Below are 125,634 nucleotides of genomic sequence, written 5' to 3'. Positions count from 1 at the left end.
CCTGTAACCTGAAGCGTCTGTAACCCGAGGTACCACTGTTGTTGTTGTTGTTGTTGTTTAGTCGTGTCCAACTCTTTGTGACCCCATGGACCAGAGCACGCCAGGCACTCCTGTCTTCCACTGCCTCCTGCAGTTTGGTCAAACTCATGCTGGTAGCTTCGAGAACAGTGTCCAACCCTCTTGTCCTCTGTCGTCCCCTTCTCCTTGTGCCCTCCATCTTTCCCAACATCAGGGTCTTTTCCAGGGAGTCTTCTCTTCTCATGAGGTGGCCAAAGTATTGGAGCCTCAGCTTCAGGATCTGTCCTTCCAGTGAGCACTCAGGGCTGATTTCCTTAAGAATGGAGAGGTTTGATCTTCTTGCAGTCCATGGGACTCCTCCAGCACCATTATTCAAAAGCATCGATTCTTTTGTATTTTGTATTATATGTTATGTATATTTGTCTATGTGAAAATTAATAAAGATTTTCTAAAAAAAAATACTACTTGCTGGGGGAGGGGATTGAAATTTTCTATGGATAATGTTATTTTAAACCCCATACCAACTATATGGGGTTTGATAGTGGCTCAGGGTCATGGATTTAAGCCCTGCGTTGGGCAAAAGATGTGTTGAAGGGGTTGGACAAGATGACCCTTGGGGATCCCTTCCAGCTCTATGATTCTATGATTCATTGGAAAGATAATACCATGCCCCCCTTTGAGCACTGCATAGGATATGACAGCTCTTGCAACATATGGATAGATCACTTTTAGGCACAGATTGTGTGTTGATAAGTACAATGATATTTGGAATGCATTTATAAAATTTAAAACATTTTACTGATTTTTATTAGTTGGAATAACAGTATTACTTATAGACCCATATTTTGTAATGTATCTCTTTTATTTTTCTTCTTTTTTAAAAATTATTTATCACTGAAATTTTTCAATAAAATGTCCGGGTCATGTGGCCAGCATGACTAAGCCGCTTCTGGCGAACCAGAGCAGCACACAGAAACGCCGTTTACCTTCCCGCCAGAGCGGTACCTATTTATCTACTTGCACTTAGACGTGCTTTCGAACTGCTAGGTTGGCAGGAGCAGAGACCGAGCAACGGGAGCTCACCCCATCGTAGGGATTTGAACCGCCAACCTTCTGATTGGCAAGTCCTAAGCTCTGTGGTTTAACCCACAACGCCACCCGTGTCCCTTATATACCGGTGTATCTCTATTCAAAATCAAGTCCTGTTGCATTTATTGTGCCTCTCTCCCAAGGAAGCAGGCCTACAATTTCCAGGCTGGTTTCTTTTTGAAAGCGGCTAGTTCTTTCTTCTCATAGTGAGATTAGGGGTGGTCATTCTGGAGAAAATGGCCAATGTTTTTATGCATGTGACAATGCAACAGGACTCAGTTAGACTGACCAGTGCTCTGACTCTGTATGAGATAGCTTCCCGTGTTCTTAAAATGGGTGGCAGTTCTTTTAACAGCAGCTGAAGCCGCCCAGGAAAGAGAGAGAGATAGAAGATCTCTTACTTGGGCTGTTATGACGACTTTTCGCTCTTATCGTGGCGGATTGAACATTCAGGTGAAGACTGCATAGATTTTGTGTCAACACGTCTGTGCGACACTAGGGCAATCTTCAATTATGAAACATAAACAGAGCCGCGTCTGGCCTTTAATAAGCGAACATTCTCCACGGGGTCAACTTAGATTTTCCCCGTCTCTGCCTAGATGCAATAAATAGACTATTAAAGACTTAATTCTCCTGGCTTCTCTGGGATGCCTGCTGAGTTGTTTGCATTATTTGGTGTTGTGGAGTATTGACTCCCAGCCTGCGAGCCACGGACCCCTCAGGGGGCCACAGAGTTATCCCACGAGGTCCGCAAGTCATGCTTCTCCAGACAGTGCCTGATGGATTTTCTCCACCTTCTTTGCAGCTGCATCTCTAAGAGTGCTGTGTCGCCACTGAAGACCTTCCTGGGTAAAGCACAAGAATGCAATTCAGTCTGGTCCTTAGAAGAACCTGGCAACAAGGTTCAGGAACAAGATGTGGGTTTGTGCACTCCCTTCTGAGGCATCTGATCAAGACCTGCATTTTAAAATGAGCTTAAAAAATATATTTGCAAATGTTTTGTATCTCTCATGCCAGGCAGAAAGCAGCTGGCTGGGTGCTTTGGCAGATGTTTATCTTCCTAAACAGGGCCCCTCTGATATATAGCAGTGCTTCAGGGTTGTAAAAGGAAATTACAGGCTGGGAGCAAAAGGTCATATTGACCATACAAATTACAGAATACAATCAAACTGCAAAAAAACCCAAATTAAGAGTTGGTAAATAGTAAGTTTTATTGTTTAACAGAAGACTCGAGCCATATTTTCATAAGGTTAAAGGACAAGAGCTAATAGGAACAGCAGCTGGCTAGGAAAAGGAGTTGTAAACTAAAGAGGCTGCTTTCGAAACTGTTTTTATTAAAGTTCCTTTTTACTTTGAAAAGGCCTTTCCTTCTAAAAATCTATCTATGTTATGTATGAAATATATTGGCTTAAATGTAATTATGCAAAGGATTTATAAAGTAAGAAATGTTAGATTCTTATGTTAGATTCTTATTTCATTGATGGTGTGTGAGAAGGTGAACCCAAGATCTCTGTTTAAGATAAAAATTAAAACCATTAGCCATCTGTTTTGGAGTGAATAGGGCAATAGGGCAATAGGGCAAAGATTATCTGGTAATTAAGGTGCCTGGTCGAGGCAAATGTAAGATATATGGCTGCTTGTCTGCCATTTATGGATAGAAGGAAATATAGCTCTTTGTCTCCCATAAAAGGTAATAGGAAATGGGTGTATCTTTTATGATTGGTTCTAGCAAACAGCCAATAGGAATTTCAACCAGGCTGATTGGACAGAGGCAGCCAAAGGAGGAGCAAGGGGACTAGGCTGAGGGAATATAAGTGCTGGCCATCAGGGCTGGAGTGGGCAGAGCATTGGTAACCATATACCACTGTGTCTCTCATTTATTTGTCTGACAAATAAATTATCATTTTAATTTCTCTATTGCTGCGTTGAATATTTCATTCCAGCTAAGCGTTAACCACAAGCAGGGTGCTACACTTCCTCACTTTGCTGCTTTGTCTGTTTCAGACAATGTTCAGAGTGGATTAACAGTCATCCCTCTTCTCAGGGAACTGAGGTCTTTGTAGATCTCTGCCCGGAAACCTATGTCCCCACTGTGGAAGGACATGCAGGTCCAGAATTAGCCTCCACAGTCACTTACGGACACACCGTTAAGACCATGTTCATGGAAGACAATCTTACTTGGCCAAAGAAGAGAGATGGCCTCCTCACAACTCTCAGAACCCTTCACAAACTACAATTCCCAGAATGCTTTGGAGGAACCATGGCTGTGTCTCCACCCCCATCGTTTACCCCGGACACTGAGGTCCAGCTCCGAGGGCCTTCTGGCGGTTCCCTCACTGCGAGAAGCAAAGTTTCAGGGAACCAGGTAGAGGGCCTTCTCGGTAGTGGCACCTGCCCTGTGGAACGCCCACCCATCAAATGTCAAGGAAATAAACAACTATGTTCAGGGAAGTTTTTAATGTGTGACATTTTAATGTATTTTTAATCTTTGTTGGAAGCCACCCAGAGTGGCTAGGGAAACCCAGCCAGAGGGGTGGGATACAAATAATAAATTATTATTATGATTATTATGATTATTTCTGCAAATGCTGTAGACGGAAATGAGGGGCAGATGGGGTTCATCAACCTGGGAAGGTAGCCCATCTAGGAGAAGGAAAACTCTGAGCCATACCTTTTCTCCCTTGTGGATACCTTCAGGAAAAGAAAAGACTAAGGGGTAAAGAAATCCACAGTGGAGTCCCTAAGACAGTGGGATGGTGTCTTGTATGCCTCCTTCCGGCTACTCATGCCAAATGCATAGCTCTACTTTGGACCATGCCAGCGAGCTCGAGAGGGGCGTCTCGTTGTCTGGGCAGCCCAGGACCTCCATGAACACTGCCCTGGCTTGCACCCTGGGGAGGTCACTTTGGTGCTGCTAGCGCAGTGGTTCGATTTCACCCCCGAAGGCGCACTGCCATCAGAAGCCTACCATCTCTCTTAAAAATGTGCATTTTGTTTTGCAGTGCCCACTTTGAGTCCCATCTTTTGTTCTGTGAACCGCCCTGAGACCTCCAGGTATAGGGCGGTATATCAATTCAATTAATAATAATAATAATAATAATAATAATAATAATAATACAGTGGTACCTCTGGTTGCGAATGGGATCCATTCCGGAGGCCCATTCGCAACATGAAAAGAGCGCAACCTGCAGCGGCGCGTCTGTGCATGTTGCAATTCGCCGCTTCTGCGCATGCGCGTGACGTCATTTTGCGCTTCTGCGCTTGCGCGAGCAGCGAAACCCGGAAGTAACCCTTTCCAGTACTTCCAGGTCGTCGCAGGGCGCAACCTGAAAGAACATAACATGAAGCGGACATAACATGAGGTATGACTGTAATATACATTTAAAGCAGTATCATGCAACTTAAAACCATTGAGACTTGCCCCTTCATTAAAGGTAAAGGGACCCCTGACCATTAGGTCCAGTCGTGGCCGACTCTGGGGTTGCGGCGCTCATCTCGCTTTATTGCCCGAGGGAGCTGGCATACAGCTTCCGGGTCATGTGGCCAGCATGACTAAGCCGCTTCTGGTGAACCAGAGCAGTGCACAGAAACGCCGTTTACCTTCCCGCCAGAGCGGTATCTATTTATCTACATGCACTGGCATGCTTTCGAACTGCTAGGTTGGCAGGAGCAGGGACCCCGTCGCAGGGATTCGAACCGCCAACCTTCTGATCGGCAAGTCCTAGGCTCTGTGGTTTAACCCACAGCGCCACCCATGTCCCTATGCCCCTTCATTAGAGGTTTTTTAAACAGAGCTTGGATGGCCAGCTGCCTTTAGCTGTGATTCCTGCATTGCAGGGGGTTGGACTAGAATGAATCTTGGGGGCGCCTTCTGACTCTACAGTTCTGTGATTCTATCCCCCTGTCTGAAACCCTGGATAGTTTCTGCCAGTCAGTGCAGACAGTATGGAGCTAGATGGACCATTGCCTGACTCTGTGTAAGGCATCTCTCTATGTTCTCTGCATATATTCATGTAGGTGTTGCCTCTTCAGAAACCCAACAGCAGGAACGGCAAAATTCAAGGCATTTAACCTGCGGGGGGAAACCAGCCATGCAAGGGATTTGTGTTTACGGAGGAGATATTATTGTTGCGCTCGGTTGATGCTAATACAATTACCTACGTGAACAGCTCTGTGTGTTACCTAATTTTGCCTCCTTAAAATTCTTACTGTTGTGCTGTTGCTATGAGAGTTTCTTTGTATTCTTATACTTTTTGTTTTCTGGAACACCACTGGCTAGATATGGAGAAGTGCAGGCTGTTGTCATGGAAAACTTGAATGAGCTATACAGATATAATTGTACTGTCAATAAAAATGGAAAAAAGAAGGGGGGGGTTGAAGGGTAACCAGCCTGTATTTGTAAAACACAGAGGCTCTGTTTGGACTCACTTTATGCTGAGGATTAAATCACAGGACATCTCTCATCCTCTTTTCTCTATTTTGGGTCTTTAGCACTGAAGGTGACTGTTGCCTTTTCTCCCCCATGGAAGAGATTGATCTTTCTTAGCTGCCACAGTCCTGCACCCAATTGTCTGGGAACAATCCCCATTGGAGACAATGGGTCTTCCCTCTGAATAGGCACACTGTGAACCAGTGGCGTAGCGTGGGGGGGCGGCCGCACCGGGCGCAACATCTGGGGGGGGGCGCTCGCCGCCTCCGGTTTCGCCGAAGAGCCTCGGGCGCAGGCTGTAGCAGAGCCCCATGTCTCGCGGAACCGACGAGCTGGCAGCGGCTCTCAGCGCTGGCCGTAGTCCCTGCGCGTCAGGGCCGCGGAGGGCACGCCAGGCAGCCCCTCCTCACAGCCCCGCCGCCGCCGCCGCTGCTGCAGCTGCTGGGCCATGTTGTATTTTCCTCGCCTCTCTGCCCTTCTCCTCCTCCGGGCAAGCGGCGTCGTTTGGGCGGCAGCGCCAGCGGCAACTCGCCTCAGATCACCTGACACGGACCCGCCGCAGCCGTGGCTACCTTACCGTAAATACCCCAGCCCAGGCAGCAGCAAGAAGAAGCTGGCAGCAGCGGCAGGTTAGGGGTTAGGGGGCGCTAATTACTTGCCTTGCCCCGGGTTAGGGGGCGCAAATTACTTGCCTTGCCCCGGGTGCTGACAACCCATGCTACGCCGCTGCTGTGAACCACCTGATCCTAAACTGGTGTGCTCCAAAGCAAGTCCCACTGAGTTCGCTGTCTTTCAATGAGGAGTTCATCAAGGGCGAGTGAGTTCATTCATTGTAATAAACCAACAGCCTTAAAAATGACTGTACTGCATCCTTTATCTCCCTGATACCAGACACAGGGGGGGAAAGGCTTCAACAGCACATTTTCTAAAGGGAAGTATTCTGTAGGTTGGTGTATGTGTGTACAGTATTGTTGTTGCCATCCATCTGCCTTGAGAGTGCTCCTCTGGAGGTGAAGTCAAGCAGCACCAAAATGACCTCCCCGGGGTGCAAACCTGGGCAGTGTGTGTGGAGGTCCTGGGCTGCCCAGATGACCAGACCCCCTCTTGACCTTGCTGATATTGTCCAAAGGAAAGCAGAGCAAGACATTTGGCACCAGCTTGGCTGCAGGAGTTGCTGGAAGAAGGCATACAAGGCACCTTCCAACTGTCTTAGGGACTCCACTCTGCATTTCTGTAGGGTTTACTCCTTAGCCTTTTCTTTTCCTGAAGATGTCCCACAAGGCAGCGGGTATGGGTTTTCCTCAGGGTTTATTCCCAAAGCGTTTCTCATCAATGAGTATACAGTGGTACCTTGGGTTAAGAACTTAATTCGTTCCGGAGGTCCGTTCTTAACCTGAAACTGTTCTTAATCTGAAGTACCACTGTAGCTAATGGGGCCTCCCGTTGCCGCCGCGCGATTTCTGTTCTCATCCTGAGGTAAAGTTCTTAACATGAGGTACTATTTCTGGGTTGGCGGAGTTTATAACCTGAATCGTCTGTAACCCGAGGTACCACTGTACCCATAAGGCAGAGGTTTAAGATCAGAGTTTCCCTTCTCCTAAACTCCTCACTCTGAGAATCTGTTTTCGCACACACATTGTTTGTTTGCAAGTTTCGAGTCCTTTTGGACTCAGAGATTTCCCAGAATATATACAGGCCACAGCTGATAAAATTTCAAAAAGGCTTATGAGTAAGAGCTCCAAGCAGTTGGCAGATAACATTTCAACACCTTCCCATGGCTTCTTGCCATCAATGAGCAGACTCAAAACCCACTATACAAAATAAGCAAACATGCATTTCAAATGGTGTTTGTTTCAAAGCAAACACCATTTCAGATAAAACCACAGCGGACCTTGCCACCAAACTCTGCCAATTTGTCCTTACCCACAACAACTTCAAATTCGGTGATGACCTGTTCCTTCAGATCAGCGGCACAGCAATGGGCACCCGCATGGCCCCACAGTATGCCAACATCTTCATGGCAGATTTAGAACAACGTTTCCTGAACTCCTACCCACTCAAACCTCTCTTGTACCTGCGATACATTGACGATATTTTTATCATCTGGACACATGGTCAACAGACCCTGGACACCTTTCACCAGAAATTTAATGATTTTCACCCCACAATCAACCTTACAATGAATCAATCTATGCAAGAAATACATTTTTTGGACACTACTATAAAAATACAGGATGGGCGCATAGACACCACCTTATACCGCAAACCAACTGACCGACAAACATATCTACATGCCTCCAGCTACCATCCCAAACATACCAAACAGTCCATTGTATACAGCCAGGCACTACGTTACAGCCGCATCTGTTCCAACTCTACAGACAGAGACTCTCACCTAAGAGATCTACAGCAAACCTTCTCAGAACTAAAATACCCAGGAGATGAAGTTAGACAACAGATCAACAGAGCCAGACTGATACCCAGAGAGAACTTGCTGCAAGACAGACCCCAAAAAGAAAATAACAGAACACCTCTAGTCATCACATACAGCTCCCAAGTTAAAACAGTACAACGCATCATCAGAGATCTACAACCTCTCCTGGACAATGACAGTTCTCTTTCTCAAGCTCTGGGAGGAAGACCTTTCATTGCCTACAGACAGCCACCCAATCTTAAACAACTCCTAACCCACAATAATACCACAACCAGACTTAACACAGACACTGGCACCAGAGCCTGCAATAAACCCAGATGCCAACTTTGCTGCCACATACACCCAGACAACACCATTACTGGCCCCAACAACATCACACATACCATCTCGGGACTATTTAATTGCTCATCGTCTAACATTGTGTATGCCATCAAATGCCAACAGTGTCCTTCAGCTCTCTATATTGGACAAACAGGCCAAACCTTACGCCAAAGAATAAACGGACATAAATCTGACATCAAGAATCACAAAACAGAGAAACCAGTAGGAGAACACTTCAATCTCCCAGGACATTCTATACAAGATCTCAAAGTAGCTGTTTTACTACAAAGGAATTTCAGAAACTGACTGGAAAGAGAAGCTGCTGAATTACAACTCATTACCAAACTTAAAACAATGGAAAAACCTGGGCTGAACAAAGACATTGGATTCTTATCTCACTATACATGACTATACCATTTCTCACCTTCTCACCCCTTGCCTTTTCCTGTAAGACCTATTACAGTCGTTAAGAGTCGTCAACAGGCTCTCCCAGCTATCTGCCTATCTCCCATTCCCACCACCCTTCTGAGTAACACCCCTCCCCACCTTCTCACTATATAGAAGGATCTGGCAACTTCTGTTTCAGTGTATCTGAAGAAGTGTGCATGCACACGAAAGCTCATACCAAGAACTAACTTAGTTGGTCTTTAAGGTGCTACTGGAAGGAATTTTTTATTTTGACTATGGCAGACCAACACGGCTACCTATCTACTAATGCATAATTTGTGTGATGCAAGCAGGTTCTAGGATCCAGAACCTGTTTGGTGTGGAAGTTTGTTTCTCTTCTTGCAGAATCTTGCATCGCCTCTCCACACGTCCCCTTTTAAAGAGCACGGCACATGCAGCTTTGAATATATCCATGCCGACCCAATTACAGTACTTGGAAATGTTTCCGCTAACAGCATTGTGCCAAGCAGAAGAGGAAGTACTATTCACCCGGACCATACATCATCTGCAGTTACCGTATCTGATTGTGGACAGATGTTCAGACAAAAAGTTTACAAGTGTCGGTCGCGACGACTTCACACTCTTTGCCTATTTAGTATTCATCCGCTGCGCAAAACTCGGCAGGGGAGCACAACAGTGAGTTAATCTCACTGTTGCGAGTCTGCAGAGAGGGTTAGGCTGTATGCCTGAATCCCTTCTAATTCCTGGATCCAGACCAGTCCTGAATGACCTATATTGGCTCTCAGTACGTTTCTGAGCACAATTCAAAATGTTGGTGCTGACCTTTAAAGCCCTAAACGGCCTCGGCCCAGTATACCTGAAGGAGTGTCTCCATCCCCATCATTCAACCTGGATACTGAGGTCCAGCTCCGAGGTCCTTCTGGCAGTTCCCTCCCTGCGAGAAGTGAGGTTACAGGGAACCAGGCAGAGGGCCTTCTCGGTAGTGGTGCCTGCCCTGTGGAATGCCCTCCCACCAGATGTCAAGGAAATAAACAACTATCTGACTTTTAGAAGTCATCTGAAGGCAGCCCTGTTTAGGGAAGTTTGATATTTTATTGTGGTTTTAACATTCTGTTGGGAGCTGCCCAGAGTGGCTGGGGAAACCCAGCCAGATGGGTGGGGTATAAATAATAATAAAAATTATTATTATTATTATTATTACAGCAAGGTTTCAATTGTTGGAATAGGCAGACCAGCTTCTTGGTTAAGGGCCCTAAGTATGGGTCTTTAGGATAACAAAGAAAGTGGCCCTGTGCCAGAGGGCAAATGGGTCGCCCCTCCCTCCCTTAACTGGTTGGTAATTAGAAGGAAGGAAAGCCACAGTTGTGTGCTTGAAGCTAGAAGCAGACTGCAGGCAGAAGCCTGAGAGGGAGAGAAATGCTTGATTTCTGCTGGGATCCAATTTTTCGTAGGGGAACAGTGAAGGTCAGAGGCGCTAGCTTGCAATGGCCATTCGACGGGGCGACATCGCAGGTGTGAGCATTGCTGGGTGGGCTTTGGGAAGGTGGCAGGAGGACTCTTGGACCTGCCGGAGCATCATGCCTCCCTCCCTAAGCTGGAGAGAAGCTTCCCAGGCTTTGGGAAGGAGGTACCAAGGAAACATTTAGGGGACTAGCCTAGTTCCCCTAGTCCACCAATTGCACACCACTGTGGCTATGGGAGAAGCAAGACCTTCTGCGGTGTTAATGCTGTGAGCTCCCCCATCTTGGGCTATACAGTATATACATATGAAAAATCCATCTATCTAAAGATACCACTCATTCCAAGGAAACAGAACGCCAGGTAAGCTCCCAGAACCCCTGGAATCTCACACCACTCAGGGAATGGGGTGGCAAGCAATACCACCTTTTATTTATTTTCAAACAAGGTCAGTTATTTGAGTTTAGACTCATGATTTATGCTCCCACCCACAGGAAAATTCTGAATATTGCAATGGCCCCCCAATATGCTGTAGCTCCCAAGCAAAAGAGGTACCGTATTTTCCCACCTATAAGATGCCCCCATGTATAAGACGCTCCCTATTTTGGGAGAGTCCGATTTAAGAAAATGGGGGAGATCTATCTGTGTATAAGATGCCCCCCAATTTTGGACATTATTTTTTAGGGGGGAAACCTAGTCTTATACACGGAAAAATACGGTACTTTTCTCTGGTACCAAGTACCAGAACAAACTCTTAAGCAGCTGCACCATATTCTTATTCTTCCTTTGTAAAGCACCACATGTTTAATAAGCATTGTACAGAGATTAAAGGACCAGAGTTTGTGGGCTCCCTATCCTGATACAAAGGATATGTCTCTTTCATGCTGAAATGTTCTATAAAAACCATTTTTAAAACAAGTAGGAAGGGGGTCCCTGAACTAACAAGATTGAACAAGTTAAATCCATAATCCCCAAACAAACCACAATACAGGGTCTTTTTTTATAAAAACACAATCCATTTCCTTCACACCTATAAAAATGCATTGTATCAGAGAAAAGTGCTTTGGGGGCAGGAATCTGTATATTAGGCAAACTAGTCCAGAAGAATGTGTATATTAGGAGAACTTTGAACTAAGACGCCAATGAATTTTTATGAGGACTTTAAGTAAAGGTAAAGGGGACCCCTGACCATTAGGTCCAGTCGTGGCCGACTCTGGGGTTGCGGTGCTCATCTCGCTTTATTGGCTGAGGGAGCCGGCGTACAGCTTCTGGGTCATGTGGCCAGCATGACTAAGCCGCTTCTGGCGAACCAGAGCAGTGCACAGAAACGCCGTTTACCTTCCCGCCGGAGCGGTACCTATTTATCTACTTGCACTTTGATGTGCTTTTGGACTGCTAGGTTGGCAGGAGCAGGGACCGAGCAACAGGAGCTCACCCCGTCGCAGGGATTTGAACCGCCGACCTTCTGATCGGCAACCACAGACCTAGGCTCTGTGGTTTAACCCACAGTGCCACCCGTGTCCCACGTAAGGACTTTAGAGAGGGTTTAAGTTTTGGATTTGATTTCAAGGGCAAACAGCAACCCTGATTCCTAGCTACCTAGCAAGACTACTGTCCTGTCCTCCCTCACATCTGAAAAGCAACTTGAGCCGGGAAGGAACAAGAGATTTAAAGGAACTGGGTAGGTAGGAAGACTGTTTCAGATGGCTGAAATACCTTAAAAGGCAGCATTCTAAATTTCAAAGAGTTTATTTAAGTTAGCCAGCCAGCGCTTTGCGTGAAGGTGTCTTAGACCTCGCTAAGTATGACTGTAGGCTACTTTGCACTGTGGGAACGGGATATTGCTCACTGTGCAGCAAGCGGGCTATTAAAAAGCTAGTATCAATGTTCTCCGCCGGCCCAGTTGCTCTGCAGCTCGCAACTGCGAACTGGCCTGCTTTCTTGCAGAAAAACAGAAACAAACCCCCGAGCCATTTTCTAGGCACGGAGGAAAACTAGCGTTCAGCAGCAATTTTCAGATGAGTAAACTGATCTGTTCCCCTGTGGAAATGAAACGAGACTGGCCTCTGCTTCTTTTATCACCGCGGCAAGTTCAACGCAAGTGACTCTCTCCAAGCTTGGCTCAACAATGGAGGTAAATGCGTTGCTTAGGGGGCAGAATGAACAAGAAGTGGACATTCAGAGAGGTAAAGGTGAGCTTGAACACGTCATACAGTAGAATCCTGTATTACGTACCTCCTTGCGAACGCTGCAGGTTACCAGCTCCGCTAACCCGGAAGTAGATGTCCCTTGTTGCGAACTTTGCCCCGGGATGCGCCATTAGTGAAAGCGTGCCTCATGTTACGAGCGGTTTCAGCTTAAGAACGGATTTCGGGACGAATTAAGTTCATAACCGGAGGTACCACTGTATAGCTTTTCGCAGAATGTGAACTATTTCCTTGATTATTAAAACTGGACGTGTATCATACCCTCCAACATTTCTCTGATGAAAATGGGGGTGTCCTACAACAACAACAACAACAACAACAACAACAACAACAACAACAACAACAACATTACTATTTATACCCCGCCCATCTGACTGGTTGTTTGGCAGGGGGAAGGGGTGGAAGAGGAGAGGAAGGCAAGGAAGGGAGGAGGGTGGTGCGGTGCAAACGCATTGTCCAGAGCACTGGATTGACTATACTGCTGCTTTACCACCATGCTGCCCTCTTTGCACCTTTGCCTCCCTCCTTTGGTAAGCACCTGCTGCGAGGTCCAGGCAGCTACTCCCAGGTCTGCGCTCTACAGAGCAGTTGCAGTAACTGGGGACCACTTGCCCTCTGCCAGTTTATGTACCTTCTCCCAACTGGCTACACACATGCAGCCAGAGACTAGGCCTGCTTGGAAACTTCCTCTGCTCGTCCCTTTTCAATCCCCTCCTGGTTCTGGGAGACAGTGGTGCAGGAGAGGGCATACCTTCCAACATTTCTCCAGTGAAAATAGGGACGTCCCATTCCATCATGATAATTTTACTGTTTATACACTACGCATCTTACTGGGTTGCCCCAGCCACTCTGGGCAGCTTCCAACATATACAAAAGCATAATAAAATTTTAAACATTTTTTTAAAAAAACACTTTTGCAATACAGGCTTGCCTTCAGATGGCTCGGCAGGTCAGATAACTCAATACCCTCCAACATTTCTCCTATGAAAATAGGGACATCCTAAGGAAAAGCAGGGAGGGACGTGGGTGGTGCTGTGGGTTAAACCACAATGCCTAGGACTTGCTGATCAGAAGGTTGACGGTTCGAATCCCCATGATGGGGTGAGCTCATGTTGTTCGGTCCCAGCTTCTGCCAACCTAGCAGTTTGAAAGCACGTCAAAGTGCAAGTAGATAAATAGGTACCTCTCTGGCGGGAAGGTAAACGGCGTTTCCGTGCGCTGCTCTGGTTCGCCAGAAGCGGCTTAGTCATGCTGGCCACATGACCCAGAAGCTGTACGCCGGCTCCCTCGGCCAATAAAGCGAGATGAGCACCGCAACCCCAGAGTCGGCCACGACTGGACCTAATGGTCAGGGGTCCCTTTACCTTTAAGGAAAAGCAGAACATTCTGGGATCAAATCAGAAACCGGGTCAACTTCTGTAAATCAGGGACGTACGTGAAAAATAGGGACACTTAGAGATGGTGGGGAAGAACCTGGATCTTCACTTGCCTGACGTGCCTCTTCCGCCTCTTCCTCTAGCTCTGAAGCGTCCTCTGACTCTGATTTTTGCCTCCTGGGTGGTACTTGTTGTTGTTTAGCCGTTTAGTCATGTCCAACTCTTTGTGACCCCACGGACCAGAGCATGCCAGGCACCCCTGTCCTCCACCGCCTCCCACAGCTTGGTCAAACTCATGTTTGTAGCTTCGAGAACACTGTCCAACCATCTCGTCTTCTGTCATCCCCTTCTCCTTGTGCCCTCCATCTTTCCCAACATCAGGATCTTTTCCAGGGAGTCTTCTCTTCTCATGAGGTGGCCAAAGTATTGGAGCCTCAGCTTCAGGATCTGTCCTTCCAGTGAGCACTCAGGGCTGATTTCAGTTCCCCATAAATCACTGACCCCTCTTCTCCCAAGTCAGATTCCAGTTCCCCTTCTATCAATACACACTCATCCGGGTCCTGCTGGTCTCTGACACTTGGTGAGAGTAAGGATCTCAGAGCTGGAAGGTCGATTCCTTCGTCTTTTAACCCAGCAAGCCAGCCATTCAGAGCAAGCAGCAGAGCAAAACTAACAGGACATCATGCGGCTAATTGTAATCTCAGCATAATGACAGGTAGGCCCAGCTAGAAAAACAGGTCACTGGCGCCTAATGACCACTATGGTCCTTCATATGGTACTCAGCCATTTAAGTGTGCAGAACAGGTGAGACAGAAAAAAGTGCCCCGCTCCACTATTAATTATAGCTACAACAAAACAGTGTGCCCTCATTAGTTATTTTCTATGTTTAAAGCATGTTTGCTGACTCCAGAAGGAACAATAGGTTGACGTTCCCTCAGCCGCGATAATTCAGCCTCCGCGTAATAGAAATCTCCATCCACAACAGGTTTTTTCCATTCCAAATATGAATGATCTGTAAATAATAATAATAGTAATAAATTTTATTTATACCCCGCCCTCCCCAGCCAGAGCCAGGCTCAGGGTGGCTAACATCAATAAAATTTCAGTAAAAACATAATAAGAAAAAAAAGAAAAACAATTTTTTTAAAAAAAAAATTCAGGTTAAAATGCAATTTAAAATGCAGCCTCATTTTAAAAGTCAAAACCATAAGGGGAGGGAAACATAAGGATCAGTCTGAGTCCAAACCAAATGCCAAGTGGAACAGCTCTGCCTTGCAGGCCCTGCGGAAAGATGTCAAGTCCCGCAGGGCCCTAGTCTCTTGTGACAGAGCGTTCCACCAAGTTGGGGCCAGTACTGAAAAGGCCCTGGCCCTAGTTGAGACCAACCTAACCACGTTGTGACTTGGGACCTCCAGAATGTTGCCATTTGTGGACCTTAAGGTCCTCCGCGGGGCATACCAGGATCGATAGAGGGGCTGCTTGCATTAGCTGGCTACCTTTGCCACCAGCCAGCCCTTAAGCCTCATTTCCAACCTGCGAGAGCTTTCAGGGGCCGCATGCCAGTGGAGGGCGTGGCCAGAGGCCAAAGTGGGCGGAGCAATGAATGGGATTTTTTACCTTCGTACAGTAGGCGAGTTTCTACAGAAGCCTTTATCGGTCTCCCATTCAGGCAGGCAAGAGGCATTATCAGAATTCAAGGACGCGTTCCAGCCAGATCAGTGTTTTCTAAACTTGGGTCTCCGGCTGTTTTTCCCCAGACTACGATTCCCATCATTCCTGACCATTGGTCTCGTTAGCTAGGGATGATGGGAGTTGTAGTCCAAAAACAGCTGGAGACTCCAGGTTGGGAAACGCTGATCCATAGCATCCCTGGCTGGCTGCCCCACACCCAACAGGAGCCTGCTGTAGGGGCGCCTTTTGCTCCCCCTCTCAATATTGCGCCCTGGGCCATGGCACCCACGGCACCCCACACACTATCCCTCTGGCAGGACTTGAACCTGGAGCCTTCTGCATGAAAAGCAGACACTTTGCCACCGAGCCACGTGGCCCTTCCCTCATCTCTACACTACATTCTTGCAGCTTTCTATGCGGGTCACAAAGAAAGGAGTGCCAGCTTTCTCGCATTTTAATTTATTATTAATTCCATCATTGGCATTTCCCTGTGGCTCTGCCTCTCTTTCTTGCTTCATTAGCTCAAGGTCAAAAGCACGTAATGATCATCACAGCAACAGGCCAAAGCAGCAGAAAGGAGCCTGCTCAGGTGCTCTTATTATCGACTGCAGCTGTTAACAGGGAAATATTTCATGTTTGTTTCTGTGCCGGATGAAAAGACTCTTTCAAGAGCCTTTGCTATAAATGGAAATCCATGCAAGCAGCATCATATGGTTTTAGCCTTTCCTAATTTAAGTTTTATTCCCCCCCCCCCATTTTCCTTCTATCCCCGTGTTATTTTAGCAGCCATTTATAATCCTGCCGCGCTAATCAAAGCTTTTATGCAGTGCCCTCATTTTATTTCCTTCATAGGCGCTGGTCCCTAATTACCTGCAAACAGACATCCACATATATAACTCCCCCCCAATGCATTCGTCTCCGGTTTTATGTCTTGGACGTGTCTTTTCGTTTTTGATTATGCATTTTTTACAGTTGGGAAGCCTGGCAGGATGCAAAAGCAATCAAAACCGTATTGTCTGGCAGAACAGTGGGGGAACTGCCACCAGGATGAGTGTAAAGGATTAACAAGCCCTCTCTTTGCATCGGTGTAAAAACAAAAACCGGAGAAAAGGCCACCCAAAAAAGCCACTTCCTTTGTGCCACGGCACTGATCGCTAGGAGTCCTGAGCTGCCACCTCCACCTGAAGCAGATTTCCGGATTTCAAAACAGGTTTAACTTACAGGAGGTTGTCATTCTTCTTCAAACAAGAAAGACCCATCAACTCCTCCAACTACCGCTATAGATAGATTCCTGTACTGGGTAAAGGTAAAGGGACCCCTGACCATTAGGTCCATTCGTGACCGACTCTGGGGTTGCAGCACTCATCTAGCTTTATTGGCCGAGGGAGCCGGCGTATAGCTTCCGGGTCATGTGGCCAGCATGACTAAACCGCTTCTGGCGAACCAGAGCAGCACACGGAAACATTGTTTACCTTCCAGCCGGAACGGTACCTATTTATCTACTTGCATTTTGATGTGCTTTTGAACTGCTAGGTTGGCAGGAGCAGGGACCGAGCAACGGGAGCTCACCCCGTCACGGGGATTTGAACTGCCGACCTTCTGATCAGCAAGTCCTAGGCTCTGTGGTTTAACCCACAGCGCCACCCAGGCCCCCCTGTACTGGGTATAGCCCATAGTAAATGTCCCTAAGTGTTCAAAATCATAGCTGCAAGAAAGGAAAACTGTAGCACTGGTCTGAGAGACGAATAGCTGCTACACATGAATTAACAATAAATCTAGTGGTTTGAAGTATTTACTTTCCCAAAAACGTTTTATGGTGACACCTAATCTCATCTACAAACAGGCTTTTGCATTCACACGGTCCAGACCCTCTCTTTTAACTGGATTCTCCTAATGCCAATTCATCCTTTGCTGATGGTAACGTACAGCGTGGAGGCATCCAGCAGCATAGCGTGTTCTCCTTCCACCATTGCAAGCAGTATGCCTCTGAATGCCATTTGCTGGGAATCACATGCCAGCATGACTGTTTTACCCATTGTTGAGGTAGAACATTTTAAATGCAATTGTTTAATCGACACTGAAATGGAGTATGGCTAAATGTGTATTGCTAACATTGGAGTTTTTCCCCATTACATTATGATAAGTGCTCTCTGAGCTTTAACTGGTTGATAATAAACTGTTATTGTTCTCTGCTAGATGTCACAAGGTGTTTAACCTTAAATCACATGGGAGGCTATTGAGTTGCAAATCGCCACCTTGCAGAGTTGGGCTTTGGGGTTCTGTTCCCAGGCTCTGTGGGAGTAAAGATATGTTCATGAATACCGCTCCGGGCAAAATGGAGGCAGTAAGGAGTGTGAGAGAGTGACCTTTGCTTCTAGGTTTGTTTGGAATTATATTTTATTTCTAAGAAGATGAACCTATGCTGGACATGCACATTACCTTATGAAATATTTTGGGTGTGTCTTTGATGGTTTTGTACCTGTTTTTGAAGAAGTTCTGGCAAGTAAAGTTTTGAACAATACTCATGGGCCTGGGCAATGTTTTATTCCAGAAGGAGTCTGTTTTATGCATCCAGTTGCTTCATGCTGTGAAATATTAACATCTGCAATAGAACATGGCTCTTGTGGCTAGTTTATACAGTATGACTCTCTGAGAGGCAGACCCTGCAGGATACATGTGTTTGCAAACGCATTGTTTGGCTTTAGTCTTAGGTGCATACTTAAAAATGTCTCTGTCAATCAGGCTGGGCATTTATAAATTGCATTCTCTGCTGGAAAATGGTATTCACTTGGTGACAGCCGACCACCAGCAAGAAAGGCTAGGAGAGTCATATTAGTGTGGTTATTGACACCTTTACACAGAAAGGGAAGTTCTACCTCTTCAGTGTCCATAAGGAATAAGATGCAGTGCTAAGCTTTCCCCCAAGACAGGAAATATACATGCATTGCGGTTTGCTGAACCAGGAGCTATTGTACTCATGTCTTGCCTGTGGACTTCCCATTGGCATCTAGTTAGCCATTGTAGGAAACAGGACGCCTGACTGTAGATTTCCTTCATCTGGAATGGCAGGGCTTCTCCCATATCCTTAATTCAAACTCCTCCCGTGTGTTGATAATGAAACAGATTGACTAAGGCGGCTATTTATAGCTTGCTGGTAGGGTTCTAAGCACAGGCCTGCAGCAAGACTTCACCTAGGCCAGGGGTCTGCAACCTTTAAGACAAAAAGAGCCACTTGGACCCGTTTCCGAAGGAAAAAAAAACTGGGAGCCGCAAAACTCGTCATTATAAAAATAACTTTTTTGTCACTTTTTATTATTTCTTTGTTTGACCCCTCAGAATTAATCCTCCTCACAGAAATAAACATTAAATTAACAAGTTACCTTTTGTGTGTTTGTGTATGTGTTCTTCACTCCCCTTCAAAACAGTGACCAGCGTACATGCCCCCTTTCAATGCAGTGACCAGCGTACATGCCCCTTACAATGTGGCGGGCGGGAAGGTGACGTCGGGACGGTGCGTGACTAACGCACGCACCACCCCCATGCGACATCTCAGCCAGTACAGTGCCCACCACAGTGGGGAGTGTTGGGGCGCACAATGCGCCTCCTCCCCTCATTAGTATCCACCCCGGAGCCGCGGCAAAGGTGTAAAAGAGCCACATGCGGCTCCGGAGCCGCGGGTTGCAGACCCCTGACCTAGGCTAAGGAAAAAGGGAATCTGGAAGCTCAGCTATAATTAAGGACAATGGACAGCCAGCTCACTGTGCCCTATGCCACACAACACACCTGGGAAGAAATATGCAAGCCCTGCACTTAAGATGCAACCCTGTGCACACTTGCTTGGGAGTAAGCACCCATGTTGCTCCCAGTAGGATGTATTCCCATGTAAACAAGCATATCTTTGCAGTACTAGACTGCCTAAGATGTACGGGTCCCAGGTGGTTCTGTGTAAAGCAGTGGGAATGTGCAAATGCATTCCAGTTTGACATCCCAAGGTGCTGCCTATACCTGTCTGAGCAAGATGCTAACTAAGACTCCTAACCACACGTCCCCGATTCCTTTCAGAGACACACAGGATTTGATTTTGCAACTGGGGGTACTTCCATGCCCTAAATTTCATTTCCACGAGAGATAAAATATCAGAAATATGCAGCAAGGAAGTTCTGCTGAAGTCCAAGTGGATTTAATTTCCTAGCCCAAAGAATGCCTTGCAATCAGTTTTACATAATTGGGTTTCTCGGGGAACTTACATACTGATGGAATCTAATGTGAAAAGGATTTTCTATTACTTTACAAGTAATAAATCTGCAGCATGTCTGAACTACTTCCATCCTGAGATTTTCATGCAGGGCTGAGGAGTGAGGAAACTTGTCTTTAACTAAAACCTTGAAATGAATTACGGCTGCTGCCCTGCATTTAATTTCGGAAGTGTATATTAAAGGAAACGAAAGAAAGTTTGCAAGCTTTCGAGTCCCAAAGAAGTCTTCATCAGGCAAGATGTCGGAACAAAAGTGGGAAGGGAGGAGGAGGAGAAAGAAAAAGCGGAGAGTTGTGTAGACATTAAATTTTGTAGAGGACAAGGCTACCAATGTCTAAAACCCATGGTTACAGTAGGGGTGGAGAGCAGCAGGAGAGGGCTGTCCCAGTGGTGTCCCATGTCACCATCTGAGGCCGAGAAATGCTCCCTCCCTTGCCAAATGACAGACAGGGCATCCCACAAGGTGTCACCACTTGCCTTCTCTGTCCCAGGGCAGGGAAGACGAGTGGCAATGCCATATCCCGGAACGCCTCCCTCTCGCCAATGAGAGGGGAATGTTCCAGCCATGGCAGAAAGGGCACGGTGGGTGTGGCACCGCCTCTTCCACTTTTACCGCCTGAGGCAGGTCCTTCACTCTGCCTCGTCAGTGGGCTGTGTTAAGTTGTGGGGGAACATATCAGATGACACAGCAATTCTTCAGACAGCTCTTGTTTATTCACAGGCCAGAACAGAACTGAACTGAAGGGTTCAGCCAACTTGCTTATATAGAGCTCAACTACAAAGCAACAGTAACAACTTTCTGTAACTATCCAATCACTGGATGTCACTTTCAATTCCTTATTTGCATATGCAGACCTGAGTGAAAACTATCTACAGTATCCCCCTGCTGGCCCAGGGTGAGAACTTCAGTACATAACAGGCTGGCTCTGGAGAGTAGCACTGCTGAGAAATTTGATTCCGTTCCTATACGAAGGGGAAATAACACACGAAAATGCATTTGGGGAAATTGGTTTGCAAAAATAAATGTGCATATTAGGCAAAACTGCATACCTTAAGGCACTGTCTCTTGCAGTTCACTTAAGCCAGTGGTGGCCAAACTTGGCCCTCCAGCTGTTTTTGGACTACAACTCCCACCATCCCAAGCGAACAGGACCAGTGGTCAGGGATGATGGGAATTGTAGTCTGAAAACAGCTGGAGGACCAAGTTTGGCCACCACTGATCTAAGCAGATTTCCAGAGAGGGGAGGAAGCCCACTAATGGACAGTTAGAAGGCAAATATTGGATTGGCTAGGCTTGCCATATGTCAGGAAAGTTCCTGACATGTCCTGGTATCAGGTGTAAAAACGGCGTCAGAGGGGAATTTTACCGAAGTTGCAAAATGTCAGGGAAAACCCAGAAACAGCTTCAAAAGCTTAAGATTGCTTTTGGGGGGTAGGTTCCCCCCCCCCCCAAAGCTCAACAATTCGGGCCTGTTCCCTGCCAAAACCCATTGGTGAGTTTCTAAAGAAAAGCAACATGTTGGGGTCTTCCTTTAAAAAGTTCAACAACTTTGCGGGTGTCAGGAATTGTACTTTTTGAAACCCTAGGATTGGCTAGACATGACAAGGTATGTTGTTGAACATGATGCATTGTATTTGTAACAAATACAAAAAGGGAAGGCAAATTTTCTCTAGCATACAAAAACTGAAGTGAATAAAAGTCATTAGTCTGTAAGAGTTCACTTGGGACACGGGTGGCGCTGTGGTCTAAACCACAGAGCCTAGGGCTTGCCGATCAGAAGGTCGGCGGTTCGAATCCCCACGATGGGGTGAGCTCCCGTTGCTCAGTCCCTGCTCCTGCCCACCTAGCAGTTCGAAAGCACGTCAGAGTGCAAGTAGATAAATAGGTACCGCTCCGGTGGGAAGGTAAACGGCGTTTCCGTGCGCTGCTCTGGTTCGCCAGAAGTGGCTTAGTCATGTTGGCCACATGACCCGGAAGCTGTATACTGGCTCCCTTGGCCAATAAAGCGAGATGAGCGCCGCAACCTCAGAGTCGTCCGCGACTGGACCTAATGGTCAGGGGTCCCTTTACCTTTATGTAAGAGTTCATCCAAAACACATGCACAAAAAAACCACACATCTCTTTTCAGTATTAGGAACTAACAGGGTACTGACACCAGGCAAGTTATAATATATGACTGCTTTCTGTCCCTTCTCCAAACTCTGATGGGTGTCACATTCCAAAGGCAGGAGAGAGAGATATCCCATCATTAAGAAACACTAATGTTCTTTTGTGAACCCCTTGACATCCATTAGTTTGTCAGGCATAACCCCAGTGATGGACTATCTTGATTATCATGTACAAATCTATCCAAAAACATTATTTACTTGCATTTTATGGACGTCTTATAATTACACTATACAGAAACACACAACACACCATGTTTACAGACAGCTGATCATTATCTTATTTAAAATATATGTTTTTCTAAAACCCCACTAAATTATAGTTCTCACCCAAGTTGCCTATCACTGTTCAGTTTCATGTTAAAATTGGAGGCTTGGGAGAGAGCCAATTACACAAAGAATCTGCAGTTCTGAGCATCATTACCAGGAAGCAAATCCCATTGAAATCAATTGGGCTTACATCCTACAGGAATGGTTTATATATATTTTTTAAAAAATTAAAAATATTGCATGCCATGTAAAATCACAATGCCCTTTTTTCTTAAGTCATGGCAGCAAACTCAGCCCAATTAACTAGCTTGCATATATTATCCATGCTCTGAAACACGCCACTGGGATTATGGAATGGACACAAAATGAAAATACATTGTGTTTATTGATATTTAAATGGGCATTTTCCTGCCCCCAGTGATTTCAGTGTGTTTCAGTTTCCAATAAGCAGAGTGCAAGAAGGGGAACCAATACAAAGCAGAGCCCATCCAGATGTATTTTTTATTGTGCATTCATGATTCATTTGTACATGCAATGCTATTGGGATGCTTATAGGCGATCCAGTTTTCAGTACTTTTCACCAAGGTTTTGGGGTGAACATACTGCCTCATTTCTAGTCAGTTCATTCCCTGCAGCTTCCTGCTGAATGTCTGTAAATTTTCCTACCACTAATTTTCCGGTTTATTCTCCGCCACCCCAATTGTGCAAGATAATACAATAACACTGGGGAACCATCAACTAGCAAGCACCAAAGTGAAACGATTTATGTGGATGGTCTGGTATAAATCTGCCATTAACACATCATTACTGTGTCAATAGAAGGGGAAGAAATGGAGGCAGTGAGAGATTTTACTTTCTTGGGCTCCATGATCACTGCAGATGGTGACAGCAGCCACGGAATTAAAAGACTCCTGCTTCTTGGGAGAAAAGCAATGAAAAACCTTGACAGCATCTTAAAAAGCAGAGACATCACCTTGCCAACAAAGGTCTGTGTAGTTAAAGCTATGGTTTTCCCAGTAGTGATGTATGGAAGTGAGAGCTGGACCATAAAGAAGGTTGATCGCAGAAGAATTGATGATTTTGAATTATGGTGCTGGAGGAGACTCTTGAGAGTCCCATGGACTGCAAGAAGAACAAACCTATCCATTCTTAAGGAAATCAGCCCTGAGTGCTCACTGGAAGGACAGATCGTGAAGCTGAGGCTCCAATACTTTGGCCACCTCATGAGAAGAGAAGACTCCCTGGAAAAGACCCTGATGTTGGGAAAGATGGAGGGCACAAGGAGAAGGGGACGACAGAGGACAAGATGGTTGGACAGTGTTCTCAAAACTACTAACATGAGTTTGACCAAACTGCAGGAGGCAGTGGAAGACAGGAGGGCCTGGTGTGCTCTGGTCCATGGGGTCACGAAGAGTCGGACATGGCTAAACGACTAAACAACAACAACAACAACACTGTGTCAATGGCACCCACAACTCCACCAGTATACAGGGCCCCGCAACACATTTGCACATATAAACATTTTAATGCTGTTTCTTTGCCAAATGGTAAACTCTATAAATACACAAACGCAGGGTGGGGGGAAACGACACGTTTCTGCTCAAGTGGAATTTTATACATAAAAAATGATGCATTTTTCCATCTTTGTTTTTTCAGACTGCTGACCTTATTAAGTGCAGAAAAAAAATATTCCCTTCTGCCTTAGTTTCTCAGTGTGTAGAGGGGAAAGTGTTAGCAGCACAGAATACTGATTTGAAAGTAATCTAATTAGTCAGCAATCCCACACTAGCTTACTTTAGAGTAGAGATCTGACAATTTCTGATTTGCTCCATTTTTCATTTTTCCAGTCTTAAGTTCAGTTTCTCCACATTTCCTCATCAGTTTGCCTTTTTTTTTTTTTTTTTTGGTAAGCCCTCATGAAAATTCATCAGCATTTTATTGCAGATTTCTCCTATCTACACATTTTTGTACTCAATTTTGCCCAATTTGCACATTTTTTTTGCAAAGAAGTTTCCCGTCATATAATGCACTTTTACATATTCTAAAAATGTGCATATATGCATTTTTGTACACACTGGTTTGCTGGAGAACTGCATTTCAAAATTTGGAGAAGTGTGAATTTCAAAGGAAGGCAGAGTACAGTGGTGCCCCGCAAGACGAATGCCTCGCAAGACGGAAAACTCGCTAGACGAAAGAGTTTTCCGTTTTGGAGGTGCTTCGCAAAACAAATTTCCTATGGGCTTGCTTCGCAAGACGACAATGTCTTGCGAGTTCCTGCTGGTTTTTTTTCCTCCCCCCCCCTTTTTCTAAGCTGCTAAGCCGCTTATCAGCTGATCCGATCAGCAGATAAGCCGCTAATAGCGCTAATCCGCTAATCCGTCAATGGGCTTGCTTCGCAAGACGAAAAAACCGCTAGACGAAGAGAATCACAGAACGGATTCTTTTCGTCTTGCGAGGCACCACTGTATTGGTTTACACCTTAGTAATTAGGTAGGTTCACCTGTGATTTCTCCCCCGTGATTTTTCTTACCTCGGAGTAAATCCCATGGAATTCTGTGGGAGTCACATCCAAGCAGCCTTGCTTTGGATTTTGCTGCTCGTGTTACAAAACTTGGTTTTGAGGAAATATACTGATAAGAAGCCACTCCGCAAGTGCCATAGTACTGGACATACTTAACACACAGGGCAGTTGTGATCAAATCATTTTGCTGAAGAGGTTATGCTGAAATGTCCTGCTGTTCATGAATACCTCCACATGATGTGCTTTCATACAATGACACCCATGCCATTAGAAAGAACAGAATGGATACATGAATACATGATTAAGTTTCATGTATGCGATTAAAGCATCAAGAATGTTACTCGCCCAAAAATGGAAAGAAGAAGAAGTCATCCCAGCAAAGGAATAATGGATACAAAAACTTATGGGATATTCAGAAATGGCGAAACTTACTGGAAGAATCAGAAATCAAGATAACAAACTTTTTTTATATAAAAGAATGAAAACGGTTTATTGAATATTTACAGATAAATTGTAAACAGATAAAAACCCTGGCAGGATTATTGTAATGACCTGCAGTTTCATAAGAGTATATATTCAAAGACGAATAAACAAGCAAATTAAGTTAATTTGGATATGCAGAAGATATTAAAAATAAATTTAAGGAACCGCAGAAAGAGGGGGAACGAAGTCAAGTTTTGGAATGTCGAAATGATCGTAAAATCAGTGAAATGTATAAACCTGAAAAGTATAAATAAAAGAAAATAAATACAAAAAAAAGGAAGAACAGAAAGGATACAGGAATGATGGTTTTGTATAGGGGGGTTACGTTCTGGACCTCCACAGATATTGGCAGAGCCCATGTAAGGCCTCCCTGCCCCATTCAGCCCCCGTCCTACCTGTTTTTGTAACTTTTTCAGGCCACTTCCAGGTTCGGCACAATGCGCATATGCACAGTATATGCCTATTGGTACACACCTAAAACAGTCGCTGCCTGTATTGTAGACATTTCCAGTCCAAGACATTTTGGCACCTGAGGCAAACCACAAAGAAGTGCCACCCCTGCCAGGGAAGAAGGGGTGAGTGAGGTTCTACATCAGGAACAAGCAGGGGATCAAATCAACTTTAGCTGATGGTTGAAGTGGGACTGAAAACCCAGGGGTCCCCAGCGGGCAGCCCCCACCTCTGCAAAGTCAAAGGAAAATGGAAAAGCCTCCCCATTGTCTTTTCATTCACAAATCCTGTCTTATGGGTATGTCTGTGTATGAATAGGGTGAGCCTGTGATGTGGCTCAGGAACTACAGTAGTTATGATGTATCTGGGGGTGGTCTTGGATTCCAAGGCAGGCAATTTAAAAGGGCGGGCACACCTTTGTTCTGGGTCCTCCTCCTTCTCCTGCATGTGGGGGGAGCACCCTGTTGCAACAGTTCAATAAAGATCAGGCTTACTAGCTGCTTTGCTTCTCAATATTCTCTGGTTGGCCTCTGTTATTTTCTCCGACTGATGGAGAACCTGCAAAGGACTCTAAAACGGCTCTTGTGTCCCCCATAAGGGAATACGGGCAGATTTTCGTTTATTACAGGGGAGACCAGCAGCACCTCCTATTTGTGGAGACGCTGCTATAGAGGCGGCATTGGGAGGGGGGCTGCTGAGGAGGGGGCAGAATCAGCCCCCCAAGGAGCAAATGGCAGTGGCGGCAGCAGGCGAGGCATTCCTTGGAGGCTGGATCTGCTGCTGCCCTAGTGGATCCTGCCACCTGAGGCACCCGCCTCACCTTTCCTCATGGGTGGGCCGGCCCTGACTTCAGGAAACTTTGGAGCTGGCATGAAAAACGCCACGCGAATCCCCTCAGCGACTTAAGGGAGCTCCTTTACATTCAGGCTTAGAGAGAGAGATGGAAAACAAACTGAGAAAATAAGCAGCCTGGTCTCCCCAGACATTATTACAGCTCAAAAGCACCGGGCTGCTTTCGACAGATTCCCTTTAACACACATTTGCTTCCCTTGTTTTGCGGATAGCTGAGAAAGAACGTCATATTAGGGAGCCCCGAGGCTAAGAATTGATGTTGAAGCAGAAGTAGCTCGTCGTAGGACCCTGTTAAGGTGCAATGGTGCTTTGCCTGATTGCTGGCGCCCTCTAGGAAGTTTGAAGCGTGTAATTCTTAGCATCTTCAGCACACCTAGCTAAACACCCCAGACTTAAATTGTTAATAGTAATTTTATTTTCCGCGGGGTATTGTTGGAACAGCCAGCAAGCAGAGGGCTGGGGGTTTCTAACAGGCAGGCTGCAACATCCTCACCCAACGGCAATTCTTTGAGGGCTGCTGTGTCATTTAAATTGGCAGAAAATTGAACTCGGATATGCAATTTCTGTGTAAGGAAATGCCACGTTTTGTTTGGAAGTAGTACTGTAACACTATCATTGGCCTGGTGCGGGCCACATACGTAGCCATGATTTGTTGCCTTAACCTGGTTAAGACATTCAGTGAAAACAAGGTTTGGATTGCGTTTGCAGGAAATCGGGTTGCCATGTTTAGATGATAGTATAATTATTGAAATGTATAAAAATGAAAATCATTGTGTGTGAAATGAGCATGCAAACTTTCACTAGATACTACTAGATTACCAGAAGCAGCTTTTATGACATGTGAAAAAGCACATAAAATGTGGAAATTTTCAGGCATTGGAATAAAATGCTGACTGAACGCAGCCAAAATCCTCCTCCTGGCTCACTTTCTCCCTCTAAATTCCCTGCTTCCTTTCCCGGTTAAAAGCTCAACATCAACTGAGGTGAGAACTGTATTTATACAACTTCAGGGAAGTCTTTGGAAATTAGGGATAATGCCAATCTCACTACTTTGTGTTAAGTCGTGGGTTGACATAGCAGCCGGCACAGCGATTTCTTCAAGTAGAGCTGGAATAGAACTCACTGCGAACAGCTCAGCCGGCCTGTATTTATAGGCAGCCGGCTGTCAACATTGTAACCACAACAGCCCAGAGTTCCCGCCTAAAATAACTGGCGCGGACCTGAGTGAAAACTATCTACAGACCTGAGTGAAAACTATATACAGTATCCCCCTGTTGGCCCAGGGTGAAACTACACTACATAACACTTTGTCTTCTGCAAGCCTCGCAGGGATAGGATGATGTCCAAACGTAATCTGGTCACGTCGGAAGGTTTTGCCAGTTGTTCTGTTGCCAAAACGGCACCTACTTTGAGTGCCCACATCGGTTAGACTAATACACTTCACGATGAAATCAGCACTGACAGCGGGGAGCCCATCTATTACAGGAAATAATTTGAAGGATCAGAGAGCGGCTTGTTAAAATCAGTCAAATGTTGGCAGAACTATCAATGGTTATTGGCATTTTTATTGTCTCAGAGGTAAAACAGGCAAATTAATGAGTGCAGCAAGGAATATTATTTCTGTTACCAGTGCATTTGGTTAAGCCATAATAAACAGGAAGGAATTGAGGCTGTGGGCAAGGGGGGAGGAATTTCTTCCTTCAGAAATGACCGCTCCCCACATTAAATGGGGGGGGGGAATTGCCTGGTCGCACGCAGCCCCCTGGACCCTATGCCGAACCATTAGCACAGGCTTGGCTTCGCCTTCCCCAGGTGGGATACCTGGAGGTCTCCGCCTACCTCAGCCAATTGCCCAATCCCGCCTGGGGAGACGTTGCCAAGGTGATCAGGCCAGGTAGGGGGAGGGACCACCCTGCCCACACAATATTCTTACCTGGGAATCTTCCAATTGCCTCCAGAGCTTCTCCCACCCTACCCACCCTCAGTTAAGACTTCTTTTGCAGGTTAACCCTTTCTCCACAGGTACGTGGGCGCTGCTACGTCAAGGTTGCTGTTGAAGGGCCGGAAAGGAATTCTTCTGCATTGGCAGGTTTGCCTTTCCCGTAGCAAAACGTCACAACTTTGGCGCTATCAGGCCTTGGGCGGAATCCTTTAGTCTACCTTCCCTAAATTGGAGGTGGGCGTGTAGCAGTGACTCACCACCCCCTTCTCTTTGCGGCAGTGATCCCAGGGTTCCCCGTTAAAGGGGTTGTTTGAGGAGAGGCTTTGGCCGTACGCCTAGAGGTTGTCATTGCTCTCCCCTGCGACGGAGGGCTCTCTCTGCTTGAACATATGTTCTCCAGAGCCAGCCCACCCCACCCCCCACACACTCTGGATAACACTGATGTTCCCCAGATCCCTGGCGGGGGAATGGGAGGGATAAACGCCCAATGCCTGAGCCAAGGTCTACCCACATCTGAAACATAATAAAGTTGTGGCCAATTTTAATCCCATAGCACATTGTCTTGAGTCGTTATTCCACATGGGGACCGCCCAGGGTTTTGGGGGACTCCACCTGTCCACACAATTAAAAGGCAGGCACATTACAGCTGTTGAATGGAGCAGTCACAGAGAAGCAAGCTATTACCCTTCTGAGTATCAGCCAGGTGAGGTATCAGCCAGGTGTGGCTGCCCCACAGGGCACCATCACTTATTTTGTTGTCCTAATGGTGGCCCTCAAGTGGCAGCTACGGCCATTCTCTCACAAAGAAGCTCACCTGACTAATTCTGCAATGGACTCCTCTGTCAGATTTTTTTAACCCTTGCTGGATCCAGGAGTCCAGGAATTAGAAGGGACTCATCATACAGACTGACCCCCCCCCCAAAAAAAACCTGACAACAGTTATTATTGGGGTTGGAGGATATTCTTTTCTTGGCTTGTAAGCCTCCATGCAGGTCAGCTGAGGTTTATCACCCCCTCTCTGCTCATCTGATGCTCAGGGAAGACATGATTTGCATCCCTACTACCAGGGCTTTTTTTCAGCTGGAACCCATTGGAACTCAGTTCCGGCACCCCTCAGGTGGGTGCCATTGCCATTATATAAGAGAACAAGGGAGGCATTCATGGCGAATTCCAGCACCCCTTTTTCTAGAAAAATAGTACCGTCTATTAGGGCTCTGCATGAACTCCAGGGATGTGTTTACAGTGGTGCCCCGCAAGACAAATGCCTCGCAAGACGGAAAACTCGCTAGACGAAAGAGTTTTCCGTTTTGGAGGTGCTTTGCAAAACGAATCTCCTATGGGCTTGCTTCACAAGACGAAAATGTCTTGCGAGTTCCTGCGGTTTTCCCCCCCTCCCCCCTTTTTTCTAAGCCGCTAAGCCGCTTATCAGCTGATCCGATAAGCCGCTAAAAGCCGCTAATAGCGCTAATAGTGCTAATCCGTCAATGGGCTTGCTTCGCAAGACGAAAAAACCGCTAGACGAAGAGAACCACAGAACGGATTCTTTTCGTCTTGCGAGGCACCACTGTACTTTAACCTTGTTTTCTTTTTGCTGTTGCTTCCAAAATAAGTGAGATCTTGTGGAGAGGACCAGCTCCCCAACTGGGGGATGACCACTCCGATCTAAATTTTGCAACACTTGCCATGGCGAGTGTCGCGTCCTGTATGTGGGGGACAGATTAGTGATTCAGGGCATCTCCTTAAAACCCAGAACACCAAGCTGGAGAGATACCGTATTTTTTGCTCTATAAGACGCACCCGACCATAAGAAGCACCTAGTTTTAGAGGAGAATAAGAAAAAAAATATTCTCTCCCTCTCTGCACAGTGCCCCTTCAGTGAAGCGGCAGGAGCCCGTTTCTCCTCTCGCTTCGCTGAAGGGGCTCTGCGCAGAGAGGGAAAGCTGCGCAGCGCCTCTCCAGCAAAGTGAAGCCAGGACAGCAAGAGGGGTCAGTGCGCACCGATCCCGCTTGCTCTCCTGGCTTCAGGGATAGCCTCCCAAAGCCTCCGGAGTGCAGCGGGAGCGCTCCCACTGTGCTCCGGAGGCTTCACGTTGCTTTCGCTGAAGCCATGGAGCCTCCATTCGCTCCATAAGATGCACACACATTTCCGCTTACTTTTTAGGCAGGGAAAAGTGTGTCTTATAGAGCGAAAAATACGGTAATTTTGCATTAGTCTTAGGCAGGGAACATCTGTTCTCGACATAGGTTTCGAAATGGCGTCTACCAGGTCCTCTAAATTTGGAAGCCTGTCAGTTCTGCCAGAACGCATTGCCAGGAACAATAGTTCAAGTGAGGTTCCTGAGCAGCTGCAGGCACAGTGGATTGAGAGCTAATTGGCCTATTTATTGCAGATAATTATGCATATCGTTATAATTGAAGGAGCATCACTTTTATGGCTGCTGTGCGGCATCCCGGGCCTTTCAGGTCGATTGTAGTAGGGTTCTTTTTGAAAACGCACGTGGCAGAGGCACAGTGTGGTCTGTGTGAAATAATTGTGCATATGCTTGCGGCATCTGAAGTTTTCCAGCTAATCTCCAGAGACGGAGAACATAATTATTTATACCCAGCCTCTTACCTTTCTCCAAAATACCGTACTTGACTGCTGGGCAGATCCACCTGCTCTGGAGAGAGGGGACAGGAAGCAATTTAAATGAGAGACTCAAATGGGACTTCTGCTTATATAGACACATACCCTAACAGAGAACCTGACTCTCCAGGGGTCAATCTTTTGGTTGCGGAAATGGCACTGCCAACAGACAAAAGGGAGGTGGCAGCAGGTTTGGGGGACTCTGGAAGTTTACAGAACTAGAAAAAAAAATAACGAGGAACCCACACTGCTCAATAGAGGCAGCACAAACTTGGCAGGAAGGTGGTTGCTAGCTCCCTGTTAGAGTGAAGGGGAACAGAAATTCAGGGGAATGGGGCAGATGAAGATGTTGGACTTCTTGGAGCTGGCTGACCTTACTGGAAGAATCCACTATCAGAAAGGAGGAACATCAAGAAGAATGGAAGAATTTAAGGAATATCTAGCAAAATACTATAGTATAATATAAGTGGCAATACTTGCAAGTATTAAATTTGGCTTAGAATTAAAATATGTTGAATTGTATAGTAATATGGATTGATAATATTATGAAAAGAAAAAAAGTAATTTGAACAAGTTAATTTTAAAGTGGATACTGGAAAATTGCTAAAATGAGATTTAATGAAAATCAACTAGGAAGGATTTGAGGAAGTCATTTAACAATGGAATTCAATTAGGATCTTTGATTGGAAGATGTATGTTTGCTTTTTGCTTTTTGTTTGTTGTTTTTTATTTTTATATATGTGTTTTGTTTTTTGTGTTGTGTTGTATTTGTAATAAATTTGGGAAATTAATATAAAAGTTGTATTTGTAATAAATTTGGGAAATTAATATAAAAAATTTGAATAAGAAAATCAGGGGAATGGAACAGAGTCTCCTGGCAGAAGACCTTGCCGGCTGGTTGGCTAAAACCCGGTCTCACTTCTTCTCTCTATTTCTGATGTTCAGGACGGGAGTGCCATTCCTTACATAGCCAAAATGGAACTACAAACATTCTGCTTTGAGTTCCACAATGGGCAAAAGGAAGGATCCAAATGACAAGCAAATCTCCACGCAGGCCTCAAGCACATTCCTTTAACGTGGGACAACTTCTTTTCAGCCTAGCTTCCTCGACAGCTTGTTGTGAGAATAAAGGAAGAAGGAAAAAAGAGGGACCCTCTCCTAATGTGGACATTAGTTAAAATTGGAGAAATTTGCACCAAATGCCTACAAATTCTAATGACGGTTTTAAAAATATGTATCTCAGATTGCAATGGAAAATGTGAATAACTGAATATAAGAAGTCCATCAGTATTGCCTGATGTGGACACCAGTTTGAGCGCAGCAAAAATATTAACTGGGTCAGCAAAAAGCATTATTCTCAGATAGAGTTAACATTACAGGCTAAAACTAACTGGAAGCAAAATGTTTATAACGAGTAAAACCCCACAAAAACCTTAAGTTATTTTGAACTTTCTATTACAATTTTTTCCCCAATAACCCAATCAGTTCTACTTTTCTTCAGCAATTTCCAAACGTGTGTGGTGTTTCTTCACAGACACAACAAGGTTTTTTTTAAAGTATACGCTTCAAGAAGAATCACACACAACACAGAAAGTAAAAGAAAAATTGTATTTTCAAAATCATTTTTTCTTAGTTTCCTCTAGATCAAACTTTCTTGCTGTTCATAATTTACAAAGCTCAAAACAGAAATAAGAGTAGCCGAATCAAAGTAGCAACAGGAGGCGCCAACCATTTGTTTCAAAACAATGTCAATCATCCTTTTGAATCTTAAAAGAAATAAAGAATTTTTTAAAATAAAAAATCAAGGGGAAAACAACACCTGGAGATTTTTTTTAACCAAATCCAGCTTACCAAGCACATCTGGAAACACCCAGTTTCCTCAAAATACACTACATTGAACGTACAGGTGAAAAGGAATGAAAATTCTCTCTGGAAAATGGGGGAAGAGTCAGAAGGGCACTGAGAGAGGCTGAGCTACAAGATTGTGGACACTTGTGGACCAATAATCACCAAGCAGAGGGCTGGAAACCTTAGTTATTGCAAAAAAGTAAAAGAAGTGTAACCTGGCAGAAAGAGGATGCATTTTACAGTGGTGAAACTGCACATCTTTGCTTTCCCTCTGCAACCATGATGCACTCAACACTGCTCATGAAGAGTGGTCTTCCTCTTCACCCTGCAGCCAGCACTCCCAAAATCTGCTCTGGATGGTCCCCCCAACCCTCTAGAGCAGATTTTGGGGCACGTGGGAGGCTGCAAGGAGGAGAAAAGGAAGGGGAACTCCTGTTGCGCAACCAGGAGGCCTATCCTCACTGTACAATGGCAGGGTTGGATACGGACATTAGCTCAAGGCCACAGGCATATTAGGAGCACAGTTTACTAGGAAGTGATGGCCCAGCCTCGTAGTGAAGGAGAGCCACACAGCTCCTGTCTGCTCTGGTAGGGCTTGCACAGGAGAACCTCCCAGGGGATCCTAATTTAAGGTATTTGTTTGGCAGTTGTGCAGAAGATACAACTTCTCAGGTGGAAAGGCTGCATGCAGCTTCCATAACAGCACTGGGAGTTTCAGCCAGCTGAATGCTCTTGCTGGTTGACAGATACTCAATAGCTGCTTGTTATTCACATGCTAACACTGCCTGAACAGCCCCTTGCTGGCCAATGTTCTTCCAGACCAGCTGCTCACAGCGTGGTTAGGATCCAATCCTGCAGCTCTGAGCCATCACAACACACTCATTGCGCCCGAATGAGGAAAGGGTGAACTGAAACCATGAAAAATGGAAAAATGTGTCCAAGATTCACACTATCCCACATTAAACAGGCAGTTCCCAAACCAAAACAATGCCAGAATTCCATTTATCTAGTATTGCAAAGGGGAGGTGGAAGAAGAACAAAGGCCCGCCTTTGTCTGACAGACAGTAAGAGTCTACAGGGACTTTCCTGATGACTCAATCTTGTGGCTTTTATGTTCATAACAGAAGCTCTTCCTGCACATTCACCTGAGTTCTGTCCCCGCTATGACCCTGGGGTCTGTTCTTAGAGAAACGTAGAAGGGTAATCCAGGACAGGAGTGGAAAGGCCTTGGAGAACTGGAAAAGTGGGTTAAATGTTTTACCGTAAGATCACATATGCTGAAACACTCAACAGCACGGAAAAGGCACAATTAGGTTCACAGTTAAAAGGGGTGTTTGAAGCAGATATACAAAACCCAGGCGAGTCCAGCGGAAGGGACGTCTTTAATTTCTAATACCACCATAGAAGCACCTGTCTATATGCAGCCACAGAGTCAGATGCATGAACCAGCCAAGCAGGTACAGGTCTTTATCAAGTGATATCAGGTGGGGCAACTCTGTCAAATGGGTCATTATTATTATTGCTGCTCTCCACAAAGGGCAACGATCAGTTGGGAAAGACTCAGGTGATTTGCTCTGCGCATGCAGCCACACAATGAGCATACACTCAGTGGCGTAGCGTGGGGGGTGCAGCGGGGGCCGACCGCACCGGGCGCAACATCTGGGGGTTAGGGGGCGTAAATCCATGGGTTAGGGGGCGCAAATTACTTGCCTTGACCCGGGTGCTGACAACCCACGCTACGCCACTGCATACACTTCCCAGCTATGTACTGCTCCTATTCAGCTGAAGGCACCTTTAAGGGAAGCCTGTGCCACTTCTGAAGAGGCACTAAGCTAGGCAGATTTGGTCCCAACTTATAAGTCAGAGTTAGGCATAGAAAAGGACTCTTTTTTTCCATTACAGCTGTGGCTCCTGTATAAGAAAATTTCCCCAGGGCCTCACAAGTTGTATATAAACAGAGAATAAAGCAGTAGGATAGTAAAGTACAAAGGACAGCAGAGGAGGATTTATTGTCTCAAAATACCATATATTAAAAAAGGGTTCCCTATGGTTTAAAAAGAAGCATTCCCCCCACCAGCAGATAGGTGAAAAAGGGGGTGGCAACTTGCAGCTTTGAACTAAAAGTCATGTCATTTGCTGTTGCTCGATTTGGACAATCAAATGCAGCTGTCTCTTTGCAATGGCGGTATTTAGGTCCCACAGAAACTCCAGCAACTGCCCCTTTAGAAGGTTTTCCATAGGCACAAACTGCAAGACTTGCTGCGGGGAGTCCGAGTCAAGCAGTACACCCATGAGCTTCTTTAGCTGCTGCAGGTATTGGAAAACCGGATCTGGAAGACCTTGGTAGCCAGCACAAAGCAGTACAGCGCTGGCCTCTAAGAGATGAGATGAGGTTGGGCAAGCAAATGAGATGTGCTGGAAACAACTGTGCAGTATGAAAACTAAGCCAGCAGTGAAGCGCGTAAAACAAGAAAGAAGGGGCAGGAGCAAAGCGTCCCCTTCCTGAAGCTCTGGGAACGAACGCAAAAGGCACTCCAGGAGCTGCTGCTGGTATTTTGGTTCCCCGTCGTGAAGCAACGAACAGCTGAACGTTGAGAGTGAAGCAGACTCCAAGCGTTTAACTTCCAAGCCAGATGGGCTGTTGGCATCACAAAACAATGGGAAGCCTACAGTCAAGCACGTTCTTTGGCCAACGCAACCTTCATTTGGAACCTCCATCAGTTCAGACAATTCAGACAGTATCAGTGACTCCGTAAGAACACTGCAAGATTGGCACTCTCGCTGTGTCAGGCTTCTGAGGGTGCCAACGCTTGCCCTGCCAACGAAAGATTTCTCAAGAGCTTCATTGAGGCTCTTCAGGACCTCACCATCACAGAAAGTAGAACACTTCACTCTTGGCAACCTCCGCCCCTCCAAGATGTACCATAACTGACACTCCAGGCTGCAAGAAGCCCCTTCCAAGATGCATTTTTTCCCGACGTTACCAAGGGAATGTTCTTCAGCCCACTGATTAAGACAGCCCTTGGCCACTTTCTCCTCCCATGCCAGAGACTCCAGAATCTTCCTCTCGTTGTACGTGCAAAAGTATTTGTTCCTCTGCCCGCACCATTTGGAGTTCATGCTACAGCCCGCACGGGGCTTCTTCACAAGCCAGTTATTTCTGGCAATAGGTTTCATCTGGAACCGCTTCAAGAAGAACTCGACGGCGCAATCCCGTAAAGCGTTCAGCCTCGCCTGCTCCACCTCGCCCATGCGCTCAAAGAGTCGGAGGTTCTCAGCAATGGTCTCGATTTGGTGCCTGTGGAAGAACAAACAGCACTCTTCATGGACTTTAAGGAAAGATTCCGGAATGGAGTGTTGGGGGAAAAGGGCCTTCTCGGTCATGTCCGTCCCAAAGTTCTGCATCATCTTGGACAAGAGCAAGTGAATGGCCTCCCTGCCCAAATAGTGAAGGCAGACCACATACACCTCAGAATTCCCAGCTTTACTAGTGGCTGGTTTAAACACGTGAACCTCTTCGAAAGAGCAGTTCAGCAGATACAGCAAGCTAACGGAACAATGTTCAAACAGAGTGAACATCTTCAGAACAAAGGAGCCCCCGAGGCCAAGGGTCATTAAAGCAGTGACCGTTTCGCAGTAATGCAAAGAGGAAACCAGGGCTTCCTGCTCGCCTGGATTTCCTTGGCAATCGAAGCTCCCGTCGGATGTGACCAGGTGAACGGTGGCCATGTTGCTGATGAACTGCTGAAGTCCCGTGAGATGTTTGAGCGTCATCACATCCCCCGTGTTCTCAGGGCCAAAATACCACCAGGGCAGAGTGTTTGCAATAAGCCTGTCATCCATAATCATCATCAGGGTATCGTTTGCTTCATGGTACGGGTTCAAGGTATTAGCTACCCAATTCCAGTCGCAAGGGATGCGGTGAGACTTGAGGTAATGATTGAGGCTGGCTATGAAGGCGCCAGGAGCCTCACAGAGATGGACAGAGTTGAGTTCCCCATTTTGAAGAGCATCGCTTGGGAGGAGAGGGAAGCTGCCCAGGATCTCATGGAATTTGCACCAAGCTTGGGTACACAACTCAGCATTTACGGCTTGCTTGATGTGAGCAATGATCTTCCCTGCTTTGTTGGTGAAGGATGTGTGCTGATGCCACTCATCTAATTTCTTGTCACTCAGCTGGTTCTTGACTTCATTCAGGGAATCCTTCAAGGAGGCAAGAGAACTGAACTCTTTGTGATCACAGCTAAAAGCCTGGTTAGGATCCGGCAGCTGCCATTCATTGTTGGGTGGTTTGGTATACGAGAACTTCTTCCCAAAGAGCTTCTCGATTTCAGCAATGATATCAGAACCAAACTTGTCAAGGGTTGTGGTCTGCTCAGCGTATGCTGCCTTCTTCTGCTTGTTCATTCTCAGACCGAAACAAACCCTGGAGAAAAGAGGAGAAAACCAAATGAGGAGGGAAAGGACTCAGGGGGAGACCACCTGCTTTGCATACAGATGATCCCAGCTTCAATCCCCAGAATCTCCAGGTAGGGCTGTGAATATCTCCTGTCTGAAATTTAGAGGAGTCGCTGTCAGTGTCAGTATGAACCTGGGGATAGGAACCTTTTTCTTTCTCCCCCCCCCCCAATTTTTTTCAATTAATTTTCCACATTTATAACAAATATAACATATAAAAGACACAAAACACATTACAATACTAAAAATAAAAAAATAAAAACACTTATTACTTCTAAAATCCAAATTAACTTTCATTGTTATCTGATTTCCTCAAATCCCCGCTAACTGAATTTCATTGTGACACCTTTGTGACAGTTCTCCAATATCATCTTTCTAATTCAATTAACTCCTTCCATTTACTATCTTCATCTCTTTTCTTATTAATTTAAATCCATATTACTATACAACATTCTTATTCTAGTCCTAGGCCTATTTGATACTTTCAAGTACCTTCTAATTATCTGTGAGGAACCTTTTTCAGCCCAAGGACCGCATTATTTTCTGGACAACTTTTGGAGGGCCCCATGGCTGTGGTGGGTAGGACCAGAGGCGGAAGTAGGCAGTGCATCAAAAGTAAACTTTTCCTTTGTAATGTAAGCTGGTTTCTACTCTATCCTCCACCCAATATCAGACAAGGAGGCAATATCAGACTTCAAGACCACATTCCAGGTAAAGAAACCCAGGGTGTGAAGTGAGCAGTGGGGAAAGCTCTGAGGATCAAATAAAGGGGTGGAGGTGGGGGGTGCATTTGGCCCCCAGGCCTGAAGCCCCTCACTCCTGGTATAGACAGTGCTCAGCTAGATGGGCATTGTAAAGCAGCTATACGGGAGAGGGTTTTCGAGGAGGGGGACGTTTAGTAATGGTTGATAAGCTCTGCTGACAGGCTATTCCTCTGGCGTGTGATGGGAGTTGTAGCCCAGCAACTAGAGAGCCAGAAAGTCAAGGCATAGCAATAACAGGCTCTACCAATAGCCCATGGACTGCAAGAAGATCAAACCTATCCATTCTTAAGGAAATCAGCCCTGAGTTATATCTGGAAGGACAGATCCTGAAGCTGAGGCTCCAGTACTTTGGCCACCTCATGAGAAGAGAAGACTCCCTGGAAAAGACCCTGATGTTGGGGAGAAGGGGACGACAGAGGACGAGATGGTTGGACAGTGTTCTCGAGCATGAGTTTGACCAAACTGCGGGAGGCAGTGGAAGACAGAAGTGCCTGGCGTGCTCTGGTCCATGGGGTCACGAAGAGTCGGACACGACTAAACGACAACAACCAATAGTCCAAATCTGCACCCCAGTTTTGGCAAAACGCCCCCTGCATGATTTCTGTGACAAGCACTCAGGGCCTATGTAACTACACGACACAATTCCCAAAGGCAAATGAAGTTGTTTTTTTAAAGCCACTAAAGCAAGAAGTCAGGTATGCATCACATATCCAAGGAGCACACGCTTCTTGTAATTCGCACGTTAAGCTAGCGACAGCAAAGTATGCGTGTACGTTCATTAACGCGGACAAGACCTCGACCCCGCCCCTTCCGCTACAACCATGCATTCAAAGAGGATCTCCTTTTGATCTCCAATCAATACCCATGACGAATGAGGGAGGGGGGAACACCAAACCATTATCCGTGTAATTAAAAGTATTCACCCCCTACGCTGAAAACCCTCGCCAACAGCTGCGCATGCGTGCTTCCCTTTATGGGTGAGGCCGGGAGAACGCTCCTTCCATTTCCGCGCAGGCGCACTTCGAGGCTCTAGTCGTTTTCCCTTTCGGGTCCGCACTGTGAAACCACCTCTCCTCTCGCCTTTTCCGGACCAGCCGCGCACGCGCAGAACGCTTTCCTCCTACCGCCCTGTCGCGAGAGCCCGCCCGGTTTCCCGCGCGGCTTGGGCGGTTTCCACCCACCGGCCAATCGGAGAAGGCAGAAAGGCGGTTTGGGCCGGCGGATGTGACGTCGGCAGCGGCGACCAGAGGCGGAAACTCTTGTGAGGGGGGCGAGGCTCTTCGGAGAGTCCGTTTTAATGAAGAACCTCGCGGGCGGCGTTAAGGCCAACGTAGGTATCGAGGCATAAGCCGCTTTGTGAGGCCCGCCCGAAAAATAATATATAAATATTGTAGAGAAATGGTAATAAATTGAATAAGTAAGCTTTCATGAGCCATGGGCCACTTTTTATCAGATGCATGAAGTGATGTATCCGAGTGTGTAGGTGCCTGTTTACGGCTAGCATAACAAGAGCAGTTGGGAATCTGCTGAGGGGATCGGTTCAGGTCTTCCTCTACCCTCTTTGGCCCAATATGAATCGGCACATTGTAATCAACTGCACGTCCGCCACGTTAGGTGACTAATTTTAAGTACCTGGCAAAGTAGGTTGTGACCCATGGAAGCTTATTGGAGGAATCTGCACAGGAGCGAAGAGGAGGAGATCTCAAAAGCACGTTCAGGAAATTACAGTGAAGCCCAATTTCATTTTTAAGTAGCAGGACTTACTCAGAGGTAAGAATTCGCCCCTCTCCTTGTACATTTGTTTTGGGGCAGAGAACCTGACTTTGTCTTAAAGTTCCCTATTACAAAAAGAAAAAAAGACCAACTAAGTTTTTTATTGGTATGAGCTTTCATGTTCACGCACACTTCTTCTGATACAGTGGTACCTCTAGATACGAACGGGATCCGTTCTGGAGCCCTGTTCATATCTAGAAGTAAACGTAACTAGCGACGGCACGTCTGTGCACGCGTGCGTCGCTTTTCGCTGCTTCTGCGCATGTGCGTGATGTCATTTTGAGCGTCTGTGCATGCGCAAGCGGCAAAACCCGGAAGTAACACACGCCGTTACTTCCGGGTTGCCGAGGAGCACAACTCGAACGCGCTCAACTCGAAGCATCTTCAACCCGAGGTATGACTGTACACTGAAACAGAAGTCAGAAGACCCTTATATATAGTGAGAGGGTGGGGAGGGGTATTACGAAATTAATCCGTTCCGCGAGTCTCTTCGTCTTGCGGTTTTTTCGTCTTGCGAAGCACGGCTATTAGCAGCTATTGGCCAATGGTTATGGATAAGGGAGTTCTAGACCAAGAACACTTCGGCAGACATAGGCTTTCCTCATTCCTGCTTTAGATCAATAACATACATTTGTTGCAACATTGTGAATTAGCCTTGAGCATGATTTTTAAACTGGGGTTCCTGAATCCAATCTTACTGGTGTCCCAACTATATCTTGATGTTGATTCCAGGGCTGATACAGAATTGGTTCCTGTTCAACAAGGAAATTAATTTTAGTTAAAAATAAGCATGCACACCACAAATATGTTGTGCAATCCTATGCTTTTTATTTAGAAGTATGTCACCCTGAACTAATCAGGGCTTGCTTTCTAGCAAGTTTGTCGAGGATTGCATTATTAGTTCTCTTAAGCTAAGCTCCCTTCACTGTGAACATGTTTAAATATGCTCTCCCTCCTCCCCAACTGTGTTTTCTTTGAACTGTTTTCCATGTTATAGAAGATGCTCTGTGAGTTTCTACAGCGTAAGTGACTTTTGACTGTTTACCCTTCATAGCATTGGGTGGGCTTTGGAAATGCTGGGCTCTGATGTGGCTGCTGTTCTCAGAATAGCAACATGCCCTAAGGCAGCAAACAGGTTTCTCTTCATTTTGAAATGTTTTATAAGCAACAGCTAATTTTGCATGAATATGATTAAGTGTTAGTAAGGGCAGGTTAACTGTCAATGCGTGGGGTTTTTGTCATTTATTTTGGAGCCTTAGGGCAGTAAAACAAAAAGCTATTTTGCCTCAAGCCACTGTAGTCAGAGAAGACTTAAGTTCTGGGGAATCCTCATTGTATTGATATTTGTCACTTCAATGCAAATGTCTGCTTTTCATTTTTTTTTCTTTTTTACATAGTTAAAATTCTTTTTTTTACACAAGGTTAGAGAGCTCCCAAGACAGTCTTGTTTGAACATACCATGGGTAAAAGATGCATTAAGGAAGATCTTAAGATTTTGCTTGTTGGTTAAACTTTATGAAATTCTACCCACTGGAGGCCTTATGAACCCTCAGTGGTGCTTTTCTTTTGAAGCAGCTTCTGCGATACACTTTTGCTTTTGAAAAATGTAAGCTGAATCCTGTGCCCATTTATCCACCAGAGTAATTATGTATCTGTGCGAGTTCTGAAGTATGGAGGGAATATGCCCCAAAGGCAGCGTGACCTTGAGGTGCTTTCATATTGCTTGTTATATTTTCAGCTCTCCAGGAAAGCTTTAGCTCAGTTCTTCAGAACAGCATTTTGATTGCGGTGAGAAATTTGAAAACAAGATGACAGTGTGTCTGAAAAGCATGGTGACAAGTAATCAAACCCCATTCATTTTACTTTCTCTTCCTTTTATTTTTGGGCACACTTCATTACTTTTAAAAGCATTCCATTTGAAAGGGTGGAAGTAGTCTTTATTCGTGAAGTGAATGGGGTGTTGTGCTTGCAGAAGGATGTACGGCTAAAATGTTCAGCATTTGCTTAGAAGATTGTATGCCATAAAAGAACTAGAATTTAATTTCATTGATGGCTGTAGAGAAATGGCTCAAAACTAATGTTAGTCCATTCTTATGACTTGCACATTGTTCTTGTTAATTATAGTCAGGTGGTGCCAATGCCAGATAGTGTTCTCCACTACCCACAATAAAGTTATTTGGATTGGTAGATGGAGGAAGGCAGGTACAGTATGCCTACAGAAGGTTAGCAGCTGATTAATTTCAGTCTCATTTCCTGCCCATGCTCTGTTGTCTTACGTGAACATAATTATTGCTGTGAGAATAAGCTTTTTGGTTTCTGTTGCAGACACCTGTTAATTTTGTGCTTTATCTTCACTAAGTTAGAGTGAAACAAAGTTTATTCCTGTTGTATTTTGTTTTGCTAATGCAGAATAGAACATCACACGTCTGCAAAGATGAAAAGAAAAGTGGCCAAAGCTGTGGGACTTAGACTTAGTCCTAATGAAGAAGCTCAGCTGCTGAAAGAAGAACATGAAAGGAGAAGGAAATTAAGGCTACAGCAGGTGTGTTTGCATTGTTGGGAATGGCCTTCCTTTAGGCCAGGGTTTCCCAAGCTTGGGTCTCCAGACTACAGGTCCCATCATGCTTGACCACTGGTCTTGCTAGCTGGGGATGATGGGAGTTGTAGTCCAACAACAGCTGGAGACCCAAGCTTGGGAAACCCTGCATTAGACAATTGAATCTGCAGGCTTCCACATTTTCATTCTGCACGGGAGCAGAGTGATTCTGAGTCTGACAAGCTGTAGCATTTGCCCCAACCTGGGAGCTGCAGAGATGGAAGGGGATCCTATCTTCAGTTGTATGGCAATTCTTGCCCCCCTCTCTGGTTCCATGGTTGAGAGAAGAGCTGTCCATTTGGTCACCAAGACACCAGAGCACTTCAGCCACATATAATTTCCCGTTCAGGAGCGAAAAAGGGTAGAGGGAACTTGACTACAGTGTTGCTGAGGTGTCAGCTACACAAGGTCACATTAGCTAGGGATGATAGGAGTTGTAGTCCCGAAACATCTGGAGGGCCAAGTTTGCCTATGCCTGTTCTATTTCTTTGTTGCTGGCCCTCATTTCACAGGTGCCCTATTTGTCAAGAAGCAGATAACGGTGTAGCATAGTAAAGCAAGTGGGTTTAAGTGTGGTGAACAAAGAATTCAAGTAAAATAACAATTTAAAAAGAAGTCTACAGTCCTCTACAAAATATAAAATCATCAACAAATATATTTTTCCCTCCAGGTTAGAGAGCAGGAGAAGAATATTGCTTTGCAGATAAGGCAAGATGTTAAGCAGAGAAGAGATGAGCAGCTGCATCATTTGGCAGAAGAACTGAAAGCAGAGTGGCAGAGAGCACAAGATGAAAAGATTCGAGCCTTGGAAAAGCTTTATCTGTCAAGCTTAAGAGCTATAGGAGAAGGGCATAGACAAGCAAAGGAAAATGTAGGTAAACTATGGCTGTGATACTATAGCAACCAAGACTTTCTGCAAATATCTACTCAACTGACTGAAATTAGAAAAGCTGTATATTTTACTAATATATATGTAATCGTGTACTAATAAAACAAGTTGGCAGGTGTTTCTATTTTCTTACATCTGTATATGTGAAGGAAGACATATGGAAATTCAGACGCTATGAATTTATGTGCCATACATTTAAACATGCAAATAGAGCAAAATAAGGCAAATAGTTAAATGTTGGGCAGGTGTAAAATGATGGTAGTACACAACTGTGCTGCAGACTTCAGTTTTGTTTGTCAAGGGGGGCACTACTTAATCTGTTGATAATTGAAGTATGTTAAATCCTAGGATAAGTGGAGCTGTGAAATTGTTCAACTTGTATATTGAAGAGGCAGCTAATGACAAATTAGTGGATTTGAAATTTATAATGATCATTGGAACCTTTGAAAGCGAATGAATGGGGAAATGGTGTGGAACACTGATATTTACAAAGATGCTCCCATACTGAAAATAAACCTTGCCCTTTTATCAGTGCAAAATATTAATGCCATCAACATTTTGATCATTAAACGTCCACTTAAAGTGAAGCAAGTACTTAACATAGCACCATCTATAGAGACAAAGAAAAGGTATTAGAGTAAAATTCCAAAACTTTCAGTGGAATTAGAAAATTCCATTTTACTCATAAGATGATACAGTAGCTTTACTCTAGTGGGTCCTGCCTCAATAGCAACGAGTATAGACCCAGTCCTGGTGGAAAGGCAGCCATTAGAGCTAACACTAGCTCCACAGCACATTTTGATGGCAAAATTATTCCTTAGATTGAGCCCCTGCAAACATTTTCTATTAAAAGCTGGCACAAAGACAGGTCATGACATCTGCACAAAAGGGAAGTTTACCTGACGTCTTAGATACACTTTTAAGCTGTTTGAATTAAAATTCTGATGTTAATTTGTTTCTATGACAATCATTCAACATATACATTTAATTTCAAAGGAACCGGATTTGGAGGCTCTGGCCAAGCTGGCAAAGGAAAGGAAACAAAGAGCAGAAAAGAGGCATAAGGAAGCGCTAAAGGAGCAGAAAAATAAAAAAGAGAAGTCGCTGAGGGAGCAAACAAGGTAAATTGCACATAAAATGAACCTTCACTGCTTTAATGTCTCAAAGTCTCTTGCATGTATGCATATGTAGGGTTGCACCTGGGTTCATGCGTTCAAGCTTTCTAGCCCCCTGCACAAGTCAATATTGTCTCTTGTTTTGGGGCTGCAGCAGAAGGCTGAATTGTTAAGCGGGGAGGGCATGGGGCTGCCTTGCTTTAGCACTTGCCTTTCTGCTTACTCGTACTTTTGGCAGAACCTCTCAGTAATTATTAGGAATTGCATTTTCTAAAGAATATTACAGCTGTTGTTTTTTGGAGGTGGTTCCCCCCCCCCCATTTTCTGATTTCAGCACAAGAAAAAAACAAAACCACCCCCCCAAAAGTAATTAGAAAAAGAAAATTACATATTACATATTCCATTACATTAAAAAAAACCAACGATCATTGATGGACTTCCCTTCCTCTCCTTCCATGGTTCCTTTTAACTTCCACTTCCTGAGATACATTGTTTGTGCTGTGCAAAGACACTCCTATAGCCCAATCCTATGTGTTTTCATTCTGCATTATGACTTGCTGAATTCACTGAGGCTTGCATGCAGTCGTGCATAGAATTACCGTCCTAACAGCATTGGATTTCTGTTTTGGCCTAAGGACTGCAACAGCTGTGCATTTATTTATTGCATTTATTTTCCCCACCTTTTGTCATAGAGCTCACTTGGTGTACATAGGTCCCCTCCTCCCCATTTTATCCTTGTAAGAACCCTGTGAGAGGCTGAGAGTGAGTGACTGGCCCAAGGTCACACAGTGAGTTTCATGGCTAAGTGAGGACTTGAAACCTGGTCTCCTAAGTTCTAGTCTGACACTCTAACCATTACTGGCTCTTGTCTACAGACTAGTCTTCCCCAACATGGTGCCCTTCAGATGTTTGTGACTACAACTTCTATAATTTCTATTGGCCATGTTGGTGGGGGTTGTAGCTCAAAACATGTAGTAATGACCAGCCTATTCCTTTTTGTGGGAATTGGAACGTAACAAAGGGAACTGAGTCAAAATAACCTGCAGGGTATTGTGGCAAGTTGCATTCTGCTCTGGTTCTCACCCTTCTTAAAAACACTTGTCACTGAGTTGGATAACAGCCTGCTGCCTCTTAGTTTTATTATCCTTGAAATTCAGTAAATAGCCAACTAATAAAAATATTGATTATGTTTACTATTTGTTTGGTTTAGCCATGCACAAAATCTGATTTGAATGTCTTATCTCTTGCTTTCTCCCTTCTAAACAAGGAGAGCAAATGCACGGAAGAATGCGTTGGATGTCGAAAAAGAGAGAGCTGCTAAAATTGCAAGCCTACCGCCTCCTCCCCCTCCCCCTTTTGAAGTGAGTATTCTTTTCAGAGACTTTAAAAGATGTCGGAGCCTAGCTGATTAAAAGGCTCATCATAGGGACTAATGCATTCCTTTTTTAAAAAAAAGGTTACTTTTTTAAAAAAAAAGTTTAAGAGGCCTAGAAGTTGCGGATTACGTCATGGATTACGTCCGCAACGCGGGGTTCCACTGTAGTAACAAAAACAATCCAGAGCTCTTCAGTGCTCCACAGACAACATTTTGGATAGCCTTATTTCTGCAAAGCAAAGGGTATAGAGAAGAATGAAGACCCTAGGAAAATAGAGAGGTATACGGAACAGATGTGATACAGTGACAAAGGCTTTGCTGGGATCTTGATTTGACCCAGGGTTATTGACATGTTGCTTTGATTTGGGATGGGGAGAACTCCTGAATCACCTATATTTGTCTTCTTATTTGACCTTCCTACAGAGCTATGCACACTCCTAGTATTTATTGTGCCAATCTCTAGCTACACTGCACTTCACCTTTGGGGGGAACCCCCCTCCCAAACATTAGTATAAGAATAATGACACACAGATATTCATACAATCTTATAGCCTCATATATGGGAAAATGTGGAGTTCCTCTTACAGACATGCCTAAATCTCTCACTTTGGTCAGTTTTGGTGGGAGTTTGGAGACATCTGTCTTTAGATGGGTTTTACATTGTTTGTAATGGGTGACCTTGTACTGTTCATGTTCTTGGTTGTTTAGCACAGCCATCCTATTAAAACAAATTTATTCTTCAAACTTTTCAGAATATTGAGTTGAAGAGTGTTTCTACAGTCAAAGTCTGTGATACTGACACTTTTTCGATTACTCGCCATCATCTCTGTGATCTTCACCATCATCTCTGTGAACCATATGTAGATAGAGAAATGAGCATAGACCAGGTGACTGATTTTTACTTTGCACGTGGCATACTTTGTGTAACAGCAGTAGCAGTATTCCAGAAGCACTTGCTGATTTTTTGCTGTCTGTTGTGGAAAATTGACAATCAGCATTAAGCATTGGGAAGCACAAATATTTGCCTTTCTGTTGTTCAACAGTTGGAATCCCAGTGTACTTCTGGATTATAGCCACTTTTTTTCTTGTGGGTATGGAATTCATAAATGGAATACTTGAAATTAACGTATGTCATTCCTGCAAAAACAAGTATTAAAACTGGAGCTTTTCTTACTGAAAACCTGTAAAAGTTTGAGACTGTTGATGCAGCATAGCCTTATTTGCAAAAGAAAATGAAGACAATTTTTGGTCACGCTGTTTATGTTCGTCTATATCAGGCATAGGCAAACTCTGGCCCTCCAGATGTTTGGGACTACACTCCCCATCATCCCTAGCTAACAGGACCAGTGGTTAGGGATGATGGGAATTGTAGTCCCAAACATCTGGAGGGCCAGAGTTTGCCTATGCCTGGGCTATATCATAGAACCTAAATAGCAAGTCCTTAAATAAGTTTGTTTCACCCAATTTTCCTTGTTACCATGCATGTCTGTGGGAAATGGAACTTACCTTCTGCATGAAAGCAGATGCTCTGCTCCTGAACTGCAACCCCTTCCCTCATTAAATGAAGTGGAATATTTGAAAATTCAGGACACACCAAAGGAAGCACCACTTCAACATGGTATGCAACTGGGGGGAGTGCTGCTTCCATTTGGTTGGCCATTGCACAAACAGGGTCCTGGACTAGATGGGTCTTTGGCCTGATTCAGCAGGCTCTTCTTAAGTTCATGTGTTCTCTGCCTCTCTTTGTTTTCTTCTTCCCACTATTTTGTGTTTAACTCTAGCAGCAGATTCTCATTTGATTAAACCAGAAGCAGGGACGTCATGCTCTTATAGCAGGCTCTTATGGGGTCCTTCAGAGGTTCCCAATATATTCTGCTGCAGTCCTCCCACACTTCACACAATTTACTGAATTATTTTCCATTCTGCAGAGCTGTTGCCCTTAGTAGGGCACACAGTTGCTGCTCTGCTAGGCCATGCCACTGAATCAGTTGCCAGACTGAACAGTACATTATTTCCTTATAGTTTACTGTCTAATTGAGGTTGAAATCACAGAGACTTGACATATTGTTTGAGGGCCACCCTTGGGTAGTTGGGTGGGGAAGTTAGTCCCAAATGTATTTGGGTGCAGTACCTTTTACCTGGGGACGCGGGTGGTGCTGTGGGTTAAACCACAAAACCTAGGGCTTGCCGATCAGAAGGTCGGCGGTTCGAATCCCCGCAATGGAGTGAGCTCCCGTTGCTCGGTCCCTGCTCCTGCCAACCTAGCAGTTCAAAAGCACGCCAAAGTGCAAGTAGATAAATAGGTACCGCTCCAGCGGGAAGGTAAACGGTGTTTCCGTGCGCTGCTCTGGTTCGCCAGAAGTGGCTTAGTCATGCTGGCCACATGACCCGGAAGCTGTACGCTGGCTCCCTCGGCCAATAAAGTGAGATGAGCGCCACAACCCCAGAGTCACAACCCTAATGGTCAGGGGTCCCTTTACCTTTACCTTTACCTTTTACCTACAAAACTATACTTCTGGGTATAGTCTTTTGAGGCACCGTAGAACTTGTAATTCCTAACTTGTTGCTGGTTGACTCCCAGCCAGATGCTCGGTTACTTGCCAAGGTGGAAGCCAAACGGAAGGAAGGACTGCAAAACAATGAAGAGAGAGAGAGGAGAGAACAGCAAGAAAAAGCTCTCCTAAGAGGGAAGCATGCCTTGAAGATGGTTCGTCTTGCACGGGTAAGCAAAGCAGAAACATTCTCCCGACATCAGATGAGTAATAATAGCAAATTGGGCACTGTATATTTAATGAATTCAAAGTACAATCACCTAACCTTTCTCCAGAAAGATTCTGAAATAATGGATTGTTTAAAGTTCAAGCCCTTAAAGCGTTCCTAGTGCTTATCCTCAGTTTCTAGGTTCACGGTGTGCAATGTTCTTTCCACTGTCAAAGATGAAATATAGTTGAACATTTAGAAAGCCACGCTGAAGTAATTCAGGCCTCAGGGTAGGTAAGGTTTGGCATTTGTGGGCGTAAGATTGATGAAACGCAAAGCATTCTAATATATGGGAGAAGAGGGCTGTTGTTTTTTAACTGCGTTGTGCAGGTACTTCAGAGTTGAACTTCAATACAGCTAGAATTCTTTTCAGCATGACCTACTTTCACAGAATGTAGCTACCTATCCAGGTGTAGTTACACAAAGATATAAAGGAGCCGGTCCTGAGTTCAGTGAGTAGAAGGAAGCTTGCAGAAGGAGTTCATTCTTGCTTCTTCCATAAAAGCCTTCCTGAAAGGGGCCTCTACTTAGTTTTCAGCAGTTCCCCTCTCTGCCAACTCAGGACCGAAGCCAATGTGGAATAATAAAATAATTAAAAAGTGTACCGTGCTGAAAATCACAATAGAATTAAGTCTATAAAAAAAAATGAAGGCTTTAAAGCTAATGTAAAAAGCAGGCAAAATCAATGCACTTGTTTCCAGTGTTTCACTTACTTGGGGGTTGTCCTGTAGGCCTGACTTCTAGTGGGTACTAAGAGGTGACTTATTAAAAAGCCCAACCCTTGTTCTCTTCTCTGTAACTTCAGCTTCCTGCATTTGAGATTTATTTCTTGTGGCTGTATTAATTCAGCAGATGCACTAGAAAGCTAGGATACTAAGGGGGAATAATGTGGGCTTGTCTTCACAGAATATTTAATGGAATTTTAATGCACCTGATGTTGAGGAGAAAGGAAACAATATTTCATTTTAAGTGGTAATTAACAAAATATGCCTTCTGAAATTATACACTTAATATCTTCAGATGAAGCTGACGTTTGATAATGAAGTATGTCTAATAAATGTCTGCATTTGATCTATAAATCATGTGCAGTAGATTACAGTCCCCCTTTTTAAAGGAATTGCAGGTTGCTTTTAAAGCGGTATATTTAGCAGAAAACTCAACAACATCATTTGTACTTATTGAAATGGATAGCTTCCATTTCCCTGCCTACTGTTTGTGTGCACGCGCGTGCATATATTCAAACTTGTCTGTCCAGCAGAGTGTAATTTACATGAATAAATGCCGCTCCTCTAAAGTTAATTTTATGACCTGCTAACTAAGAGTCTTCGGAAAGTACCCAACATAAAGCAATCATCATCATAGCTTTAAAAGCATCTTCACTCTGTCAAATAAACTGGCTTGGCTTGTGTGACAGCTTATTAATAGGACATTTTTTCCTGCTGTTAAAGGACAGGGAAAAGCTAATGAAAGAGCTTGAACATATGCAGAATATGGACCTTGCACGCAGAAGACAGATTGTTGCCCAGATGCCACCTCAGTTGTTTCAGCCGCCCTACAAGCGTGTGGAAATCAGGGAAGAATGGCAGAGAGAGCTGGAGTGTGCCTTCGAAGACATGTATACTGGAGACAGGAGTAAGTATTTATAAGTGACTTTTGGACTGTTCTGGGGAACCCAGAGATTCCTTTGCACCTTAATGGAGATTGGAGTGATGTCAGGCAGTCTTCCCTGAAAGACACAAGCTTGCCCACTGTTATGTTTTACGTTGGTTGAGCATATTCTGTATTGTACAGTCATTTTCCAAAGGGCAGTGGTGAAGCCCAGCAGGCCTGGTCAGTGCATCCCATAATCTGAATGCATTTCTGTGGCAGATTTCAGGGGGGACTTCACTAGACAAATTGATTAGGAGAAACAGGAAATTAGAAAGCCACTGCTTTGGAAAGATCAATGATATAATCTTCTGTGTAGTCCCTAGCCAGTTCCATTGGTCTTGCACAGAAGCTTATCTTCCATTGAAAGCTCCACACCAGCACAGATTGGGGGAATACTACTTTAGGCCTACAGCAAGGATAGGGAACCTGTGACCCTCCAGTTTAGGTTGGATTCCAAAGTTCCATCAGTCCCAACCAGTACAGTGGTACCTCAAGTTACAAACTTAATTTGTTCTGGAGGTCAGTTTGTAACCAGAAACCATTCTTATCCTGAGGCGCACTTTCGTGAATGGGGCCTCCCACTGCGTGCACGCCTCTGGTGCGCGATTTCTGCTTGCATCCAGGGGCAAAGTTCGCTACCAAAAGCAGCTACTTCCAGGTTAGCAGAGCTCGTAACCTGAAGCATTCGCAAGGAGGACGGTTCGCAACCAGAGGTATTACTGTATAACTAATGGTCAGGGCTGACAGTCCATCAACACCTGCAGGGTCACAGATTCTTCATCTTTGGCCTACAGTTGAATATTCTCAGTTACTAGGATTATTTTAGGGCTGCTCTGGAATCGCCATATTGCAGCTTGTGCCCCCAGTGAACTAATTTTCACATATATAATACAGGACTTTTTGGGAGAGAGCATCCCAGGTAACTTATTTATTTTCCCCTACCATTTTGTAATGTACTGGTTTAAACTGGTTTAAACTCAAAAATCATTTCAATTTGGGGATCTCTAAGGATTCTTAGATGGGTGACACTTTTGCGTTTATGTTGCAAATGTGATATTTACAATGAATTCTGGCATCCATATTGCCCATGTTGCAACTTGTTATTGACTGAAGTTTCATTACATGTTGCTTCATTACAATATAAATTTATGTTAAGTGATAGTCATTAGTGGTAAGAGAAATAGTTGTTCTTCTGAATTGGTCTTTAGTGTAATTGAATACCTTGCTTCATGGCTTCACTTTCCTTGGCATTGTGTGATTAAAAAAACATTCTTAAATGTCTACAGCTCACCTCCTCTGTAGTTGGAATTTTCAGTAGAGAATGTTGTGTGTTGGTTTCATATGGTCTAATTTCTTTACACAGAAATGAAAGGAGACCTTATTTTGCACCTTGACCCACAGCCCTTGCCAAGTAGATCTCAAGATGATGAGCTGGAACTTTCCCAGGAGCCAGTTTCTGTGTTTGAAGTGCCACCAAGTTTGTCGGATGAGGTGAAGGACAGTGAGCCAAGTAGTAAGAGAAAACCTGAAAACTTGATTCTTATTAATTAATATTCACTTAGAAAACAAGTATGGCCTATCAGTTATATTCACTACTGGATATAAGATGGTATAAAGCAGTTGTCAAATGATAAGGATAGAAATAAACATTGATGGATATCTTGCCAAACACTGGCATATGACTCTTGGGTGATACAAAATGCTAGTCATACTTGGAGTAGCCCTATTTGAATCAGTAAACTTAAGAAATTTCAGTGGGTTGAGTTGGATCCTGCTCAGTGGTTTCAGAATTGTCTTGTTAACCATGTGACCTTGGGGAGGAATGTGCAGTTTGGTGGCACTGCAAAGTCTAAGGTTATACGTACCAGAGATTTAAGAGTGCATGTGGCAGGGTAGAGTACTGAAACATTTCATATTTGTAACAAGAAATAACGATTGACCTGGGTTGGCAAACTTCAGCCCATTTCATGAGTTTGTAATCTGTTCAAAATTCAGAACCTCAGAACTGTAGAACTGGAACTTTGGAACTGTAAGGGACCCCAAAGGGTCATCTAGTTCAACCCCATGCGATGCAGGGATCACAGCTAAATAATCCCTAACAGATGGCCATCCAGTCTCTACTTAAAAGCCTTCCATCATGCAGAGTACACCACCTTGCAAAGCAGTCTGTTTCCACTGCCAAACAGCTATTACTATAAGAAAGTTCTTCCCTATGCCTAGTCGGAACATCTTTTCTTACCATTTGAATCCATTGGTTTGGGTCCTACCCTCTGGAGCAGTAGAAAACAAGCTTGCTCCATCTTCCATGTAACAGCCCAGAGGTATTTGAAGATGGCTATCATATCACCCTCTCAGTCTCCTCTTTTCCCTCAACCGTCCTTCCACAGGCTTAGCTTCCACACCTTTATTATCTTGGTTGCCCTCCTCTGTATATTCGTCACTTGAAAGTGACTCTGGCCTATGCAGGTCCTGTCCAGTGATGCCAGGCCTTAACATATTGACCGCATATGAATGTCACACCAAACCATGAGTTGCATGGGTTACTCTCTTGTAAGAACAGCTTCCTTGGTTTTCTTGCTCATGCGTGTACTGTTTGTTTAATTTAGGTAGTGAAGCTGAAAAGCCACGTGAGCCTCAGTCAAAATTGGCTCTTAAAAAATTGCTAAACAAGATCAGGAACCAAAAAGACCATTGGACAACAGGAAGTGAACCAGAAATTACAAGTGAAATTGAATCAATTGAATCTGGAACAATTTCTAGTAGAGAAAGAAGATTATATGACTCCGAATCTGAGCCTGAACCAAAGAGTGATCCTGTCTCTGAAGCCAGGGGTATGTTCGTGTGGGGGCTTTTTTGCACTTAGGAATTAAAACTGACCATGATGATGAGCAGGATTCAAAGAACTGTGAAACTAATTTGTGAGCCAAAGGGGCAAACAACCACCACCACCACCCATCTGGCTGAGTTTCCCCAGCCACACTGGGCGGCTCCCAATCGAGTGTTAAAAACAATACAGCATTAAATTAAATATTAAAAACTTCCCTAAACAGGGCTGCCTTCAGATGTCTTTTAAAAATAGGATAGCTGCTTATTTCCTTCACATCTGATGGGAGGATGTTCCACAGGTCGGGCGCCACTACCGAGAAGGCCCTCTGCCTGGTTCCTTGTAACCTCACTTCTCGCAGTGAGGGAACCACCAGAAGGCCCTCGGTGCTGGACCTCAGTGTCCGGGCTGAATGATGGGGATGGAGACACTCCTTCAGGTATACAGGACCGAGGCCATTTAGGACTTTAAAGGTCAGCACCAACACTTTGAATTGTGCTCGGAAACGTACTGGGAGCCAGTGCAGATCTCTCAGGACCGGTGTTATATGGTCTCGGCGGCCACTCCCAGTCACCAGTCTAGCTGCCACATTCTGGATTAATTGCAGTTTCGGGGTCACCTTCAAAGGTAGCCCCACGTAGAGCGCATTGCAGTAGTCCAAGCGGGAGATAACCAGAGCATTCACACTCTGGCAAGACAGTCCACAGGCAGGTAGGATCTCAGCCTGCGTACCAGGTGGAGCTGGTAGACAGCTGCTCTGGACACAGAATTACTCCTACACCCCTTCAAATAACTGTTTTTCCTGCCAGCAGGGGAAAAAAAGCTAGATTAGGGGACAGGGTGAGGGCGCAAACCCCTTCTGTGAGCTGAAACGCCTCTTTGGAAGCTGAACAGCAGTGGTGGCATCAGTATGACTGTCATAAATTATAAGAGGACTTTATATTTAATTTGTTATCACAAGAACTAAGTCTATGCTGTATTTTTTGTGTTTTTATATTGTAAACTGCCCTGTGATCTCAGATGAAGGGTGGCATAGAAATTAAAAGAATAAACTATATAAAATGATGCAGGGTCTAACATGAGTAACTATCCTTAATCTACTACATATTCATGTTATATGTGTGTCTACTTAGAACTGCCGCAGACACTGGACCAAAGTATTGTTGCTGGAAATGTAGTTCTAGATCACCCACAAGAACAAGCAACTAAACTCAGAAAGGAAGCAGAAAGACAAAACCAGGTATAACTGTTTTTCAGTCTACAGCAGTGTGGCAGTTCCATTCTGATATGTCCGTGTTGTCCCTCCCTCTGGGGTTGTGTGAATAATGAAGAGCAGAATATGAATTAACACCAACAAGATGGGGCACTTAAGTCACTAGTGTTTCGATTTCAAATTACAGGAAACTGAATGTCAGAAAACTCATTTCAAGAACAATTAAGGCTAAACGTCAAGATAATGAAAAAGCCTGAAACACAAAAACACCCGGCTGCTTCCCACAGTGACCTACACAATAGCTTTAACTGTTCTCTACACCTGGGATGGGAAACCTTTTTTGCCTGAGTTTCCACATTCCCTTCTGGGCAGCCTTCCAGGGTCAGAGGCAAAAGTGGGTGGAGCAATGAATGCAAATACACCTTTGTAAAGTACCCTAGTTTCTACACAGACACCTCTATCCTCCAGGCAAGCAGTTATCAGAGTTCAAGGGCACATTGCAGCAAGGCAACAACACACAAGTGGATGGTTTGGGAGGGGGTGTAGCCTGCCTCCCCACCCTGCCCTTCCTGAGATTCCTATCCCTGCTCTACTCTGTGGGGTGAGAGGAATGGAAACCTACACAATTGAAAGGGCTCTCTTGTTTCTTTCCTTCTGACAGCCAAGAATAATTGCTAATGTAAGCTTGTACTTGTATGGTTTCAAACTTGTGACAGTCACAATGCCAGGAATGCATAGAAGTCAGTCTTAAATATCCAGTTAACTTCAATTTAATTTCTAGGTTTCACTCTTCCTTTTCTTAGACATCTGTGATCACTACGATATGATTGCAATATCATACAATTCAAAGCTGTATTGTAAAGTTATGGGTGTTATTATTTGTTCTCAGTGTTGTTTCCATAGAAGGTTTAATTACAAGGATGCAGTATAGTTTTTACAAGAATCTTTTGATGACTATTTTATGATTCTATATTTTATCCAAATTAATACTTGTGATAAATGTTGTTCTGTCAAAGAATTTATTTAATGGGAGGTTCATTGTGTGCCATGGATTCCTTCTGTGACTGACATACAGAATTGCTATTCATTTGACTAGATAGAGCACCAAAAGCAACAGCAGTTGGCATTGCTTCAGCAAATTGAACAGCAGAAAAAACGTCTGGAGGCTGATTTTCTGAAGGCTCAGTTGCAGCGCCAGGAGCAGGAATTTAAAAAAGAGCAAGAAATGAAAGCTCAAGAATCCCAAACGGAACAAGTGGATATTAGGGTCCCCTTTGTACACCAGCAGCAGGAAGTACAACATAAGGTGACGGAGAAAAGTTGTTTTGTCTGACATAATGCTGGATTTGCTAATTCTGTGGCTGTTCACATCATACTAAGCCATAGATGATGCTTCCGTGTGAAAATGAAGATCACTCCTGCTACCTAATGAGCAGAAGCAACAAACTGCAGTTCTTCCCTTGAAATGGTTGATTCTGCTCAAAGAGACCATGATTTGTAACTAACTGTTCCCCACAGAGCTGATTCAAGTGATTGCCTTTTGCACAGTGCTTGATATTTTCTTCCTTTAATTTCTCTTTAGCTTGAAAGAGCCATAGAGCTACAGGCAGCCAGCAGTTCTGTAGAGGGCGATCATACAGAGGACGATCATATACAGATGATTCGCGACTATCAGCAACGCCTTCTAATCCAAAACAGGTATTTTTCTGTCAACACAAGAGATTCCTGGCTACCTGTTTGATGCTATCTTGGCAGTGCTGCTCCTGAAAAGTGTTATCTGCTCAAATATATAAATATATGTCTCTTTTAGGATGCACAGAGTGTCGGTCGAAGAAGCCAGGAAGCGTCTGCATGAGTATCAGAACAAGCTGAAACAGAGATACCGCTCAGTTTCTTCGTCATCGTTAGGTCCTGCTAACAGACTTGCACAACAAGATTCTGTCCCTGATGTGCCATCACAGTTACAAGGATATCGTGGTTTGCAGAGAGTTAATCTAGCAGTAGACCAGCCATTTGGGACTGCTCCTGTACAAGAGTCAGCTGAGCATTCAAAACCGCCTTGGATGTTTGCAGTGCCATCATCAGAGCAGGGGGGAGCAGAACAACGGTTTGATGTGGGCAGTGAGCATGTAGGTACTCTGGAGGGTCAAAGGCTTTTTCAGTTGACGCAGGCTTACGGTTCACGCCAACAGATAGAAGAACTGGGCGCAGTGAAGACACCTTCAGCACAGTCATTGGAATTTCACAGCATTCCAGAATCATTAACGCTTAAGTCACAGGACACTTCTGTTACAACTCAGCCGGTGGCTCAAACACAGCATGCCCCATTCACTTTCCCTGTGGGAAGCTCTTCTGTGTCTGCAGAAACACTCTGGTCTGATAAATTGACGTCTCATGCACCTTCAGCGGAGAAGATTCTCCTGCCAGCAACCTTAAAGCACCAGCACAAACCTCCTGAAAGTTGGACAAGAACAACCTTGGAGCAAGCTGACCTCCCTCCTTTGCGGCCCCTCTCGTCTGTGCTTTCCTTTGTTTCTAGCGAGAGTCAAAAGACCCAGGAATCCTACGCCTTAAAAAATGGAAGTGGAGCCACGCCTGGTTATTCTGCTATAGTGGAATTAAGGGACAGAATGATGTCTTCCTCTGAGAGCATTCAAGCTCAGCAAGAACACTTGAAAGAACTACAAGAGCAGCTCGATAAGCAAAGGGAAGCTCTTCTTTCTCGGCAGAAGGTACAAGAGGACTTGCTCCTGAAAAAACATACTCAGCTGAAACAACAAATGGAACAGCAGCAGGAAGCTTTAAAGGAGTTTATTAAAAAGGTAGGCTTTAAATACATGGCATGAAAACATTTTGATTGTTCTTCAGATTAATTCAGAATGAGAACTTCTCTCTGATTTGTTTTCCTAAACTTTGAGTAGCTGCACTTTTGTTGCCATCGTTTCAGTCAACTCTTGTCTAGAGATGTACAATTTCTGGAAATTATGAAGTCTGTTTTTTAGTGGGGTGATATTTTGGGGAGCACTGAAATGTATCCTAAATATTTCTGTTTTTAAGTATCTGAAGAGTATAATTTTGGTATATTAAATTTTAAATGCCTTTGTTCAAACAACTACTGTGGCAGCAATGTGGGTTGGCTGTAACAATATTTTCAAAGCACAGCTTTTGAAAGTATTTCACTCATAACTCTGGGAGAAAATACCAATTTCCCCTCAAAGTTATGAATGCTTCTATTTCAGGCCTCAGAAAACATTTCTGCTTCTCTTTCTCACCCACACACTTCCCATTAGCTCTATTCTTGCCACAGTTTTAAAGGAAAATGTTCCTCCCTTCTTCAGTGTATTAATGGAAGAGCATTTTTGCAATCATTTTTTAATCTTAGCTTTTTTATTCTGAATCAGCTCTGTGAACATAACTGAAAGTCCCTGGAAAAGAGGTGACATGCACAGTTCAGTGTTGGAGTGCATCCTTTGCAATTTGGAGATCCCAGATTCAAAACGTTTAATCTTTAGTAAAAGGATCTAGCTTCTTTCTGGCAGATACACTCCTGGGTAGATGGATTAGTATTAAGGCTGCTCCAGTGTTATGTATAGGTTGCAATTTGGTGCGCATTTGCTTGGGAGTAAACCCCATTAAAAACAGTAGAACTTATAAGTAAGCAACCATAGAATTGATCTAAATATCTAATCATCTCTTGGATGTGTGTGATGCCTTACAGTGGGGGGACATGCTTGTGTTTAGGTACTCTTAATTTCTACTTATAGGCAGGACAGTCCAGCACATGCAGAGATATGACAGAGCAGCGAGAGACTGATGACTTCCATCTGCTGCCTACACTAGGAGCAAAAGACAGCAACCAAGAAATGGTTCACGTCGCTGATATGAGCAGTCATGCTGAAAAGGACATTTTGTTTCATAGTGTTCGTCCAAATGAACAGATTGGTAAGCACCTTTTGATATGTCAAGTTAACCTGCTTTTGTGTCTTGTTTTGACTTCCCTTCTTCCTTCAAATTGATCTGACTTGGAACAAAATATACTGCACAAGCTTTCGAGCTCTCCAGAACTCTTCATCAGGGATTCTAGGATGAACTGGCTGATCCCATTTTTTAAAAGAGGAAAGCCTGACTGCTACTCAGACCTATTTCATGCCTTAAGTGAAACACAGGTTTTAAAAAATGGGGATCAGAATCCCAGGTGTAACCTGATGCCTGCAGGCACCTACCTAGTAGGGTAATAGTATTTCCCAGCCATGGAACAAAGGTAAGTATTGTTTTCCTTGGATTGCCGAGAGAATGACATGCCTCAGGCTGAGTAGAAGTGAAATGTTAACTGGGGAGCTCTTAGTTTGTAGCTCAGTGTTCCAGCTGCTATATCAGTTGCAGGTCACCTGAACTTACCTTTACTTTACAGAGCGATTTCAAGACACCTGGGGAAGAGAACAGACATGGAGACTTTCAAAGCCACCTTTGTCAAAAATAAAGCTAGGGCTCGATTTGGAACAGCATGAACTTAGCGTTATACCAGAACTTGACACACCACGGAGTGGCAGACTTTCCTCTACAGGTAAATTGTAAAAGTGTGGTGTTGATCAGAAGTTCTTACATGCTATGGCTCATCCTCTCTTGCCATAAAATCCCAAAGCTTCTGACCTTTCCTAGACTTGTCAGAAATTGCGGAGCATAATTCCAAGGTAACGATTGGCGAACAAATCCAATATCCTCTCATTAAGTAGTGCTTAGAGCAGAAGGAATCTACAAAAATACGGTATTGCCGCTACAAAATCTGTTAGGGCTGTGCAGCAGCTGAATCAAGCTCTGTCAAAAGGGATCCTTTTTTAATTTTCTGATTGAAATAAGGTATTTTAAAAGTGCAGCCAAGTATTGGTCTTTACTTCTAACAATTGGCAACTGACACTTGCAGGCTACAGAGAACCTCTTACTGGAGATACTTGCCTGGCTTCAAGGGCCCATAAGTGGCATTCCAGCATCAGTCTAGATGAAGATCTCCATGAAGAAACAGATTTATTAAGAATTACGGCGGATGGCCAAGAGCCAAGTTCTGATGAAAGTGAGATCCAGTTCAATGAATTATGGTGTGAAAAGTCAGCGATGGAAGCCGGTGGCTTGTGTGACTCGGGTGAGAAGTGTTGCTTTCTGAAGCATGGATGTCTTGGGGGCCCTTTTGGGTTTGGAATCTGCCTCGTCAAACCTAATGATGATAATGTTAGCTTAAGCCAAATATTGTGTCTGCTTTATATTAGATCCATGGAAAGCTAATGTGCCATGGCACTGCTTCTGAAGAAGCCCTAAGCTCCAAGGGGAGGCCATTACATCATTGCACAATAGCTCCCATAACAAGTTGATTCAATTTGGTGCATGGGTAATATAGCTGAGAGCTTCCTTTGGTCCCCATTATAGCACCTGATGGCAACACAGTGCCCTTCACTCACCCCTCTTGGTGCCTGTTAGGTCTGCTTGCCCCATCAAAAAAAAAGAGAAAAAAGTTTTGTTTTGTTTTTTTAAAAAAGCGCCTTTTAGATTTTTGGAGGGGGGCATTGTTTTGGGGAAATGGTGTTGCCTGTTTTGTTACCTGTGTTTTATTTGTTTTGATATGTGTAAGTGTTTAGTCCAGTTTTAGGAGAGGGGTTCGTCTGTGAAATGGGTTTGTTTTTGTTTCTGTTGGTTTATTTAACCAATTTCTATCATGCCCTTCCTCATAAAGGAGATCATGTTGCAACAGTGGCAGCAGTTTCTTAGTTTTCCAGATGTGCCCCCAGGCCCCCAAAGTTTGGGGACTTCTGATCAAAAACATGGCAGTTTGTTGAGCCGAAGCCGTTTACTGGCCTGTTATCAAAAGCAGCACCGTGATTTTCACCCCTAAAATCAAACTGATAACGCCATAATGTATTAAATGGTTCTTAGAACATTTTCAGCCCTGAATAAGTTAGGTTTTCTTTCTGTCCTGGTATGAATCATTCTAAGCCCCTGAGAGCACTCCTGTTCTGCAGAGCAGTAGCTGGCATTTCCAAACAAAGTCTATGAAGGACATGCTCTCTGTGTGCAGGTGAGATTGCAACATATGAATTGGGAGCAGAGCATGTACTCTCTGATAGATGGAAGCAAACCTGGGCAGAAATGAAGAAGTGGGAATGGCTTATGGAATAAAACCTGTTCAGATTCATAAATGCTTGCTGTTTTCCTACTCTTTGTCATTCTGATTTATTTTATTTTTGTGTGTTCAGCCCACTCCTGCGAACTCCGTCTTAGAGATCGAGGCTTACCAAGCTCTGATGATACTGGAAAGATAATAGCTACGTATCCTGATCCTTCATTTAGACCTAATTGTATGGTTAGTCACCACTGGGTTTTAACATGTAATACACAGCATTTATTTTAAACAAGCTTGCTTCCCTTTTTCTAATCTTCATGTTTTTTCCAAAAAAATATATTAATTGGAACTGTTAATTACAAACTTGCATTCAGATGTGAGAGCTGTTCATTCTTGGTTTTGCTTTAGGGAGCTCTGAAAAGCTCCGCTCTTCTTCTTTAACTTTCATACCTAGTTTTGTTTTGCAAAGGTTTTCTGGCAACAAAATACTGAATGGAACACAGCACTGCTGAATATAGCACCAGTTGTGCAGTCTGCCTCCCTCATTTGTGGAGTTAAAATTCTCATTTAATTGTCCTTGACTATTAAAAAAATAATCTGGAAAACAAGGCATTATATTTTGAATAGTATTACTTATTTAAAAAACCTGACGTTTACATCTCTTATACTGCATAACATTAGAAAAAGACACAAAACACTTTCCATTAGTAAATAAGCATGACTGTGTCTTGCATTGCTTCACTTTTCCTCTGAGAGCCTCTTAATCGGTGACTCTGTGATGAGAATTAGCCAAATCTGAGCACCAAAAAGATCAACTGGTCTGCGCGGTGCATGATTTGTAAACTGTTCTGGGAAGCAATACAAGTCTGAATTGAGAGCATGGTGATTTGTGATGTATGGTTCCTGTTGAATGAATGAGTGAATGGAACGAGTGAATGAGCGAGTGGAATTTGAGTGAGTGAGTGAGTGAATGAATGAATGAATGAATGAGAGAGACAGAGAGACTTTACTGAGCAATGATGAGCCTGATGTGTACTGACAATTGAATACGTGGAGGTTTATACACTTGACCTGAGCTCAGAACAAAATGTGTTGCAATTCCGAGCACTTGGGGTTCTGGAATTCATAATCGTTACATTTCATATGTATTATTGCCTTAGGTAACACTTTCTACAGAATGGTGCCCTTCTTCACTAAGTCCACAGACATCTACACAACAGGTAGCATGTGGCTATTTCGCTTCATCTTCCCTTTCTGCTACCAGCTTCATTGCCAATTCCAATCCTGACGGAAGTCTTGCCAATACAGGTACATTTTCTTACAAACTGTAATACAATAGACTGGGTTTTTTCTGTTTACATGGCTATGTCTGACATGAAAATGTGCTGTGGAGTAGTCTGAATAAGTTGCACAGCTCTTTTAATTATGGATCGAACCATTTATTTTCTTGATTTGTGTGGAATTTTTTATGAAGTTGAGCATGGTTGTGCTATGTCTTGCAGAGTCTCATTCAGGCAGGAAACAACCGTGTCATTTCAGTTCTCCTTTGAAAGAGAAAGCAAATCCTGCTTTGGGTCCTTCAGTTTCTCTGCTGTGTAAACCGGATGATCCTGCCGAAGCTCCTGGCTCCCATCTGTTTGGAGAAATGTTGCACTCGGATCGACGTAAAATTCAACAGATCATAGACAAATATACAAGAGATTTCAGCTGGTCATCTTTAAGCAACGTCTCTTCCCATGGTAATGTTAGTAGAAGGTGAAAAATAGCAAATTCAGAAGTATTCAGAGGGAATGAATTTGCTATTTTTTTTTAAAATTAATTTTGTTTCTTGTCCTGTGTGTTGTTGAAGCTACATAATTCTTCTTTATAAGGCTGCACAAAAGTGCGCGGCTAAGATCATAATACTATACCATAGCTTGATAGCATGACAAATAGGAGGTATATCTGAATTTCACGGAACAAAGACCAGTAGAGTCTGCAACATGTTGATTCAATGAACCTCTTTTTTGATATAACCCCGCCACCCCCCTTCTGCTTCTAGTTCCTTTTTGGATTTCCCATTCTTGTTGCGGTTTGTATTGTTGGTCAACAGTTTTGTCGCTATACTAAAAATACATCTCTCTATACCCATTTCAGCCTGGCTACAGTTCTGGGTTTGGCGCAGAAAACCACCTTGGTCACCCTGATTGGGAGAAATGGGTGGGATGAGGTGCTGACCTGGTTGATTCTCCTTAGTCTTTACACCTTGTGACTTGGAGCCTTGAGAGTTGTGGGGAAAGCCCATAGTCTTGCCAATGACTATAACCCCCATATGGGATATAGGGTGCAACCTTTTAATTGTTGAAAGGGACGCGGGTAGCGCTGTGGGTTAAACCACAGAGCCTAGGACTTGCCAATCAGAAGGTCGGCGGTTCGAATCCCCGCGATGGGGTGAGCTCCCGTTCCTCGGTCCCTGCTCCTGCCAACCTAGCAGTTCGAAAGCACATCAAAGTGCAGGTAGATAAATAGGTACCTCTCCAGCGGGAAGGTAAACGGCGTTTCCATGCGCTGCTCCGGTTCGCCAGAAGTGGCTTAGTCATGCTGGCCACATGACCCGGAAGCTGTACGCCGGCTCCCTCGGCTAATAAAGCGAGATGAGCGCCACAACCCCAGAGTCGGCCACGACTGGACCTAACGGTCAGGGGTCCCTTTACCTTTTTAATTGTTGAGACTGCTGGATTGAGTGGAGATTATCCCAGAAGACCATCTTTGAAGGTGTGAAAGCATTAAAGAGTGTTTAGCTGTTGATTTTTAAATGCATGCGCTGCCTCATCGCCAGTGTGTTTGATGTGTGATGTAAAGCATTCTGTTTTGGCAACAGTCGATTTTCCTTTTAACCTTTTTAAGATCTGGCAGTCAATACTACTGACCTTGAGAGAAGTTTTCCAAATTTCCACCGTGAGCTTTTTAAGCCTTTGGAACCAAGACCTGACTTTGATACACTCTCAACCTTTTCTCAGAACAGCAAGAACCTAAGCAAGGTATTTTAAAAAGTGTTTGTTCCTATACATCACGGGTTATTACAGTTAAGAACTGATTACTATTATTCTCACATAAAACCGTTTCTGGTATTTATAGTGTTGAAGCAGTTTGTAATCTTACAAAATTCAGGGGAAGTAGGGGCTAGTCCAGGAGATTTCTTTCCTCCTTACCTGGTGGGTGACAAGCTTTAGCGCACCTTACCCCTAGAGGTTAGATCTTCACATGGCCTTCTTCTGTGGGAATGTGAATTATCTTCAGATTACTGCATAGCCATGTAAGATTCCACAGTGGATGTTATCAGTTGGCTTCTCATTTAACAGATATATTACTTGAAAATATAATTTGAATGTCTCAGTTCTTAAATTTCTCATCACGTACTTGGTCTCTCTCTGCCTGCACACATTTTTCTGTCAGCAGAATTCCACTTTATTGAAGAGCCACGAATTAACAGCTTCCAGCTTGGAAGAAGGAAGCAACAACCTTTCTCTTCTCAGTACAGGAAAACTAAGTGATATTCCACCAACGCAACAGAGTGGCAAAGAGGGAAAGGAGCAGAGTCAAGGTAATTGTTACGTTTGGTCTTTACAGGACAGAAACTGTTCTGGTTGCCGGTTAATAGAATCCGACAAACCAGCAACACCAAAAACTGGCTTATTAATATAAATATTCATAATAGTCGCCTTTGACTGAACTTAACCGTCCAGGGGTCCTTTACCTTTTACCTTTTTACCTTATAATTCAGCAATTAGTCAGAAAGTCAGTCTCTGGCATCTCTAGTCAAAGGTTAAGATAGTAGGTGATGTGAAAGACCCCTCTCTGCCTGAGAACCTAGAAAGCCGCTACCTGCCAGAGTAGACAGTATTTGGCTATATAGTCAAGTAGTCTGACCTTATGCAAAGTCAGACCATATGCCCATCTAGCTCAGTACTGTTGACACTAACAGGCAGCTGCTCTTCAGGGGTTCCGGGAATCTTTCCCAGCCCTACTTGGAAAGACCAGGATTTAACCTGCAATCTGTTGCATGCAAATCATGTACAGTATTGTACTAAGCTACAATTAGTATCCTGTGTTTCTAACAAAGAAAGGGGGGGGAAATCGCCCCACCTCATCTTGAAATTCAGTTCTGCTTTGATCCAGGTTAGAATTTTTGTTTTTGTTTCTCCATTCCAGGTGCTGAAGAATCGTTTGAACACCTACCTCTGCAATCTTCCTTAAGAGAGTTTCCACAGAGTGGTGATAAGTATGGATCCTTCAGCGCGGAGTCTGAACGAAACCTTGAAATGAGTAAAACTAATGGGAGCAGTATCTATATCGCACCTGAGAGCACACAGTGTGAGGAGCAGGGAAATGATGAGATCACCACCCTTTATTCTTCCATTGAAAATTTCCGTAGTCCAAGCCTAGCAGAAGATGGAGGCTCATTTTATCAGCTAGTTCCAGATAATGGAACAAGGAATAGTGCTCTTGGGGCCACAGAGTCGGAGAAAGAAGACATGTCAACAAAAGAAGAGAGCCTGTATTTTGCCGAATTACCCACTGCATCAACTGACAGCAAGCGTAATACAGTTACAGAAAAGGCAGCTATAAATGAGGATTTAGAAATTGATCTCTCTCAGTGTACTTTGCAAACTGTGGGAGATCAGAGTCCTCTAATAACAGAAATGATGCCGAGTTTGACTCCAGAAATGAACTCTAAGATCTCAGTGAGCCCTGTGCAAAATTCTGTACAGCAAACTGGCAGAGTGCCAGATGCACTTCAGCAACCAAATTTGACTGCCATGCAGGCTGAAAGTTCACGTTCCTCTTTGTCAAGAAACGTACCAGTCTGGGTGAGTGAACTAAAACTATAAGTAGCATGTGGTATCAAGTTGGGGCTTAGTCTGAAACTGTCCAAATCATGCCTTTCTTAGCATATTGATGAAAGTAGAGCATTGACCTAAATCACAGAGAGCCAGCACAAGGTCTGTGGTTTACCTGTGAGCCTTCTGAAACGTCATCTGCGGCACCTAAGCTTCCGTTGGGGTTTTTGAATTTTCAACAGGTGTAAAGGAATTGAGCTAAATGTCAAGGTAGCTTGGCATCTCAAGTGCTGCAACAATACTGGTATGTGTGATGTCTGTGCAAATTATATTAAATCATGCACATCCAAAACATAGCATTCTGTCATTTTAATTTCTAGGAAACACCTACAGGGCAAGGGATTATGGAAGAACCTGAGTTGACTCTAATAAGCTCCAATGACATCAGCATTGCAGAATCAGATTTGGAATTCTTTGGACAAGCAGAGAGCAGAAAGGAGAAAACCGAAAACTTGTCTTACGTTGATCATTCTGAAGCAATAAGCTGTCCCATGGTAAACATTTTGGTTCTTCCCCCTCCCCAATAGACCCATTTTATGTGGGTGAGGTTATTGTTGTCTTTACTAGTTTGCAAAAAGGGATAATCCGTGAAATTTAAATTACAGCATGGTTTGAATTTGCAGCATTTATTTATTTATTAACAAACAAACCGATTGCCTGCCCTTCCTCAACAGGTCCTAGGGTGGGTTACAACATTTTAAAATTCAGGATTAAAAACAGTTAAAACATATTACATTCAGAGATGTGTCCTGAACCACCTGTCTCAGATGCTGAAAGCCGGGGTCAAGAGGTGTGTCTTCTTGCATTTGCCAAAAGCTGTATAATAAAGAAGCCAGAAGCACCTCGGTGGGGGTGGAATTCCACAGCTGCCTGTCCTCAGAGACTGTCCTCTCCTCTTCAGGACCACCGCATCCGAACTTCTGAGGGAGGTGGAACTACCAAGAGGGCCCCCTCTGTGGACCTTAAAAACCAGGAGGGTCTGTAGGGAAGGAGACAGTCTATCAGATATTTAGGTTTAACAAGATCCTAGCTAATAAACTGAACTTTGAAAAGGGCGTGGAATTATGTGCAATCTGAGCACACATCTAGCATAGCTTTGGAAGCAATGTGGTTTATAATAAAGATGTATGATGGAAGAGAGAGGGAGTGTGCTAGAGAAGTCTTTTTTTATATAAGATATTTATTAAAGTTTCCAATTTTATACAAACAATAAAGAAAAAAACAAACATAAAAATATGAAAAAACACATAAATTTCACAGCCTATTTTCTTATAGCTTATTTCCCCGACCTCCTTGTACCTCCCCTTCTTGTATCCCCAGATTAAGTTGTTTATACAGCAAATCCTTATCTCAATATCTTAAATTATTATAACTTCAAATTCTTACTTAAAGAAAACCATTTTATAGTTACAGCTTGAAACCACTTAATTCCAATCCAACATCATGCAACATTCCTTAATTTTGCAATATTTTTGTAAATAGTCCTTAAATTTTTTCCAGTCTTCTTCTGCCGACTCTTCTCCCTAGTCACGGATTCTGCCAGTCATTTCTGCCAGTCCCATACAGTCAATCAGCTTCATGTGCTAGAGAAGTCTTTAGCCTATTGGGTTTTAAGTGTGTGCATGCTTGCATAGGTGTGTTCTTGTCCTGTTTAGCAATTTCTTTGAGCTTAGCCTCTCCTTCTTTGGACGTTTCTCACCAGCCCAGCAACAACCCGTGGACAAGTGCACAGAGATGCTTTTATAGTAATAATAATATCATAATTTATTATTTATACCCTGCCCATCTGGCTGGGTTTCCCCAACCACTCTGGGTGGCTCCCAACTAAATATTAAAAACACAATACAGCTGCCTTCAGATGTCTTCTAAAAGTCAGATAGTTGTTTATTTCCTTGACGTCTGGTGGGAGGGTGTTCCACAGGGTGGGCGCCACTACCATGAAGGCCCTCTGCCTGGTTCCCTGTAACCTCACATCTCGCAGTGAGGGAACCGCCAGAAGGCCCTTGGAGCTGGACCTCAATGTCTGGGCTGAACGATGGGGGTGGAGATGCTCCTTCAGGTATATAGGATTGAGGCCGTTTCGGGCTTTAAAGGTCAGCACCAACACTTTGAATTGTGCTTGGTAATGTACTGGGAGCCAATGCAGGTCTTTCAAGACCGGTGTTATGTGGTCTTGGCGGCCACTCCCATTCACCAGTCTAGCTGCTGTATTCTGGATTAGTTGTACTTTCTGGGTCACCTTCAAAGGTAGCCCCACATAGAGCACATTACAGTAGTCCAAGCAGGAGATAAGTAGAGCATGCACTACTTTTGCACAGTTGTGTGTATGTAGCCAGCTGCAGGAGTGTGAAAAGTTGGGCCACAGATTCCGGCACTGCTATTCCTTAGGGGGACTTCATTAAAATTAAACAACAGATTGGAATGACAGAGCGAGGGGAGGAGTAGCCATTCCCACCAATTCAGTATGGATCTATGAGAATCCTTTGGAGGGGCATTCAAGCCTTCCGTACTTTTGCTGTTTGTGGGAGTTAAGCTGCTAAGACAAATTCCATCTCGTTGCCCCTTCCTGTGCTTGTGTCTATTCCACCCTTTGAGCCTTTGCTATACAGTGTCCGGTACACACACAATACTTGTGGTGTTTATAGGTCCCCCCAGTAAGTTTTTTCCTCCAGCCAAGCCACTGGAAAGCTACGTCAACTGTGGCTTCTTGTGCCCCTTCTATTCTCTAGCTGTTCTGTACATGCTTGGAGTCCTCTGTGTTAAGAATCATCGCACTGCTTGAGATCGAATTCGTATCTCAAATCCAGTGAATTCCAATTTAAAACACAATTTCTACTTCCATTTGGTTTTTAATTTTTTGCAGTTCCTTTTGTAGCAGTACTTTATTCCTCGTAATGAAGTGACATTAAAGTTTACAATCATCACGTTACTTATTACAGCCAATTTTACTCTCTAACAGAGCAGAGAATTTTTACCTTTAAATTCAGAAGTGGACAACTCCATTTGCTCTCAGCCTGACTATCCATTAGCAGCTTGCAGCACCCAAGAGGATTCTTGTCAAAGCTCCAAACAAGAAGGTAGGTGTGCAGTAGCTTCAGCAAAAGGACAAGAGCTGAGGCAGCATATCAGCTTACGCCAGGAAAAAAATGATGAATGCTTAGCTAATGATTTATCCATCTTTTCAGGAGAGCATCGTTCTAGGCCGTGCAAAGACCAGAAAGGCACAGAGCTGGCCTCTGCAAAGCCTTTATTAGACATGTTCTCGCCTTCTTGTGGGCAATAAAATGCTATTTTTAGTGCATTCTGAATTAACTGATTATATCCCAATCTAGAAATCTACATGCTTTTGGCTCCTTTGGTTACATTTTCTTCCCTTCTGTAAAAACTGGTTGGTGAGAAAACATGTGTTTTCCCCTTCATTGTTGTGAGTGTCTGAAAGGCATGGCTTATGCTCACCAATGGGCCTCTGAATGTTTTAGTTTAATTATTTTCTTCTTCAATAAGCCGAGATAGAATAATTACATCTGTGAAAGTTTAAAAGCTGTCGTGGATATGTACTAAAAACCGTACTCCCACATGATATATGGTAAATGAAATAAGGTCTCTCAAATAACTTCATGAGTAGAGGTTTCACCTTCCCTCCCCTACAGCACTGTTGCCAGAGTTCACGTCTGCCACCGAGAGCTTGCAGGAAGCGTTTTTCAGGCGGAAGAAAGATTTCATTGAGAGATCCTGTAAAAGAGTAGAGAAGATCAAAAGTAGAAAGCGAAGTTCTGAAAAGCCTCCGGCTCAGGCATCTCAAGAGAAAGAAGCGCATCTTCATAAACCAAGAGAGAACTTGTCGCCTCCTGGTAATTTTATTAGCAAGCCATTCAAAGCTTTAGACCAGAGATACCAAGCAAGGAATGGAATAAGCCGATATGTTTTCTTCTCATAGTGATTGTTATTAAGGGGCCTTTCCCCCTTGAAATACTCAACCACTTAAGAGATGCTTTACAAAGTATTCTGCTCACCCTGGGTCCTTATAGAACAATCAGTTGCTGGGGGGAGTGTTGGTTGCTTCCCATGGGCATTTGGTCAGCTGCTATGAGAACATGATGTTGGATTTAGATGGGCCATTGGTCAGATCCAGCATGCTGTTGTTATGCCTTCCACACTTTGTTCAGTGTGGGTTAAAAATTCAAACATTGCTGCAGTCCATTTCCTATTCCATTGTGAATGAAAAATATATAGTTGCTCTGGGGAAAACCACTGCCTATTGAATGTGGTCTCATGAACTTTATTGTTAAACTTAGTGTGTTCTGGTTAACTCCAAGGTGCAGCACCTGTCCATTTGAAGAAAGGAGAAGACTTTAAAGTGTGTTCCGCAGAGGACAGGAAGGCAGCAGATGCACAGATGTACCAACGCACTTCAAGGTATTGTGGGAGCCACATTGGGCAGAAACCGAACTAGTTTAGCTGATCAAGCTACTTGATTTTTGCTTGAAGAAGGCCTCCCTTTTACTTTGAGAAATTGACTGATTTCCCCCTCCCCTCCCCTCCCTAAAACAAAAACATGGGGTGCATTCAAAAAGCATCCAAGTTGGTTGGAAGACTCTTGCACTTCCCAACGTAGCAACAATCCTCAGCTGTCAGTCACAGGTGGGTGAGGCTGCCTATCTGTCAAATACATGGCTTTGCAAGTCTCCAACCACCTCCCCTTTTAAGCTGTGCCTTGGAAATTTAAAATGGGAGGGTCTGGAGACTTGAAAAGCCTCATGCTCCCATTTCAGATTGAAACAATAGCTGCCTTAAAACCCCTCATTATTCATAAACACTGAATCTTACTATTTTATTGTCTAATCCCCCTTCTGGAGAGTGTTTTGGGCAGTCCACTGCTAATGTGCACTTTTTAAAACCTTTGGGCAGATTGTATAATAATCTAGCTGAAGTGAAAACCAGAAAGCAGGAGAGAGAGCGACGAGAAAACTATGCCAAAAACCGGGAAAGAGCAAAGGCATTTCAAAAGGTAAAATGCTTGCAAACTCCATGTGGTTTTGAAGCAGGGTTTTTTCAAGCCGAGGCTTGCATTCTCTCATGGCAACCTTAGGGGAGGAGGGAAGGAAATTTCAGTGGTAAGCAGGGCAAGAAGTGGGTGGAGCAATAGGTTGCCTTTGTACACTAGCCTACATTATTGCCAAACAAGGATTATACCCTGCACTCCCCTCCATCATGGCAAAAGGACATTGGGGTGTGGCCTGGAGAGTCCGGAAGGCTGAACAGAGAAACCATTCAGCCTCCAGGTATTTCTTACCTGCTTATTGCAGGAGTGATCCCAGAGTGCATGACAGCAGAAAATGCAAACAGCGTTTAAAATAATCATAACAGCAAAATCAGCAGAGCTCACAATGGCCTGAACAATTGGGAGGGTATTCAGTTGATGCTGAAAACTCAGCTGTATTCAAAGAGAAAGGGAGTTCCACAGTCAGGGCACCTGCCTCAAGAATGCTCATTCCCATGTTGACGTGTACAAAATGTGGCAATCAAGAGGGCCCCATGGAACTTAACAGATGGGCAGGTCTATAAGGGAGAAGATATTTAGGGCCTAAGCTGTATGCACTGAAATGAAAAGGCAGCTGCTGCTACATTATTATTCTGTGAAATCTTAAAAGTCATACATATGCTTGCAAAAATCTCGTTAAAATTGAGAAATATTCTAGAGCTATTTATTAGGGGAAAGTGCCCATTGATTAGCCTTGAAACCCATTGAGTGGGTTATGTGCATCTTATTTGCTGACTCTCCCTAGCTGACAGTTGACTTTTCCTCTCATCTCAATACAGAAAACATTGGAAAACCTAAGAGCCAGAAAAACAGCGAAAAAATAATGTGCTTCAGAAGGGACTTCCAGGTGGACTAATTCTTCGCTGTAAAGTAAAAAAACGACTCAAGCTCACCTTTGTAAATATATGATGTGCCAGCCTTATATATATTACATTCAATTCGGATAATTTGCCAATATGGCCAAAGCTGTATAGGGTGAATTGCCATATTTTCTACAATTATGACTTTTTAAATCAAGGAATGTTTTTTAAAAAACTTCACATGCCCCCCCCCCCAGCTTTTGTATCACTTTTTTATTTATAATAAAATTTTAACATTTAGGTATCGAGCTTGTTTTATCAAGGGAAAACTTATGTTCAAAGGAAATACTTTCTTACTTTTAAAAGAGGACTATGAAACTTAAAACATATTGCACTAATTTAGTGCATTTGCTTTTGTTAAACCACCACCAGAAAGTTACAAGTCGTTGGCAGCAGAACAATGAGTCACAGCTGTAACTGAAGGGGAGGTGGTAGTCCTTTTAAACTATCTTCTAATTCACTTTGGGCTTTCAGTGTGTAATGACCAGCACATGAAATGGGGCTTTAACCCAAAAGCAGCTATTATGCAAGCATCAACCACTTTTTAAGAACAGCTCCCATTCTACAGTGGTACCTCGGGTTAATTCGTTCCAGAGGTCTGTTCTTAACCTGAAGCATCACTTTAACTAACAGGGCTTACTGCCGCCGCTGCATGATTTCTGTTCTCATCCTGAAGCAAAGTTCTTAACCCGAGGTACTATTTCTGGGTTAGCAGAGTCTGTAACCTGAAGCGTCTAATACTGGAACTGCCACCAGTCAGTCACTGATGACAGGCTGTAAGACGAAGTAGGGACCGGCTTCTGTCTGGTATCTTGGGAAAGGGTAATCCCAAGCAGAAGAAGAAGAGGAGTTTGGATTTGATATCCCGCCTTTCACTCTCTTTAAGGAGTCTCAAAGCGGCTAACATTCTCCTTTCCCTTCCTCCCCCACAACAAACACTCTGTGAGGTGAGTGGGGCTGAGAGACTTCAAAGAAGTGTGACTGGACTGGCCCAAGGTCACCCAGCAGCTGCATGTGGAGGAGCGGAGACGCGAACCCGGTTCCCCAGATTAGGAGACTACCGCTCTTAACCACTACACCACACTGGCAGCACCTAAACCCAGAATTACTGAAAATGGAAATGAGATTTGGGTTCTTTGGACCAGCTCCATCAGTAGAAATAACCACCTGCCCTTTCATGACACCTTACTCTGAAATGAGGGGCGTTCCTTGTCAAGGGCTGGAGCAAGGGCTAGAGACAAAATGGAAACAAGCTGCCAGGGGGAAGGAACAGACTAATCTTACCAGAGCTAAACTGATCAGTTAATAAGTTCCACTACTGTACTTGCTTTGGGCTTTAAGCAAAGTATTCACTGTTCACTTGAAGTGCATGTCTTAAGAGCCACAGCATGTAAGTGTTTTTAGTGGGGCTTAACATATGTCATTACTCTCAACAGCTTCTGCTTTCCTGGGGGCCCACTGCCCACTGGGCTAACTGTACATGGCTTGTTTGCCAGGGTGCTTTATATGCTAGCCCAGGGATCAGCAAACGTTTTCAGCAAGGGGCTGGTCCACTGTCCCTCAGACCTTGCAGGGGGCTAGACTATTTTGGAGGGGGGGGGGAAATATGAACGAATTTCTGTGCCCAAATAACCGAGAGATGCATTTTAAATAAAAGGACACATTCTACTCATGTAAAAACACACTGATTCCCAGACCGGATTTAAAGGTGATTGGGCTGGACCCAACCCCCGGGCCTTAGTTTGCCTACCCATGTGCTAGCCCATCAGTCTCCAGCTTCTTGGTATAGCTGCAGCAAGGGAAGGGAGGTTAGGTGAGGGAAGGTGGATACATGTGAGGTTGTGGATTCTCCTTCCTTTGCCATCCCCTTTGCTTAAAAACCTCCATCTGTCATGGATGCTTTGAGCAGAGATTCCGGAATTGCAGGTGGGTTGGACTAAATGACCCTCCCTACAACTCCAGGTAGACCAAGCCAGTTCCAAGCACAGTGGTTATGTTGCTGTGTCCAACAGCCGGCCATGTTCAGATAGTTTTATTAGTCCTGCATTGTACATGTATAGATCAATAATCTGAGAAAGCTTCTCACCGAGATCCCAGAATCTCATGGAGTCGTCAAATGGGTTGTATAGTGCGAGAAAAGTCCAGCATTTGTAAGGAAAAGGGAGCAGGAACGAACTCAAATAAGCACAAGTTTTATTGATACAGAAAACCAACACACCATTCCAGCAAGGACTTGTTTATTGAGCAGACATTTTAGAATTCCATAAATTTCACTTTTGAAGCTTTAAGAAAAACACCAATTCGTTTAATTTAAAAGCTGTCTGACAAACGAGCACCCCGGCGTGTTCTTCCATTTTCTATCCGGCTGTTAAGGTACCTAAACGTGTAAAAAAATAGTGAATACATTATAAAACCAGCATGGTTTCATTCCCTTCCAACCACCCCATAGTTAATATTGGAGGTGTACTTCCGCCAATTTCAGTGATTTAAGAGTTCATCTCAAATGGGCCTTTCCATAAAACGTCCGTTTGGGGAGGCCAAAATTCAACCAATGCCACCTCCAAATTTCCCTGCAAAGCAGCTGCCTAAAGTGGATTCAAGCACATGTCTCCTCCAGGATAGACCACAGAGTACATATAAAGTACCCTTGACATCCTGCAAAGGATTTCCATATTAGGTCATTGCGTTAAGAGCCGTTTGTTCAACAGCATCCAGCCCTCTTTGAAGTGACCTTGCAACAAGCAGTTCAAACAGCACCTATAATATTTACCTTTAGCACCAGACAGAGCTTATTTGCCTAAATTGCAGATTCCTTTTCAGGCTTGTAGATTGTCTAGCAGCACTGGAAAACAAACATTAGCACAAGATTAGGATTAAGTAGCTCTAGGAAACCCAACTTTGAATTGCAGCGGTGGTTCAAACTATTGGCCACATGCTCCTAGCTTTTGCCAGATGTTTCCAACAGATTTGATGCTACCGTAGCAACAATATAAAAATCTGGAGGAGTTACTTTATGGTCACGTCCACAGCATACCAGAAATGAGATTTCCTAGCAGCCTTGGTAGAGACCAGGTAATACACCCAAAGAGTTTTTAAAAATTGTGGTATTGTGAAACATGTCGAAAAATAAACATTACCTACAGTTCCCAATAGCCTTGTATACAGGCAACTCCCTGTTTACACAGGAATTGCATTTTGGGTCATTGTGCATGTTAGCACTGCCTGGATATTATATTTAATATGAAGGAACAGGAGGTTGTCTGTTTCTGTGGCTAGCATTTTGTTTAATACAGCTTGGTTACAAATACAATATAGCAAATACTCAAGAGCAACATTACCTTTTCAAGCAGATTTTTCCTAGCTGCATCCCAGGCTTTCAACCAAGTCCATGCCTGTAGACGGACAACACTTCTTAATGCTCAATTTCACACAGTGAGAGCTGCAAGTACTCAGTAATTTGCTGTCTTGCAGTTTTATCCCACTAACCTAACATACAGTTTAGTGGGTAAAGCGAAACCACAAGTTTTCTCTGTGAGGTATTTCCAACGATAGGAACCTACGGCAAGGTGGCATCGGGATAGACCTCAACATTAATAATTTTTATTTTTAAAATATATGTTGGAAGCTGCCCAGAGTAGTTGGGGCAACCCAGTCAGATGGGCAGGGTACAAATAATAAATTATCACTATTAGGTTGATAAGGTGTCACATGTTTCTATCCATTTATTCCCCCCCCAAAAAAAACTTATTTTCTTCCAGGAACTTTGCGTTTTAGTTAATACATTGTTGAGATTTACAAATATAATCAAATAACATGTACATTCTGTTACCTTGATTCCAATGCTGCAATGCTAACTTGAGCTATACTGGAAAACCATAAAGTACTTGCATATTGTTGTTTCTGTTATTTATATTCCCTCCTCCCCCAGGGTCAGGGGGCCACATGCCAGAACAAATGTGAAATTTACCTTCGTACTGTGGGCTCCTTTCTACATATTCCCTCCCTATCCTCTATCCAGGCAAGCAAGCATATCAAAAGTTCAAGGACACACTCCAGCCAGCCAGAAACACTCAGGGGAGCGCAAAGAAAGGGCTAGTGAGGTGTACAGTCTAGGAAGAGTCCCAAGGGCCAGACAAAGACCTGCACTTGTCCCTGCCCTAGGCCTTATGTTAAGCTAAAATAAGGTCACATACCTCAACGTCCTTCTGTTCCAAACTAGAGCAGCTTCATGCCATTTGAGTTTTCTACCTGAAAGAGCCAGCTGCCAGTTTGCAGCCACAAGAGAGCACATGTCAAGCAAAAGCTGTTAGGGTATCCCAACGGTGCTTCAGCAGAATCTGCTTCCTGGAGATTCCTCATGCTATTCACCATACGGTTTGCAAATGAGGGCTTCGTCTTACTTCCAGGCAAGAACGGAGAGCCAGCTACACAGCAGTACATTCATTGGTCAAAGTTCCAGGAAGTCTCATTTGCAAAGAATGTAACAGCCAGCAACCTACGTACTTAATTTGGACTAGCTGTTATTGTTTGTTCAGAATGGCTGTTTATCATTCACTCTTTTCAGAGCAGTTGAACATCTTGCCAATCATCATTAACAATTCTTTACCATAGCTTCTACTATGACACAGTCTCTTCCAAAGAGATGGAATGGAACATATTTGCATAATTCCTTTTATACAGTGAAGCAGGTTAGGCAAGCAGCAACCAATAATTAAAACATAATCAAGCTGAAATATATCTTCACTAGCCATGTTTATGTTTCAGGCATAATAGTTTCTTACCAATTTGGGTGACAGGTGTTCATTATCTGGATTCCTTTAAAAAAAAGAGGGTTTAAAAAAAAATCAGCATAGAACTTCATTTATGGGCCAATATATTGCCATGAAAATTTAACACTTCAAGCATGTAGTACACTCTTCTAGTCAATGCAAGGTAAAGTTTCATCCGTAGGGAGCCGGTGAGTATACTGTCCGGCTTGGGACAAAATGACTTAATTTTTTCCTCCTCTGAATTCTGTGAACGTGGCCTGCCAATACTGGAATGGATTTTGTCATTAAAGCAGTGGACAATCTTTCTGTGAATGGCTGTGTTTCTTCAGGACTTGTCACTCATTTGCTGTTAGTGGGCAGAGCCTAAAGTCAGAGCCAAATGGACAAAACCGACTGCTGGGGAGGAGGTAGGATACTATTCATGGCTGAACTGATTGCTTGAAGAGGGCCACATGAAAACAGGCCAAGGGCCAAGATTGTCCACCCACAATTTAGCAGAGATGTCAGAGCAAGCTTATTACAGGTCTCATTGTCACCAATGCAATTTGTCTTACAAGGATGGAAGCATAACCTGTGTTTTCTGTAGCCTTGTTGCTTACTTCAGGCACAATGAAGTGCGCCTACATTTTGTATACCCAACAAGGCAAAGCATGTTAAATTGGCAAATACCAACCCCCAGACCATTTCTTAGCATCACATTTAAATGCAAGACACATTACCTTTAGCACAAAGCTGTTGCTTTGATGCACAGACATCACATCTCAATTGGACCATTTCATGATGGTTCAGGATACAAAACATTTTCCAGTATTTTCCATGCACTAAACGGTACAAAATTATAATGAATCAGAACCTAAGCTTGTACAGTCAACATGAAGTTATGTGATCGTAATCACATTTCTATGGGGATGTTTAGGATAACCAAATCCGTAATGCCCCCCCCCAAGACCGCTCCAAAGGCATGCAGATTCCTGCTTTCAGCCATCAGTCCCAGTCAAGTATTTTGACAATGTATTCCAGAAGCAAAAATTTCTTTTGTATGTGCTTATGGGAAAACTTTGAAGAACCACCCAGGGAACAAAGAATAAACTAGAATCAAATAACTGCACACTTTATAAATCAATAAATCCTTCAAATAACATGTAATTTGTTTCAACAAAAATACCAGGTTTAGCAAGCACAGTAGCTTGAGAACCAACGATGCCATATGCTGAATTATTATTGCACTGCTTTTTGAACATGCCATCAGGAACAGACTGCTGGATGCAGATACCATACAGTGCACTTATCAATTTATTCCTCTACCCCCTGATGTATTCCAAACTGGTACACAGCACAATGCAGAACATGAATGGATCTTAACATACCTCTTTTGCAAGCCGGGGTTTTTCTTAATCATCATTGTCTAGAACACTGAAAACAATAATTGGGAATAGTCTTAGAAATGAATTTATTTCAAACTTTCTTACAAATATTCAAAAGAGTAACCAAACACTATTTGACAAGAATTACCACCCCACTGTATCCTAATTGCCTGTGGCCTCTTTGAGATAAAGAGCTTTTATGGGATATCAGAAAAACTCTATCCTATGCAAAAAGTACAGTATTCCTGGGACTAACAAGTCATGTTCCTTCCTATTAGTAACACAGCCAATACAGATCAACTGTGGGTTGCAAAAAAGGATTTATTCTTAGCACTTGACTCCATGGTTTTTTGTCTATGAGAGTAGCCAAAACCTGAAGCTGTGCTGGTAAGCAAAGTGCTCACGGTAGAAAAAACATTGCATAAATGTCTAAACTTATTGTTACTCTAGGTCATCACCAATTCAGACAAACATCCCACTTCCTTTTCAAACACACATTTCTCCAAACACAAACCTACGATCAGCCAAACCAGCATCCCACCCCCACTTTTCCAGTTGGGATGAAGGCCAAGTGAAAAAGCAATGTTGGTATTTTATGGTGAAACTGCTTCTGGAACATGTTGTGCCACTCTAGATGTTGCTTCCAGTAGCCTTTTCACAAGTTTGCAGTTCATGTCAGCAGCAAGGTCCCATTCCCAGTGTCAAGAAAGCATGTGAATGAACAGACCCACAAAAGTCTTTAAAATGTGGACACATTTAACACTGAATGGAACATACTAAATATGCTACCAATGAACACACCAATGGCACAGCCGCCTCCTTCAGCAAATGCAGGGCTCACATTTAAAATTTCTTGCCAAGGCATAATTTTTGGATGGTTCTTTAAATGTACCAACCATGGCTGGTGTATTTCTGCCAGTTAAGAAGTTACGTGTTTTGCTTTCCTATAGCTCTTGCCACTCTTAAGGAAAAGACCAGTGAAGGAAAAAGGATACCTGGTGAAGCAGAACAAATCCAAGGCTAGTTGCAAACTATAGGAAGCAGTGTGGATGAAGCCATCTTCCTTGCTGCCATGGACAAATGCTGCTTCCATATGTTCTCAGAGCCATTCCTTATCATGGCTATTAGTAGCTTCAGTTGCTGGTAGTGCTGGAAGAACACATTTCAAACATACATAAACTTTTAGCTTTGGCTGCATTCTCTTCAACTGCCTCATAAAGAGTTTGTTGATTTATCTAGTGCCATCTGCACTGACTAGCCGTGGTTCTTCAGACTGAATTGAAGATCTTTGGCCTTAAGGCGTTACAGGCATCTTCAAATGCTTTTCTGAGGCTGTGTGCTGATTTTATCAAATTTTGTTCAGGCAGCTTTTTTTCCTTAAGTTTTTACTAAAAGCATCTCCCCCCTCCCCCCACCAGATGTACATGCACTCCAGTTGTGTGCTTAAGGCATGCCCAAAGCAACTCTCATTCTGCACTCAGTTCTGGTCAGTGTGTTAGGTTTTAGTTCATTTCTGAATCACTCAGCAGTTGAACTTAAAAACAGTCATCACATGAACTATTGTGCAGAATCTAGACTCACTTATGAATGCCACTTTATTGTTACTCAGTCAAGTCCTTGGTTAATATACACATGCTTTGAACACCAACATCCAACTGCCCTCTTTCTCCATTTCATTCCTATTTAGACCCCTCCCCCCAAAAACCTGGTTCTTCTGTTCTATCTTGAATTGCTGCTCTCCCATCTCCTTAACATCTACACCTTATTGCAGCAAAGTCAAAGTACAGGGAAATGAAATATTCACGTGTTCTCCCCCTGCCTAATTTTCCTCCTCCCTCCTGGTCTGTTTAAGATTGTATGTTCCCGGGGGCAGGGCTCTGTCGTACCTGTTCTTTGCAAAATGCCACCTACACGTACATGGTAATATATTAGTAAAATACTACTACTAAAAAAATTCCAATAATAGTACAACCACACCAAAAATTTAGATCCTACTACCTCATGCCAAAGCACTCATTTCAGGTGATAAAAATAAGATTGCTGGCACTGGTGGTAATACTCCAGAACAAATCACTGTTCTAGATTAAAATGAGGTATATGGAATATGATAAATGCTACTACGCTGTGCTGAGATCTAGTAACTCATGAAGTCAAGCAATGTTCAGATATGAGCATGTGCAGCATATAAGCTGTGCATGCTTTAAATATTAAAAGGGGCTGATCAGGTAAGCACTTTGGGGATGGGAAGAGCTTACCAAGAGCAGTACCCAGTTATCACATCTTGCTAGATTAGATGCCCAACTCTAGGAAACTTTTTTTTAGGAAACTTAGAAAGCCCCAAGTAAGCAACACACACTAAGGTGATACAATAGTCTGATTGCCATGTTCAAGTAATGAGATTTACACAGAAGCTATTTAGCTCTTAAATGGCTCAGGCCACAATCCCATGCACTCTCCTGAAGTCCTAATGGGTTCATAAGAAAAAATACTCCAGCACACACAAGTTCCATTTAAAAAAGAATGTTAGCTAGCACTCCAATAAAGCTGGATTTTGCACCTAGTTAATGGGGCAACATATTTAACAATACACTGATGCCAGCCCCCAGAACTGCAATTTGTCAACTCCCCGTGTCAGATTCTTTGCCCACCCTTTCAGCAAGGCAGCTTGCAACTGTAAAAGCTATCCATAAGATCTGCAAGAAAAACCCTGTTGGAGTCAAGTCAACAAGGGGATGTACAGTAGTGCTGCTCAAACACCTGCCTCAAAAGCATTTGTTCAAGGGTCCCTTAGCTAAAGGGACGGATGACCACAGCTAATAGCCCGTCTAGAATAACTCCATCACTACCCTCCTACTCTAGTGTAAAGCAGGAAAATCTCACAACTTAAATCTAGGCAAAAGAGGCACCTGTCTTGTGTGCATGCACTCTCCACCTTACTGCAACAGCAGTATCAGAATCTCCAGCTTCCAATTGTAATTTATTTAAAATATGGTTACTGAGAACAAGCCCAAGTCTGAAGACACGCTATTTTAACATTTTAATTTAAAGGCATCCACTACTGAAGCTTCTTGCTCATTTCCTTCCTTACTTTCTTTGCTATATTCTGCAAATAGGCTCACTTACTTTGACTTCCTCTTGCGCGTCTTCTTTGGAATTTCACTACTTAGTATGAAACAGCTGTTTTCCTATGGCAAAGAAACAGACAAGGTAAATGTAACACACAAACATGTGAATAGAGATCAAATCAACCAAATATACAGAAGTTTCCCGTTACAAAGCTAATTCCTGACAGAATTTAAAAAAAAAACCAAAAACATTTATGTCTTTTGGGTTCAGTCAATATGTTTATATTTCATAAAAATTGGGAAATCGATGGAAGGGAATCTGAGTCCAACTTAGGAAAAGAATTTAATTTTTTATAAAAGATGTAATATTAACATGATAAGAAGGGAAAATAATAACTTGCTAACACAATTATGGGAATTGGGATGTATGAAGGGGGGTGGGGGGAGGTCAACGACCAAAGTTAAGAAAGTAAGATCTTTGAAATTATACATGTTTTTGTTTTTGTCTTTTATGTGTGTGTTATGTCTTTATAAAATGTGAAAAACCAATAAAAATTTTATAAAAAAAGAAAGAAAAGAAAACCACTGAGTTAAAGTGATTGACTTAAGTCAGCAAAGACTTACCACTATCTTGGCACCCATTTCTTCTTTATCTGCAGAACTCTCAGTCTGGTCATCTCCACTGAAATACAGCAATTGCCCAGTTATCTGTATGTAAGTTGTAAATGAGAATAGTAGAAACATTGAATTCATATAGCGCTTTCTAGCTTTCAAAGTGCTTCCTGTGCATTTCCTAGTTATAATTCTTACAACTCCCCAATACAGAGTGCAAGGTGTCAGTATTATCCCCCCTACAGGCTGTTACTGAAACCTTTTCATTTCAGGACTGCATGTTGTAGTAAATCTGAACTTGGAAGGATTTTATTCCCGTCCACTGAGAAACTCAAGAATTAAGGTGTGTTCCTGTAAAATCTGCAAGAATACATTTGTTAAATAGGAAGCACATTACAACATTGCAATCCTGATATTTCTGAAAGCGTGCCACACGTCAGACACATTCTCAAGAGATTTATAGGTTTTTATCTCTTTCAAAGTTTAATTTCTGGGTGTGTCTATAGGAGTATACTTTCTATGGTATAATCTAAGCGGTGAACAATCCACTATTGATACAAGCAAGGGTTGAGGAAGATGGCTTAGCAGGACGGAGATCAGCAGATTCCCATTTTCAACTCTTCCCTTGCATTGAAGTTTCTACTGAGTGCACAGATGTGACGCAGAACTTTAGAAAGCGTAATTATACATACTTTGTCTCCACAATGGGAGAAAGAGGTTCATCCTCATCCACGTATTTGTACTTTCTTGACGCCAGACTTTCATTTTCTAGATCATCCACAGCATTCAACTGCGTCAAAGATTTTTCCATGAGCTTCTCTAATTTCAGCGTTTCAATGTATCTGAAGTATCCATTTAAAGCTGCTTGCTGGGGGAGAAGAAATTTGCTCTATGAACATAAACCAGGAGAAAAGACTCTGAAAGCCCACAAATTTGATTATGCAGTATACCAATGAGGCTTTCTTTCAACTGCAAAGCAGTTTTTCCCAATCAAGTTTGTTACTCAGGAAGCAAATTATTAACACTATGAAATACGAAAGACCAGAGCATTATTGTATATAGTTGCTTTCTCTAAATCAGTGTTTCCCCAAGTTCCCAAACTTCATTTTCCAAATAAACACACATGCAGGTTACCTAAAAAAAGAAATCTACTGCAGATAGCTAACTACAGTGATTTAACAATGCTGCTGACAAAAGTAGATCCAAACATCAATATACTGACAGCAACGTACTAGGTTCATCCTTCTCATTAGGATTATTTTAAAGGTTGTTCATAATTTTTATTTCATTTCTGTGTATAATGTAAATGTTACTCTGATTGATTTTAATAATTTTATAATTTCAAGCTTCAAGCTGTCTTATTTTATATCATCTTTCTTTACTATGTTGCAGGATGTAGGTAAATATAGATATATACATAAAAGAATGCAAATTTGTCGATGAATCTTTGTCTGTTCACTTAACGAAGGTAAATTTCCAGGGGTGTGTGGAATATTTTTTTTCCAGAAAAGGGCACGGTAGGCCAAATAAGTTTGGGAACCTCTGCTGTAATTTAACTGCTACTTACCTCATACAGACACACCATTCTAAAGGGAATGCGTTTCACTCCGTACAGTCTCTCCACAAATGGAAAATTAACAACTTTCTCAGTAAGTTTCTTTTTCCGTTTCTTTCCTGGGACTCTTGGCTGCTGTCTCCTCTCACAAGTTTCTTGCTCCTTGCATTTCACAGTTTTCTTCTTTGCGACTTTCTTCTTCCTAGCACTTGGCCTCCACTTTCTCCTCTTCAGATGCTGCTTCCTTCTGAAGTAGTCAAAGAGGGCTCTGAGGTCAAGTTTAGGTTTGGGCAACTTAGCCTTTAGAGAGCCATTCTGTGTTTTATTGCCAGATGGACTCTCAGGAGACTGACCAACAAGATTTGCTGGCAGCATACCTTTCGTTTTCTTTGAGGGCTTCAGTGAATGCAAACCAGTTAGTCCTGCTGAAACAATGAAAGAAAATGATTGCTCTTTGATGGTATTTTAATCAATCTATTTAGATCAGAGCATACCAGTCTAATACAGAAAATCTTTAGCAGAGTGCATTTACAACAGTGACCCCTCACCTCCAGAGCCTACAAGTGCTTAAGAAAGGCTGCAGCCTTCATTTTCAAGAAGCTTACAGGGACAAGGTAGATTCTTCCTAAACTGTTTCTTGTACAGTTTTACAGTCTACTATTTTTGCCAACTTTACATACTGCTGATCTTTTAATTATTTTATCATTTTATTGACTGTTGCACATCTTGTCGCCATCAGTCATACTGCACCCACCGGGCAAAAAGGCAAAATATTAAATGAGTATATGGGTGCTATGGAGAAAGCCTACCCAACTAGGAAAGAGTTTATCATGGGGTCTTACTAAGAGAAGAATTTAGATGGAAATGCATTAACAGAAGTAGCAAAGCCATTATACAGATAAAGGGGGAATTCATTAAAGCTGAAGGACAGTGACTAGGTTTTATCTTTTTCATGTTTTCTGTCTGAAATACAGAAACCATTTAACCAGATGCTAAACTTTTTACAATCTGTATCAAGCCTTGGGAAGCATGGCCGCTTGTGGTCTTCAGCATTGCTGAACAATTGAGTTTTTGCCTTCAGCAATATCAGCTATATTCTGTTTCTAGTTTGTACTAGGAGTCAAGTACACACATCAACTATTCGCTAAATTATTAAGGCAACTTCAGGACTTCAGTCCCTAAAACAAGTGCGGTTGTATTTTCAAAGAAATCTCACACTATCCATTTGCCCAACACAGGCTTCTTAGCCATTTAAAATGCATTTAATCTAGACTTATTTATCTTTTGCTACCAATTGATCAAGTTACCACAACCCAAAGGTGTGAAAAAGCCTTAAGTACCCAAGCATCAGTTACTGAAAACGTGTCCCTAATGATACACATTTAGATGCACATACACCGGTACTTTACTGGTATAATCACAGAGGCTCTTATCAGTATGCTCTGATGAGGTCAAAATAAATCCACCCTAAAATCCAGTGGGATTTTCAATAATAAAATCTGCATAGCATCCCCTATAAAATAGCAAAACATGTTCATTTCTTGTACGTTGTTAATAGATCATAATTTAATTCCAATAACATTTCCCTCCCTCCCCCCGTTTTCAGCTGTTCCTATTTTATTTTTAAGCTTCCTCAAGTGCCCGTCAGGCACTTATCATACACGTATTATAAATACATAATATAGTACTTTTTAATCCTCCACACATTACCAAGGCATGTTAAGAGGTGGGCCAGCTCAATCCAATGAGTTTGATTAAATCAGCCTGGTGCCGCAGCGAGGTCGGCCCTTTGCATTCAAATCCCCAGCCACACATCCATGGTTTACCCCCATTATTTTGGCCCTGCTACTTATCTCTCCACCTAGCCCACCTCGCAGGATTGTTGTGAATATAAAATAATAATTTATCATTTATACCCCGTCAAGCTATTCTACGATCACTACCTTGCGCCCTTTAGGGGAAAAGTCAGGAATTAACAGTAAACACGGATCGCCTCTCAAGCCCTTTTTATGTGCTAAAGCTATTCTCGAGCATTAACCCTCGGCTCCCCGGTCTACCAACCAGGACTAGCCCAGGCCCAACCTTAACCGTTGAAGGCAACGGAAAAGTGCCCGGGGGGGGGAAACCTGGCCTTTCAATTTAAATAGTACCCCCTCACCCCACAATATCCTACCCACATCCTACGTTAAGCGCCCCTAAACCTTTTCCCAACAGGCCTATCTCATCACAGGACGCCAACCGAGCCGATGCCGAACGATTACAGCGACCCACCTCCTCCATTTTGCCGGTTCAACAAGGCCGCGCAAGAGCCGTCGGGCCGCTTAAGTACGCTGTTTTTCCCCCCAGATCTCGCGAGAGTTCGGTTTCGGCGCCGATGGGAGGAAGGGACCGGATGCGCTGGAAGGAGCAGCCTCGCGCCGCCATCTTGAGAGCGGCGACGGGCAGAAATGGGCGTGGCTGGGTGCGGCGCTCCAGCTGCGAGGTGATTGGACGAGGGGCAGGTGACGCTGCCATAGGAAAGAGGCAGTCAGAGAAAGGAACTTGAGACGGGAGCAGGGAGCTGAAGTTTGCATTCCTGTAAGTTGAAGCAGCCATGGGGCGCGGTGTATGCCAAGAATTGTTTGCACGGGTTGGGGGGATGCATGCTGAAATGCAATGCATGTTTTGCTCATTGAGACTGCCTGAGGAATTGGGCGTGGGTTTGTAAGGCGAGGCTGCAAACCCAGGCGCTTTGCTAACTTGTCAGCATTTTTTAAACTTCTTGCCCACCCGAGGTGCCTAGAGCGAGTTGCACCCATGCAACATGGAACTGGGCTTAAGCAATTTGTTAATTGTTAATTTGGACTAGATGCCCCTTAGGATCCCTTCCAACTGAAGAAGTGTGCATGCACACGAAAGCTCATACCAAGAACTAACTTAGTTGGTCTTTAAGGTGCTACTGGAAGGAATTTTTTATTTTTACAACGTTGTGGTTAGCGTTGAAATCCCATTCTCCCTTTGTTGTCGTTTAGTCGTGTCCGACTCTTCGTGACCCCATGGACCAGAGCACGCCAGGCACTCCTGTCTTCCACTGCCTCCCACAGTTTGGTCAAACTCATGTTACTAGCTTCGAGAACACTGTCCAACCGTCTCGTCCTCTGCTGTCCCCTTCTCCTTGTGCCCTCAATCTTTCCCAACATCAGGGTCTTTTCCAGGGAGTCTTCTCTTCTCATGAGGTGGCCAAAGTATTGGAGCATCAGCTTCACGATCTGTCCTTCCAGTGAGCACTCAGGGCTGATTTCCTTCTGAATGGATAGGTTTGATCTTCTTGCAGTCCATGGGACTCTCAAGAGTCTCCTCCAGCACCAGAATTCAAAAGCATCAATTCTTTGGCGATCAGCCTTCTTTATGGTCCAGCTCTCACTTCCATACATCACTACTGGGAGAAGCATAGCTTTAACTATACAGACCTTTGAGCAAACTCTGTTGAAAGCAACAAGGCTTACCTCTGTGTAGACCTATGCAGGTTTGCACTGAACTCAGAGGGACCAGGAGTTCTGAGCAAGCCTTAAGCTTGCACTGGCTCATTGCCTTGTTAATGGATAACTGCAACCTTCGTCCCAGAAACACACTGGAGAAACCACATAAGGCAGTTGTTGGGTGAGTGACAGGTGCATCCAGGTGAGGATGTTGTCCCCTCCATCCCATGAACCACATCCCCTAGATTACATTAATTATGCTAATTTGTAGAATCTGAGACAAGACAAAATGTCCAGGTGCTATTCTCATTTTTATGTGTCAGAAATTAGCCTACTGCCCCTATCCTTTCAGAGTGAGGCTAAGGCTGCAATCCTAATCCCATTTAGCTGGAAGTAAATCCCATTGAATTTAATAGGATATGCCTCTGAGCAAAGCTGCAAATGGGAGAACATGATAGTGGTTTGTATAAATTAGTGGTTGGAAGAAAATGGTTATTTTGGTGCTAAATGCAAACCCAGCAATGTGGTGTTCTTTTATTTGGTGTATGATTAATGGAGCAGTGTCAGGCTGCTGAGTTTCGTAACCCTCTTAGTCAGAGAGAATGGAAAGGGAACAAGGTTTCAGAGAGCAGCTGGGAAAAATAGACATGTTGAAAGCTTGGGAAATGTGCAGCCTTGAAAATGGACTATTTGCACAGCTAGGTTTCTAGTTACTCAGGATGCAGCCTCACATAACATGAGCGTTGCCTGTATCCCAAATAGTAACTGAAAAGGTATATTGTAAAAAGCCTGTACAAACACTCACAGCTTGTATTTAATCACTAAACTTATGTGTTCATTAACAGACCTTGTAAGCTGTTCTAGGGTGTACTCTGATCTCTCCACAGCTTAGCTGTTGAGTTTGCTTCATGAAATAAGAAAAAGATGGCCAATGTTGAGATGTTTGCTTTTCATGTACCTAGCCTGGAAGAACTTGTTGGAGGTGAGTAGATTTGACTCTTTGATGTTACAGAAATGTTGTGACGTACGAAATGGGAGGGGAAACCTTTGGAGTCTCCAGTGGAAGTGAGTTCCATAGTTTAACGATGAGCTGCATGAAGTAGTAGTTTCTTTTCTCTGTCCTGCCTCTTCCAACATGCAGTTTCTTGGGATGTCCAAGAGTTCTAGGGAGGGAGAAAAACCTTTCTCTCTCCACTAGTCCCATATCTGCCTAATGAGAAGAGGCAACAAATAACTAACTGCACAACTATTGCACCATCCAGAAGGCGTTTGAATGTTGGGTGCACATTTTAATGAGATATCCTTGCCTTGCTAAGTTGGTGCTTTTTGTTTCGTTTCATTGCAGAAAGCTTGTCCTAAGTATTTCTAAAGACAACAGTAATAATGCCTTCTTCTTTACCTTCTTCTAGTTTTGCAAAATGGACTTAAAGAAAACTTTGCTGATGTTCAGGTTTCTGTAGTGGACTGCCCTGATCTGACTAAAGAACCCTTCACATTTCCTGTTAAAGGTAATTAGTGAAATCTATGAAATATCTATTTCACAGAGGACTTCTGTCCAAGGTGCCAGCCAGCCACGTCCTTTTCCAGGATACTCCATTGCGTTCCTCTTCTTCCCCTGCTCCCACTTTTGTCTCCTTACTCTCCTCAAAAAGTTAATCCTCACTGTGTTGAGCATATCTAGTCCCCATCTTGGGTGCAGCCGGCATTTATGTTGTGGGGACGGAACCTCAGTTAAGTAGTTTTATTGTTTTACTTGATCTAGGGAGGGCAGCTGCCCCACTAGCTATGTCCATGGTCCCCACTGGGATGTTTTTGAGTGTAACCACTTTTCTTGGGGGGGGGGGGTTTCTTTTTAAAAAAAGAAATCACTTCCAAAACACTCCAGGATTCCTCTGAGCCTACTGATACTTCCAGGGATAGGGAACCTCAACCCACCCAAAAAAATTAAAAAATTACTGGTCTACACCTCCCATAATTACTGACTATTGGGTGTTCTTGCTAGGCCTGATGGAAGTTGTGGTATAACAACACCTTGCAGACCACAAGCTCCCCACTGATTTACATCATGATACAACCTGAAATGGGGGAGGTGGGGATGTTGATATTGTTGGGAATCAAGCCTTTATCAGGAGAAACTGGCCACTCTCCAGGCACCCGGCTTGATCTCCGGTTGACCTCCCTGTCTGCATTCCCCGGCAGGATCCAGGCAGAGGTCGCGATAGGCGATCCTTCTCAGCGTGAGAAGAACACACCACTCTTCCCTGCTCCCTGCTCCCCCCAGGGAGGGGAAAGAGATAGACAGAAACGTATTTACATGCCTTTATTTCTGTCTTTGCAGCGTTACAGAGAAACACGTCTGCTCTCTTCAAACTCCAGCAGCCGAGAGAGTAACTCCTCCTGTACTTCCTGTACAGCTCATATTACACTCTGAGCTAATTCTGGTGCTTCGCACTGTGAATAGACTGTCCCTCTGTTTCCCACGGAACAGTCCCAACATTCCCATTATGTTTTGCTTTCAAGCTTCCAGCTCGCGGCTGCATCGCTTCTATATCGTAACAGATATAACATAGGCAGGTCCTATGCTGCAAACATGTCATAAGTTTGAGATTCCTTTGTTTATCATTGTCTCAAAGTTGGGAGAAGATGGAGCCCTTAATGGCTGTGCTTGAAGAAGAAAGCCTCTGCATTTTATACTAGTGATCTGTTTTCTCTACTAAACTAGGTCCGGCAGTTGCCGGCCAAATAATAATAATAAATTATATTTGTATCCCACCCTCCCTGGCCAAAGCTGAGCTCAGAGCAGCTAACATATAAATAAGACAATATGCATAATACAGTATACAATACGCAAGTAAAATAACATTCAACATTCATTAAAATAATATAGAATAATATTAAATATGAATAATATGAATAATAATAATATTTATTTATACCCCGCCCTCCCCAGCCAAGGCCGGGCTTAGGGCGGCTAACAAGCAATAATAAAAACAAGTTGAATGAATACAACTTAAAAAACAAGATTAAAATACAACATTAAAACATTAAAATATTAAAATGCAGCCTCATCACAGGAGGAGAAAGGAAAAAGGAAAAAGGGGGAGGGGGAGGGGGAGGGGATCAAATTGGCTCCAAGCCAAAGGCCAGGTGGAACAACTCTGTCTTACAGGCCCTGCGGAAAGAAACCAGATCCTGCAGGGCCCTGGTCTCATGAGGCAGAGCGTTCCACCAGGCCGGAGCCAGTGTTGAAAAGGCCCTGGCTCTGGGTGAAGCTAATCTAACTTCCTTAGGGCCCAGGACCACCATTAAATATCAGCATTTCAAAATTAAACAGAAATCCACTCTTAACAGTTACAATAAGTAATTTCTAAACTCCAATCAATAAAACAAAGCAAACCACAGTGCACAACCTAATACGATACAAAATGAGAAGCAGAGACTGGGGCAAGGCAGGTGGAAAGAGGCCTTGCCTGATGGAGTCTCTCCCTGACAAGCAGAGCACAGAGATAGTGGCCTTCCCTATTATTTGCCCCCCCACTGACTAGTGCAGATTCATAATGGCGCTAAATTGCTGATAGGGAGCATATTGCCCCTGAGATGTTCTTGGTCTCCCCAACATTGGCCCTCGCTTTCTGAAGAAACTAAACTCTTTTGGTCGCCTTGCAGGTATTTGCGGCAAGCCTAGAATTGCCGACGTGGGCGGCGTTCCATACCTTTTGCCTCTTGTACAAAGAGAGAAGGTGAGTTGTTACTACCTGTGGCCACATAATAGATCTGCCTGCAAACATGGGATTTGTTATCTAATGCGAGTTGTACTCAAGATCTGTTGAAATTGTTGGACAATGGCTAACTTAGGTCCATTAATTTCAGCGCATGGCATTCCAACAAAGCAGACTTCAGCTGTGTAATGGAACTTCCCCTCTCGCTATGTGCTCCCCATGACCCCAGATCTGTTCTGGGGGTTCCCTGAACTCTCCAGAGCAGAGGTCAGCAAGGTATACCTCACCTGGACCGGTTCACTCCCATGGAGATTGCTCCGTGGGCTGGATCGCATCTGCGCAGACGCAATTTCCGGTGTCGGCATCTGCGCAGACGTGATTTTCAGCACCACGGAAGCAAGTTCCTGCTCCGCGCTGTGCTGTTTTAGTGCAGTGTGCAGGGACTCTCCGACTGGGTGGCTCAGTTTGGGGGTGGCTCGGGGGCCGTTTAAACCACCTCCGTGGGCCTCAGGTTTCCGACCCCTGCTCCAGAGCATATTTGGGGAGTGGGAGGGAGCATGGAGAGAGGAGGCGGGGAGGGCAAGTTCCATTGGGCAAGGAGAAATGCTTGTGCTGGTCCATCTTATTCAGTGTCTTTGGAGAGATGAATTTACCAGCCCATGGGCAACAAAAATCCATTCCAAACTGTTGACATATGGAATCTTTCCGACATACTAAATTTAGATCTAACTACAGCAAAAAAGGTCATCAAACAAAGATTGGAGGAGGTTGATTTGCAACAAAATCTTACTACAGGTGGAGGTACATGTTCCCCGATAAACCAGGGCATTGCATTTATGCCCCAGATACCTCTATATTTGTCTACCTTATCGGTTGCGTCGCATAGATTCGCTTTGGTTAGAGCCAGATTTAATGTGTTCCCCTCAAATGTGCTGAACAATAGATTTTCTAATGGTAAAACCTGTTTTATGCGCATGTGACAACAAATCAATAGAATCCCTTCATCATATCTTGTTTACTTGTCCTTTATATATTGTTCCCCGATCAAGGATTCTGAGTTCAATCATTCTGGAAACTCTTGCAAAACCACCTGAATCACATCTAGCCTATCTACTCCAGGACATTGATTCTTATAGAACATTACAGGTTGCCAGATTCCTGAATTCAGTTCTTTCATATAAAAGACTTCATGGAATGCTGCATGACTATTAAAATCTAGTAAACTCTATCCACCATCTTTATAATCAAGGCCACAATATGGTACATCTAGAGATTGTATCTAAGGTGAAGGAGAGTATGCGTTGAAATATTTTAGTTGATATTTTAGAATGTAAAATGCTATTTTATTTATTGATTGGTTTTTACCTTGTGGGCTTATAGCCGAATAAAGTATTATCTATCTATCTTGTGCTGGTGGATTTACTTTGTTAGATATTACTTTGTTAGATACAGTAGTACCTCAGGTTAAGTACTTAATTCGTTCCAGAGGTCCATTCTTAACCTGAAACTGTTCTTAACCTGAAGCACCACTTTAGCTAATCGGGCCTCCTGCTGCTGCCATGCCACCGGAATCCAATTTCTGTTCTTATCCTGAAGCAAAGTTCTTAACCTGAAGCAGTATTTCTGGGTTAGCGGAGTGTGTAACCTGAAGCATATGTAACCTGAAGCATATCTAACCCGAGGTACCACTGTATGTCCAAGTGGGCTTACTCTTGAGTGGGACTTAGCTCTCCCACTGAGCTTATGGTCCTTCTGTTATGCGCCTTCAAAGCACGTCCCGGGCATAGATTATCCAACGGAGAACAGCAATTCTAGTGAAAAACCCAACACGCCTTTCTTGTTTAGGTTTATGACCTGAACACAATTGCAAAGGAAATGCAGCTACCGGGAGCTTTCTTTCTCGGAGCCGGAGCGGCTTCGTCCAGAGTTGTCGGAGGCAACGCTGAGGTAGGTAAATATTAGCTCTTAATATGTATGCCAGACTCGATCAAGAGAGCCAGTGTAATGATTGAGAGGGCTCATCTGGAGAGGCCAGGCTGCATGTGACGTTAAAAACGTGCCTTCCTTTATTTCCTTAAACAAGCTGTATGTCGCCTGCTTAATAAAGGATAAACAAATCTCTAAGCAGCTTTTGTGAAATTGTTTAAAATACCTATTTAAAAATCCTTGTAAACTGATGAGAGACTACTGTGATAAAGCGGTACATAAATTGTTTAAATAAATAAAACCAACAAGCTTTAAAAGCAAATAGGCACAATAAAAGGATCAGAATAGAGGAGGGTTGTCATATTTTTCAGTTTTGTCCAAAGTTGACATTTCTGAGCTATTTTTAAGGGAAATCAGCTAAAACAACACCGCCGACATGGACTGCCATGCGCCTGGATTTTCCCTGAATAATTTTGCCGATTTCCACCCAGACACTACTCCAGACTGCAGTATTCCGTGTATGTCCAGGAAATTCCGGGCATATGGCAACCCTAAAATAGAGGGCACAAGATAAGCTTCTAAGGGTCTTATCCCTGACCTAGAAGTAAGCCCCTTTGAGACTTTGAGTATTTCAACTTAGAATCCTCAAAATCCAGTGGTAAACACTAAATCATCTCGGTACGTAGAGCTTCTTTCAGAAGAAAGGTTCCCTTCGTTAACCGGAATAAAATCCTGGTTTCACACTACTTAATTTCAGTGGAACTTTGTCTGAAATCCCTATACCTGCTTATCAGCAGGTCAGCCCCACCCACCCTGAACTTCACATGACTTATTTCTGATCAGACACATATAGGACTGCACGGTTCAGGACCTCTGCCTTCCTCTGAATAGTACATTCTACATTTAAAGAGACCTTAACCTGGAGTGTCAGTGGGTGGTTCTTTTTAATGATCGCGATGCCCGATAAACAGAGCAGATCCATCCAGGAAAGTTAATTTTCTCTCTCTCTCTTTCTCTCTAGCTTATCCCTATCGTTCAAGCTAAAAACGAGAAAAAGCCAGCTGTTAATCGGAGTTACTTGGCCAAGATTAATCTGGAGGATGGTGGGTGCTTGCTGGAACAGTACAGCTCCAAATATAAGGATTGTGAATTTGGGCTGCTGGCCAACTTGTACGCCAGTGAAGGCCTTCCTGGCAAGGTATATGGTCTCACTGACTTTAACGCATACAGTCTTTGCATGTAGTTGAAGGTGGAGAGCCCTTGCTGGTTGTCCCAGATCCAGCCCCTAACATCTCCAGGTACAGCTAGGAAAGACCCTGCCTGGAACTCTGGAGAAGCTTGGTTTGTGGAGGTTTGTGGTGAGTAAAGGTAAAGGGACCCCTGACCATTAGGTCCAGTCGTGACCGATTCCGGGGTTGCGGTGCTCATCTCGCTTTATTGGCCGAGGGATCCGGTGTACAGTACATGTGGCCAGCATGACTAAGCTGCTTCTGGCGAAAAAGAGCAGCGCACGGAAACACCGTTGACCTTCCCGCCAGAGCGGTACCTATTTATCTACTTGCACTTTGACGTGCTTTTGAACTGCTAGGTTGGCAGGAGCTGGGACCGAGCAACAGGAGCTCACCCCGTTGCAGGGATTCGAACCACCAACCTTCTGATCGGCAAGTCCTAGGCTCTGTGGTTTAACCCACAGCGCCACCCGCGTCCCTTTGTGGTGAATAGCCTCCATCATAAATTCATTTGAGTTGTGTTAAAGGAAACTGTTCTCTCTGAGGTTTCAGGCAAATGATAGCACTGCTCTGACAGAATTGCTGTTGGTGAGGTAGTGACAGTACTTGCTGTTTAGGAAAGTTTATGTAGCTACGAAGCCTTCTTACAATATTACTGAGAGCTATGCTGTATGTTAAAATATGCTGTGTTGCTTTTTTTCCAAACAGGAATTGAAAGTTGCATAATCAACATTTTCGTGCCGATTAGTGCCCATAATATAAACACAGCTTCTCTCCTTTTTTTTAAGGTCATTGAAGTGAAAGCAAATCGAAGAACTGGTGAGCAGAATTTCATATCCTGCATGAGGAAAGCCTTAGAAAAATATTATGGTGACAAGCCAGTTGGCATGGGAGGGACATTCGTTATCCAGAAAGGAAAAGCAAAAATTCATATTATGGTAAGTAATAAATAAGTAATGGTTCTCTTCCCTTGTTCTTTGAGAGTATACAACAGCAGTATAGCTGCAATGATAAACAAGGTCTAGGTTTCTGCATAGGAGGGAAAAATGCACGTAGAAAATATGCTGAATTGCAAACTTGTGTTTGCTGTATGCAATTTGAACTTACAGCCGCTTGGTGAGTGTCTCAGGCGCCCAAACCAACCGCAGTTAAGGAAGGGTGCTGGAGTCGCTTGTTGAAATAAATCAAGGCTTGAAAGTCAACAACAAACCATGGCTTCAGACTGTGGTTTGTTGGCAATAAACAAACCATAGTTACTATGCAGGATGGCCCTGTGTCCTACTTATAGCCCCCTATTTTCAAAGAGCTGTAAGAAGATAGTCCTCTTTTTAAAGTTGTCCTCTTTTTGAAGGACTGGCCAGTTTAAGTCTGGTTTAAAGTTTTAAAAAAACCCTGCAAGGAGTGGCTAGGGAAACCCAGACAGATAGGCAGGGTATAATAAATTATTATCAGTACTGTAGTAGTATTATTAGGAGAGAGAGCAGGGGTCTTGAAGTTCCTCATCAACACTTTGCACCTGGAAAGAGAGGTAGGCCGGCTGGGCCCAGTCTTCCCCCCCTATGGTGAGATGTAGGATATTTTTCTGATGGACATTACCAGGCTGACCTTTGCTCCAACATTCCCAACTTTTCATTCCTTAAATATAGTTGTGTTTTTCCTACAGCCCTCAGAATTTTCTGCCTGTCCTTTGAAAACGGACGAGGACGTGAACAACTGGCTCAAGTTTTATGAAATGGAGGCTCCACTAATTTGCCAACCCGTTTTGGTTTCCCATGATCCAGTAAGTCACTTTGTTGGCATACGGCGTGGGTTCTCTTGGGTGTGTGGGCAAGAAATGTTGGCTTGTCTAACCACGCAGACATTATTGGTGGTCACAACCAACCCCAGTGGGGAGCGTTCCAGCATATCGCTTTCTGTCCGCAATCTGAATTGTTACAGCGCACAATCGGGCAGTGCTTCGCCTTGTTTTCTGATTCTCTTTTCATAAATTCATTCTAAGGAAGCGTATAACGGAGGGCTGGGCCTGCGGCATGGCCTAGTCACTCAGCTTCATTTTACTTCTTCCTGTATTCCCCAGGGCTTTGATCTGCGCCTCGAGCACACACACTGCTTCAGCCACCATGGTGAGGGAGGCCACTACCACCAGGACACGACCCCAGAGACCGTCGAGTACCTGGGCTATTTTCAACCCGCCGAGTTTCTCTTCCGAATTGACAAGCCCAAGGAGACGCACATGGTTGGCCGGGATTGAAGCGAGACGGGGTCAGGTTGCAGCGGGAAGCCAGCTCAGCCAAGGAACAGGAAGTCTGGCAAATTGGTAGAAATTTGCCTTTAACCGGATTGAAATGTCGTCACAAGATGGACTCCAATAACCACAGGACGATAGCACTTATTTTGCTTGTTCTCGAGGGGGGATGGCATGTAATTAATGGGTGATTGGAAATACAGCTGAATTTAATCTGATGACAAGGAACACCTGGAGTCAATTACTTAATTGCCGGGAGGGTTGTCTCTACCAGCTGTTTTCTCAACTTCCTTTCTTTCATTAATAACAATTTTTACAAACAGGTCCCTGAGTGGAAGGTGAGGAGTTCTTCCCCATTGTTTTTTTGTTGTTCTTTAGTAAGTCCAGCTGCCACAGACACATATACTGCCATTTTGTCCATGCCTGAAACGCCTGAGAGGGTGGAGGGGAGAGAGATCAGGGGTAAGGGTTGTTTTCTGTAAGCCCTTCTCCTCTGTTTGGGAGTCTGCCTGCCTGCCTCCTGCCCAAAGCCGCTACAAGCAGCACCTCCAAATGGACCAGTCTGGGCCTGAGGATGCCGGTTGCCAAACCTCCCTTGCTTTAACACCAACGAATTCAAAAGTGCAAGATTCCCTCATGATAGTCTCAGCCACGCGTCCTTGCAGCCGTATCCCTCAGTAACTCATCCCATGCCTACAGATTTGCTGCATAGAAATGCGATTATCCCCAAACAGGATTTGGATGCAGCAGAGAGAATACATGGAGCGGGGATGGGCTGGTGTACTTTTTATATATCATAATAATAATTTATATCATAATTTATTTATACCCCGCCCATCTGGCTGAGTTTCCCCAGCCACATAGAAGAGCACAGCAAACTTCAGTGATTCACACAGAGATCTGAAAAAAACACACTTTTTATTATTATTTGGGCAAGTCTCCATCTTACAGCATAATCCTAACCATCTACTTAAGGCCTATTGAATTCAGTGTACATGGGACTTGCGTTGCTGCGTTAGCAAGAGAGCCAAAAGTTGGACTGGAGCACTGAATTTATTCTCCGTTTTCCTCCTGACTTTGGGTTGCAACTAAACCATGCATGTCTCTTATTTACTCAATTGCCCGTTTCACCCATGGGTGCTTCATTTGGGTGTGACGCTTTTTCTTAGCACTTCTTGTCCCAGATGAAACATCTTAAAATTGCACTTGAATCTATTATTTTATCTGTTTTCTTCCAGGCAGGATAGGCAAATTTCTCCCCCCCCCGCCCCCTCCCAAATGCACATAAACTAAAAAGCTGGTTGGAAAATAGTAGTTCTGAGTCATCTGCTGCACTCGGTTTGTTTAGACACTTTTCTACTTGCAAGTGCAGCTTTATGTCCGTAAAAGTTCTTGTTCGGTGTAGGATCCTCTTGCTGTGCTAGTACAGTAAGCCCCTGATGGCACCTCAAAGACTCAAGCAAGTTGCTTTTATATTAAAGTGGAGTGGCTAAGCTTTTTTACCCCCTAGGAGCTGATTAGCAGTGCAAAGTGTGGCCACCCCACACACATGTTCGCAGGACACACAGAGCCCTCCCCATGCAAAACAGCTGTTTCTGCTTATCAAATTATCAATTTGATAGGGAGCCTTTTTTGCTCCTTTTTGCCAACAAGGGGAAGTTTGCTTGGGGGAACCTGACTCGGCCCCCTGGGCTTGGTAGTAACTACATATGACTGAAAGGAACTTTGGGTTGGCGTTTTACAGGACCGACCCCCCAAATTAGCATGCACAAGGGTTGTAACATACAGCTGCAATATTACAAATACTTGTCTTGGAGCATCTTCTGTGGAATTCAGTGCGGGACTTGCTCCATAATAAACCTTGGTGGTATTGCACTGCACACCTGCTGCAACCCTGCTTCGAAGGACTCTAATGAGTCTTGTGGAGCTTGGAGCAGGGATGGGTGGACCTGCGGCCCTTCAGGTGTCGTTGGACTCCACTCTCATCAGCACCAGCCAGCACAGACAGATGATCATCAGATGATAGGCGCTGAAGCCCAACACCAACAAGGCAGGCAGCTTCCGCATTCCTGACTTGGAGCGTGGAAAACTGAAATATACTGGGAGTCGAGAGTGGATTTCATGCTCTTTATTCAGCTAACAGAAGTGAGGAGGAATGGAAGTTCCCCCAGAATGTCTGCTTTATATACATTATTTACACAATGGGCCCCACGTGATTGGCTAATTCCGGGATTCTCCTGTAGGCCAATCAGGTTGCGGATTCACTTCCACCGGGAGCTGGATTGGGTGGCTCCTGTGGACCAATCAGACTGCTGCATTCTGGACCCTATTGTTCTAGGACCAATCAGACTGCTGCATTCTGGACCCTATTGTTCTAGGACCAATCAGACTGCTGCATTTTGGATCCTATTCAACTCAGTACATGACAAAAACCCAGCAAGCAAAATTTTCCGTGCAGAGCAAACATGCAAATAAATAAAGATGCATGTAAAAGCTACTCGTAAATAACTGCCGCCACACACTTTAGTTCAGCTTTCCCCAACCCGGTGCCCTCCAAATGCTAAAAACTACAACTCCCAATGAACCTCGCTGATGGGAGTTGTAGTCTGAAATATCCAGCGGGCGGCAGGTTGGGGAAAGCTGGTTCCGCGGTTCTTCCCCGCCTCCGTTCTATCCCCGCCCCTTTCGAATCCCAAGCTCTTCCGGGAGCAACCTCCGGCGGCCACTAGGTGGAGCCTGAACTTTTTTTTTCTCTTTACGCACGCCGCTTGCTTCAGCCGTGTCCCTCCGCAGGCACCGTAGTCCTTAACACGCATGCTCGGCAAGGCCTGCCGGGATCTTTCTCACACAGCAGCTGAGGAGGGAAAGCTGAGTCGCTGCTCTGACTTGTCCCTCCGCAGGCACCGTAGCTCCTAACGCGCATGCTCGACAAGGCCGGCCGGGATCTTTCTCAAAAACACACAGCCGCTAAGGGAAACCCGAGTCGCTGTTCTGCCTTGTCCCTCTGCAGGCACCGTAGCTCCTAACGCGCATGCTCGGCGAGGCCTTCTCGTACACCTGAGCGCAGAGCCTCTGAGGGGAACCCAGGCTGAGGCGAAGATGTCGGGGGTCCCCGCGGTGCGGATCAGCATCGAGTCGGCCTGCGAGAAGCATGTTCAGGAGGTGGGCCTGGACGGGAGCGAGACCTACCTGCAGCCGCTCTCCATGTCGCAGAACTTGGCCCGCCTGGCGCAGCGCATCGACTTCAGCCAGGGCAGCTCCGGCTCCGAGGAGGACGAGCCCGCCGCGGCCGCCGGGGGAAGAGAGTGGCCCGGGGCCGCAGGAGGGGAGGACGAGGAGGAGGAAGGTGGGTAGGGAGGGAGCGATGCCTGCCCGTCGCCACCGCTATCGTGGACTTGGGAAGGGGACCCTTGAGGGTCATGTAGTCCAACCCCTGCCATGCCCGAACCTGAAGCATTATTATTATTATCATTATCATTATTATTTATTATCATTTATTGCATTTGCATGCCACCCTTCCTCTGAAGATCGTGGAGCGGTCCACCCCATTTTTTAAAATTTAATTTACACCCACACACACCCCGCCTATACCCGGGGGTCTCAGGGCAGTTCACAAAATAAAATCAAGATATAAAACCACAAAATAATAATAATAAAAAACAACAACCCAATAGGCCCCCCACCAAAAAAACACATTTAAAAGGGGCATAAAAATACAAAGCAAGCACACAAATTACGTGATCAAAATGAAAACACCGACCTGCTTTCAGGCTGCAGGTAGAGAAATCTCATTTTTAATTGTGTTCTCTCCCTTGTAGAAATCGCAGGCGAATCCAAATCCAGTGAAGGTGTAGCCAAGCCCCCAACACTCTTTTTTCCCCTTCCTAGACAGTGCTTTTACTATTTGGTTTTAGTTGGGGAGACAGTACGAAATGTGACCCCTCTGCCAGCAATCTAGCCCACTTCCTTATTTCTGCTGGAGGGGAGGGTGTTTATGCCAACTCCTTTCTCAGAGTTGTCAGCTTGGATATCTTAAAAATATCCGGTAGGTGTGGACCACTGAAGAAGGCATTCTGGGAAAGGTCTTGGTGGATTTTGACACATGAGGAGGCTGGGTCTCTAGGCGGGAGAAAAAAACCAAGCTTCTCACCCAATTTGAAATGTCTGGTTTATTTTATGAAATATCTGATACCTAAACCTGAGACACAAAATATCAACTGGTGGATGGATGGCAAATTTTTTCTGCATTGGTTTGTTTATTAAGGAATTTCCTACAAGGCTAATGAAGAACTTTGGTGAGTTGCAGAGGATTCTGGGCCATAAACATGCTTCTGTATGTGCTCAGTTTCTGCGTTTTGCTACTAAGGATTCCTGGACTTCTGTGTGGCCCCTCCCCAACTCTGTGCATCCTGGAAGATGTTCAGGACACACCTCAACCACACTGAATCACGGAGTAATGAAGTTAGAAGTTTTCCAGGAATTCATCTAATTCAATCCCTGGTTCAGTGGAGGATCTACAATACACAGGCTGCAGCTGCATCATCCTTGATGGATAGCTATCCAGCCTCTGCTTACATACTTGCAGGCAAAGGAGAACTTAGGCAGTCAGCTCCACTAGCAGGTATCTCCTAATCTATAAATGAAAACTGCTTTCCTGCACACTTTACCAGTATTAATATTCATTTTTTTATTGGGAAGCTTCTAAAGCTGCTCACCCCCTCTCACTGCGTTGAAAAGGAAACAAGCATGGGAAATTGCATTATAGTGACTCAGACCACTGGTTCAGCAATTCTCTGGGGTTTCTCTTCCAAGCCTTACCTGGAGCTATTGAGGAATTGAACATAGGACCTTCTGTGTGCAAAGCAGATGGTGTACCACTGACCTTTGACCCTTCACAAATGGGATACAACTCCATGGCATTCAGCTTTCTATCCATAGTTATAGCAGCACCTGTGTAAAGGAATAGCTCTCTCGATGATTCCAGCAATAGTAAATAGACATCCTGTGTCTTTCCTTCATTTGTGCACTCTAGGTTTGGTAAAGTTCCAGCCTTCGCTCTGGCCCTGGGATTCAGTGAGGAATAACTTGAGAAGTGCTTTGACAGAGATGTGTGTGCTCTATGATGTTCTCAGCATTGTCAAGGATAAAAAATTTATGACTCTGGATCCAGTTGTGCAAGAACCACTTGCCCAAAAGCAGGTACAGCCCACCTGTTCTGTTCAGGCCACTATTAAAACAATTGGCAAAGATGAACTGTTCCATTTTGGTTAAACTTCATAACTTGTTTCTGTTTGTATTTATTGTTAACTGTGGGCTACATTGTCAAATATGAAGTAGTTCCCTTTTCAAGAGGAAATTAGAATTTGTCCACACATGCTTTTAAGCTGAAATTGGATTTGTTGCCTAGAAGACACAATACAGTATAAGTTTCCTTTTTGCTTGAAGTTTTGTTTTGTTTATAATGTCAAAGGAGAACCAGTGGCTCTGCAGATAGTGATGGACTCCCAGTTCCCACTGGTACCAGCCAGCATGGCCATTAGTTGTAAATGGTGGGAGTTGTGATCTAGGAACATCTGGAGGGATACAGGTTACCCCATCCCTGGTGTCGACAGATAAGGTCACATTTAAATAAAACTGCAGTTCTGTTTCCTCATTTCTAGAATCAAGTTTTGCAGCTCATCTCCAAGAAGAAGTCGTTAGCTGGAGCAGCCCAAATTCTTCTGAAGGGAGCAGAAAGGTTATCTAAATCGGTTGCAGAGAGCCAGGAAAATAAGCGACAGAGAGACTTCAACTCTGAGTTACTAAGACTGAGGCAGCACTGGAAGCTGAGGAAGGTCGGGGATAAGATCCTTGGGGACTTGAGCTACAAAAGTGCAGGTATGGTAGGCAAAGGATTGGTCTAAAGTTTGCTGAGTCTAATAATAATGTTTTTGATCAGCTCTTCTTCCACACATGATAGAGCTTTGTATCTCCTCCTTGAGGAGGAGGCAAAGAACAAGATGGTGCCTCACCCCCTACATTGCATGTACAGAAACTGCCTGGAGTGGCTGTTTAATCTTTCTTCCACATGAGCAACAGGAAAGCATCCTCCACTGCACTTGAAGGCAGCAGGCTAGCTTAGGGGCCATGTACAACGCTGTTCTCTAGCAGATGGGAATGCGTGGAGGCTCAGAAGGAATCGGCTAGCGGGGAGCTTGTCACTGACGCTCCCTTCAGTTCTGCTGCCTGAGGCAGCTGACTCACTAATAATAGGGCTGGCCCTGTCAAGAAGCATAGAGCAGAAGGAGAAAGACACATTGGCAACTGAGGAGCTAGGTAGTAGATATGGTTGCCAACCCCTGTATTGTACCAACTACTCCTTAGCTTTGAACTATACCTAAGATAGTGTCCAGTTCAATTCTTGTTTCTGCCATGAATTTGTTAGGCATGCCACTGTCTCTCAGCATCATCCACCTACCATGCCTCCCCCAGTCTACAATTTGGGGATAATAGTACTGACCTACTTTGCAAGGTTGTTATAAGGATTACTGTGAATGAGCAACACTGTACACTCTGTTTCCTTGGGATAATTCAAGTTACTATTTCAGTGAAAATACTAGGATGACATAGAAGAAAAATACAGTACTCTGAATATTGGTAGCTTGTGATAGCAGTTATTTGTTGCATAGAGTAGTAATATGTTGTCTAAAACATTACAGATTATAAGCTAGCATGTATGTACTTCATTTGGTCTTATTATTGTGGTATGAACATTGTAAGAAATACCAAAACATTTAAACTATTTTTATTTTTAGGGTCTCTCTTTCCTCATCACGGTACATTTGAGGTCATAAAAAACACAGACATTGATTTGGATAAAAAGATTCCTGAAGATTACTGTCCACTGGATGTTCAAATCCCAAGTGATTTAGAGGGATCTGCCTATATAAAGGTTTGCCCAGTTGTTGTTTTTAACGTTTTGTTAGTGTGTTCTTTGAATACAAAATGACCCTGTTTTCTTCTTCTTGAATAAAGGTGTCTATTCAGAAGCAAGCACCCGATATAGGGGATCTGGGTACAGTAAATCTGTTTAAAAGGCCGCTTCTGAAATCAAAGCCAGGTATAGTTATGGTCTGCATTTGAATGGTATATCTCAAAAAACTGTGTAAGCATGAAAACTGAATAGAGCTATTAAAAAATAAACCTACTCTTGAAAAGCCCAATATCTTCACTGATTCATAATACTCTGCTCAAAAATCTAGACGTGAAATTAAATGTATTCTTTTTCGCCCACCCTCACTGAGCTCTGCGTAGGTGAAATGTATTGTCTTCAACTTGAGTTGTATTTTAAAAAATTCAAATTGTGTGCACATTTTATCAGCCATCTTTTTCTCATCATTTAGGTTGTGTAATACTTTGAATGTTCATATAAATATAGCTGCTTCTCTCAACTTTACAATGGTGTTTTCCCCTTCCTTTCCTTCAGGAGCTCTGCATTGGCAAACGAAGCTGGAGACGGCACAGAATGTATTGCTATGTAAAGAAATCTTTGCTCAGCTGTCTCGAGAAGCTGTACAAATTAAATCTCAGATTCCCCACATAGTTGTGAAGAACCAAATAATTTCCCAGCCATTTCCAGGTAAGAGTTCCGAGACAAATTAAAATGAAGGATCTGGCAGTTTTTTGCATGCGTGTAGAGAGCAGATCTCAAAAGATGTGTCATTTAACCCAGTAACTTTAAAGTCTTAAGACTCTTGCAGGTGCATGGCTCTAATCTGTCCAAAAGATACCCAAAACTATCATCTTGCTTGTATGGACTGATCCAGGCAAAGCTGCCAGCATTTTCCCGTTTCCATAGGCTAATTTTATGTCTTATATGTAAGAAATCAGCAAGTTTATGTGTAGGACAAATGGAGTAAAATATATCTAGATATGTTGTATGTGTTGCTGTGCTCTTATATGTTAAAACCAAGCCATGCTTTCTCTCTGCCCCATTTCATTATGTAGGCTTGCAGCTGTCCATTTCCTTGTGTCACTCTTCAGATGACAAGAAATCCCAGAAATCTGCTTCCGATAAGCAAAGTCCAGAGGATCATCTTTATGTTCTGGAGCATAATTTGCACCAGCTGATTAGAGAGGTAATGTCAGCTTGCTCTGTCCTTCCTGTTAGCTCACTTATAGAAAGCAGCTGTTGTTGTTTTAATTGCCTGCTAAGAGGGTGTGTAATATTTGCATTAAGAGCTGTGGAATTTTCTCTAAATGTTTTCTTTTTCTTTTTGGAAGAGTGGTAGTATCTTGGCTATGTTTACCTTAGGGGCTAATTCTGGGCACCATGGCTTCTTAAAAACAACAACAACAACCTAGGCTGTGCTGCTTTTTCTCACAGTGCTGCCAGTTAGATAAAACAATCATCACTATTCAGCAAACATTGTCTCACCCATTATCGTTGAGTGGGACTTGTAGCAGATCTTCTTGCAAGGCCAATTGAAGCGGGGAATGAAAACAAAATGATTGCATGGGATTTGTGTCTTTCGATTGCTGGAACCAGCACACAACTAACTCTTCCCTTCCTCTATGGTGGATTCTGTTTTCGGTAGCAGGAACTTTTAGACTGTAAAAAAATTAAGAGCATATTCCATTTGCAGAACAGCTTCTTGATGGGTTCCTGAGAAGCATTTTTATTATCTCAGTGGCAACTTGTGGGTCTGCCTCTAATCATGACAGAATATTGTTCCCTATGGTTTTTATTCCATTAGCCCTCCTTGATCTCCATGTATGGTTGAGATCTTCTCCCCAGAGTACAATTGCAAATGCATTACAGGAAGAATTAGCATCAAAGACTTTGGGGGTGAGGAACGGCACTGTTATTTTTGCAATACGGAGAGAGAAGTCATGGGATGTACTTGAGTATCTGCGGAGAGGTTTATCATACGTGCATGAGGATCTAAGAAAGCGAATGGAATTAAAACTACAGATCTCTGGGAAGCAAATATCTTTTAAGCTCTTGTTCTTCCGAGAACGATTTCCTTTGAGTGCCATTGTTTGCTGATAACCTCAAGCTCACCAGTGGGGAACCAACTAATTCTCATCCTTGACCATTGGTCATGCTGGCTGGGTGTGATGGGAGTTGGGAATCCAGTAGCATTGGGAGGACTGTAGGCTCCCCAGAGCTGCTCCGGGGTGACATAGCTGATACAGAGCAGGTGCTCCTGCAAACTCGAGAAAAGACAGAAGACATTCAGAAACTATAGTGGAGAGCTTTGTTCATAGGTAAGGCAGTGAAGGATTTCAGGACAAGTCTCTGATTGCTAGACCTCCTGATGAGGTTGTATTGGGTTGTATTTGTTTTTATTATGTACTTTTTATTTTTTTATATTGTAATTTTTATGTTGAGAACTGCCCTGAGATTTATGGGTACAGGGTGGTTAATTAATTAATATACCACCCTGTACCCATAAATCTCAGGGCAGTTCTCAACATCAAAATTACAATATAAAAAATACATAATAAAAACAAATACAGCCCAATAAGCCCCACTAGGTCATATGATCACTCCCTCTCCCAGGTGGAAGGGGGAGACAATCTCTAATTGTTTCCTTTACATAAAAAAGAGAAGAACTAGGTACTTCTCCTGAGAAATGGCTTTCAAGATCTGCGTTCCCTTTCCTGGCCAGTATTCTTGAGCTTTACAAAACCCAGGAGAAATTTTGATTGTTTGATACAAAATCATGGTGTTTTTTTTGCTTTTGTAGTTTCTCAATAGTTAAAAAAAGATTGTTTAATCAAGTTGTGTACAGTTGTTACTCGGCAAGCAGTTCTGTTTTGTTGGTCTTTGCACAGTTTCTGACTTGAGACTAGAATTCGCTTGTTCTCTTGGCTTCATTGTAGCAACTTTTTTCCCTCCTCAGTTTCACAAGCAGACCCTGAGCTCCACCATGATGCCTCACCCAGCTAGTGCACCTTTTGGCCACAAGAGAATGAGACTAGCGGGGCCTCAGGCTTTTGATAAAAATGAAATCAATTCCTTGCAACCAAGCGAGGGGCTGCTAGAGAAGATTATAAAGCAGGCAAAACACATCTTTCTGAGACGCAGGTATGCAACTGCATCTTTTGGAGAGCTCTTTGCAAGTTAATTCGCCTGAACACTTCGCTTGTGCAGCAGGGATTATATCCAATATTTTCTGTCAATTTATGGAAGGAATTCTTCAGAGAAGGGGTGGGGAATCTTTGGCCCTGCAGATGTTGCTGAATAACAGCTCTTGTCAGGAGAAGATTTAGGGGAGAACAGCAGGCTGGGAAGTGATGAAAAACCACCCCCCTCCTCCATTCCACAGATGGATTCTTTTCTTTTTCTTTTGCCATATCACTTTTATTAATTTTACAATAATGCTTTCCATTACAATCTCTCCTCTTATATTATACAATTTGGCTTTTTAGGGCCATGACTTTCTTCAAACCTTCCTTCTGATTTTCTATCTTTCATTTCAAATTTCTACATTTTCACTACTTAACCATTGCTTTCAAATCAAAAACATCAAAGCATCATATTTTCTTATTCTTCTGTGCAGTGATTTTTATACCTTTCCTTACAAAGCTTCTTGCAATCCTACCAATGTGTTTGATTGACTGCAATTGTCTTTCAAATAATTTACAAATTTAGTCCAGTCCTTGATGAACTTCTGGTCCCACTGTTCTCAGATTCTTCCCGTCATTTTGGCCAATTCCACAGATGGATTTCTTTCATCAGCAAACAGAGCATTGACTACACTCCCAGATGATTCCTATAGGAAGCTGTTTATCACAGGCAGAACTTTTAATCCATTTCTCATAAACATATTAAGTAAGACTGTCCACTGTCTGTACTGGACCACACTGGTTTTTCAGCATGTTTAATATGGAGTGTTACGTATACGCTATATAGATCAGTGCACAATGATGTCCAAATGATGGCTCTTCTGCTTGGGAGAGCCTTGCTGGTCGATGGCCAGACTGATGTTCCAGGGACAACATGTAATGAGAATTGAAAAGGAGTGGAGTTGATTCGGGAAAGGGGCTCAGTTCAGGAGAGAATGCAACGAGTAGTGGGTAGCATTTCAATTATGTTGGGTGGTCCAGATATCTCTTCAGGGAAATCTAGACTTAGCCAGTGCGCTTTAGTGGTTAGAATGTCAGACTGCACCCAGGCAGACCCAGCTTCAGATCGCCACACAAGCTGACTGGGGTCTAGGAAAAGCTTGTCAGGCTGACTTAACTTGCAGGGTTGTTGTGAAGATATAATGGCTGGGAAGAGAAACACCATCCTGAGCCCCTTGGGGAAAAGGTTAGGATAAAAATAGAATAAAAAACAAAGTGAGGGAGCAAACCTAATATGTTTTACCTGCAAGGTAATGTTACTTCTGGACGAGCGAGTGGCGCTGTGGGTTAAACCACAGAGCCTAGGACTTGTCGATCAGAAGGTCGGCGGTTCGAATCCCCGCGATGGGGTGAGCTTCCGTTGCTCGGTCCCTGCTCCTGCCAACCTAGCAGTTCGAAAGCACCTCAAAATGCAAGTAGATAAATAGGTACCACTCTGGCGGGAAGGTAAATGGTGTTTCCATGCGCTGCACTGGTTCACCAGAAGCGGCTTAGTCATGCTGGCCACATGACCCGGAAGCTGTACGCCGGCTCCCTTGGCCAATAAAGTGAGATGAGCGCCGCAACCCCAGAGTCGGCCACGACTGGACCTAATGGTCAGGGGTCCCTTTACCTTTTAATGTTACTTCAGGAAAGCTGATTGCAGAAAAGCCCACTTCTTTTTTCTTTCTTTTTTTCAGTGTATGTATGTTTTACTGGTAGTTATTTCTGTCTTCCTTCCAATGCTCTGAGTCTTTTTCCTACATTTATTGTCTTGTTTTGCAAGACGTGCAGCTTCAACCAATCAATGTGCTGAATAATATATGCCTCCTAGTGTCTTCAGGAATACCTATAAAACATTGATGTGCAACGTAAGGTTCGCTTAAAGTTAGGCATCATAGTCTCGGTAGCATTTGAGATGTGTCAGGCTTGAAATATTATCAATATCAGTTTATGTTTATGGGCATTGATGTCTAATTTGATCAGGCAGAGCTTATTATTTTTCCTCACCAGTATAAAAATGCAGTGCCTCCAAGTCTTCTGGGATCTTGTTCCTTTTGTTTTCAGAACTGCTCGAACCATCGACAGTCTTGCCAGCCGTATTGAAGATCCACAAATTCAGGCGCACTGGTCAAACATCAATGATGTCTATGAATCAAGTGTCAAAGTCCTGATCACCTCTCAAGGTTATGAGCAGATATGCAAGTGAGTGTGAAAGGGGGGGAAATGTTTGCACCTTGCTCCTTTGGTGGAGGAAATATTTGGATGTCTCTGTAAATACCCAGCTGGGGAGGTCATTCCCCAATACCCAGAACTTAGGGGCTCAAATGCCTTTTTGAAAAAGGGAGTGCTAAGCGTGAACTATTCCCATCGGTGTTTGCAATGCATATTTGTTGAACTGAAAGATCATTTCCCTATTCACAATAGTACTCTACTTCACTCTGCTTTTAAGGATTGCTGCTGCTGAAGGATTGGTTTTTAACTGTGCTGCAGTGCTATGCTTTTGACTTTCTCAGGCAATGGAGGTAACCCCTGTTCCTCCACCCTGAAACTCCAGTTGTGGTCATATCTTATTGCCTTCAAAGGTCCATTCAGCTGCAACTAAATATTGGCGTTGAGCAGATCCGAGTAGTGCATAGAGACGGAAGAGTAATTACGCTATCCCACCAAGAACAAGAGTTACAAGATTTTCTTCTCTCTCAGGTAAAAACCAGGAATCTTTTGCCTTTCTGTGGTGGGCGTGTGATTGCAGCAGGACCTTAGATGCCTTCTTTTTAAAAATGGAATTCTTGCGATTGCAGATGTAGATTTAACACAGTTGTAGGAGTTTGAAGTTCTCATGCTGCATCTGCAAAATATTGCGCTAGTAGCAAATAGCAAGAACAGGGAAATGATGTCTGTGACTAGGGACCTGTTTTCAGTCCAAAGTTTGTGGTGCAAACTTGTTGAGCCAGCTTGATTCTACCAGTAGTATGCTTAGAAAGTATAAGGGGGGACCCCTGACCATTAGGTCCAGTCAAGACCGACTCTGGGGTTGCAGCACTCATCTCGCTTTATTGGCCGAGGGAGCCGGCATACAGCTTCCAGGTCATGTGGCCAGCATGACTAAGCCACTTCTGGCAAACCAGAGCAGCGCATGGAAACACCCGTTTACCTTCCCGTCGGAGTGGTACCTATTTATCTACTTGCACTTTGACGTGCTTTGAAACTGCTAGGTTGGCAGGAGCAGGGACCGAGCAACGGGAGCTCACCCCGTCGCGGGGATTCGAACCGCCGACCTTCTGATCGGCAAGTCCTAGGCTTAACCCACAGTGCCACCCGCATCCCTTTTAGAAAGTATACTTTTCTGTTAAATTATTATTTTGTCTTAGGAGCCTCCAGCTGAGTCAGGATGGCTTGCTCATAATCACAGACAACCAAAAAGTGCAGTACTGTGTCACTTGACATCTCTGAATGTCTTTCACTCCTGTTTGGTACCAGAGCTTCTGCACTGGTGACTCTTGAGTGTGGAAACTGCTGTAGATTAAATGCAGATGTGTATTTATCTTACAGTAGCTAATGAAATAGCTGCTCTGTGTTTTGAGAGAGAATGTGGCAGGAGGCAGGGACTAAGGGGGGGAAACGCAACTGAAATATTCACCCATTCATTTTTTAAAATTTTATTTCAGATGTCACAGCATCAAGTGCATGCAGTCCAGCAGTTAGCCAAAGTTATGGGATGGCATGTGCTCAGTTTTGGTAATCACGTGGGTCTGGGCCCAGTGGAGAGTATTGGCAATGCGTCAGCCATAACTGTGGCGTCACCAAATGGAGACTATTCTATTTCAGGTACTGTGCTGAGAATTAAAACTTGCTGAGAACCTATATGCTGCATGCACGTGAGCTAAAAAGAAAGAAATGGCAGTGAAAGGAACCAGTACAGCAAATACAGCATTGTTATACTGCAGGGTTGTTGTTTTTTAAAACCACAACCCACTCAGATTGGAAAGCCAAAAATGGCACAGTATGACTTAATGAGGACTTGTGTGGTTCCTAAGAATTGTTGAAGGCACAATCACCAGAATGATATTTCTTATTTGGTTTTATTTTATATAGCATTTGCATATTTTAACAGATGGGTTATGTCACCACGGGAACCTTTGGGTTAAAGGGTGGATTACAATTTTAGTTTAAAAACTTTACAAAATGGTGCATAGTTAATGCTGTTATGTTGCTGCGCTTGTTTTCTGCAGTACGCAATGGTCCAGAAAGCGGCAGCAAGATTATGGTTCAGTTCCCACGCTCCCAGTGTAAAGACCTCCCCAAAAGCGACGTGCTTCAAGACAGCAAATGGAACAACCTTCGTGGCCCATTCAAAGAGGTTCAATGGAACAAAATGGAAGGACGCAACTTTGTGTACAAAATGGAACTCCTCATGGCGGCCCTGACACCTTGCTCCTAGGCTTAGCGACGAAACGAAAAGGACTATTGTTTTGGCACAAAAGGGAATTACTCTCTTACACTCCTGATAGTTGCCAAGTTGCATAACCTGTGAAACGCCATTAATTTCATTTTTTTCCTCCCCCCCCCCCCTTTCTGGAAGCAATTTCTCCTGCCATTTCTGAATGTTGAATTAAACTGTGCCGTTGTCTTGCCCGAGTCCCAAGTTCTTGATGAATAGTTCATGAGGTTTGTAAAATGGAACTCGTCTTTGTTTCCATCTTTACAAAGGGGTTACCTGGACTGCTTCCGTAGAAAATGTGGTTATGCCCAGCTTAGCAAGGGCAGCCCAGAACGGGCTGGAACATTTCTATACATTTAGAGGAGGTCTTTGCCATAGTAGTAGTTACTTCTGCAGTGCTCAGATCTGCATCTGTGACTCTTGATAACTGCTGAATATAGGCTTAGATTTGATTTTTACACACCACCTGTGAAGGTGAAAGATTGCAAAGTGGAAGAAAACCTTTACAAGCTTCTTATTGATCCCACCCTGAATTCAGGAGCAAGTGCCACTAAATTCAGAGGGGATCTGAGGAGGTGGGGATTAGATCGGATGGGCTCTGTGTGATGTCTCGGTCCTAAAACCAATGAAAATGTATGTTCAGGTAATAACTCTGTATTAATGATGATCAAAACACTTAACAAGGCAACTTATTTGTCAGTTTTAATCCTGAAACATTCACCAACAGCCACAGCTAAAGAGCGTTGCAAGCACCACTGAGTTTAACCATTCTGTTGGAATGCTATTGTCATTCCAAAGACATACAAGCACAGGGAATTAAATGTAAAATATCAATGCAAGCTTGTGGCATAGTGTCTGCAGTACTGTATTTAGAAGTTAGAAAGCCATATTAAAATCCCCACTGAGCCATATCACCTCCTTGAGTGTCAGAGAGAAGAGGAGGGCTAAAAATAAGTAAATGGGATGCTCGTATTGTCCTCTAACATCAAAAGGTCAGTGAGAGGACTTGGGCTTCAGCATCCTTATAATGTTGGTTTAGTCTTTAAATTAATCACCCAATCATTGGTAACCGTTTTTGATGTGAGTTGCCCACTACTACTTTAATATGTTTTTAAAATGTAATAAGTTAATAAACAGTTGCACCTTCTTTAAAAGGCTGTATTTTTTCCTACCTATGCACGTTCAAGATTGTCCACTATCATGGGTGCAGATTTTAGCACATAAAGTCCTCAATCACGTCGTCATGATATTTGCCAATGCAAGGTGTTTGTTCTTGATACAGGTTGAAACAACAGAAGCATTCTGTCCTGTTTACATGTTCTGTCCATTGTAAATTATGATACTGTGAAACCACAGTATCTCTCACAGCATCTCTGGATCGGCTTCCAATTAATCTTTGCTTTTCTGGTTCAGGAAATGTCTTACAACAGAAGAAACATACATCTTGTGTCTTCTGGATGCCTGTCTCCTCTCTTACTAGTGTTTCTTTTTGAGGTAGAAAATTGTCTCGTACGTTTAAACCGTTCCACATTTAACACCCCATCATTTGCAGCTCGGTCTCTTCAGTTGCGCTTGCTGTAAATGAAAGGAGAACGTAGTTTGAGAACAGATCGATTGGAATGGAGCAGTTCCAAAATAAAAATATAGCTAAGAGATAATGGCATACAACTCGTGAGCACAGTGGAAACTTGCTGCAAACAGGGCATTAGTGTTGCATAATCTCCCCTAAACAGGGCTCATGTTTATACTACACCTCTCTGAAATCTCTACCAATTAAACCAAGACTTGTAATGGTGAGCCATTCATTCAGTACCATAGATGCAAGTGTCAAGTGTGTGCATTACATCTGCAGCAGCTTTGCAGATGCTGTTTCTCTTGATATCCCTACTTCCTTTTCCAGGTCTGCTCTGGTATCAGTTGTATGGAACATGTCATGGAACATGGAAAGGCAGTGGAGTCGCCGGGAAGGGGGAATGTTGGAGAGTCAGACCAGCTCAGTATCGTTTATGCTAAGTGGCAATGGCTCTACAGCCACTGCCTTTCCCCCTGCCCCAGGGTTCACTGAAAAACAATTGCCAAACTTTTACTCCGGTTTGAAGCAATTCGGAAAAGCTTAACTAAAAACCTCGGTTTGATGTATCAGTTACTCAGGTTTTTTTGGGGGGGGCACTGCAAAACACAGGATTTTTGCTGCAAAATGGCTGCAGAACTTTGGCACAGGGATCCTAAATTTTGGAGTTAATGAAGCTAAACCAGGGGGACCTTCTATATGCAAAGGAGAGGCTCTTTTCACTCAGCAAGGAAGTTAGTTCCCATCAGCCTCAGCCAAGATGGGCAGTAGTCAAGGATGGTGGAAGTTGTGGTTGTCCCATTCACAAAATCTGATAGGAAGCTCATAATGTTTTATAAAACTGGGCAGCGGGAGGGTTTGCGGTCTTGCCTTGCAACAAGAGGCAAAGGAAACAGGACTGCAACATGTCAAAAGAGGAAGGGACTGGCTTTAAATGGACTGGGCGTGCCTCAGTAGCAGTGTACTTTGTTTTAGCAAGCAGAAGGTCCTAGCATCTCTTGTTTTTTAAAAAAATTATCTGTAGGTGATGTGGAAGATTTCTAGCTGAGACACTGGAGAGCTGCTACCACCAGTTGGAAAAGATTTGTCTCCTGTTTAAGGCAACTTCTGACATTCCATGGAAAGGGATATGACAAGTCCGCTTGTTTGCACAAGGGCTCTGGCACAATGGGGCCTTTCTTCTCCGCAGGTGTTCTCAGCTGCCACTGCCATAGTTGCAAAGCAAACAGCCTGCTGTGTTTGTCTATGTCTTTGCATGCTTGAAATCACCTGAAAAACTTTCAAGCCAAATAGATAATGCAGTTTGCAGACAAGGTGCAGAGAAACTGAAGAAGGGTGGGGGGAGATTAAGTCTGAATACTGCAGCACTGTTGCTGGTACAATCAAACCTCGGATCCCGAACACCTCCATTCTGGAATGTTTCGGCTTCCGGACGACGAAAACCTGGAAGTAAATGCTCCAGTTTTCAAAACTTTTTCGGAAGCCGAACATCCGACACAGCTTCTGCTTGGGTGCAGGAAGCCCCTGCAACCAATTGGAAGCCTGCTTCAGTTGTTGAACATTTTGGAAGCTTGAACAGATTATGTTCAACAGCCGAGCTTTGACTACCGTATACCCAGATTTACACTCGGGGCAGATTTTTTTTAATGTCCTACTTTCAGGGCACTCTTTCTACAATGATTTGCCTGCTAAGGAATGCTAAGGGAAGAATGTCACAGCTGTTTAATATACTGTTGCAGCTGTCTCCTGTGTAACTGTGCTTTGGCATTCAACTTGAGATCTAGGTTGAGATCAACTTGAGATCTCTAGATGAGCGTCCCTGGGTCCCGGTGTCCCTTAGACACATTCCCAGGGTGGTGCATTGTAAAAGTTGTGCATCTTTTGCAAGTGTGTTTTAAGAGTCGATGTATGCATATATGCAAGTTTCCTGGCATGCATTCAGCATTGTCTCTGAGTAGGATCAGAGTTCAAATTATGCTGCTGCTGCAGTGTGTAAAATGCCGGTGGCACTAGCTGCTTTAGCGCTCATGCGCATGTATTTTTAAAGTTACAGATGTGCATTAAAGAAATATGCATGTGCTTCCCAGATTAATGTCCATGGAGCTAAACTCTTCTTAAGAGGAATGAGCTACAACTCTTGTAATTCCTGATCGCTGCTGTAATAATAAAATTTAAGGTGTTTTTTATATATAATAAATGTTCATAAATGTACCAACCAAGCATGTACATAGATCAGCACAGGAAGACCGACCTGAAACCATTTTGACTCCCAAACTAACCAAATGTTTTCTCTGCAAGGAGGGAGGGGGTCAGGGAGCCTTCCCATTGTCTCAGGAATTGGGAAATCACCATCTCAAAGGGTGACAACCAGGAAAGGCAATTGGATAAGGCATTATCAGATAACCTGGCAGACAGGAAAAACAACAACATTCAAATTTCTGTTGTAGACCACATTTTATGTGATGTATGTATTATGTTTGTGGGGTGTGTGTGTTGGGTTACACCCCTTCTGTGATGTATGTATGATGTATGGAGGGGTGGTCTTGAACTCCAGGGCAGGGAATTTAAAATGTCTATATAAGGCTTGCGTGCCATCGTTTGAGGTCCTCCTCCTTTCCTGCGTGTGAGGGGAGCACCCTGTTGCAACAGATCAATAAAGATCAGGCTTACTAGCTGCTTTGCTTCTCAATATTCTCTGGTTGGCCTCTGTTATTTACTCAATAGGGAACCCACGTAAGGACTCTATACGGGCTCTTGGGTACCCCATAAGGGGGGAAAGGCAGATTTTGTTTACAACACTGCTATGTTTGTTGGGGCTGATGGGAGCTGGACTCCAACTGCAGGGTCACTGGTTTGCGATTCCTGCTGAAGAACAATGTTTGCAATTCGCAATAACAACAATTCAACAAAGCATCCTCCAAAGAGACAACAATTTTCCGGGAATGGATAGCAACTCCCCCACCCCCAAATCAGGAACTATCTCTGGCAAACAGGGTCAGTTGGAGCAAGTGAAAGACTATTTGGTTCCTTTACGTGCTGCTGCAAAGATTACCTTTGATCCGGTGCCTCTCCTTCTGAAACAGCTGCATTAATTTATTGCACAGCCACATGAGGCAGACTAGAATGGCAGACACACCTGTGAGGAAGGCAAAAATGACGGCTACGAAATGCAGGTCTTCATAGATAATCTCTGAAGGAGAAGGGGAGACAGACAACAGTGGAAGTTGACTTAGGATGCTTGGAAAAGAAATCACGAGTCACTGAGGGGTGCCTCCAGATTATCGCTATGCTGTGGGATAGATTCAGGTGCATACCCTTTATTTAGGTTTGCGCAATTAAAGGGGTTTAACGTCTTCTGTCGCCCCAGCACAACAAATGCACTATGAAAAGAAAAAAAACCATAACACCTTTTTGCAGCTAGGAAAGTGACAGTGAAGTGCACTGGGAAGTGTGGGGTGAACACATGATTAATGGGAGGATGTGTAATCAAGCAAATCAGGGGGAATGTTCCTTGTTGAATAACCTCCCCACAAACAAATGCTCAGTAAATATCAGATGCCATTTAACCATGGCATAAGCGTTGTGCGACATCACCTTGCCGACAAAGGTCCGTATAGCTAAAGCTATGGTTTTCCCAGTAGTGATGTATGGAAGTGAGAGCTGGACCATAAAGAAGGCTGATCGCCGAAGAATTGATGCTTTTGAATTATGGTGCTGGAGGAGACTCTTGAGAGTCCCATGGACTGCAAGAAGATCAAACCTCTCCATTCTTAAGGAAATGAGCCCTGAGTGCTCACTGGAAGGACAGATCCTGAAGCTGAGGCTCCAATACTTTGGCCACCTCATGAGAAGAGAAGACTCCCTGGAAAAGACCCTGATGTTGGGAAAGATGGAGGGCAGAAGGAGAAGGGGATGACAGAGGACGAGATGGTTGGACTGTGTTCTCGAAGCTACCAGCATGAGTTTGACCAAATTGCGGGAGGCAGTGGAAGACAGGAGTGCCTGACATGCTCTGGTCAATGGGGTCACAAAGAGTCGGACACGACTAAACGACTAAACAACAACAACAAACTTTGTGCAATCAAATCAGGATGAGTGCTGAATAAACAGGTTGTCTGGCAGGATCCCAGCTCAGCCTTATTTTCTGCCAAGCCCTCATTGCTTTTTGACCTCTCTGTTTCCGAATTTCCCCACTGCCGCTGCCATCAATCACCCTTGTGACTTATCTGGAGTTTGCTCTACCTATGCAATAGAGCAGGGATGTCCAACAGGTAGATCTTGATCTACCGGTAGATCACTGGATGTCTGTGGTAGATCATTGGCAGATCACTGGCTCACCCCAAAGAAGCTCAACAACTTTGGGTCCCCTAAAAAAAAGCTCAACAACTAACTTTGCCCTGCTCTTCTCTTCTAAAAAAACGGGGCTTAACAACTTACCCCCAAGTAGATCGCAGTCTCTTGGGAGATGGCCACCCCTGCGGTAGAGCAATGATATAGAAATGAGCTGTATCTGTTTTGGGGTTTTGGTGGAGGTGGGCAGTCAAAGCAATTGCATTTTGAAATGTTTCCCTATGCAAATAGAAAGCGTTTGCCATCCCATGCTCATTGTTTACTTTCAGGGAGGAGTTGGTGATTGATATGTAGGAAGCATTCAGAGACGGGGCCACAAACCTGGCACAGGTTACTCTCCCCCAGGACTTCACCTTCTGTTGCCATGGTCTGACTTAGATCCCGGCTGCATCTCGCTTTCATTGACGTCTCCCTCAGCAATGAGAAAGGCAAAGGCAGACAGCACACAAAGACAGAGAGAAGGAAAAGCCACCAACCACCATCTTCTATCTGTTAAAAACCTGATCTTTATCAGGTTTTTAATTATCTACTTCCCATTACTTGTTTGTCCTGCTGTAATGCCTGAGGGTTCCAAAATCAGGATAACAAGAGGTAGAATGGCAATCCCCTTGAATCAAAGAATATACATCTATTCATCAATAAAGCTTTAAAACAACAACAACACACATTTAACAAATGATCCATGATGGCATTTGACAATGACCCAACCCTGGTAATTTGGTGGCAATGAATTTGCTAGATAAATATCCGTTCATTTATTAGCCAGATGGCAGCTTCTTGGCACATTCTCAGACATTTACCTGAACAGGTGAATGATCTATCCGTGGGCGTTGTGTTCCTGAGTTCCCCTGCATTGAGCAGGGAAGATCTGCAAGAGGCTTCTAACTCATATTCACCTGGATGTGTGAAAAAACACCTTGTCGTGACCAGGGACCTTCCCTGCTTTTGGGTGGCAAGGCAGGAGGTAAAATAAAGAAAGAAGGGAAACCTTTGCCACAGCCTTAAAAGTTTGCCTGCCCCCTGAAAAAAACTCCAACTATCACCTTTCCCATTTCTGCGTGAGCCAAGCATTCCTATGAAATAGTGGGATGGGGATATTCAGCCCAGCTTTAGCTCCCAACTCCTGCCGAAGAGCAGGTTGCGAGCAGTTGGCCCTAGAGAAAATATTAAATCCTCTCATTTCATACCATAAACATTCAACAGGATGGTGCCATAGATGGTGATCCCAAACTCTTCCCTCACCGTGACTAAGTAATAACCAGTATCTCTGATATCGACGTTCAGCAGCTGAAGAGAACCGTTGTCATAAATCTTCACTCTGTCTACGTAGCTGCTGGATATGTTGGCGTAGCTTCGCGGTTTCCACTCGGCAATTTTGGATGTGCCCCTGGGTGACGTGTGGGTCCACTTGATGACGGGGGAGCCCCCAAAGGTGTGCGCAACGGACAGCAAAACGTTCTGCGCCACCGTGGTGTTCACGTTGGGTTGTGAGACCAGCAACGATGCTTCTCCTCCTTGGGCTGGGAAAAGAAAGCAAAGGGTGAAGTCGTCCTTTTTTTAGCTGCTGGATTGGCCTTGTCTGTGTTGAGCTAAAAGGTAAAGGGGCCCCTGACCATTAGGTCCAGTCATGGCCGACTCTGGGGTTGCGGCGCTCATCTCGCTTTATTGGCCGAGGGAGCCGGTGTACAGCTTCTGGGTCATGTGGCAAGCATGACTAAGCCGCTTCTGGCGAACCAGAGCAGCGCACGGAAACGCCATTTACCTTCCCGCTGGAGTGGTACCTATTTATCTACTTGCACTTTGATGTGCTTTCGAACTGCTAGGTTGGCAGGAGCAGGGACCGAGGAATGGGAGTTCACCCCGTCGCGGGGATTCAAACCACCAACCTTCTGATCAGCAAGTCCTAGGCTCTGTGGTTTAACCCACAGCGCCACCCGCGTCCCGTGTTGAGCTAGTGTGGGATATATAAACAATGCTTAGAGCATCGTCTCCCAAACTTGGGTCTCCAGCTGATTTTGGACTACAGTTCCCATCATCCCTGACCACTGGTCCTACTAGCTAGGGATGATGGGAGTTGTAGTTCAAAAAAAAGCTGAAGACCCAGGTTTGGGAATCCCTGGCTTACAGCATTCATCTAGGACCAGGGAGTCCAGGATTCGAATCCCCACTCAACCACAAAGCTCTCTGGGTGATTTTGGGCTGGTCACTACCTCTCAGCCTAACCTCTTGGGGTTGTTGTGGGGATTGAATGAGGAGGGGGAGGCACATGTGTGCTGCCTGGAGTGAAAGGTGGGATATAAATGCAATAAATAAAAATCAATTTGGTTGTGAGGAGGCCAGCTATTCAGTGTCACTCAGGATGGACAAATCCATTACATTTGGTTTCTCTCTAGGTCTATTTTTGCTACACCGTAAGTTCTCGCAAGTCCACATCAGTTTGCTTTTTATTATTTTAAAGAGATCCTTATGAAACTCATTGGCATTTTAGTGCAACTTCTCCCAACGCACACATTTCTGTATGCAATTTTGCGTTATATAATGCGTTTTCGTACATTATTTTCTCCAGTACATACATTTTTGTACACGTTGCTTGGCTGGAAAATTGCATTGCAAAGGTCAGAGATGTTTGTAGCCCTGTTTCAGTTTGGGTATTGCGTCAGAAAGTTAGAACTTGAGAAGATTCTGCTGGATCAAGCCAATGGCCTATCTAGTCCAGCCTCCTGTTCTCACCTCAGATACCACAGAGGGAAATCTGCAAGCAGGGCATGAGCACAAAAACACTCTGCCCACCTGGGATTCCCAGCAACCAGCATTCAGAAACATGACTGCCATTCAGAGCAGGCAGCGGGCTTGATCAGTCTTCCCCAACCAGATACCTTCTGGATAATTTTGGACTACAAATCCCATCGTCCCTGGCTATCTTTTTTTTTAAACATTTTTTTTAATTAACAATTTCAACATAGCAAATCATCAATACAAATCATCTTCATTATTCCCCCCTTTTTCCCTCCCACCTCCCCAACAAACCCTCCCTCCCCCCCGAGACTTCCCTCAGCTCCTCTCTCTGATTTCTCAACTCATATTGTTCTCTGCATATTGTAAAATTGTATACATCCTTATATTATCTATCCACTATCTTAACCCAATAAATTTGTGTTTGTTTATTCAAAACCTGCCAAGGAATCCAGTTCATTTTGTTGTCTTTCTAAACAGATTGTAAAAGGTTCCCATTCTTCTTTAAAGTCACAGTTGTCCTCATCTCGCAATTTACATGTCAGTTTTGCCAGCTCTGCATAGTTCATCAATTTCTCTTGCCACTGTTCTTTTGCCATCCTTTCTTCCATCCTTGTGCTATCAAGACTCTTGCCGCCATTGTAGCATACATAAATAAATTCTTTATTTTTCTTGGCAGGTCTTGTCCTACAATCCCTAACAAAAATGATGCTTCTGGGTTTTTTTTACAAATGTCATTTTGAACATTTTCTTCAACTCATTGTATATCATTTCCCAATTTTTTAAAAATTTCTCTGCATTCCCACCACATGTGGTAAAAGGTCCCTTCCTTTTCTTTACATTTCCAACATATATTTGACCCCCATCGTCCCTGACTATCAACCATGCTGGCTGGGGCTGCCAGGAGGGCATCAGATTAGCGAAGGCTGAGATAGATGAACACAGATGGCCCCAGTATAAGGCAGCTCCCTATGTTTCTAAGTGATGAATACACCTGTGTGCTTCAGTCTCAAACAGGGCATTTTGCTGCCTGAGGTGGGGATTTACATACAGATGCTGATCAGACTGGCAGTTGGGTTTTACATCAAAACTGGCAATGGAACAGCACCCTCCACCAACTTAGAATCCTATAATCGTGAAGTTGGAAGGGACCACATGGGTCATCTAGTCCAGTGTTTCCCAACCTTGGGCCTCCAGCTGTTTTCGAACTACAATTCCCATCATCCCTGACCACTGGTCTTGCTAGCTGAGGATTATGGGAGTTGTAGTCCAAAAACAGCTGGAGGCCCAAGGTTGGGAAATGCTGATCTAGTCCAACCCCCTGCAATGCAGGATATTTTTTTTTACCAGGGTGGGACTTGAACCCACAACCCTGTGAGTCTCATGCTCTACCAACTTGAACAAAATATTGGGGTGGGGGAGATAAGCCCCGCCCTGTATATGTTATCATATGAGGCACACCATTTGAATGGAAATGCCCATCTGCTTGGGGGGGGGGCAGCTTGCTCAAATATTTTAGGGGGGGGACCTCAGACCCTAAAAGTGGTCTCCTATGTACAACCACACCTGAGGACAGCAAGCTAGACGGTCCATAGGACAGGGCATGCGGCACAAATTGATCTGTTCTCCAGCGCATCGCCCCTGGTGCCTGCCTGCAGCATCTGCCGCCTGAAGCACTTGCCTCACTCTGTCCAATGATAGGGGCAACCAGAGCCTCAAATGACTGGTTGGGTACTGTGGTTGGGTACACATACAACCATGTATACCTACATACAGTGGTACCTCGGGTTACAGACGCTTCAGGTTACAGACGCTTCAGGTTACAGACCCCGCTAACCCAGAAATAGTACCTCGGGTTAAGAACTTTGCTTCAGGATGAGAACAGAAATCGTGCTCTGGCGGTGTGGCAGCAGCAGGAGGCCCCATTAGCTAAAGTGGTACCTCAGGTTAAGAACAGTTTCAGGTTAAGAACGGGCCTCCAGAACGAATTAAGTTCTTAACCCAAGGTACCACTGTACACGGTTTGGAAAATATGTAATATATGGACTCCCGATGCCCAAAGGAATAACTCTAGTGTGCAGAGAGATTGTGTGTGTGTGTGTGTGTGTGTGTGTGTGTGAGAGAGAGAGAGAGAGAGAGAGAGAGAGAGAGAGAGAGAGCGCACCAGGCCTTGTTCCTTTTCAGGCCAAGCCCAAATATCTTAAGTGGAAAAAACCCCAGAGAATAGCTCAGTCAGTAGAGCGTGAAACTCTTAATCTCAGGGTTATGGATTCAAGCCTCACACTGGGCAAAAGATTTCTGGGGGTTGGGCTAGATGATCCTCGTGGTCCCTTCCAACTCTGCAATTCTGTGATTCTATTATTCTAAACCTAAACGACCTGCCATGCCTGCTTTGGCCCACAGCCCAGCAAACGCCTACACTTCACCACAAAGGAAGAAGGGAGCCGAAGGCAAAGAAGATGGAGGAAGACAATTTATTAGGCTAAAATTCCCCCCTCTAGCAGTGCTGGGCTTTAGGAGATGTGTGCTTAGTTGGGGATTATGAGCAAAAGGCACTAATCTGTTTAATTTATACGCGGCCTTTCTTTCCCGCAAACAACAGAAGCAACTTCGAAAGGTCTTAAAAAAACAATTCCATACAGATGCATCTTGAACCACACAAACACACACCACACAGGGAGGCAGCAGGGTTGGAAGTGATGACACTGTTTAGGAAAGGAACACACAAGGAACATGCCAGTTACTGGAAACCAGGAGGAGAGCAGAGGGCTCTTATGCTCAGATCCTGCTCACGGGTTTCCCACAAGCGTCTGTCTGGCCACTGTGGGACCATGTTCATGGGCTCTTCTGGATCAGAGCAATGACCCTATCTAGCCCAGTACGCCATTCTCACAGCAGCCAAGCAGTGGCAAACCTGTACGCAGGACTCAAACTCAACAATGCACCTGGCTCCACAACCTGGTCTGGCGGTGGAAAGAGGTGTGGGGACTGCAAGGAGCCCAAAAGCACTTACTCGGCAAAGCCCAGCCAGCCGTCAGGCAGAGGATGGCGACTGCTAGCCGTACGTCTTGTCTGCCGTTCTGCAGACAGCTGAGAGGCCTCATCAGAAGAAGGGAAACGTTTGCCGGCCTTCATTTAATCCAGTGTCTGGAGAACCGCATGTCAGAATTCAGATTGGGGTGCGCGTGTGTGTCTTGTCCGTCCCACACCCCGTTCTTCTCTTCCATCCCCTGTTCCTGCAAGCCAGCAAACAATCGGATACCCGAGGGCTGTGTGGTGTCAGTCTCTGCAGGTTCCCTCAGGTTTCACTGCGTTCCCTCAGATGCAGAGCCTTCCCTCGGAAAACCCACACCGAACTGTGAGGTGAAGGCTGGCTCTTTGCCTCGGCTCTCACGCCCTTAAAATAAATAAATATCTAACCCTCCCTCCGATATTGATTTAGGATGCAATTGGCGGAGAACAGCAGCAGCAAAGCAGTGTAATGTTCCTTTCAGGAAATGAGCCACTCAGCCGGCTTTGCTGCATGACAAGCGGATGAATAATTCCTCTGGTTTCTGTTTTGCCTGTTATACTGCACTGAGCCGGGCTTACTTCTGAGGGAAACCCTAAACTGAGCTGGACTTCGTTCTGGTTCTGAGTAAACAGCCATAGGGTCGTATGCAGCTCAGAGTAGACCCATTGGAATGAAAGAGCACAACTAAGTTAGGCCCATTAATTTCAGTAGGTCTAATTTCAGGGAGTAGGACTGTTTGGTTGTTGATATTTCTTAAAAAGCAGAGACATCGCCTTGCCAACAAAGGTCCATATAGTTAAAGCTATGGTTTTCCCAGTAGTGATGTATGGAACTGAGAGCTGGACCATAAAGAAGGTTGATCGCCGAAGAATTGATGATTTTGAATTATGGTGCTGGAGGAGACTCTTGAGAGTCCCATGGACTGCAAGAAGATCAAACCTCTCCATTCTGAAGGAAATCAGCCCTGAGTGCTCACTGGAAGGACAGATCCTGAAGCTGAGGCTCCAATACTTTGGCCAAATCATGAGAAGTGAAGACTCCCTGGAAAAGACCCTGATGTTGGGAAAGATGGAGGGCACAAGGAGAAGGGGATGACAGAAGACGAGATGGTTGGACTATTTCTGGGTTAGCAGAGTCTGTAACCTGAAGTGTCTGTAACCTTAAGCGTCTGTAACCTGAGGTACCACTGTACTCAGTGGCGTAGCGTGGGGGGTGCAGGGGGGGCCGGCCGCACCGGGCGCAACATCTGGGGGTTAGGGTTAGGGGGCGCAAATCCACGAGTTAGGGGGCGCAAATTACTTGCCTTGCCCCGGGTGCTGACAACCCACGCTACGCCACTGACTGTACTTCTTCATGCAGCGCATAGTTAAACTATGGAGCTCGCTTCCATGGGATGCTGTGATGGTCACCACATTGGATGGCTTAAAAAGAGGATTGGACAAATTCATGGTGGACAAGGCTATCCATGGCTACCGGCCATGACGGCTATGTTCTACCTCTACTTTCAGAGGCATAAATGCGTCTGAATAGCTGTTGCTAGAAACTGCAGGAGGGGAGAGGGTTAAATGTGCTGAGGTCCTGTTTGTGGGCTTCCCACAGGCAACTGGTCAGCCACTGTGAGAACAGGATACTGGACTGGGGTGGGCCATTGGCCTGATGCTGCTGCCTCTGCTACCATGCACCTCCTAACACATTGCCCCCAAGGGAATGTGGCGCTCAAGTCTCAACAGACAAAAGGTTGCCCATCTCTGCTGTGAAATCTGAACTTAGATTGCTGATTAGGAGCCACAGTTTTCAAAGGGCCGTTTTCCTTTGCATGTCTGCCTTTGTAAACAGAGATCCATCTTTCAAGATCACTCTGAGTGCAGTTTTCCTGCAGTCTCTTGTGGTTTTTCAAGTTCCTATAAAGAGTGGGACCGAAAGTCATTAATAATGGAACAAAAAGGCATTTACAAATGGAGCACCGGCTTAGCAGGAGCCGCAACACTCCTTATCTGCCATATGTTGCATTAGGGTTTTCGGAAATTTTGCACAAAGGTTACAATTCTGTTTCTTTTCGTATCTCTTCAAATGGTGTGGTGGGTTTTGGCAATTTTAGGATGCTTTAGGTTAGAAGTATCTATCTGTGGGAGATTTGAAATCAAACCTAACAATGCTAGTTAGTATGCGAAAGGGTTACGGATCACAGAGTTCTAAATTGTTAGAGAAGGTTCAATGGTGTTGCCTCTCCTCTCCTCCTGAGAGGAAGTAAGGCTCATTTCCTGTTCCATTTCCCCCTCTCTCTCTCTCTCTGTCTCTTGCTGCAAGTGACAGAGGCAGACATGCCTAGGGTTGTTATACTCCATCTTTGCAGACATTACTGGGATTTCAAAGGCAAGGCAATTGAAAAATAACAGTTTTTGGCATTTCTGTTAAAAAAATAAAAAGCTCAACAACATTGTTTTTTTTTCTAAAAAAAAGTTGAACAATTTCAGTAGTTGCCTCAACATTCTTTGATGTACATTTTCCACTAAGAACATTTACCTGCATTTTCTTATTACTGATAAGAACAATGTATAACTGTAAGTAAAGTATATTTTAAACTTACTTCAGTATGTAGTCTGTTTCTTGGCAGGAGGGGTAAAGGCAACCAGTTGCCTGAAGTAGTTGGAATGCATTAAAAGAAGGTTTAAAAGCCTCTTCTTATGTTTCACTAAACCTGCCTAACCGTGGGGTTTAAAGTATGCTACTGGGGTTCTTTATGCACAAGTCCTGCATTTGTTAAAACAGGCACCAGTCATTTTTCTTTTGTTTGCTAACCCACATGTGTGTGTGTATATGTGTGTGTGTGTGTGTAGAGGATTAGATATAACTGATCTATCCCCTTCTCTATACCCAGCATATTATTTATCTTAAGGGAATCCCTTTCCATGTTAACTTGTTTTCTGAAGAGCCTCTTGCATTTCAGCAATCAAATCCCTTTGCATGGCAAAAGATTGTGGGGAACATTTTAGGTTATACAATCAGTTAACTACAGACTTATAACATTGATATACAGTGGTGCCCCGCAAGACGAATGCCTCGCAAGACGGAAAACTCGCTAGACGAAAGAGTTTTCTGTTTTGGAGGTGCTTCGCAAAACGAATTTCCTATGGGCTTGCTTCACAAGACGACAATGTATTGCGAGTTCCTGCTGGTTTCCCCCCCCCTCCCCCCTTTTTCTAAGCCGCTAAGCCGCTTATCAGCTGATCCGATCAGCAGATAAGCCGCTAAAAGCTGCTAAAAGCTGCTAATAGCGCTAATCCGCTAATCCTTCAATGGGCTTGCTTCGCAAGACAAAAAAACCGCTAGACGAAGAGAATCACAGAACGGATTCTTTTCGTCTTGCGAGGCACCACTGTACACTGTCTAGCTTCCAGGCTGAGTTAGAATTTTCATTTGAAGCTTTAGTTAATGTAGACATTGAAGTAAAATATGAGGAGATGAGAGAGGCTGGTCAAACCATAGGGCAGGCTTCCTCAACCTCGGCCCTCCAGATGTTTTGAGACTACAATTCCCATCATCCCTGACCCCTGGTCCTGCTAGCTAGTGATCATAGGAGTTGTAGGCCAAAAACATCTGGAGGGCCGAGGTCGAGGAAGCCTGCCATAGGGCTTTTAAAGTAGACCATGAAAATAATGTCTTATATTTGCTTTTAGAGTCTTCAGATCCAACAGATTTTTCAGATGGACAAGCCTCCACAACTTGTGAATGGAAATATGTACCTTCTGAAATTAACACTGCAAAATTTTAATTTCAGTGGGTACAGAATGATGGCTGGCTGTTGCAGGTTGGGGGCTTATTAGTCACTTTACACAAGTGCCTCAGAGTGGCTTACAAATAACAGTTAAATACACGGCAAAATATATGAAAGACAACGTAATTAGAGGTGCAATATGAGGTGATCAAACCATCAAAGCAGGTCTTGTTTTAGATCATGCGTTTTGTTAATACAAAAAGAAAATCAAGTTTTTGAAGGAAGATCCATCAAGTCCAGTATCTGGAAATCACAAACAGAAGGCACTGAGGCAACTGATCTCTCTTATTATTTGTGCTGAGCAACTGCTATTTAGAAACTGGAGTCACTTTCACACCATTCATTTAAACATGGCTTCCTGCAAAGAATCATGGGAGCTGTAGTTTGTTAAGGGTGCTGAGAGTTGTTAGGAGATTCCTGTCCCTTTTCTCAGAGCTACAAATCTCAGAGTTCCCTGTGAAGAGGCATTGACTGTTAAGCCAGTCTGGGAATTGTAGCTTTGTGGAGCTCCTCCTGCTCTCCCTCCTTGGGAATCTTTAAAATGTCAACCCTTCAGGCAACACCTTCAAATAGAGGACCGTCCTCTG

The 125,634-nt window shown here is 43.9% G+C and overlaps 6 protein-coding genes across 16 annotated transcripts; 3 read left to right on the top strand and 3 right to left on the bottom strand.

The window, feature by feature from the left end:
• Nucleotides 1-34,829: 34,829 nt before the first annotated feature.
• Nucleotides 34,830-39,157, bottom strand: CMTR2 (cap methyltransferase 2). 2 transcript variants are annotated; one of them, XM_083499553.1, is made up of 2 exons: nt 38,970-39,157; nt 34,830-37,250 (listed from the first exon to the last, which is right to left on the bottom strand). In XM_083499553.1, exon 2 carries the CDS (start codon nt 37,229-37,231, stop codon nt 34,949-34,951), a length of 2,283 nt encoding a protein of 760 aa, XP_083355679.1. In that variant the 5' UTR covers nt 37,232-37,250; nt 38,970-39,157; the 3' UTR covers nt 34,830-34,948. The 2 variants fall into 2 exon arrangements, with proteins under 2 accessions (XP_083355679.1, XP_083355678.1); XM_083499552.1 differs by having other exon boundaries at nt 37,775-39,119.
• A 91-nt stretch (nt 39,158-39,248) lies between these two features.
• On the top strand, nt 39,249-71,368 carry CEP295 (centrosomal protein 295). 8 transcript variants are annotated; one of them, XM_083499158.1, is made up of 30 exons: nt 39,301-39,376; nt 39,691-39,816; nt 42,229-42,361; nt 43,086-43,286; nt 44,301-44,425; nt 45,687-45,780; nt 46,547-46,681; nt 48,376-48,516; nt 50,003-50,186; nt 51,568-51,717; nt 52,811-53,035; nt 54,162-54,268; nt 55,338-55,496; nt 55,824-55,939; nt 56,052-57,063; nt 58,006-58,183; nt 58,653-58,805; nt 59,163-59,378; nt 60,484-60,590; nt 61,511-61,658; nt 61,853-62,089; nt 63,237-63,370; nt 63,789-63,933; nt 64,542-65,200; nt 65,551-65,724; nt 68,187-68,307; nt 68,881-69,081; nt 69,547-69,646; nt 70,139-70,238; nt 71,051-71,368. In XM_083499158.1, the coding sequence occupies exons 3-30, from the start codon at nt 42,254-42,256 to the stop codon at nt 71,093-71,095; spliced, it is 5,475 nt and encodes a 1,824-aa protein (XP_083355284.1). In that variant the 5' UTR covers nt 39,301-39,376; nt 39,691-39,816; nt 42,229-42,253; the 3' UTR covers nt 71,096-71,368. The 8 variants fall into 8 exon arrangements, with proteins under 8 accessions (XP_083355285.1, XP_083355283.1, XP_083355281.1 ...); XM_083499154.1 differs by having other exon boundaries at nt 55,338-55,547; XM_083499159.1 differs by lacking the exon at nt 39,691-39,816 and having other exon boundaries at nt 39,249-39,376; nt 68,190-68,307.
• A 1,983-nt stretch (nt 71,369-73,351) lies between these two features.
• Nucleotides 73,352-85,011, bottom strand: TAF1D (TATA-box binding protein associated factor, RNA polymerase I subunit D; the record flags this gene model as incomplete). Its single annotated transcript, XM_083500601.1, has 12 exons — nt 73,352-73,508; nt 73,902-73,973; nt 74,470-74,523; nt 75,325-75,392; nt 75,913-75,946; nt 76,620-77,313; nt 78,260-78,413; nt 80,388-80,449; nt 80,954-81,011; nt 81,634-81,809; nt 82,509-82,921; nt 84,768-85,011. Coding segments are annotated over 6 exons (969 nt in total), but the record flags the coding sequence as incomplete, so codon positions are not given.
• LOC310705300 (ester hydrolase C11orf54 homolog) lies at nt 84,964-95,291 on the top strand. Of its 2 annotated transcripts, none has more exons than XM_083499930.1 (9): nt 84,964-85,073; nt 86,842-86,936; nt 87,364-87,462; nt 89,621-89,694; nt 91,519-91,620; nt 92,621-92,797; nt 93,617-93,766; nt 94,492-94,608; nt 94,906-95,291. In XM_083499930.1, exons 2-9 carry the CDS (start codon nt 86,879-86,881, stop codon nt 95,077-95,079), a joined length of 951 nt encoding a protein of 316 aa, XP_083356056.1. In that variant the 5' UTR covers nt 84,964-85,073; nt 86,842-86,878; the 3' UTR covers nt 95,080-95,291. The 2 variants fall into 2 exon arrangements, with proteins under 2 accessions (XP_083356056.1, XP_083356057.1); XM_083499931.1 differs by having other exon boundaries at nt 84,997-85,073; nt 86,800-86,936.
• Nucleotides 95,292-97,938: 2,647 nt separating this feature from the next.
• On the top strand, nt 97,939-109,803 carry MED17 (mediator complex subunit 17). The gene is made up of 13 exons (XM_083499597.1): nt 97,939-97,978; nt 98,084-98,419; nt 100,106-100,272; nt 100,734-100,950; nt 101,868-102,004; nt 102,088-102,172; nt 102,539-102,691; nt 103,060-103,190; nt 104,961-105,145; nt 107,233-107,370; nt 107,751-107,868; nt 108,834-108,993; nt 109,398-109,803. The coding sequence occupies exons 2-13, from the start codon at nt 98,173-98,175 to the stop codon at nt 109,604-109,606; spliced, it is 1,947 nt and encodes a 648-aa protein (XP_083355723.1). The 5' UTR covers nt 97,939-97,978; nt 98,084-98,172; the 3' UTR covers nt 109,607-109,803.
• Nucleotides 109,804-110,244: 441 nt separating this feature from the next.
• VSTM5 (V-set and transmembrane domain containing 5) lies at nt 110,245-121,696 on the bottom strand. 2 transcript variants are annotated; one of them, XM_083500043.1, is made up of 4 exons: nt 121,273-121,696; nt 116,714-117,046; nt 114,229-114,312; nt 110,245-111,181 (listed from the first exon to the last, which is right to left on the bottom strand). In XM_083500043.1, the coding sequence occupies exons 1-4, from the start codon at nt 121,361-121,363 to the stop codon at nt 111,138-111,140; spliced, it is 552 nt and encodes a 183-aa protein (XP_083356169.1). In that variant the 5' UTR covers nt 121,364-121,696; the 3' UTR covers nt 110,245-111,137. The 2 variants fall into 2 exon arrangements, with proteins under 2 accessions (XP_083356169.1, XP_083356168.1); XM_083500042.1 differs by having other exon boundaries at nt 114,229-114,366; nt 121,273-121,694.
• Nucleotides 121,697-125,634: the final 3,938 nt, after the last annotated feature.

Source organism: Podarcis liolepis (assembly GCF_965112155.1).
Source record: "Podarcis liolepis genome assembly, chromosome: 4".
Lineage (NCBI taxonomy): Eukaryota > Metazoa > Chordata > Lepidosauria > Squamata > Lacertidae > Podarcis > Podarcis liolepis.
This window is presented reverse-complemented; position numbering and strand designations above follow the sequence as displayed.

Excerpts from the sequence above, each read along its gene's own strand:
- CMTR2 (XM_083499553.1), bottom strand. The coding sequence starts at position 37,231 with ATGAACAAGCAGAAGAAGGCAGCATACGCTGAGCAGACCACAACCCTT.
- CEP295 (XM_083499153.1), top strand. The coding sequence starts at position 42,254 with ATGAAAAGAAAAGTGGCCAAAGCTGTGGGACTTAGACTTAGTCCTAAT. Across the intron at positions 58,184-58,652 it reads TCGTCCAAATGAACAGATTG|AGCGATTTCAAGACACCTGG; the intron begins GTAAGCACCTTT and ends TTTACTTTACAG. Across the intron at positions 60,591-61,510 it reads CATTTAGACCTAATTGTATG|GTAACACTTTCTACAGAATG; the intron begins GTTAGTCACCAC and ends TTATTGCCTTAG.
- LOC310705300 (XM_083499930.1), top strand. The coding sequence starts at position 86,879 with ATGGCCAATGTTGAGATGTTTGCTTTTCATGTACCTAGCCTGGAAGAA. Across the intron at positions 86,937-87,363 it reads CCTGGAAGAACTTGTTGGAG|TTTTGCAAAATGGACTTAAA; the intron begins GTGAGTAGATTT and ends ACCTTCTTCTAG. Across the intron at positions 93,767-94,491 it reads AAGCAAAAATTCATATTATG|CCCTCAGAATTTTCTGCCTG; the intron begins GTAAGTAATAAA and ends TTTTTCCTACAG.
- MED17 (XM_083499597.1), top strand. The coding sequence starts at position 98,173 with ATGTCGGGGGTCCCCGCGGTGCGGATCAGCATCGAGTCGGCCTGCGAG. Across the intron at positions 102,173-102,538 it reads GCTTCTGAAATCAAAGCCAG|GAGCTCTGCATTGGCAAACG; the intron begins GTATAGTTATGG and ends CCTTTCCTTCAG. Across the intron at positions 107,371-107,750 it reads GGTTATGAGCAGATATGCAA|GTCCATTCAGCTGCAACTAA; the intron begins GTGAGTGTGAAA and ends TTGCCTTCAAAG.
- VSTM5 (XM_083500042.1), bottom strand. The coding sequence starts at position 121,363 with ATGAGGCCTCTCAGCTGTCTGCAGAACGGCAGACAAGACGTACGGCTA. Across the intron at positions 114,367-116,713 it reads CATCCTGTTGAATGTTTATG|AGATTATCTATGAAGACCTG; the intron begins GTATGAAATGAG and ends CTTCTCCTTCAG. Across the intron at positions 111,182-114,228 it reads GGAGAGGCACCGGATCAAAG|CAAGCGCAACTGAAGAGACC; the intron begins GTAATCTTTGCA and ends TTTCATTTACAG.